The sequence below is a fragment of the Hibiscus syriacus genome, unplaced genomic scaffold, assembly GCF_006381635.1.
Source record: "Hibiscus syriacus cultivar Baekdansim isolate YM2019G1 unplaced genomic scaffold, ASM638163v2 tig00110694_pilon, whole genome shotgun sequence".
In the NCBI taxonomy this organism is placed as follows: domain Eukaryota; kingdom Viridiplantae; phylum Streptophyta; class Magnoliopsida; order Malvales; family Malvaceae; genus Hibiscus; species Hibiscus syriacus.
Window position 1 is genome coordinate 326397 of NW_024062828.1, and position 144179 is coordinate 470575.

The following is a 144179-nucleotide window of genomic DNA, read 5'->3' on the forward strand; positions in this document are numbered from 1 at the left end:
GAATAAAAAATCACGTTTGGACATCTCCACCTGAGTAATCTACGCAAAACAACCCTACCACCATCAAAGTAGATGTTAGTCAAGGTACCTTGCATTACATTTCATCTCTAGTTTAGTCTTCATGCATTGAGGACAATGCATCTCTCAAGTTTGGGGGAGGTGTTGTACTCCATACTTAGTTTTTTTTATAATAATTGGTTGAAATATTTGTTTACATGACATAAGTTTCATTAGGATAGTTGTTGGAAAAGGTTGATGATGCCCAATGATGAAAGCAAATTTTATTACCTAGGCCAGAATTATTTTACATGACCGTTGAAGGCTAGAACCGACCTTATGACTTGATTCTTTGTGACTCTTTGAACACGATTGTATGTTTTCTCTGCTTAAGGTTCTTAGAAATTTTTTAGGAAAAAACTTTTTGTGCGTCGTGGCATTAAATGTTTGAAAGGCTAAATTGAACTCTTTAATGTTTTGAATTGTGTGAATTAAAAATAAATGTCTCGGCATAAATGTAGAGGGACACTCCTCTCTGCAATGGCATGACCTGGAAAAATCCCTTAAATAAATGGTTGCCTCGGCATATGAGAAAATGAAAGCAGTCATGGGATGACTCTACCTGACTAGCTCAGGGGTGGAAGGTATGCTCCCTTTCACTTAGAGTGTGGGATGGTAGATGTGAATGGCTGACTCCCCTCGAAGCACTGTAAAAAAACTCTACTTGACTAGCTCGGGGGTGGAAGGTATGTTCCCTTTCACTTAGAGTGTGGGATGGTAGTGTGATGAGCTGACTGAAGTATGCAAAAAAAAGTTGAAGTTACATGTTGAAAAAAATAGGAGTGAAACTATGCTTGATGAATAATTTGATGCCTTGCCAAAACAGAAGAACTTACTTATGAGTTTTCTAACTACGTTAAAGCATAAACTTCTATACAATCACGCACACACACCGACAAAGAATCCTGACCTAGGAAATGTACTTGACTTCTCGTACAGTCTACCATGTTGCGGCTAAACTTTTTGCTAAGGGCTGATATTTTAAACCACTTGATTGTCTTAATTTTTTTTCTTTGCCATGACAACTTATTTCTCAACTGCTTATTATCCACTGCTTGAGGACAAGCAATAGCTTAAGTTTGGGGGTGTGATAACTCCGTAAAAAGACTATAGTTTAGGTCTTTTTACTTAAGTTATTGATTGTCTAAAAGCCATTGACATAGCATTTTAACTGCATATAGTTGCATTTAGGACATATTTTCATGTGGTGGATAAGTTTTGCCAAGGCAAAGTTTATTTGATTAAATTGATGCTGCTGATGAGAAAGGTTGTTTGTTGATTATGATGTAGAAAATGACTAAGGAAGAATTTATTTGCCGAAACAAATTAATTTGATAGGGCCAATGGAACACAAAAGACGAAGACATTGAAGAACATATGTTCCTTGCCATGGCAAGGAAAATCTTGCAAGTCTAACGCGAATCTGACGAACTGCTGACGTCACCTGCCAGTTGCCTAATTGACCTCACGTGCAAGAAATCCCCCAAAAGTCTGACAACAGCCAGCCGCCTTTCCATTTATAGCTAGATAAGAAAAAACAGTTATTTAGAGGGCATTTAATGATATGAAACCCTAGGAAAATTCCCATTATAAATACCTAGTCACAGGCGCCAAAAAGAGAAGAATGAGATATGGAAGAATCATATAGAGAAAATTCCCCAGGTTTGGAAAAACGCGGTCGCGGCGTCCGTTTTTCCACCTCCCCCACTCGTCCGTCCTTGGTGCCCTCCAGAGCCAGGCTTCGTCAGGGCGACGGCCAGACCCTCGAGATAGGCTGGTGCGCTGGAGCAGTCATGGTGGTGGTTTGATGTCATGACAGAGCTATGTTTTGGGAGTTTTTCTTCCTCTTGTTCTTCATGTTTTATTTTTCTAAGGGCTTGTACTTAATGAATATTTTTGGGATGAGGTTAACCACACCATAAATGTTTTATTTGGTGTTGGGATTGCTTGGATGATATTTTATTTCATCGTTAATGAATGATTAAGTATGTTTTTTGTTAAGTGTTGTTTTGTTCACTGTTTTAACCTTTTTCCTTGACACTGTAAGAGCTTCAAGAGATTGCCTGGTGCCTAGGCAAAATATTTCTAGACCTTGTAAGAGCTTTCAAGAGATTGCCTGGTGCCTAGGCAAAATATTTCTAGACCTTGTAAGAGCTTTCGAGAGATTATCGTTTTTCTAGATATTGATTCTTAGATTCGATGAAATTAAGATAGATCTACGTGAGCAATGAAATGGATCCGAGATGGTGATGTTCTAACTTGTCTACCTTAGAGATAAGAAGAGGGTTTCAATCGACTAAAAGGGATAAACGCTTAAGTAGGATAGACAACGACTATAGTTCACGCTGAGGGGTATTGCTACAACAACAGTCTGACAAACCAAGGGTTGTAGCTCACGTCGAGTAGTATTGCCATAGCAACCATCTAAGAATACTCAGTAATCCTATCGGGCAGCCTAAGCATAGCATACAAAATCATTCTTAGCATGAAATAACTTCTCTCCATGGCAAAACCAACCTAAGTGCCCCGTTAAAAGTCTGATTGTGTGAGGTTTCCAGTTTATTTATAGAGTTTTGATAACTTTAGCCTTGACAACTTTTATTTGTTTACCTTTGCATATTTTTCTTGCCTCGGTCATACTTTTCTCGATCTGTTTATACCATTTGCCATTGTATATATTTCTTGTTTATATCATTAGATTTAGATACTTAGGATTAGTTAGTGACACTTATTCCTAGCTGTAGCAATCTTTTAAAATCCTTCCAATCCCTATGGAGACGATACTCACTCACTACTATATTACTTGCATTGATTGTGTACACTTGCACAGATTTGCTTGTTTTAGCATATACATTCACAAGCGATCAAAAAGCATTCGTACTATTGATATATGAGGATACCTACTTTATTTTCTTTTGATTTTGCCAGTTAAAATTTTTCCATGTATAAACTCTTTACATTTATATAAATAAAAATAGGTATTTTTCTTGTAAAAACCATGTCGCAAGCATCCTAATTTGAAAATAAAAACTTGCAAATTAACTTGGGAAACTTGAGATCATTGTGTATTATTGTACAAAAAGTTTTGGAAAAGTACAAGTGATATGAAGCTGAAAATGGCTTTAGCATGAGGCTTACATGATGATGGGTTACAGAAAGTTAAAACCTTGGGCTACACATAAAATCTCAGCAAACAGGGATAATCCAAGATGTTTTTCACTGATCAAGAAGGTGTTCATGATTAATGCCTAGGTTCAGGAATAAAGAGAATCAAAGTCTTTTTTAACCGAAGAGTGTTTAACCAGAATTTTCAGTCGGGACGAGTTGATGTTGCTTTTTGTGTCCGAGATTTGATTGATTTACAAGGCGGTCAATAAAAAAGAATTCTCATTTGAAAAATAAAATACCCTAAAATTGCATCATTGCACACATTTTAGGCATAAAGAGGATCATGACATTCATAAAATGCATGATTAGGATAAATGGAATTGAGTACTCACAAGTTTTCTAAGAGGATAGGTTGGAGACGTCGAGACCCAATATAAAAGTAATCAATTTAGATTCTCATATTTGGTGGCTGCGAGACAAGCTTCCATAAGAAAAATAAATTTCCAAAAATCATCCTCCTAAAACTTTAAGGTATGATGTTTTCAAATCCTCAAACATATACTAAATGTTTAATTTTTACATTTAATATTCTTGAAGACAAGAGAAGTAAATCAAACTCGATTCAATCTTCCCTGAAGAATAGTGAAATGAATCAATGCTCCATATTTGATTGTCCCTGAAGAAACAGCGAAACATATCCCCTCTTTTTAGACTTGATCTTCCCCGAGTAGTAGTGGAACAAGTCTGCCTCGATTCAATCTTCCCTAAAGAACAGTGAAATGAATCAACATCTCCAGATCTGATTTTCCTTGAGAAAGTAGTGGAACAAATCCCCTCTTTCGAGATTTGATATTCCTTGAGTAGCAGTGGAACAAGTCTGCCTCGATTCAATCTTCCCTGAAGAACAGTGAAATGAGTCAACGTTTCCATATTTGATCTACTCTAAAGAAATAACGGAACATATCTCTTTTTCAGACTCCATCTTCAAAGATCTCATGTAACACCCCAATTTATAACCTAAATTTAAGAAATTATAAAGTGGTTAAATTAATTGGTATTTTTGGAAGAAATTTGGGAGTAAATTATAAAATCGTAAAGTTGGCAGACCATTTTAAGAAGTACAGGAAATTCAGTAGCTAAACTATTAATTTAGCCAATTTTCTATAGGAGAGAATTATAAACTCTTCCCCCCGTCAATTTCCAGACATTTTTCCAGTTTCCCTTCCCCAACAACCCAACTTTCAACTCTGATCTACTTGTCGGCCGACCTCCGATCGACGAGCCAAAACCACCATCGTGTTCGTTGTCGAGCAAGGAACAAAACCCCTCAAACCTTTGTCATGAATCGTCGCCATTCGTCTTTAATTTCAATCGGAATTATCGTTGGTAATAACCCAATTTCAGTTGGTTTTTCATCGATTCACGACGATCCGAGCATCCGTTTACGACACCTCCCGCACCATCGTGTTCCTTGCATCGTTCCGAGTCTGTCAGTGTCATCCTTGGTCTCCGTCGACGGCGGTACGCGAGGAGGTAAAGCGGTCAAAGTTTTCGATTCGTTAAAATCAAGCTCTCTGCCGTTCAAAAATTTGAACCGAGCTTTGTAAGTATCTCGAAATCGCTTAAAATAATTTTTAGGAATTTTTCCGGGAATTTAGCACTGTTCACGCGCCGCCACTGCGCGTGGGGAAGAAAAAATGACCGGTTTGACCGGTTTTGCTCTTGTTTTGACCGGTCATAACCCGACCCGACCCGTTCCCCCGACCCGTTGACCGTTGACCGGCGATGACCACTGTTGACCAAAACTTTGACTGGCTTTGACCGGGCATTAAACGACCTTTGACTTTGACCGAGTATACCTATCCTGACATTTTTCGACGTTCCAAATCTGATTCCACAGTCCGTTTTTCGAAATTCAGACCCGAAGGCCTCGAATTTGGCAGTCAAACCCGTTGACTTTGATTTTTACCGAAAATTCCAAATTTTTGAAAAGTTATATTTTGTGCTTTCGACATCCTGAATCCGAATCCGAAGTCCGTTTCGCCAAATTTGAATCCGGTAAGCTGTTTTTCACTTATTTATCACCCGATTCGATCCGTTTATCGTAATTAAGCTTCGTTTTTTTATATAATTTATGTTGATATGTATCTGAGGAATTATTGGAAGTTGAATTGAAGATCAAATGCGTTCGAATGGAATTTTTATGTTGGATCAGTATTGCATGAAAATCGAGGTAATACTTTACTACCTCTTTGTGCTTTATGGAACATGTTAATATTGGTAAATGCATGAATAAGATAATGTTGGTCACTTTTGTGGAGTTGGTTAATTTATACACTCGATATGAATGTGGTAGAAATTCGGTAACTGAATATGGATCGAATGACCAATATAAGAGATTGAAAGATTGTTAGAATTAAATTACAAGTTTGTGATTAGTGATAAAGAAATCAGACATGGATTTGTAAATTATATTTTATATCATCAAAGGTTAAATGTTAAAAGTACTTGGATGAGAAATTATGAGAATATTCTGGTAGGGTAAAATTATGAAAATACCCTTATGTTGTAGGATGACAAAAATTGTCCCTGGAAGTTGGTTAATAACTCTGAAAAGACATATTGATCCGATATAACTACTGATGTGCATAAGAAATGTTAGTTTTATTTGGAAATTATAGATAACCGGTTTTAATCCTAGGAGAGTTTGTGAAGGATACTAGAAGTCTGTTAAGAGAACCGTTTCAAGATCAGAGAGTGTTCAAGAAAGCAATTAATCATAGGATCTCTAAATTATATTATTTTCGTTAAGAGCTAATATCGAAATTATCTTGTTAAGAAATTACAGAAATGCCCTTAAGATGTAGAATAGTCTGAGTTGACTCTGAATGAGAAAATACTTAGAGGATTCGTACTTAACTCGATTAAGTACGGATTTAATAGTTAAGATCCTGACTTAGTGCAGGAAAATTCCTGATATTCCGTTTGTATAATCTGAGAAGGCACTTGACCCAGAAATATCCAAGTTATGAGTAAATACCTGAAGAATAATTTGTCGGGGTTGTTTTGTTGTCAGAATTATTCGAAATGACTGAAATAAATGATAAGATTGAATTTAATAGTAAGATCAGACGGAAGGAAATGATTGAAATACATTGAATTTGTAAAATGACCAAAATACCCCTATAATAGAAATGACCCAAGAATATCACCAAGCTCAAGAATGATTAGATATCCTCGAACTCTGAAATAAATGGAATAAAACTGAACACCAAAATAGCCTTATGGCCTAAATTAAGTAAATGTCTTGGATTAATTAAGGAATCCAAGGAAGCATAGGTATTGGACTACCTTTAAAGGTAATGGAAAACAATTTAAGTGAGTAGATCAACCCTAAAGCTATGTCAATACCTGAATGGCATAGATATTACTGCAACATGTGTTCGTCTTCTCAAGTTTGGCTTGATGATAAATTTTGGAAGTATTCAGCTCAGCTCAGCTCTAGATCGTATTCAGTACTAAGAATTGGACGTTTGTTCGACAAATCAACCAAGAAGACCAAATTTAATGGAATGGAAGTACAACATGCATCTGAAATTCAGGAACGTTTGAATTACTCTAAAAAATCCTAAAGTAACTAGAATGGACATGACTGCTAAACGAACTAGGTAACCTCAATGACTGAGGATTTAGTAAGTGATTTGGATAAGTCTGGAAATTCTGATGAGTTTACATAGTGTACAATTACGATGGGTTATGATTAAAATAATCAAGTACGTCAGCATTACATGATATTGTGGAAGCGTGAAAATGAAATAAAGACATTGAAAGATCTATTCAACGATGATTCCGAAGATGATCTTTGGACAAGAATTTTTGGTATTAAAGAGTAAATACCCTGGAAGGGTAATGAATTGACCAGTCGATAAGTATCAGTTCTGGGAGTTGTTTGATATTCTGATCGATCGACACAAATCGTAAATGTTTCGAATATTCATTTCTTCATTATTAGCTCAATTCACATTCTGAATAACTGATGATTATGTCAGTTAATGAACTATTCCAATAGTGATTCTAAATTCCAACATTCTATCCACATACTGAAGAACTGTGTTTCTCTGCCTGATACAGTACCTCTAAATAATACCTATAAACTCTGGTATGTTCCCTAATTACTTGAATATTTTATCTGATTTCTTATTTGAATTCTGTTATGATACCTGACTTGGATTCTGATCTGATATTGACATGGATTCTGATCTGATACATGACCTGGATTCTGAAATGATACTTGACTTGAATTATGTTTTGATTTTTGATATATCCGTTTACGGACGGAACATGTTTTATTTGGGGGTATTGTTGGAGGAAGATTACTTGGAAGCTCCTTGGCTTTGTGCTCAGGGCCTTACTTGCAGGCTCCTCTGCTTTGTGCTAAGGGCCTTACTGTTCGTGACGGGGTTGTATGGTTCTGGGGAACCTACACATTTTGTTCGTGACTGATGGGGGTATATATATATATATATATATTAAAAAGATCTGAAAAGTTACATGGTTTCTGGGAACACACTAGATAACCTATTATGATCTCCTAAACTCAGTCATCTGAAATATTTCTTTGAACTGAAAGCTCATTGTCCGTTACCACCTAAAATATCAGTAGGATCTCTGCTCAGCATAAAAATCTGTAAATGTTCAGAACCAATAAGGAAATATATATTTATCTGTATATGTACGTTCATCAGCATCATCTGGTAGTTCTGTATTACTGAGCTTTCCAAAGCTCACTCTATTACTCACCTTTTCAGGTTAAAAGAATTGTACCAGTGCATCTATCGACTTCAGTAAGGGAGTTCTTTCGGCGTTGTTGCAGAGTATGGTACATGTGATTAGGGGGCATGTAATTGTATTTTGATTTATATACGAGTCTGGAAATCTGTTTTTTTTAAATAGTGATAACTTTTATTTAGTACTCATAAATGATTTTATGAGTTTACAAGTTTTAAGAAAAGTTTTAAATTTTTAACTATATTTACAGTGGGTCGCTCCGGTGGCCCAAATGTGACACCCCAGATCGAATATGGTTACCCTTATCGGTCTGTGGGGGTTACATTTAGTGGTATCAGAGCTATGGTTTGTGTCAAAATTTTTCAAGATAGACCGATCGGTCGAATTTCAAAAGATGATTGATCAATACATGCCCCTAGACTACAATTGTACTTCTCTGAGCCAAAACTCTAAGGTTGAGTCTCTATCTGTAACGAGCGAACCGAAATTTCTATCCGTTAAGGCTATACTTGTACAAAATGGAATACCGGTAGCATCAGTCTAAACGCTCTAAATACCTCACGAGCCATGTGAGAGTTATTCATTTGAGAAATTCTGACTCGACTCCGGAAATGAATTTGAGATATGCTACTACTCTATGAGCCTATTCTCATGACAAAGACTGAATTGATTACTCAAGGGAAATTTCGTTCGGATTCTTTTATTGAAATAAGGAAAATTTATGATAAGAATGTATGCTCAGCTGGTTAAGGATTAGTGGAGGATTCGTACTTTTGTAAAAGTTACTTAAAGATATGAGAGAACTGATGGAAGTTTTATTTCTGCAATTATGTGATATGAGTGAATTTCGAGGACGAAATTCTTTTAAGGATGAGAGAATTGTAACACCCCAATTTATGGCCTAAATTTAAGAAACTATAAAGTGGTGAATTTAATTGGTATTTTTGGAAGAAATTGGGGATTAAATTATAAAATCGTAAAGTTGGCAGACCATTTTAAGAAGTGCAAGAAATTCAGTGGCTAAACTATTAATTTAGCCAATTTTCTATAGGAGAGAATTATAAACTCTTCCTCTCGTCAATTTCCAGACATTTTTCCAGTTTCCCTTCCCCAACAACCCAACTTTCAACTCCGATCTACTCGCCGTCCAATCTCCGATCGACGAGCCGAAACCACCAACGTGTTCGTTGTCAAGCGAGGAACAAAACCCCTCAAACCTTTCGTCATGAATTGTCGTCGTTCGTCGTTAATTTCAATCGGAAGTATCATCGGTAATAACCCAATTTCAGTTGGTTTTTCATCGATTCACGATGATCCGAGCATCCGTTTACGACACCTCCCACACCATCGTGTTCCTTGCAACGTTCCGAGTCCGCCGGTGTCATCCTTGGTCTCCGTCGACGGCGGCACGTGAGGAGATGAAGCGGTCAAAGTTTCTGATTCGTTGAAATCGAGCTCTCTGCCGTTCAAAAATTTGAACCGAGTTTTAAGTATCTCGAAATCGCTTAAAATAATTTTTAGGAATTTTTTCGGGAATTTAGCACTATTCACGTACCGCCACGCGCCGCCACTGCGCGTGGGGAAGAAAAAATGACTGGTTTGACCGATTTTGCTCTTGTTTTGACCGGTCATAACCCGACCTGACCCAACCCTTTCCCCGGACCCGTTGACCCTACCTAACCCGTTGACCCGTCCCCTTAACCATTGACCACTGTTGACAAAAACTTTGACCGGCTTTGACCGGGCATTAAACGACCTTTGACTTTGACCGAGTATACCTATCCTAACATTTTTCGACGTTCCAAATCCGATTCCGCAGTCCGTTTTTTGAAATTCAGATCAGAAGGCCTCGAAATTGGTAGTCAAACCCGTTGACTTTGATTTTGACCAAAAATTCCAAATTTTTGAAAAGTCATATTTTGTGCTTTCGACGTCCTGAATTCGAATCCGAAGTCCGTTTCTCCAAATTCGAACCCGGTAAGCTATTTTTAACTTATTTATCACCCGATTCGATCCATTTATCGTAATTAAGCTCCGTTTTTTATATAATTTATGTTGATATGTATCTGAGGAATTATTGGAAGTTGAATTGAAGATCAAATACGTTCGAATGGAATTTTTATGGTCGATCAGTATTGCACAAAAATCGAGGTAATACTTTACTACCTCGTTGTGCTTTATGGAACATGTTAATATTGGTAAATGCATGAATAAGATAATGTTGGTCACTTTTGTGGAGTTGGTTAATTTATACACTCGATATGAATGTGGTAGAAATTCGGTAACTGAATATGGATCGAAAGACCAATATAAGAGATTGAAAATTTGTTAGAATTAAATTACAAGTTTGTGATTAGTGATAAAGAAATCAGACATGGATTTGTAAATTATATTTTATATCATCAAAGGTTAAATGTTAAAAGTACTTGGATGGGAAATTATGAGAATATTCTGGTAGGGTAAAATTACGAAAATACCCTTATGTTGTAGGATAATAAGAATTGTCCATGAAAGTTGGTTAATAACTCTGAAAAGATATATTGATCCGATATAACTACTGATGTGCATAAGAAATGTTAGTTTTATTTGGAAATTATGGATAATCGGTTTTAATCCTAGGAGAGTTTGTGAAGGATACTAGAAGTCTGTTAAGAGAACTGTTTCAAGATCAGAGAGTGTTCAAGAAAGCAATTAATCATAGGATCTCTAAATTATATTATTTTCATTAAGAGCTAATATCGAAATTATCTGGTTAAGAAATTACGAAAATGCCTTTAAGAGGTAGAATAGTATGAGTTGACTCTGAATGAGAAAATACTTAGAGGATTCGTACTTAACTCGATTAAGTACGGATTTAATAGTTAAGATCCTGACTTAGTGCAGGAAAATTCCTGATATTCCGTTTGTAAAATCTGAGAAGGCACTTGACCTAGAAATATCCGAGTTATGAGTAAATACCTGAAGAACAATTTGTCGGGGTTGTTCTGTTGTCAGAATTGTTCGAAATGACTGAAATAAATGATAAGATTGAATTTAATAGTAAGATCAGACGGAAGGAAATGATTGAAATACACTGAATTTGTAAAATGACCAAAATACCCCTATAATGGAAATGACCCAAGAATATCACCAAGCTCAAGAATGATTGGATATCCTCGAACTCTGAAATGAATAGAATAAAACTGAACACCAAAATAACCTTATGGCCTAAATTAAGTAAATATCTTGGATTAATTAAGGAATCTAAAAAAGCATAGGTATTAGACTACCTTTAAAGGTAATGGAAAATAATTTAAGTGAGTAGATCAACCCTAAAGCTATATCAATACCTAAATAGCATAGATATTACTGCAACATGTGTTCGTCTTCTCAAGTTTGGCTCGATGATAAATTTTGGAAGTATTCAGCTCAGCTCTAGATCCTATTCAGTACTAAGAATTGGACGTTTGTTCGACAAATCAACCACGAAGACCAAATTGATTGGAATGGAAGTACAAAATGTATCTGAAATTCAGGAACGCTTGAATTACTCTGAAAAATCCTAAAGTAACTGGAATGGACATGACTGCTAAATGAACTAGGTAACCTCAATGACTGAGGATTTAGTAAGTGATTTGGTTAAGTCTGGAAATTCTGATGAGTTTACATAGTGTACAATTACGATGGGTTATGATTAAAATAATCAAGTACTTCAGCATTACATGATATTGTGGAAGCGTGAAAATGAAATAAAGACATTGAAAGATCTATTCAACGATGATTTCGAAGATGATCTCTGGACAAGAATTTTTGGTATTAAAGAGTAAATACCCTGGAAGGGTAATGAATTGACCAGTCGATAAGTATCAGTTCTGGGAGTTGTTTGATACACAAATCGTAAATGTTTCGAATATTCGTTTCTTCCTTATCAGCTCAATTCACATTCTGAATAACTGATGATTCTGTCAGTTAATGAACTCTTCCAATAGTGATTCTAAATTCCAACATTCTATCGACATACTGAAGAACTGTGTTTCTCTACCTGATACATTACCTCTAAATAATACTTGTAAACTCTGTTGTATTCCCTAATTACATGAATATTTTATCTAATTTCTGATTTGAATTCTGTTATGATACCTGACCTGGATTCTGATTTGATATTGACATGGATTCTAATCTTATACATGACCTGGATTCTGATATGATACTTGACTTGAATTATGTTTTGATTTTTGATATATCCGTTTACGAGCGGAACATGTTTTATTTGGGGGTATTGTTGGAGGAAGATTACTTGGAGGCTCCTTGGCTTTGTGCTCAGGGCCATACTTGCAGGCTCATCGGCTTTGTGCTAAGGGCCTTACTGTTCGTGACGGGGTTGTATGGTTCTGGGGAACCTACACATTTTGTTCGTGACGTATGGGGGCATATATATATATGTTTTAAAAAGATCTGAAAAGTTACATGGTTTTTGGGAACACACTAGATAACCTATTCTGATCTCCTGAACCTAGTCATCTGAAATATTTCTCTGAACTGAAAGCTCATTGTCCGTTACCACCTGAAATATCAGTAGGATCTTTGCTCGGCATAAAAATCTGTAAATGTTCGGAAATAATAAGGAAATATATATTTATTTGTATCTGCACGTTCATCAGCATCATCTGGTAGTTCTGTATTACTGAGCTTTCCAAAGCTCACTCTATTACTCACCTTTTCAAGTTAAAAGAATTGTACCAGTGCATCTATCAACTTCAGTAAGGGAGTTCTTCCGGCGTTGTTGCAGAGTATGTTACATGTGATTAGGGGGCATGTAATTGTATTTTGATTTATATACGAGTCTGGAAATCTGTTTTATTTTTAAATAGTGATAACTTTTATTTAGTACTCATAAATGATTTTATGAGTTTACAAGTTTTATGAAAAGTTTTAAATTTTCCGCTATTTTTACAATGGGTCGCTCCGGTGGCCCAAATGTGACACCCCGGATCGGATCTGGTTACCCTTATCAGTCTGTGGGGGTTACATCTCACTTGAGATGTTTATTTCCAGTCTTATTTGAGAGAATGTTAGACTTCTAAATACAAATTTGACCGGGCGAAAACTCATTGTCTCTTCGTCTTTGCCCTATGCTTGTTAACACAAGAATGGGCAAAGATGGGCAGCTGTTAACACCCATTTTCGGCACCATTATTATTATTATTATTATTATCATTACGGGTCCAAATTATAAATCTAAAAGGCCCCAAATTGGGCTCCGACCCAAACTCAGACTCCAACAGAACCAAGCCCAGACAAAACCTGACTCTCCTCTCTTCCTCTAGCACTGCACGATCACAGCCGTTGGATATGGTAAAGAAATACTGGCCCATATTAATCCCCAGCTAGGGTTTTACCCTTAGTTCCAGACACCACTCATCATGGATCGCCCGATCTGGACCCCATCCAACAGTCTAGATCAAGAAAATCAGATCTTCCGATGTCATGCTACACCAGTCCCCTGCCACCGCCTTTTCCATCAACCATGCGCCAGTAGCTCTGTTGCTCCAACACGCCAGTAGCTCTGCTGCACCAACACGCCACTTTAACCTCTAAAACGAGCAACCCTATACACACAAACAATAATGATTTCATTTTATTGAAAAGAAAGGAAGAGAAATATGTAAAAAATCATCAAAGGTTATAAAACCTGAACACTATTGTAAAGAAAATGGCTTTCTCCCTTTGGGGTCTTAGGGGTCTTTTTAGGTGGTTTTTAGCATTGGATCCAGGCCTAAGAACATATATCAGAGAGTTTAGAGACTTTGAGGTTCGATTTAGGTGTTTCGACAGTCGTGTGTGACGGCTGAAACGACGGTGAGACAACGGTCGGAGTCGTGGTGAGGCAGTCGGAGAGGGACCGACCGAAGTGAAAAAGAGAGAGTGGAGAGGTTTTTTGAGTTTTTTTTGGTTTTTCGATTTGAAATAAAAAAATAGATAAAATGAGTTATATAGGAAGACTTTAGGGGAAAATCACACCTAGGTCCTCCTAGTTTAGCCGTGTTTTTACATGTTAGTCATCTGTAGGGACCAAACTTACTATTTATCTATTTTTGTGCATGCTTTGTATTTTTTGGATTATTTTCTGTTTAGTCCCCTATAGTTTAGCGTGTTTTTTGCATATTGGTCACCTGTAAGGACTGAAATTATTATTTACACATTTCTTATGCATGCTATGTTTTTTGGGTTATTTTATGTTTAGTCCCTATAGTTTAGCGTGTAGTGATGATTTAATTTTTTTTAAATGTCGCTTTATTGATTTAGTAATTTACCCATTTTTCTTTAAAAGATTTTTTAGGCTCATAAAAAAGGAATAATTATGAAATAGTCCCTGTATTTTCAACATGTTTTATATTTCGACCTATGATCTATTTTTTACTTAATTTAATTTAACCATGCAATTTTATTTTATTTTAACCTGGTCCCAATGTTTTATTTATGTGTATCCTTTGTAATTTTAACACTTAATATTAAAATGTTCATTTTAGTCACTTTTTCACTTTATTTTGTTTTAATTTTTTACATGATGATTTCTTGGTTTATATTTTAGTCATATTTGCATGTTGTTTTATTTTAATTTTTGAATGTTACTTTTATGTTATTTTATTTTATTCACTAATTAGTTTTGTTCTATATTAATTTACATGATACCCTCACAAGCATTTCTTGATTCGAATCAAAATAATTTCACTAAGGGTAATATTCGTTCATTTTAATATTGTTGTAAAGTGATTGTCTTAATGTCACACCCCTGACCCGTACCCGACCTGGATACGAATCTGAGGTGTAACATTAACTTTTCAACACTTTGACTCTTTGAAAATCCAACTAAAATTTGATTTTTTACCTTTATTTTAGTGGCGAAGACCTCATTAACACGAGTTAAAATTGAAATTAAAATTAGATAATGAAAACAAATATTTAATATATTTACATAAACCTTAATTAGTATAGTTACAAAACAGATCAGAGCATTTGCAATTTAAACATTTGTAATACATTTATAATACATGCCAACAAAATTTCAAACTAACAAAAATCATCTACTGTTCAAATATGTCTGATCTTCTTCAAATGTAAGATGCCCTGACCTAGCTTTATTTTGCTAACTTATTTGAACCTACGTGTGAAAAAACATACACGCTAAGTCTTTGACTTAGTGAGGCATAAATGAGCAAAATAAAACATTAAAACATTTTCATAAATATTTTAAGAGAAACATTGAATACGAAAAACAATATATATTTCATAAAAATAACATATATTGTTATGCACTGTTCAATTCATATTGATTTGTTTAAATAGTCCAACGCATATCACTGAGAACTCAAGGTATGTGAGTCCTTTGAGGTTGTGCACTGTAATTGTAGTCGAAACTGCCGCGTAGAATTTTTCAACGAAGTACCACGTAGATTATACACTAAAGTGCCACATAGATTTTTCCTGAATAACCGCATAAAATTGTCCCGAATGACCGCATAGGATTGTCCTGAATGACCGCATAGGATTATCCTGAATGACCGCGTAGAGTCCCTCGACTCTTGGCATGCCAAATATACCTCTAATTCTTATAGCACATACTTTGGACTTTAACCATTTAAGTATTTCACATAGCATTATTCAAATCATCATTTATTCACGTAGAACATATACTCATAGTAATGAAATCAAAACAATGCTTTTGAAATACAATTTAAGTAAAACCCTAAAATTAATATAAATAATTATTCAAAATTCTAATCTAGTTAAAATTCATTGGAAGTCGACTCATCACAAGTCTTCCTCCCTCGTCTTAATACATTATGTTGAAAATATTTTGATGTTTCGATATAACAAATTAAGTAAAAATGAATTTTAAGATTTTACAAATGATTATTTGATTTAATTATTCGAATATCAAAAATATTACTCCAAGTCTTTTAAAGATCAATTTCAAATCCTTACTAAAGTGTAAAATTGTGTTTTATACTTAAAATATTTTTGAAACAATTTTCACAAAGTATTTCGAACCAAAATCGAGCCAAAAATCAAATTTACAAAGTGATGCATCGATGCACTACATCGATGCATCGATGCACACCCATTTCGAATGCATTTTGTGTACTGATGCACAAGTCATGCATCGATGCACTCTTGAATATTTTGAACATCGAATGCATTTTGTGTACCGATGCACAAACCATGCATCGATGCAATCCAGGCTCATTTGAAACATCAAATGTAATTAGTGCACCGATGCACCCCTAGTGTACCGATGCACTAAGTCTTCCAACGGTCGAAATATTTGAATTTTACACATATTGTACCGATGCACCTTGGCTATGCATCGATGCACCATACGCTCCCAACTGTTTTATTAATTGTTTTCACACCATAACGGCTCTATTGAATCCACTAATGATCCCCAACATTCAAAAGTGATCCAATGAGTATTTAAACAAGCTTAGGAGCCATTGATCAACAACAATTAAGGAGAGAAGTTGGAGAATCAAAGAGAAAGCCTTGAACTTATCGTTTGAGCATTTTCAAGCCTATTTTCATTCAATATTCATTTTGCTTTCAAGAAAACCATTTGTGCACTATTGTATTTATCTTTGAGTGTTCTTTCTTTGTTTTATAATTGTGCAAACAATCTACCTTGTGAGGTTTTTCTTGTAAGTTTGCGAAATGTATATTCTTCTTTTTGGGAGAGAGTGTTCTCAAGAATTTGGGGTATAATTCTTGAGGGAGTTGTAAGGTTACTCTTTGTCCTCAAAAGAAAGAACAAATGAGTGAATTTGTTGGAAAATCCTTAGTGTGGATAGCTAAGGTAGTGGACGTAGACTTTGGTATCAGAGCCTCGCTCATTTTAAGGTTCAATTGCCTCTTGAGTCGATTCAGTAAGAGTTATATCGATATTCAAGTCATCAATGGCCTTCATTTCAAACTCCGACTTCGGTCTTGATTCTATGACTATCAACAAGCCTCCTTTCTTCAATAGAGCTAATTATGCTTATTGGAAGAATAGAATGAGATATTTGATTCAAGCAAATGACATGGGAGAATGGAATATCATAGAAGATGGATACTTCATTCCTTCAACTCATTCAAGATTGTGGAGTGAAGCAGAGATAAAAATGTTCCAGCTCAACTCAAAGGTTATCCACATTATTTTTTGTGCTCTAGGACCAGATGAATACGGGAGAGTAATACGGGAGAGTTTCATCTTGTACAACCACCAAGGAGATATGAGATAAACTTCAAGTCACTCATGAAGGCACAGATGAGGTAAAAGAATCTAAAATTAGTCTTCTAACTCATACATATGAAAATTTCAGGATGAAACCGGATGAAGACATCAAAGCTATGACGGATATATTTTCCACGATTGTTAATGGCCTCAAATCACATGGAGAGATCATTCCAAACGAAAATCTTGTGAGGAAGTTAGTTTACTCTCTTTCAAAATCTTGGCAATCAAAGAATACGTCAATCATCGAGGCTAAGAACCTAAAGTCTTTAACTCTCAAAAATTTAATTGGTTCACTCCTCACTCATGAAATTATGCTTCAAGATGAGGTAGACCTCGAGAATATTAACGAGCAAAATAAGGAGACATAAAAGAAGAAGAACGTTGGAGTTATTCTCAAATCTACAAGAGATTAGAGTGATTCAGATGAAGATGACGATGACTAAGAAATGGAATTATTTGTCAAACGGTTCAGAAAGTTAATGAGGCCCAACTGAAGAAGAAAATTCAAACGAAACGAAGGCTTCAAAAATGAACCGAAGGAGAAATACCCTATCAATTGCTATGAATGCAAAAAGATGGAGCATGTCAAATATGATTGCCCACAATAGAAGAAAAATGGTCAATCAAAGAATAAGCACAAGGCTCATATGGCTACATGGAGCAATGAAGAAGGTTCTGATGAAGAGGAACAAGAAATTACAAACTTGTGCTTGATGGCCATCGGGGAAAACTCTCAAGCAACCTTTAACTCATTTGATTCAGATGATTTATCTTATGATGAGTTATTAGAGGATTATAATGGGTTGGCTTCAGATTATAAGAATTTATTTTCAAAATACAAAAATGATATTTCAAAATTGAAAAATGAAAATAGCCTTATGTCTAAAACCAAATATGATCTTGAAAGTAAGATCAAAGAATTGCAAATCAAATTAGATAAATTTGAAAAGAAAAATATTGATTTGCATAACTTACTTTCAAGAGTAAATGACGATCATCAAAAGAAAATTGATGATCTTAAAGCTTCTTTTAATAAAGTTGATCTAAAACGTTTTTGAAAAAGGAGAAAGTTCAAAAATTAACTTTGTTAGAAAAAGTTTTAAAAACTACAATCATATAGGTCCCCGAAAAACCTCTAATGGAAAAAAAATTAGAAGTATATGGGTTCCTAAAGAACTCATTACTACTAAAGATAAGGATATCCTACATAAATGGATACCTAAGGGGACTAGAATTTTGTAGACTAATGAATATGGACCCAAAAGAAATTGGGTACCAAAAATCAAAAATTAATCTATGTTTGTAGGGAAATGAGCATTGCTACAAGGCACGAGAAACAAATTCAAACTCATGGTACCTTGATAGTGGATACTCAAGACAAATGACCGAAGACAAAAGTCGGTTTATAGAGCTTAACTCCAAAAATAAAGGAGTGGTGACTTTTGGTGATAATTCAAAAGGTCACATTGAAGGTATATGTACTATAGGTAATACCTCTTCCATACAAATTAAAAATGTTTTATATGTGAATGGATTAAAGCATAATCTATTGAGTATTAGTCAATTATGTGATAAGGAATACAATGTCATGTTTGATACTAATGGTTGTAAATTCATTGACATTGCATCTAATCGGATTATGCTTGTTGGTCATAGAATAGGGAACATATACATGGTGCATTTAGATTCTATAAATATTACTAATTAATGCCTAGTTACTAAGGATGAACATGATAATTGGATATGGCATAGGAGACTAGGACATGCTAGCATGAGTGTTTTACAACGATTAATTCAAGGAGATTTAGTTCGAGGGTTGCCAAAGGTAAAATTTGATAATAATAAAATTTGTGATGGTTGTGCTAAAGGAAAACATACAAAAGCTTCCTTTAAGTCCATTAATGATGTATCAACTAGTATAGTATTACAATTGATCCATATATATATCTTTTTGGGTCATCTAGGACTACTAGCTTGGGTGAAAAACAATACGCATTTGTCTTGGTAGATGACTATTCTAGATATACTTGGGTTCTATTTTTAAGTACTAAAGATGAAGCATTAGAAAAATTCATCACGTTTTCAAACGTAATCCAAAATGAAAAAGGTTACTTCATAACTAGTGTTAGGAGTGATCATGGTACTGAATTTGAAAATCTTGGATTTACTGAGTTTTGTAATTCTAATAGTATTACCATAATTTTTCAGCACCTAGAACCCCTAAACAAAATGGAATTGCTAAGAGAAAAAATTGAACTTTAGAAGAAATGGTTAGAACCATGTTTTATGAAAATAATTTGCCAAAATATTTATGGGCGGAAGCCACAAATACCGCTTGTTATGTTATTAATCGAGTAATGATTAGGCCAATTTTGAAGAAAACTCCATATGAACTTTTCAAAAAATCAAAAACCTAACATTAGCTATTTTCATTCTTTTGGATATAAGTGTTTTTTTAAACAACAGTAAAGAAAATGTTGGCAAATTTGATGCTAAAAGTGATGAAGGAATTTTTCTGGGTTATTCCTTAAATTCTAAAGCATATCGGGTATTTAATAAAAGAACTTTAGTTTTAGAAGAGTCTATACATGTTGTTTTCGATGATAATCCCCTTCCGAGGAAAGATTCTAGTGTGAATGATGATGTAGGTATTATAAACACAAATGACGTTAGACATGATGTTGGATAACCATCATCAAATGAAGAAACAAAAGATGAGGAAACTCATGATGTTCTCTAAAATCCAACCATTGAAGAAAGGGAAGTCTCTTACCCAAGAAAGTACAACTATGTCATGGATGGTGAAATAATAGGTGATCCATCCAAAGGGGTAACAACTCGATCTTCTCTTAGAAATGTTTGTAATTATGTTGCATTTATCTCATGCATAGAACCTAAAAATATTAAAAAGGCATTAAATGATGAACATTGGATTATGGCTATGCAAGAAGAGTTAAATCAATTTGAGAGAAGTAAAGTATGGGCATTAGTTGAAAGGCCTAGTGATAAATCTACTGTAGGTACTAGATGGGTATTTAGGAATAAGCTTGATGAAAGTGGTAATATAATGAGGAACAAGGCTAGACTTTTTGCTCAAGTCTATACTCAAGAAGAGGGCATAGACTATGATGAAACATACGCTCCCGTAGCTAGGAAGGAAGAAATTAGAATGTTATTAGCATTTTCATATTTCAATGAATTTAAATTATATCAAATGGATGTTAAAAGTGCATTTTTAAATGGTTTTATAAAATAAGAAGTGTATGTGGAACAACCTCCTGGTTTTGAAAATTCAAAATTTCCAGATCATGTTTTTAAATTGATAAAAGTGTTTTATGGTTTAAAACAAGCTCCTAGAGTTTGGTATGAAAGATTGTCAAATTTTTTAATTGAAAAAGGTTTTTCAAAAGGGAAGGTTGACACTACACTGTTTTTAAAAGCATAAAGGTAAAGATTTATTAGTAGTTCAAATTTATGTTGATGATATAATATTTGGTTCTACTAATGATGTTCTTTGCCAAGAATTTTCTAAGTTAATGCAGAGTGAATTCGAGATGAGCATAATGGAGGAGCTCTCATTTTTCTTGGGACTCCAAATCAAACAAAGAAAAGATGGCATCTTCATCAATCAAGCTAAGTACGTCAAGGATATGCTCAAGAAGTTTGGACTGGAAAATGGGAAACCTCATGCCACTCCAATGAGCTCTTCTACAAAGATTGACAAAGATAAAAGAGGTAAATGTGTGGATGTTAAATTAAATAGGTCAATGATTGGCTCTTTGCTTTATCTAACCGCAAGTAGACCAGACATTATGTTTAGTGTTTGCTTATGTGCTAGATTTCAATCATGTCTTAAAGAATCCCATTTAATAGTTGTTAAGAGAATATTTAGATACCTTAAGGATGCTCCTAGTTTAGGACTTTGGTATCCTAAAGACTCTAGTTTTAGCTTGCATGCCTTCTCTGATGCGGATTATGGAGGATGCAAAATAAATAGGAAAAGCACCTCCGGTACTTGCCAATTCCTAGGAAATATGATGATTTCATGGTTTTCAAAGAAACAAAATTGTGTTGCATTATCTACCACTGAAGAGGAATATATTTCAGCCGGTAGTTGTTGTGCACAAGTTTTATGGATGAAACAACAACTTTTAGATTATAGAATTGAAGTAGGTATCATACCTATCAAGTGTGACAATACTAGTGCTATTTGTCTCACTAAAAATCCCATCCAACACTCTAGAACTAAGCATATTGAAATTAGGCATCATTTCATTAGAGATCATGTTGTTAAATAAGATATAGTTCTAGAATATGTTGATACTTTGCATCAATTAGCATATATTTTTACAAAACCTTTAGATAAAGAAAGATTTTAGACACTTAGGAGAGAATTAGGTTAAACTGACCTATATTCACTTGGTGTTTAAAACAATTTTAGCATTTTTAATTAGCTTTTGGAAAATTCTTATAAATAACACTTTTGATTGCATTCTTTGTTATTAGTTAGGGGGAGTTTATGATTCTTAGTGAAAATTAATTATATGTTCAAGTTATGTTTAAAGATAGATTTGATTGATTGAACATAGTTAATTTTCAATATATGAGTTGCCAATACCACTAGAGCTAATTAATTTAGCATTTTAAATGTTTAAAACGGATTTTTGACATTTTGTGCTTTGTGCATCGATACACTAGACAGTGTACCGATGCATGCCTTGAATATGCATCGATACATCGTGAAGATGCATCGATGCATTCCTTGAATGTGCATCGATGTACTCTGTTGTACATCGATGTACTCTGTTGTGCATCGATACCCTCGTCGGGTTTTAGGTTTAAATTCTTAAAATTTTATATTTTCTCAAACCTAAAACTTAAAAACCTCTCACGTCGTTTCTCTCACAAAAATGCCTTATTATCTACATTGCTCAAAACCTTCGATCTATAATCGGAATCCTACTGTTCTTCAACTTCTAAACCTATTGGAATCATCAAACAAGTGCAAAAATCATCACATTCTCACAAAATCCGAATTTTCAAGATAATTGTTTTCTTCAAAAACCTCTGTTTTATTGATTTTTGAACTTAGGACTAGTTTTGATTAGTCTAGGATGAAATATATATTGGGTATTGATTATATAATGTTTATAAACTATATTCTACAACTAATTTTATCAAAAACACATAATTTTTCAAAATGATCTTTGAATTTCGAAATAAAAAAAATCAAAAATTTTTGTTTTTGCTTGGATTGAACATTTTGATGTTTTGGATTGTTTGAATTTGTTATGGATGATGGTTGTTTAAACTTTAATGTTTTGGATGATTGAACTTAATATATATATCTATTTGGTTTAGTTTAAATTTTCTTTTTGAGCTTAATATTTATTAGTTTTTGCATCATCTACATATTAGTTGCAATATGACCAATTTACCATTACACATTTAATTATGAATATTGATTTATGAAAGTAATGGCTAACCTTTCTCTTGATTGTGATCTTAGCAGCTTAAAGTTTAAAATCAATTGGCTAAATTTTTAGAGTCTTGTTTTGAACTAAACGTTTCATAGAGTCTTCTTGATTTAACAAAAAGAGAGAGAAAGATGTGTTATAGTAAGGGGAAGTAATTTTCAAAATTATTTTCAAAGAAAATCTTAAAATTACTCAAGTGATTTGTTATATCAAAAAGGGGGAGATTTTTTAAAACATTTTGATGTTTCGATATAACAAATTAAGTACAAATGAATTTTAAGATTTTACAAATGATTATTCAATTTAATTAATCGAATATCAAAAATATTACTCCAAGTCTTTTAAAGATCAATTTCAAATCCTTACTAAAGTGTAAAATTGTGTTTTATACTTAAAATATTTTTGAAACAATTTTCACAAAGTATTTCGAACCAAAATCAAGCCAAAAATCAAATTTACAAAGTGATGTACCAATGCACTACATCGATGCATCGATGCACACCCATTTTGAATGCATTTTGTGTACTGATGCACAAGCCAAGCATCGATGTACTCTTGAATATTTTGAACATTGAATGCATTTTGTGTACCGATGCATAAACCATGCATCGATGCACTCCAGGCTCATTTGAAACATCAAAAGTAATTAGTGCACCGATGCACCCCTAGTGTACCGATGCACTAAGTCTTCCAACGGTCGAAATATTTGAATTTTACACATAGTGTACCGATGCACCTTGGCTATGCATCGATGCACCATACGCTCCCAACTGTTTTATTAATTGTTTTAACACCATAACGGCTCTATTGACTCCACTAATGATCTACAACGTTCAGAAGTGATCCAATGAGTATTTAAACAAGCTTAGAAGCCATTGATCAACAAAAATTAAGGAGAGAAGCTAGAGAATCAAAGAGAAAGCCTTGAACTTATCGTTTGAGCATTTTCAAGCATATTTTCATTCAATATTCATTTTTCTTTCAATAACACCATTTTTGCTCTATTGTATTTATCTTTGAGTGTTCTTTATTTGTTTTAGAATTGTACAAACAATCTACCTTGTGAGGTTTTTCTTGTAAGTTTGCGAAATTTGTATTCTTCTCTTTGGGTGAGAGTGTTCTCAAGAATTTGGGGTATAATTCTTGAGGGAGTTGTAAGGTTAATCTTTATCCTCAAAAGAAAGAACAAATTAGTGAATTTGTTGGAAAATCCTTAGTGTGGATAGCTAAGGTAGTGGACGTAGACTTTGGTTGAGAAAGTCAAACCAGCCTAAATCGCTATGCAATTATTTTCTATTTTCTGCGAAAGCTTCCACCAAAATTTTTATTGACAATTCACCTCCCTCCTTGGCTATTTCTTCGATCGATTAACTCAACACATTAAAGTAGTAAGCACTCACATTTGCCTCATATAATCCCTAAGAAAAATCTTTATCACTTTTCCCTCACTTAAGCCCTAAGAAAAATCTTTTTCACTTTCGCCCAATCTCTTTATTATGTCGATTCGTTCGGTACTTTCTTTCAATCGAAATCTACACGTTAACATGACCAAGATGAATATCGGAACTCAATTAATTGTTAACCAATCAGTATTTACATAAACTAAATAAAAAACCTAATTCAAAATTTCAAGCTGAACAATATCAGTACTATACACCTAGTATTGATACTTCTCTTCTCTACCTCAGTATCGATACCCAAATTGTATTCTAGAATTTCCTCTTCAATTATAGTATTGGTACCTTACTATTGGTATCGATACCCCCAGTATCGATTATGTTCATCCGATTCTTAAAATATCAGTATTGTTCTTCCAGTATCAATACACTTGCCCATAATTCAATTATTTCATTTCGAAATTGACCCAAAACTCACCTAAATCTCATACTTCTAACTCCATTCATACCCTTAAAATTAATAACACTTATCACAACCAACTTACATCAATTAAATTCTCTTTAACATCCAAAATTTTCACTAGAACACTTAAAACTAAAACTCAGACCCATTCTTCAAACATGTTCTCAATTCTTTCTAATACCTCAAACACTTTATTCAAACCTTTTACAAGTCAAATATATCTTTAAAATCCAAATACAAACCAATTTTCATCAACTCCCTTAAAAACCCATTTAACCAAATCACCATTAACTCACCAATCCCATAGCTTTTAATCATCTTTAAGCTTTCTTAAGCTTCTATACCACCCAAAAACTCAAAACCAATTCAAAAATACAAGAAACAACCAACTTTAAGATTACTCACCTTAGTAATGGAGTTCATTTTGGAAATGAAGAAGAGAAGATGAAGAAAGCTTCTAGGCTTTTCTTTTCATTTTCTTTGTTTTCCTCACATGTTATAATAACCTTTAAATGAATTTTAAATTCATTTCATGCCAAAAGATCATTTTTTTCCTTCCATCTTTCAATCTTTGATAATATATCCTAAACAAAAATTCCAAATTAATCCTTGAACATTTCAATTTATCAAAATCAAACCGCTAAATTTTGAATTCTTACACTTTAGACATTGGCTTAATGTTTGGGGCAGTACAATTCTCCCCTTAGGAACATTCATCCTCAAATTTTCACTGCACAAAGAGATGAGGAAATTATCTTCCCATGTCCTCTTCACACTCCCATGTCGCATCTTCCACTTTATGATTTATCCAAAGAACTTTAACTAACGAAATCGTCTTGTTCCTAAGATGTTTGACTTCATGTGCTAAAATCTGCACTGGTTCTTCATCATATGTCAGGTTAGATTGGACTTCTATCTCTTCCGGTGTTATGATGTGAGAAAGATCTAATCAATATCTTCTTAGCATCGAAACATCAAAAATATTGTGGATCTTCTCCATTGGTTGCAATGTTAATTGATATGCCACAGGTCCCACTCTCTTTATAATCTCATACGTGCCAATGAATCTAGGACTGAGCTTTCTCTTTCGACCAAAAAAAATCACTTTCTTCCAATGAGAGACTTTCAAAAACACTTTATCTCCTACTTGATACTCAATCTCCTTTGTTTTCAAATCCGCGTAGGATTTTTGTCTGTCTGCTGCCACTTTAAGATTATATTGGATCACTTGGACCTTTTCTTCTACTTCTTTAATCAAATCAGGACCAAGAATTTCCACCGATCTTTTAATTCATACCAATTAAGCGATGTTCTGTATTTTCTTCCATACAACGCCTCATGCGGTTCTATTTTGATGCTCGATTGATAACTGTTATTGTACGCAAACTCTGTGAGCGGCAGATACTTCTCCCAAAATCCATGGAAATCAATCACACACACCCTTAGCATATCTTCCAAAACCTGGATAGTCCACTCAGATTGACCATTTATCTGTGGGTGAAAAGATGTACAAAAGTTAAATCGAGTACCCAACGCTTCATGTAAAAACTTCCAAAACCTTGACCTGAACCTTGGATCTCTATCAGATACTATTGAACTCAATACTCTATTAAGTCTAACAATCTCCTTGATATATAATTCAACATATTTATTCATCGAATAACTAGTTCGAACAAGAATAAAATACAATGTCTTTGTCAATCTATCAACTATCACCCAAATATAATCCTTTTTATTTGGTGTTAATGGTAACCCGTTACAAAATCCATTGTAACTTTCTCCCATTTCCATTGAGGAATGGAAATTGGTTTAAAAGACCTGAAGGTGCCTGATGCTCAATTTTTACTTGTTGACAGGTTAAGCACTTTGTAACAAACTCTGTGATAGCTCTTTTCATACCTGGCCACCAGTATCAGCCTTTTAAATCTTGATATATCTTGTTTCCTCCTGGATACATAGCCAACGGACTACAATGCGCTTCAAAAAAGTATATTTTTCTTCAACTCTTCATCACTTGGAACACAAACTTGGTCTTTACAGTATAAACATCCGTCAGAGTTTACTTCAAAATATTTGATTTCACCTTTTTCCACTTGTTCCATTCTTGCTAAACATTTTTCATCTCTCCTTTGCAACTCCTTTATTTGCTCCAACAATAAAGGTTTTAACTTTAATTCAACTACCATAGCACCGCTATCCTTTAAAAATAATCGGGCGTCTAACATTGTATAGTCCTTGCCCAATTTTTGTTGCACTACCACTAGAGCCTCTGTTAGAACCTCCTTTAAGGATTCAAAACTCTCTTGGCATTTATCCGTCCAAATGAATGACACATCTTTCCTCAACAGCTTTGTCAATGGGAGACAATCATAGAAAAGTCCCTTACAAACCTTTGATAATATCCAGCTAATCCCAAGAAACTTTATAATTCATAAACATTTCTTGGAACTTCCCAATCTATAATGGCTTTAATATTATGAGGATCCAATATAATCCCCTCTGCAGATATTGCATGTCCAAGAAATGTAACTTCAAGTAACCAAAACTCACACTTAGAAAACTTAGCATAAAACTTCTTATCTCGAAGTGTCTGAAGAATCACTCGAAGATGGGCGTCATGTTCTTCATTCGTCTTTGAATAAACCAAGATATTATCAATAAAGACGAAAATAAACTAACTGAGGTACGGTTGAAATACCCTATTTATAAGATCCATAAACGTTGTCGGTGCATTAGTTAATCCAAACGACATTACCACAAACTCATAATGGCATATCAGTTCCTAAAAGCCATTTTTTGGAATATCCTCTTCTTATATCTTCAGCTGGTCATAGCCAAAGCCCAAATCCATTTTTGGAGAACACCGAAGCTCCCTTGAGTTGATCAAATAAATTGTCGATTCTTGGGAGATGATATTTATTCTTTATTTTCACTTTGTTAAGCTGTCGATAATCAATATATAGACGCATCGAACCATCTTTCTTCTTTACAAATAGCACTGCACACCCCAAAATGATACACTGGGTCTGATAAATCCTTTATCCAATAACTCTTGCAACTGAGCCTCTAACTCCCTCAGTTCCTTTGGGACAAATCTATAAGGAGCCATCGAAATTGGTGTCATTCCATGCATTACCTCAATTTGAAATTCAATCTCTCTATATGGAGGTAATCCCGGTAATTCATCTGGAAACATATCTGAAAATTCTCTAACCGTCAAAATGTCCTCTAATCTCCTCTCCGAGACTCAAGTATCAATCACACTGGCGATAAAAAGCTTGAAATCCTTCCAACATTAGCTTCTTAACTGACATTATTGATATCACATTAGATAATGGATTAATTCTCTCGCTGGACAAAATTATCTATGATCCATCACAACTTCTCAAAATTACCCGCTTCAATCGACAATCAACATTAGCATGGTAACGATACAACCAATCTATTCCCAATATAACCTCGAACTATTCAAAGAGTAATTCCATCATATTAACAGGAAATTTAGTCCATGAATCCTTATAGGACACCCTCGACAAATCTGGTTCACCCGAGCATTATGACATAACGGGTTAGTTACAATAACATCACTACTTATAGCTTCTAACTGGATTCCCAAATCTCTCACTAGTTTACTATTGATATAAGAATAAGTTGATCTCGGGTCAATTAATACCAAGAAAGGATTATCAATTAATTGGAAAATACCTGTGATGATCTATGGATCATCACGATCTACATTAGTCTTAAGGTTGTATACCCAAGTAGACGCACGCACTTCAGGTTGAGTTACCGATTCAAATTCATTCATTCCCTTGCCTTGTCCTCTACCTCTCAGAGATATTGTATCGGATCTTTTTGATTGTATAGGCTCTCCGGTCATTAATGGATAATCCCGGATAAAATTTCCAGTGTCTCTACATCTAAAACATGCTCCGGAGACTACTCGACATACACTGCTATGATTTTTGCCACAATGCTGACATTGACTCGGCCTTCCAGCTCCTAATTTTGTTGATTGAGTTTTCCTAGCTCTCACAGGATTTGATCCTCTTCCTGAGGATGTAGCTAACTCATATCTAGTTTGAGGCAAAAACCCAAACCTCGACTTCTCTTCGATTATGTTGCACTCGATGAGGCACCCGCTCTCTTGGTCAACTAGGTCTTTTGGTCCCCAAATCTTTCATTTTGCACTCATTCCAAGGATTTAGCTAGATTCACTACCTCTTGAAACAAAGAAAGACTCAACGCTATTAGCAGCTCCTTCAATCTAGGGCTCAAAACCTCCACGAACCAATCACATGAATCTTTCTCAGTCGGGACCAATTCAACTGCAAATTTAATCAATTATTAAACTCGCACTCATACTCATACACAGTGAGATTCCCTTGCTTCAAATTCATGAACTCCTGCTTCATTTGTCTAATGAACTGATCATCGATATATTTGTTCTTAAACTCTTCTAGAAAGAATGGCCACGCTACTTGATCAATAGGCACTCTCATCGTCACATTAGTCCACCATGCACATGCTTGACCTCGTAGCAGTGAGACTACTCCATCCAACTTCTTCATTTCAGAACAATAGAGACCATCAAGCATACTTTTCACGTCATTTAGCCAAAGATCCGTAGAAACGGGACCTTCCTCAGCTTCTCCTTTAAACTCGGGTGATCCTAAACTTTTTAGCTCTTTAGCAACATTCATCCTAGGAGCCAGGGGAGTAGACGGTTGGAAACGCGTCAGAATCACGTCCAATGTCCAGAAAAATACTCTCTGGTCTTACACAAGCACTCCCTGAGGCGCTTGTTCTTCACCTTGCCTAGCTCGGGCAAGTGAATTGCCACTACCCTCATTAACTCCATCTCCCGTTTCACTTTGGGAGCCCTCGTAGTCTAACATCTATTAAAATATAATCACTTAACTATATTAGCAAAGATAACATACTCATTACACTATCAGATCAAAAAAAAATTATATTTCGTTGGCATGTACACCTTTTAAAACACAATTTACTTAGTTTTGAGCCTAAAATTGGTTAAATCATAGCTCTGATACCAAAAAATGTCACACCCTTGACCTGTACCCGATCTGGATATGACACTCTAGTTTAATTAGGGAGCAATTCGAGTCGAGTTTTTGCATAAGATGCCCGATTACTCGAATCGATTTCTCGACTTTCTAAAATTTATCAATAATTAATATTTTCTAAAAATACTTTAGGTTTAATAATTTAGATAATAATTAGTTTTTTGGGTTATTATTTAGTCCTCAACTTTAAAAAATTTCAATATAGGTCCTTAAACTTTTAGTCTTTTAGGACTCGGTGTTTTAGCCCTTTGACCTTTAGTCCCCAAACTTAAATTGGACCTTTAAGATTGACATAATTAAATAGGTTAAATAAAGACTCCATTTTAGGTTAGATTTCAAATTAGTCTTTAAATTTAGGGAATAATACGAGCTGGCCCTCGCCTAAATGCTCAGTGGACCATATCAGTTATTCGATTCAATAATTGGTTTATAATCAAATAGGGTTAATATTAGAACCTACACTTCTAGGTTTGTGCCTTTAGGTTCTTTAACTTTCATAATTCGACACTTTAGGATGGAGAAAGCCTTTAATTTACCTTAGCTTAATTAGGATTGATAAAAAATTTGTTTGATTACATTTTATTTTTAAACCTAAGGCAATATTCACCTATTAGGGAATTAATGGTACATCTCCCGCAAGTATGCTCAAGGGTGACTACTGGTGATTCATGAAATAGGTTGACATCTTTTTCAAAGACTGCATCATGATTTTTAAAATTGAGGCAATATTCAGTTATCGTGTACAATAGTTTATCTCCCGTGTTTATGCTAGGGGCGAATGTTATCGGCTTTAATAGACGAATACCCTTTTTAACTTTGCATTCGTAATGATTTTCAAATTAAATAAAGATCAAACTAAAAAAATTATTTTAAATATAAGGTAATCAACTATATACCAATTTTTGGGCGCTTATGGGAGTGCTAATCCTTCCCCGCGCTTAACTGACTCTCGAACCTAATTTATGGATTTTCGCAGACCTTAAAACTCAATATTTTGATAAAAATAAAATGTTTTACTAAAATCACCCGATTTTCATGGTGTCCCAATCGCACCTTAAATGATTGGTGGCGACTCCTCACATTTCAAGAAAATAAATTCAAAAGAGAAACCCCCAAGTCGGCATCGGTCTTTCCCCGCCTGGGAGAAAAATGGTGTTGACAGTTTTCTATCGAAATCTACACATTAACATGACCAAGATGAATATCAGAGCTCAATTAATTGTTAACCAATAAACATTTACATAAACTAAATAAAACACCTAATTCAAAATTTCATGTTGAACATTATCGGTACTCTACACCTAGTACCAATACTTCCCTTCTATGGTACCGATATCTACCTCAATATCGATACCCAAATTGCATTATGGAATTTCCTCTTTAATTACAGTATCGATATTGTTCTTCCAATACCGATACCCTTGTCCAAAATTCACTTATTTCATTTCAAATTTGACCTAAAATTCACCTAAATCTCATACTTCTAACTCTATTCATACCCTTAAACTCAATAACACTTATCACAACCAACTTACATCAATTAAATTATCTTTAACATCCTAAATTTTCACTATAACACTTAAAACTAAAAATCACACTCATTCTTCAAACATGTTCCCAATCCTTTATATAACCTCAAACACCTTATTCAAACCTTTGACAATTCAAATATATCTTTAAAATCCAAATACTAATCAATTTTCATCAACTCCCTTAAAAACCCATTTTACCAAATCACTATTAACTCATCAATCTCATAGCTTCTAATTATCTTTAAGCTTTCTTAAGCTTCTATACCACCCAAAAACTCAAAATGAATTCAGAAATGCAAGAAACAACCAACTTCAAGAATACTCGCCTTAGTAATGGAGTTCAAGGTGGAAATGAAGAAGAGAAGATGAAGAAAGCTTCTAGGCTTTTCTTTTCTTTTTCTTTCTTTTACCTCACATGTTATAATAACCTTAAAATGAATTTTAAATTCATTTTATGCAAAAAGACCATTTTGCCCTTCCATCCTTCAAACTTTGATAATAGATCCTAAATAAAAATTCCAAATCAATCCTTGAACATTTCAATTTATCAAAATCAAACTACTAAATTTTGAATTCTTACACTTTAGTCACTGCCCCGATGATTGGGGTATTACGCTTAACGTGTAAGAAAGTTACTTTCGATAGTTTTAAAATTAAAGTCGATCCCATTAAGTAACATGAATTAAATTGAACCATTTTAAAATTTGGGGATTGAGAAAAAGGTCATGTTCTTTTAATTAAGTTCACCGAGAAAGATTGTTATATCGAATCTACGGTATCGTCTCAATGTATTTAAATAATTGAACATACTTATTCTCAGTAAATGTTGGTAAAATAAATAATTAATTGTACTTGCTTGATGTATGCTTTTAATTTGTTCTATTTTTACATGTATTTTTCAATGGGATTTCAAAATAAATAACACTCAAATTAATATTGAAAACCTTTTCATTTCGGTTGGAGTAATAAATGACTGCTTAAAGGCATGAGAGGTCATTTATTCTCGATTGGAAATAGTTAGATATTATGGTTTTCTCTCGAATTAATATTGAATTTTAAGATGAAATAGTGATATCTCTTCATTTCGATTGGAGTAATAAATGACTTCTTTTAAGGCATGAGAGGTCATTTATTCTCGATTGGAAATAATTAGATATTACTGTTTTCTCTCGAATCAATATTGAATTTTAAGACGAAATAGTGATTTCTCTTCATTTCGATCGAAGTAATAAATGAATGCTTTAAAGCATGAGAGTTCATTCATTCTCGATTGGAAATAATTAGATATTATCGATTTCTTTCTTAAAATTATTTTGTGTTGTTATTTTAAATTAATAATGAACTTTAGGATGTAATTATAATATTTTCTTATTTCGATTGGAGTAAGAATCGACTGCTTTAAGGCATGAGATGTCGATTCTTCTCGATTGGAAATAACTAAATATTATTGTGTTTCATCCTAAAATTCACATAATATTATGATTATGGGATCTTAAATTAAATTAGACTCGAATTCTTAAGTTTCATTGCAAAGACAACTAATTAATCGACTAGTTACTGATTTAGGGCTCTATGGGGGTGCTAATCATTCCCCACACGTAACCGACTCTCGAACTCAACTTTTTGGCAATGCAGACCGTACATTTGTTTTTTTAATTAAAATTAATATTTTTTATTAAAATGAAAAAATACTTTTTGAGTGTCCAATCACACCCTAATCAAAAGTTAGTGACGACTCCTCGAATCATGTTTTTTTGTTAACCGATCATTAAATTATTCGAAACAATACTTTTAAAAATCGTTTCGACAGGGTGGATGATCTTGCTTCTTCAACTATACTTGATGTTATGCTTATGTTATGAAATGCATTTATTATAGTAGAGTTATTATTGTGCGGCACTGAGCGCGTTAGCTTTGCATTATGTTTTTGTTTACAAATTCTTACGTGTGAATTTGAGGAGCACTGTCACCGAGTGAGAGTCCCAGTTGCTTATCTTTTAGAGTACATTATTGACCTTACATTGTATTTTAATCTATAACTCTATTTTTGTCATACTATTTATTATTATTTGGTTTGTAATATTGGAGCTTCGTATTTTGTATAACCTAAATTATATTTATCTATTTTTGATACGATGATTTTAAGGAAATTATCACCGATAATCAATTATTTTAGATTAAATTGCCAGAAAAATAAATATTAGAGTTAAAATAGAATTAAAGGAAGCATGTAGGGATGAAAATGAATAGAATAAAAATATGCCATGTAAGACTTTATCAAAATAATGCGCGCATGAATTGTAATACTCAAAACTTAATATTTAGATGAATCAATTTTTCTTTTAGTATTAACCGATGGTCAAATATTTGGATTAATGGTTTTATTTCCATTAATTATTCTATTAAATAAATGGTATTTTAATTTTTTATTTCTTGAATCATAAAATTAAATTTTGATTTTCAAATAATATTATATATTTAATACTATTAAAATTTGCTAATTTGTAATTTATGTTTATTTAATAAATAAAAAATTTGGTAGAAGTTAAAACAAAATTTTCTGTTGCGGTTACTATTTTGTATATAGGAGTTGCAAGTAGTTTTCGTGTCCCAGGCAGTGGCGGTGGCTTTACCCGGTCACTTGTCATTTATGTTTTTTAGTAGGTTGCTTGATTTACTTATTTTACAATTGTATTTTAACATATTTATAACAATATTTGTCTTGGTCTTTTCCTTAACATATTTACAAGTTAGCTACTTTGGACCGCCCACCACCATCCACGTGAATCACAATTGAAATTTTTATTTTCAGTTCAAGATCTCTTTAATGAAAGATAATGTTTTAAGAAATGAACGTGCTACAGGCGGAAGGCTAATTTGGATAATTTAGTGGAGATGGACTCTTGTGCCGTATATCATTACAATTAGCTACTTTAATATAATTAATTAATAATAATAACATATCAAAGAACCATTCGATAACGAATGGTAATCAAACGAATGAGAGGCTTGTGGATATCCATATGGACACGGAAGTGCAAGAAACGACCCCCACCAATCTCCATCAATGAAGAGCCAACTTGGACAAAAAATCCAAAATTAGCTATATTAAATTTTGAAGGAGTCAATTATATTTTATACAAATATAAATATATATATGGTGTATTTACAATTATTAGAATAAAATCAAGGATTAATATAAAAATAGGTGTTCAGACTATATCAAAGTTAACTTCAAGTATCTAAAGAACTTTTCGTTAAAAATAGATGTCCAAAGTTTCAAACGTTACACTTTTAGGTCTCTAACGTTAAATTCTACTATTAAGTGATGTGTGTTAGGCTTATAAAACTTTATTTAAAAGCACTTAAAATTATTATTTTAAGAAACCCAATATTTTCTTAAATTATAAAAAAAATCCCAGAAACCTTAATTTCAACCCCTTATCATCATTGGTCACCATCAATGTCGTCAATCGATCGAAACCCTAATGGTGTGCAACTACTTGAATCCCCACCGGCCAAACCCCAAACTTTACACGATGATTGCAGTGGAAAATTGACGATTGTAACCATTAAATAATTTCGATGACATGTGACAATTCCATTGATTCAAGTGACGATTCCTCCCTTCGTGCATTGAACTCCGGTTAAATGAAGTGTCCAATGGAAAAGAGCGACGACTAGGGCAACATCATCGATGGTCGACGTGGGTAAAGGGGTTTGGATTTGGAGTTTTGGGGTTATTTTGAAATTTAATAAAAAAAATTGGGTTTTTACTTTAACTTTAATTTTTTATTTAAAAATAAAAAAATTAAAATTAAATTTATAAGCCTGACACGTGTTACTTAACGGTCGAATTTAACGGTCGTTACAATCTAATATATGGTGTTTATTACGGGAAGAATTAAACTGAATGAATGTGAGCCTTTCATCAATAATCTTTATAACCTAATATTAATACAATCAAATTTTAAGAAACGATGAAATATAGCCAATGTTTAGTAGAACAAATAAACTTCATCAATACGTACGTAAGAAAAGCATACAATTATTCATGACTGTAAAACAACAGTCGGGTTGCGATTTTTAATTAAATTTATGTGTTGTTGACAAGTTAATTTGAGGACGGAAGGCGAAGATATAGAGGGATATGATTGGGAGCATTTGGAGGAGAGTCCCAAACAGAGAAAGCACTGGTTGAATTGATCCATTTCTTTGGAATTTCTGGGTAATGACGATTCAACACATCTTTCAAGCTTTCAGTTGTATTCACCCATTCAAATCCCTTCTTTGTGTATGTTTTCTCATTGAAATCGCTTGTGAAGAACCTATCTGCTTCCAGCCTCCTGCAATATTTATATCATCCTATTCATCATATTCAACTTTTCCCAGAAAATATTGGGATATAAGTACAATTTACATACCTAGATGCCATCAGTAGGAAGATGATGAAAGCTGTCTCACTTATGGAAAAACCTTTGATCTTCTTCTCTGCCATGAGACCCACCATTAAGTCCAGTTGTTCAACATCATCACCATAAACTTCCTTGAGAACTTCAATGACTTCCTTGTCTTCAGTCAAATCTTCCCATTTAGAGATTGGTATCAATAGCAAAGCCCTACGGAATTGATTGTACCTTGCAACTTTCCTCTCCCTGTCCCTGTAAACTACATCATTGATATCAAATTTGGAATAAATATTCGCGTACTTGTTACTTTGTTTAATTAATTCATGGATCAGAGATTGCAGTTCAAGACAGGTTTTTTACTTTCAAGAGCTGCCAAATCCACATGGTCATGCCTCTCTTTGCCATCAACGTCGTGTGGTATGAGGCCTCGAAGCCATGCAGGATAGTTCCAAAGCTCCAATCCACCACAAGCTTGGTGGCCCATTGAAACAAATTGTCTGGTGAATCCAATTTGTGATAAAGTTTTTTCTCCTTTTTGACCAATTAGATCAGGCATAGTAACACTGCATTTGTAGCCAATGTTAAAGAAGAAATATTTAGTATGGAGCCATTGTTTTCTCGAAGACAACAATGTCTTGTAAAGCTTACTCCTTGAGCAATGGTGGAGATTTGTTTGGTCCTGGAGCGACATCGGTGTTCCTTAGGTGAAGGGAGTCTGGTAAAAGCTGGTGCATCCGATAGACGCTGGTAAATTCCTCAGTCAAAGAGTAAGGAACACCATGATTAACAGGCTTTCTTAGACCAACTAAGCCTCCCAATAAGGCATGCCCGACATGCCCAAATGTGTTCTTGAATTTCTTTCCCAATAACCCATACCTGTGACAAATTTAGCAGTGTTAAAGTTATATACAGAGGTCAAATCCCAACAATAGAGGTCGCAAAAATGAAAAGAGGATTTACCAGTTAGCTCGCATTCCAGCAAGCAACATATCAGTTTTGAGAAGCTCCACTGTCCAATCAATGGTATGAATCTTTGCAATCACAGCAGAAGTTACAAGCCTCGCATGTCTGTACAACTCTTCATCATTCAAATCTGGCAGTTCCTTCTAAATTTATATTTCAAAGAACAATGTTTAGTAAAATGATCAATACGTAAAGATGGAACATTTAAAAAGAATACCTTAATAGCATCACAAACAGCATTGTGTTCTTTAATGAATAGAGCCTGCAATACAGAGACGCCATCCCAGCTATTTCGAATATCTCCGGATATGGGGATCCTATCTTCATCGTGTTGGAGTAAGCCATCTTCTGAAATCTTTAACTTCCCATCTGTGAATGTTCTCACCTTTTGTAATCTTTCCTTGTTGCTTCCATATATTGCACTTCCATCCCTACAAAAATCACCCTTTCATTATGAAAATCATGCATGCATAATAATTATTACCGCCAAGGATATCGAAAATTGTCTTACCACCAAGGATATCGAAAATTGTCTTACCACCAAGGTGTACGGATGTTCTTGGTGCCGGTTTGGATATCGTAGAAACCAGTCGGAAACTCCTTTGTCGGATAAAACTTAAAGGAACTGAGAGGACATTTGTTTGCTACTTCTTTAGGTGCAATCAACTCAACCTGCAACTTTGTCCAAAAAACAATGTTAATTAATTATATATATATTCACGTTCAAATCCAATTAGCAGTATATATAATTATGGTTGAACCTGCTGGTTGGTGTTCTCCATGTGATCGATCCAATCGTGGATCATAAACTGGATCCAAGAAGCTGCAATCATGTTGAATTGCTTGTCCGTATCTTTGTATTGTGTTCGTGCCAATAGTTTTGTAGCCACAACCATTGGATCTGGCTTCATCAACTATAACATAATATTGTTTTAATTTTCACACCGTGTAATTCACGTACCAAGTCATTGATAGTTAATTTTAACGAAATTACTCACACGATAGTTAAATGAATTTGTATAAATAACATATTTAGTCTTTATTACTATTTTAATTAAATGAGTTGAAATAGTTCCATTTTTATCAGTTGTGAGCCTAAAGTTGATGTGTATACCTTATCTGTTTGATCCACAGGCATAATGTTCCTGCCAAAGAAACTTCCTTGGCTGCCAGCTCCCTCATTGAAGGGATCATGGTAACTTCCATCACTTGTTCTGTAGGGATAATCCTCTGGATTAAATCGAACTCCGCACGGTGATTTTCCGACATTGATCAGATTGTACTGCTGGTGAAGATGTCGACGAACAGACAAATATAATAACCCTAAGAAAACTGGTAACTTTGGCCATATTCTCAGTTTATCCACTGAATGCACAATCTGATTAACAAAAAATGTATAAAAACTAAATATGTGTAGATCATAATTTAAACAAAGTATATCAGAGAAATAACAAGGGATGAATTATAATATATTTACGAGAAAGAGAAAAGCATCAATTATCGTCATGGAGGAAACAACTTCGTGAAAATCTTTACAGATGAAACGATGTAATATGTTATTGAAAAGTATTTTTGTAAATGCCATTGTTTTTTTGGAGAGAACCTAGGTTGCTTTTTGTTTGTGTGTGGGAAAGATATTTGTTGTAAGAACTATAGTAATGCATAATGTCTATATTTATAGATGAATTTGAGCACCTCCACGTGATAAGCATTGAATAATTATAGAGTAAACTACACATTAGTACTTAAACTATTACTATTGTTCCGTTTTGGTAACTAAACTTTATTTTCTTTAACTAAATTTAATGTTTAGTTTAAGTTTCATTTTGGTATCATGTCGCTAAAAACTTAAAAGAACTATTAAGTGTGGCTTTTTAATGGGTAAATTATATCATTCATCACTTAACTATCTTCTCAATCCTCTTTTGGTCACAAATGTTTAAAATTTTATTACTCAACTTTCTAATATTTTCTGTGACGTGAAATTTTTATTATTTTATTAATTTATAATTAAAATAAAAAATAAATTAACAATTATACCCAAACCCAAAAATCATACCACAAACCCTAAATCATAAATCCTTCATATATAAATAAAATCCGTTAGAATGATTAAAATAAGAGTAACCTGAAAGTTCAATGATTAAATTAAAAAAAATAAACTTTAATGACCAAAATAAAAGGGAGAAGATAATTGGGTGATGAATGGTGTAATTTACCCGTAAAAATGCTATGTACAACATTGCTGTTAGATTTTTAACGGTGGGGTACCAAAATGAAACTTAAACTAAACGTTATGCATAATTTTGAAAAAATATAAAGTTTAAGTACTAAAATGGAATAAAAGTAATAATTTAATACTAAACATGTAGTTTACCCATAATTATGTGAAGACGAGTTTTCTTGTCAAGTCAGTGCAAAAAATTATATGGAAATGAAACTTATTAATTTAGCAAATTGTAAAAAGAAACAATTCAAAAATAAAATTCAAAATAGTACATTTGTTTGTAACTATCATATTTTGGTTTATATTGAAATCACACGTTTCCTTTGTTACCTTTCCTCTGGAAAAATGAAAAATAATTAACGCATGAGCCATTCATTGTCGAGTCGCAGTCATAGTTACGATTAGGATTGTCATAGGAACCGAACTCGACGGATTTTGATTCGAGTTTTTTATAATAAAAAGTTTCGGTTAGATTGAGTTTTTTTAAAGATGATGTTTGGATAGTATTAGATTCGGGTTTAGAGTAAAAAATATCTCTTAATATAAAATTTTGTGCCAATATTTACATATAAGTATGAATTTGTACAAATATATATATATATATATATTCTCAATAACGTATACTCTAGAACTGTTTAAGACTTCGATTAGAAAATCAGAAAATATTAATAAAGTAGGCCTATGAACATTTCTATATTAAGTATTTTTATTTTTTTTAAATTATTTTTAATTCGATTTTTATATACTTCTAGGAGTATTTTCTTTTCAATTTTGAACTTCAAATGTATTGTTAAAATGATTTTTTTATTTTTAATAGATATATGTGTATGTTAAAAGTTACAATTTAGTATTTTTATTTTTTTAAATTATTTTTAATTCGATTTTTATATACTTCTAGGAGTATTTTCTTTTCAATTTTGAACTTCAAATGTATTGTTAAAATGATTATTTTATTTTTAATAGATATATGTGTGTGTTAAAAGTTACAATTTAATAAATATAATATTATACTTGTAAGAAAATATATAAAATTCAACTTATTGCTATGATAAGCATATTATTGCGCCTAAAATTGGATTAAAATATTTATTTTTTGATATAAATAAATTATATATTATTTTTAGTGGCATATTATAACTATTGAATCTGTACCATATAAATTATTTTATACATATTAAAAATTAAATATTGTAGAACACATTAAGTGATCTCAGAATATTGTTTTCTATTGATGTCTCCAGTTTAAACAGTTGTATGAACAATTACGTCTGCAAGTGTGTTTCCATTCATTGTCAAATTAACTAAGAAAACTATGTAGATATATTACATTGTAATCACCCAACCTTGTAAAAAAAATTAAGTATTGTCCCGAAAATTATAAAATTTTAATTTTAAAAATATAGTTACAATTAACTAAAAATTAATTATAAAATAATTTCATAAATTAAAAAATCAAAAAATATAATTTCAAAATATATTTTTATAAGTATAAAAATAAATTGTGACTTTCCATATAGTTTTTATAAAATGATTTTTTTTTTTTGAAATTATTGCTTAAAATATTAAAACAAATATTAAAATGAGATGTTTTTCGTTAATTTAATATTTCAGGTCACCCCTCTTAATGATGGGTAGTGCCGTGCCGTCTTTTCCAGCTTAACAATTAGGCGAAGGTGCATTAAATTGATTGCTTTTGTCACCTAAATATGCATTCATTGCTAAACCTTGAAAAATTTTAGAAACATTTAAGTAAGCGAAGTCTCATCTAATTAGGTCCGAGCTGTTCATTGGTTATGTTTAATCGTATACGTTATCCACAACATGATTTTCAGAACTGGACCGGTTAACGAATCGATCATGTTATCGGTTCACTGGTTAAATCGAACAACGTCATAATTATTTAAAAAATTAAATAAAAATACCAAAAATATTTAATAAAAAATAATTTTGTATATCACAAGTCATATTCAAAGCAAGTCATAACATATATAAGTTAAAAACCATAAAATCAAGTGAAACAAAATGATTCAAATTAACTACAACATAATATTTAAGGTAAAACATATTAAATAAGAAATATAATTATATAACTATAATTAAAAAATAAATTTGGGGCTAAAAAATCATAACAAAATGATATTATTTGGTTTAATTTTTAAAAAAAAACAATCTCACATAGCTAAGAAACATAGAAGAACATCCAAAAGTCTAAAGAGTAAAAATATGAAAACAAAACAATCCCACATTGCTAAGAAACATAGAAGAGCATCCCAACTAACTTCTATAAATAATAGAGGTAATTTGGCATTCAAAATCATGGAGTCTTTTGGTGAGCATAGAGTGAACTATTCTTTCACTTCAATCAAGCTTGAATTTTAGGCTTTAATCGAGTTTCTAAATTTTTTTTAGTTCAAGCCTTTTCGAGTTCAAGTTTCAATATTATATTTCGAGTTCGAGTTGAACTTGATAATTTTTAGTTTGTGAGTTTGAGTCGAGTTGAGCTCAGCAATACTCGAGTTCGACTTGGCTCGTTTAACAAACGACGTTGTTTGGTTTATTTTTTTTAAAAAAAAAAACAAAATTTCTGGTTTTCCCCCTTTTTTTCGATTTTCATCCGGTCCGGTTTGAATGGTTCAGCGATTCCGATCGGTTCACTAGTAACAGTTCAACCGGTGTAGTTTAAACTGGACTAGACAACGGTTTATGGTTGAACAAGTTAAACCGATCGATCCGATCTAGTTTTCAAAACACTGATCCACAAAATGACACCACCATAATTAACAATTTTGTTTTTCCAAACCTTTCGCCGTGGCTACAATTTTTCTTTGGTCCTCAACTTTATCAACTTAATTATTTTAACCTTTAAAATTTTGGGTAAAGTACACAAATGGTCCCCTGGCTATAGGTCACTACTTTTTAGTCTCTCAACTTTTAAAAATTACAAAATGGTTCCTAAACTAAATGATGTTACTTTATTGAGTCCCTCGACTATTAAAAGTTACAAAATAGTCAACTGACTATTCATATGTTCCAAACTCGTCCTTTTATGTTAAAAATTGATAGATGTCTGAGTTTGACGTTAATATACTGACTGTGATATGATAAAATCATATTTTAATGATGTCAACTAGAACCGTTGTTGCTTTCAAACATTGACTCAATGACATAATGTTTCAAGCACTCACTCGACGACATAATATAAACAAAGACTTTATCCACAAAATACAACACAAACAACTATGATATCATATTTTTATCATACCCTAGTGAGCATGTAAACGTCTAGCTCAAACGACTACTATTTTTTAACAGAAAACGATGAGTTTGGAACATATGAATAATCGAGTAACTATTTTGTAATTTTTAATATTCGGAGGACTATACAAAACAACACCTCAAATGAGTTTATTTATTAAGTGAACATACTTCTGTTCGTGTGCGTTCGGTTCGTTTACAGGCCTAGTTCCTTTAAACTATGTTAGCTATTTTGTCATTTTTACATTGTCATAAAAAATTTAAAACAAAAAAAAAAGAAGCAATTTTGTCGTTATTAAAATATTAACATCGATTATCTTTTTACAGTTATATATATATTTTTTCATGATGGTATTATTGTTTCTTCACGTTTGGATCAATTTGATAAAAACAAAAGCTCAAAAGTCAAAAGAGATATAATAAAAGTATAAGGGTTAAAATGATTATATTAGTATAGTTGGAAGGCCAAAAAAGTTATTCTACCTTTTTCTTTTGAATTATTATATTTTTCTACATATTTTAGTATATTAATAATATTTATTAATTTTTATGCAAATATGTATTATTTAAATTTAAACAATGTTATATGAGCCACCAAATCTCAGTGGTAAAAAATTTGTTGTTATTCCTTGAAGTTTCAGGTTCGATAACCATAAATGTCATGCGAGCATTTAATGTCAAATGGTTAACAATATTCTTAGAACAAATATTATATTGTACTTATCCCAAATTAATCACAAAAATTAAAAAAAAAAACACACAGACACACACATATATATATATTTGTATTATTATTTTTTAATTAATCTAGGATGATTACAAGTAGGGGTGTAAACGAGCCGAGTCGAACTCGAGTATTGCTGAGCTCGACTCGACTCAAAAACTTGCGAGTTTAAAATTTTTAAGCTCGACTCGATCTCGAAATCATGAACTGAAGCTCGTGAGTAGCTCTAAAAGGCTCGAAATGAAAAAAAAATCTTAAACTTAACTAGATTAAATCCTCAAACTCAAACTCGAACATGAAATACATAAAAGTCTTATTGTATTTTTAAAAAAAACAACACATGAATGTTAATATTATTAATAATTTATTTTAAAAAAATAATATCTTAATATATTATATTTTCGAGCTGCTCACGAGCTTTTCGAGTCGAGTATCAAGTAGCTTGTTTTGGCTCGATAAGAATTTGAGTCGAGCTCGAGTCGAGTCCATTTGATCTGAGTATTTATCGAGCCTTGACCGAGTCGATCTCTAGTAGCTCACGATCTGTCTCGTCTCATTTACAACCCTAATTACAAGGTAATATTTATTTTAAAGATTATCAACCATTTCACAATAAAAACACAAACACCTTTGCAAATACAGTCTTTGGTACTGAAACTTAAGATCTCCAAAAATAACAACCATCTCTTTAACCACATAGATAATTTATTCATGCACACACGCATTATTTTTAGGTAAACTATACAAATGGTCACTACTGCTTGAGTAAGTATTTGTTTTCCTCACCGAAGTTTCAAAAGTAAAAAATTGGTCACTAACATTATCAATTTATTACAAAATAGTCACTCCACTATTATTTCCGTTAACGTTTTGGCGTGACAATATTAATAAAAAGATTAATATATAATTTTACCCCAAAACTACTACTAAAACATAAAATATGTCCTTACATAATGATTTTATATTTAATTTACCCTAAAATTTTTCTAATTTCCAAATTTTTTTTTCAAACAACCACCATCTTTCTCGTGCTTCTTTTTCTGAGCATGTCATTTCTAATCATGTTTCAGATTCTGATTTGCCTTATATTAGTCAATATCTTCTCTCTTCCTCTCCTCATTTAGTTGAACCTACTACTTTTTAAGATGCCATTAAACACCCTAAATGGATACAAGTCGTGCATAAAGAAATCAAGCTCTTGAGTCAAATCAAACATGGTATGTGTTTTCTCTACCCCCTTGAAAAGTCCCTATTGGCTACAAATGGCTATATAGGATTAAGTACAAGGCTTTTGGTGAGGTGGAACGGCACAAGGCCAGATTGGTAAAAAATGGATATAGCTAAAAAGAATGTGTGGATTATGTGGAGACCTTCATACCTGTGGCTAAAATGGTCACTGTCAAATTTTTACTTGCCTTGGCTTCCATTTTTAATTGGCCTCTTCTGCAATTAGATGTCTTTACAAGGGGACTTATCTAAATAAGTTTACATGGGATTATCGACTGTTTTTACAGCCAGAGAAGCATAAAGTCTACATATTACAAATGGATTGAAACATGCATCAAGGCAGTGGATTTTGAAACTCACTGAAGCATTGATTTCTTCTTGTTACAAGCAAAGTTAATTTTATTACTTAATGTTTACTTAAAGGCAAGGTACTGAGATTGTAGTTTTGCTCATTTATGTGGATGATCTACTGATTACTGGAAGCAACAAAGGCATGATAGAAGATTTGAAGTTAATCTTGCATCAGAATTTTATAATGAAAGACTTGGGAGAGTTGATATTTTTCCTTGGTTAGGGATAATGAGATAAAAGGAATGGATACTAATTAATTAGCGTTAGTATGCATTGAATTTCATTGAGAAAGTTGCCATGGAATGTGCAAAACCAGTGACAACATCACTGGAACATAACATTAAGCTGACCTTAGTACAATATGATGAGAGTGTGCAGCAAGGGGAATTGCATGAGTTGCTTGAATATAAAAGTGTTTTATTATAAGACTCATTGCCCATTTGATTTATTTGACACATATTAGACCAGACATAACTTTTGTTGTCCATCGTTTGAGTCAGTTTATGTAAAACCCTAAGAAATCACATATAGCAGCATCCTTGGGGGGTGGTTAAGTACATTAAGAAATATCTTGGTCAAGGGATATTGATGGATGCTTCAAACAAGTGCCAGCTTGTTGCATACTGTGACGAAGATTGAGCATCATACCCTATGACAATGAGATCAATATCGAATTTTTGCATCAAGCTTGAAAATTCTTTAATTTCCTGAAAGTCAAAGAAGCAAGCTACAGTTGCATGATCCTCAACAGAAGCTGAGTTTAGAAGCATGGTTGTGGTAGTAACTGAGGTTGTATGGCTGAATGGATTAATGAATGAATTTGGGGTCTCACATCAGCAACTGATGTACCTCTATTGTGACAACAAAGCTTCACTTCATATTACAACAAACAATGTTTATCATGAGTGTACCAAACACATAGAAATTGACTACCGCATTAGAGAAAAAATCTAGAAAGGCTTGATCAAAACTGAACATATCGTCTTTGAAGAACAGTTAGCAGATGTGCTAACCAAAGTACTTGGCTCACAGCATCACAAGCAACTAGTTTCTAAGTTGGGGGTTAAAGATATCTTTCACCCTCCAACTTGAGGGGGAGCGTTGTAACTAATTTTATTTATAGGCTAACTAATTAGTTGGTTAGTTAGTCAGATGGAGTTTTTGTTAGTGTACATAAAAGACTTTTGTAATATTATTGAGATAAATAACAGAGAATTAGTTTTCAATATTGTGAGTTCCTTTGCGATAGCTAGGTCTTTATTTCATCTGTTTGATTGGAACTGTCATGTGAACTACAAACACATTTCAAGAAAAAACTGATGTAATTGTTGATCAATTATGAAGGGAGATCAAATAAACACTGAAAAAAAAGAGTCGATTGTTGGAAAAATAATGGATTAATTGAATTATATTGATGATAATTAAAAAAAATCATGTCATTTGATGAACAAATTTATTAATATTAAGCCATGCGACTTGCTGAATAGAATTATTAATAATAAGTCATGTTATTTAAGGATTATATTGTTTGGAACTTATAATAATAGTAGTTGGGCATTCTTTTCCCCCCTTCCATTTTTTCGTTAAAACATGATTTAATGTCAATTATGAAAGGGATTTTTAATGAGACTCCATTTTTTTCAAAAAAAAGTCTAAACATTGATGGATTACTGAAAAAATCCATGATGATGATGATCCTTCTTTCAATTATTTTTCTAAAGTATCCTTTTGACCTTGATTTAAGGCTGTTTCATCTCCAGGAACATTATATTCACCATAAACAATCTTTTAAGCAACTTGTGATTTAAGAATTGCTTTTACATGAACAAATCAACTATCATAATTGTATTTCGCAAGAAGATGATAATGAAATAGAAGCAAACGTTTTTCTATAATCTAACTTTAATATTACGTTGTTGAAAAATAAAAATATATTAATTCACATAAAATAAGAAAAGAGAGAAAACATAATTAGAGAACCTTTATTAAAGATTCTCTTTTATTTTTCACACTTTTAATGTGTAATACAATTGAGAGAAAACATAATTAGATAACCTTTCTAAAATATCTTCTCTTTTATTTTTTACGCTTTTAATGTGTAGTACAATAGGAATTAAAAGGACTTGCATAGATACTAACTTAAAGTCAACAAGTAATATCGATAAATTTTTTAATTAATAAAGTGAGTTTATGAACTTAATTAAATTCATATTTCGATTAATTAAACTGACATATATTTAACTTATTATTAAAAAAATAAATTTATTTTCTAACAATTGATTCGTGGTGCATATTAATCCGGCACATTATGTGACATGAAGATCGTATTTTTTATTTCTTTTTCAACAGACTGCTTATTATATAATATTAACAAAAACAAAAAGTATTTTGAGGGGTATACGTAGGTATGACAAACGGGTAGGGTCCCATCCTCAAATCTATTTAATAATTTCGTATTCACCACTTACTCACCACCCACGACAAGTAAAATTTTTAAATTCACACACGTCTACGTAGGTACATTCTCAAATTCACCCTCACATCCACTATCCAACTGAATACCCACCACCATCTCGTACTCACATGTACCCACTCATACCCGGGTGGGAAAGCTACCTCATAGATTACATAAACTAGTTCTAAATATTAGAATTTGATATATAAAATATATAGAAAAAACAACGGTCTTTAATTCTAAAAATGTATATACCATAACATTTTGTTAAATTACAAGACATGTCCTATAAAATCTTAAGATTTATATAATAATATCTGAAATTATACCTAAATTCATAATGATCCAAATAATTAGAAGGGTGGATGCGACGAGGGTAAAATCTTGAACCCATCACCTACCTACTACTCACGATAGATATAACATTTTACATTCATACCACCCACTATCTACTAAACTTATACACATTCCCATCCCAATTGGAACGGTGCGTACAAAATCTACAAAATTATATTCATTTGTCATCCCTGGGTATATGCCTTACTTTTCTGGATTCAGGTTCTTTTTATTTTACGTGAGCGATGATATTGATGCAACATTCACCCTTGTTTGATTGTTTGCTTTGTTTTTTTCTATTAGGAAGTGTGAATGACAGAGAATATACACAGTAAAGAATTGCATTGCCTTCATATTAGTTGGTACACTGCTTTTATAACAATGGTTTAGCTAACCACTAACCACCTAACAAACTGACTTAGCTAACCACCTTTACATGCACATGTTGTATTAACAACAGTCTAACAAATAGCCATCTAACATTCCCCCTACTCTTCCTTTTCTCCTCTTTGACAACAATCTAACATTCCCTCTACTTTTCTTTCTTGATGAAAAGATGAACACTTGAATCGGAAGTGTCGATGCTTCCTCCCGTTCGACTTGAATCGGAAGTGCCGATGCTTCCTCCCGTTCGACTTGAATCGGAAGTGTCGATGCTTACTTCCGTTCGATTTGAATCGGAAGTGCCGATGCTTCCTTCCGTTCGATTTGAATCGGAAGTGCCGATGCTTCCCTCCGTTCGACTTGAATCGGAAGTGTCGATGCTTCCCTCTGTTCGACTTGAATCGATGTAAACTTTTGATGTGAATCAATATTCAAAAAAAATCTATAAAAAAAAACCTATTCTATAACAAGAATGTGAAACAAACCAAACACCAGAAACATCATTGAAACATTTGGTCCGCATCACCGCTTAGTAAGTTGAACACAACTTCAACAATTCTCCTTTCTGCATATGTTGTAAATCCCTCATTCAACCAGAAGTGTTCGTTGTTCCGATTAGTGATCAAGCTCCAGGTCCAAGTATGAGCGAGCTCATGAGCCACCACCTGCGCGCCACTAGCATCTCCTTTAATCACAGTTGGGGTTAAAAACATCATCATCGGATTCTCTATTCCGCCATAAGGGAAACTCGGTGGCAGAACAAGCAAATCGAATCTCTCCCAAGGATATTTTCCAAACAACTTCTCCCCTTGCATGATCATCTCCTCCGTCCCGGCAAACTCCTTCACTGCAGCATCCAAAAGGCTATCCACCGCTCAGCATAAATCGTAGTCCTCGGCCCAACTTCTCTTGAACCTAGCTCCCAACCACAAAAGCGAACAAATAAGGCGGGATCGGATGGTTCATGTGAAACTGCTCGACTACCCTCGTTTCGGAACTCCATAACGAATTAAATCCATACGGAAAAATATGTGAATGTCCTTCGTCAGAAAACGGTGGTCGCCTTTCCACATGGCTGGCGGACATAACGGCGGATAACTCCTGAGGAATGTTGAGCAGAGCGGTCAAACGGATTTGGGCGGCGGGGGTGTGTTGGTATGGGAAAATGGAGCGGGCGTGGATGGACTGGCATTGAGTGTAAACGAAAGGGTGTTTCTTGTTAAAAGTCTGGGGCGGAGAGAGCCATTGGAGGGCGGTAGATGAAGGGGAAGTTGTAGTATCCATGGCAACTGAGTCACCTGTTTGCTGACTAGACCCATTGTGCACCGTGAGTGAAGAACTAGAGAGAAAGAAAGTTTAGAAGCATGAAACCAAAAATTCTCAGGACTTTGGCGAATGATACCATGTTAGGAAGTGTGAATGACAGAGAATATACACAGTAAAGAATTGCATTGCCTTCATATTAGTCGGTACACTGCTTTTATAACAATGGTTTAGCTAATCACTAACCACCTAACAAACTGACTTAGCTAACCAACCTAACAGACTAACCACCTTTACATGCACGTGCTGTATTAACAGCAGTCTAACAAATAGCCATCTAACATTTTCCATTCGTTTTTTTTTTCGTTACCAAACATGTCGGAATTACACCCAATATTATTTTGTTTAAAATGATGATGATCGTTCATCAGCTTAGCAGCTATAAATTTCAATCCAAAAACAAAAACAAATACAGATGATCCATTGATAATTTCATAAACCATTAATGAATCACTGCAACTGTTCTTCTCTGTCTTCCTCTTCCAACAGAGGAACCTTACCACGAGATGAACAAGTACTTCCCTGTTCTTTTGCCTTTCCCCATATTACAGCATAAAATCCGATTGATATGACAGTTGCTCCGATAATACTACAATATGAAGAGTCAATAGTCCTATATATATATTGCTTCTCAACTAATTCTGCTCAAAATTGAGAAGAAAATAAACAGTTTAGGGTACCTTCCAAGATGCAGAGAATCACCAAGGAAAATAGCACTCATAAAAGCAGCAATGGCTATAGACAGTGGACTGAAAATTGCAACGTAGACTGGCCCTTTCAAATGAAGTCCCCATGTGACCGCAAGTGAACTATAAGATTGAAAGACACCCTGCACAATATACAAAACCATAACATCATATACCAGTAAATCACATTAGTCGGATTTGGTGTAAGTAGTCGATACAAATATGTTTCGAATACAAGTTTGTTCGCGATTTTGAAAGTTTATCGTATATTTATCGGGTTTTTCGGTATGTCGGTGCCTAAATATGCATCATGCATAGGTTACAAATTGTAGTTAGTAAAGTAAATTCTTACCGAGTACAGGACTGCAATAACCGCAACACTAGGCCTTAGCCTCCAAGAACTCAACTCAGATTCAGCCATTAAGGAAACTGGTACAGCTACAATCGTCCCACATAAGTTGTAAAAGAAAGCAACAACCAACTCAGCTGGATAAATCTCCATAACTTGGGTCTGGGAAGTTTCCGAAAACCCTAGGTTCAGTTCGGTTAATTTGAAGGTTTTTAACATTGTTGAAGATCCAGGGGTGTCCCTGGATAAGTATGATTTACCTGAACAATGTACCAGATTGAAAACAACATATAGGCAACAAGAAGTAAGATCCCACCAGTGACCCAATTTGGATCTGAGGATTCCAGGGGCCATTGAAGTAAACCGGGAGATGATGATGGAGAGGAAAACACTGTGGGGCCTTTGTAAAGAACAACTAGTAATGCACCCGAAATTGATGCTATGGTCCCCATGATTTTAGCTTGACTGCTGGAGCTTCTCAAGGCTACTGTTTCCAATCTTATTGATTATGGTATCAAATTCAAGGCAGAAACAATCTTGTTAAATATGATGCCCAGTAAACTCAAACTTAAGAACCAAAAACAAAACCAAAATGCATTTGACTATTACCCAAATCGAAGTCAAGCTGAATTCAATAGTATTGATTTTGGTTTTATCGATTTAAGGATTAGAAGAAGGAAGAAACCTGAAAATAACAGCAAGTATGAAAGTAAACGCTGGTGAGAGATTTTGGATTGCAGAAGCAAGAGTTGGGGAGCTATGATTTATACCCTTATAAGCACAAACTTGAGCCGAAAACCTGCCCCCAGAGGGGAATCACAATCTTAGATCTTCAAATATTTCTGGGAAATAATATGTATATATATGAGCACATAAGAAGAGAAAATTGACAGTAAACCAATACCCAATAAGCCCAAGAAGGAAAATTCTAGCGCCGAGGTGGAATTTCAAAGGCGGAAGAACAGCTCTACTGCATTAGAAACAAACAAAATTTCGTTAGTATGGGGTAGATTATATGTGAAAACTGGATGAAAATAAGAAATAAAGATGACCTGGGAAAGAAGAAGAAGGACAAAGGGAGGAGGAGAAGGGCTCCAAGAGCATAAGAGTAAGTGATGAAGATGTAGTGGCTCATCCCCTTTGAAGTTGCTTCTTTGAATAGAATGTTTAACCCTACATTTGCGCATTCTACTCCAGCCATTGCTGTTAATGGCAGAACTTCGTTGTAACAGTACCTTCTGGCCATCCCTGAATCTCCTGTTTTTCACTGTTTTTTGAGAAGAAAAATGGGAAAGATATTTTCTAACTACAATATGCAAAAGGAATCCAGAAGAGAAATTTGTGGCACTGAATTATTGCAGGACCTGAACTCCAACGTCAACTGTTATCTTTTCCCTTTTAATTTTTTTTTTTTTCTTTTGGTCCAATGAAATTGTATTTTTCTGATGATTTTTTTTGGGGTTGAATGTCATTTTTCTCGGCGATGTCAAACTGATGGAGATGGAATAACTTTAGGTTCCTTGTAGTGATTATGGTGCCAATGATTTCCATCCATTTTTTAAAGTTTATATATATATATTTTGTTATAATCTAATTTTGATTTTAATATCTTTTTTTATTTTAAAATTTAATGTAATTAATATTATTAACTGATTATATTATCGTAATTCATAAAGTGATTACAAGATAGTACATGTTTTAAAGGTTTACAAGCATTTACAATGAAAGTTCAAACAATCTTGTAATCTCAGGTACCCGAACCTGAAACCTTTTTATATAGTCTAAGGTGACTACAAAGTATTATTTGTTCAAAATCTTTTTTTAATCATTAACAACGCAAACGTAGTTTTTTGAACCCGAGACTTCTAAAAGAAATAACACTCTTTTTAACTATTGATATCATTTGATGGGTTCAAAATAGTTTTATAATTAAAAATAACTAAAAAGTAAAATTTAAATCCGGAATAAGGTGTTAATAACATTTAATCATCAAAGTAATAAAATTATCAACAAAAATACTTATTTTATATAAGGTAAAGTATGCAAATGGTCCCTCGATTATAGGATGTTCCTTTGTTGACTCCTTTAACTACTAAAAGTTACAAAATTGTCCATTGACTAAAGATACTACTTTGTTGAGTCCGTCCACTATTAAAAGTTATAACGGAGTCACTTGATTATTCATATGTTTTAGTCTCATCCTTTTTATTAAAAAAAATATTGGTCGTCTAAGTAATACGTTAACCTACTGACTGTAATATGATAAAATTTGATCTCAGAATCTCAAACAATTATACAAGTCAAACAATTATGGTACCAGATTTTATTATATCCTACTCATCATGTTAACGTCCAGCTCAAACAACGGTTAATTTTTTTAATGTAAAAGGAAAAGTTTAAAATATATAAATAGTCAGGTGATCATTTTATAACTTTTAATAGTCGATGGACCAAACAAAGTAGCACTCTATAATTGGGTGACCATTTTATAACTTTCAATAGTATGACTCAACAAAGTAGCACTTTATAGTCGGAAAACCATTTGTATACCTTACCTTTTATATATTAATGTAATATATAATTTTTAATTAATTAATACAATTAATTAAATATTCTACATAAAAAATTATTTCAAAATTCAAATATTATGATGTGAATGAGCCAAAAGTTACCAATAAAAATAAGGGTAAATTAAATGCTCAGTACTTCAATTTTTTTTCATTTTTGCACTGAAACTTTATTTTTTCAAAATCGTACATAATGTTTAGTTTAAGTTTCAATTTGGTACCACACTATTAAAAAATTAACAAAATTACTGATGTGATATTTTTAAATTTTTTTAATGATGATGTGACATTACCTTATGGTGACACGTCAACATCACCGTTAAGTTTTTAATGGCGTGATACCAAATAAAACATAAACTAAACGTTAAATATAGTTTTAGAAAAAGATAAAGTTTAGGTATCAAAATAGAACAAAATTAATAGTTTAAATACTAAACATGTAGTTTACCCTAAAAACAATAATATAATTGGTGCATATGTCAGCGACGTGAATGAATTTGACTTGATCATATGCTATCTCCACTATATGCTCATCCATTCATCTTCAACTTGCATAAATTATTGGTACTTAAATGTTATTTTCATGAGATTGCTATATTAAATGATTTACATCCTAAAGATTCTTCTAATAAAGATCAGCATATATTAAGTATATAAATAGAGTTGTAAATTGGTTCAAGATCTATGAGAGATTATATTTTCATAAAACTTCGTTGAAGTTGAGTTAATTATTTATACTTTGAACGTGGTTAAAGATAAAAATGATAATCAAAAGCCATCTATATATTTAGAGACAAACAATTATGATAATGCAGACAATGGATGATGGGTATATATATATATATATATATATATATATATATATATTTTGATTTCGCAATCCTTCTATATTCTATTTTTATGTAATGGATTTTCTCTTATTTGTTCGTTATTTTTTCACGAAATATTTTGTGTGTTTGTTTTTTTATTTCTTCTGATTTAATTTATGTTATTTTTTATTATCTTTCAAAATTAGTAAAATTTTGGCCAAACTTTACTCTCCTTTTCCTATATAAACCACTGTCATGCAATATCCATATACAAACCTAAATTATATACTTTGCACCCTTTGAAAACATATATTCTTCCTTCATGGCCATGAAACTCAAATCAACCCTCCCTTTCGTCCTCATTGTCTTCTTGACCTTCTGGTTACTGGTTTTCACCCTTGAAGCTCGTACTTTACCTCCAAATCATCCACGCCATGTTGTGAAGTCCGGTCGAGGAGGGCAGGGGCATTGGTATATAGTCATCTATGGTGCGCTGAATGTTTAAAGGCAAAGACCTTGAATTTGGAGGCCATTTTTAGTTTTTACTAGGGCCGTATATGTTCATAGAGGAATATATCAAACACATGTGATACACGTGTCGAAATTGAATTCGAAAACCATTATTTTTCATGTTGAAATCAATGCAATGCTGTCTGAATTATGAACTATGATCTCTTGTAATCTGCAATCAAATTACCATCTCTAGAAAGCTATGTTCTATCATATACAACGAGAGCAGAAGAAAGAAAATGATGGAATACAAAGACTGAAGTGTAAATATCAGCACCTGATCTGCAAGGTATCCTCCGTTTTTCCACACGCGTGGCATCAACCATGACGCTTTTGGGCGAAAACGAACAATACCTTGCAAGTCGAGTGCCGATCTCGATAGTACGTAATAAAATTATCTTATACCAGGTAGACCATCCCAACCTCTAGTGTCGATGCATGAGGAATGCTCAAGGCATAAGTTGGTCCTCTAGAGTTTCTTCTTAAGAAATCATATCCCAAATTTATCACAATTTTCTTCATCAAACTTGATCCTTTCTTTGCTCTTACATATGAATGGCCCAGAATGAATGCCATTCCAGCCTCTCTTGCTTCCATCAGTTCCCGCAATTCCTCTTTCGCGTCAATGTCAATCTGCGGACTTTCTGGGACAACGAACCTCACTCTCTTCTTCAACCTTGAAGGGGACTTTGTCATCTTTATCTCTGAAGTGCATACAATTTCAGATGAATCTTCTTCACCATCTTCATGCATTCTTACACCTAAATTCGATGATGATGTCCCGATGACTGTCATTTTTTCGTCATTTTCTGAGTCCATTGTCTGAATACTACATTCTGGTCTCTCTGATCTGATAAATTCAGCAATGCTACAAATAAGATCTTTCTCAAACTCAAGATCATCTTTGTGAATGTCTCGATATCCGTAACGTGTTATACATCGATAGAGCCGGTATTCCTTCGGACCAACTCTTCCTACTAGGAACCTTTCCTCAGGACTCACATGTGGCACTGGAACCGATTTAATGCAAAGAAACACAACAACTTGGTGGAACGCAGGGAGGTTGGTGACAAAGTGAGAAAAAATAGCAGGAATTCCGGAAACAAGCTCGGTGTGTATAAGCCCGATCCCTCGGACCCGAACAATACCAAGAGTCGGACCTAGAGCAAGGAGCCAATTGATAGAGACCTTATTCTGAACATCAAACTCGTATTTCTTGAGTGTGCCATAGTGCCAAACATACATTATGGCTGAAAATATTAATGCAAGTGCAATGGGAACCCGTGCCCCTTCAAGGAACTTGATAAGAGATGCTGAGAAATACAATGCTTCGAAGGAGCCAAAGAAGAATATAAACAATATCGCTAAGAAAACACTTTTATGCCAGCACAAGACAATAACCAGAGACATTAAACATGTTGTAACCAGCATAACCGTAATAACGGCCAAACCTGTTGAATGCAATAAGAAAATGCTGTGAGAACTGATGATAATAATGAGAATGAACTCTCAATAGAAAACAAAATCCATGGAAGATGATACCTGATGCGTTTCCCATCCGTTTTGTGTCTCGAAAACCGACAGTCACTGCCAAGTATAACAGCATTAAAGTCCAGTTGATCTCTGGGATGTAAATCTGGCCATGGATTTTGGATGAAGTGTGAATGATTTTGACCCTTGGGAAACAACCCAAAGCAGAGCATTGTTTGATGATTGAGAATGTTCCAGTAATAATGGCTTGACTTCCCACAACTGCTGCAAATATAGCTATAACCAGAACAGGCCATCTTATTTTCTCTGGTACAGAAACATAGAATCCGATGCGATAGTCAGTTTCGAGAATATGATGCCTCGAAAGATAAGCAGCTTGTCCCATATATGCAAGGATTAGAGATGGATAAACAACGAAGGTGAAAGCAATATGCAGGTAAGTTGCACTAAGTTAGGGAAACAACAACCAAAATCAGCATTTATGAGAGAAAACATGGAAATGTCATATAAGTTACCTTGATAGACAACTGTGAAAAGTGTCCAAGATCAACAAACATAGCTTCAGAGCCTGAAACAATAAGATCAACATTAGAATGTTAGGAAATAAACGAGTAACAAGTAATTTTCCTATAGCCAGATTTGTGAGAATACGAAATAAAAGCGGAAAAATAATACCCGAAAAATTGATAACGGAGTTCAGCCAATTGTGCTTACGTCTCCGGACTGCTGCAGATCTTTTACTAAAGAGAAAAATTACAGGTGTTTACAAAACACACTTGATAGAGAACTGGAAGATTTTGGGATGATTTTGAAGCTAAATGAGCTAGGGTATTTATAGTTGAAACTTAGAGACTAATCTTTGTAAATAGCCTAAAGTTTAATGATTCAATTTTGTAATTAACCCTATTACAAAATAATAATAAAATAAGCAACCCCCCCCAATTCAAGCAGCCGGCTGCTGCTTTGAATTTCAATAATCTCCCAATTGAAGACTGATTTTAATCTGTCTTCACACCTCGATCAATGCAGCAGCTTTTCTAGTCTTGTTACTTTAGCATGCCAACTGAAGTTGAACACAACTTCAGTTTGTCTGTGGTCACCATCTTTGTCAACATGTCTGCCGGATTTTGAGCTCCACTAATCTTTTCAAGTTTCAAAATCCCATCTTCCAGAAGAGACCGGATAAAATGATATCGCAATTGTATGTGCTTCGTCCTGGAATGAAAAGACGGATTCTTCGCTAGATGAATAACACTTTGACTCTCCCAATACAAGACATTGTTTTCTTGTTTCTTGCCTAACTCTTCCAAGAAACTTTGGAGCCAAACCATCTCCTTGCTGGCTTCCGTAACAGCGACATATTCTGCTTCCGTTGTGGAGAGAGCAACTATCTTCTGTAGTTGAGAAACCCAACTCACTGCGGTTCCTCCTAGAGTATAGACATACCCTGTATTGCTCCTTCTGATGTCAACATTTCCGGCTAAGTCAGCATCTACATAGCCTGTCAGTATCGTATCTCCACCTTTGAAACAAAGTGTTTTGTTTGTGGTACCCCGCAGATATCTGAGGATCCATTTGACTGCTTCCCAATGTACCTTGCCCGGATTATTCATGTGCTTGCTAACAGCTCCCACTTCTTGAGCAATATCTGGTCTGGTACAAACCATGACATACATCAGACTTCCAATTGCTGAGGCATACGGCACCTTCACCATGTGTGCACGTTCTTCCTCCGTCTTTGGTGACTGTTCTTTGGAGAGTCTGAAATGAACACCTAAAGGTGTACTTACTGGTTTAGCATCTTGCATTTTGAATCTGGAGAGTACTTTGTTGATGTACTCAGCATGTGATAATATCAAAGTCCCCGACTTTGTGTCTCTCTTGATCCTCATCCCAAGAATCTGCTTTACAGCGCCCAAATCCTTCATAGCAAATTGCTTTGACAATTTTTGCTTCAAGTTTATAATCTCTTGCATGTGTGAGCCTGCAACGAGCATGTCATCAACGTATAACAATAAAATAATGAAGCTATTGTCGAACCTCTTGATGTAGCAACAATGATCTTCTTGGTATCTGGTAAAACCACTGCTACTCATGAAACTATCGAACTTCTTGTACCACTGTCTAGGAGCTTGTTTTAAACCATATAAGCTCTTCTTCAACCTGCATACCAGGTTTTTCTTGCCTACCTCTATGAAGCATTCTAGCTGCCTCATATAGATTTCTTCCTCCAAATCACCATGAAGGAAAGTTGTCTTTACATCTAACTGCTCAAGATGTAAATTCTCTGCAGCTACAATTTTCAATACCAGTCTGATTGTAGATAGCTTCACGACTGGAGAGAAAATTTCATTATAATCAATACATTCTTTTTGTTGAAAACCTTTTACAACCAATCTAGCTTTATAGCGTTTGCTCCCATCGTGCTCTTCTTTGATCCTGTAAATCCACTTGTTATGAAGCGCTTTCTTGCCTGGTGGTAATTCAGCTAATTCCCACGTTTGATTTGACATAAGCAAGTCCATCTCATCTTTCATGGAAGACTCCCACTTGACTGAATCCTCCACTTGCATTGCTTCATCATAGCACTCTGGTTCACCATTGTCAGTCAGCAACAAGTAGTGCAAAGAAGGCGAATAACGCCGGGTTGGTTTAAGGAATATGGAGGAGCGTCTTAGTTCTGGTGTGTCAGGTTCTTCCTCTTGAACTGCTTCAGGACTGATCTGAACATCATTTCCAGAAATCTCCTCGAACTCAGCAAATTCTTTTGTTTCAGCTTCGGTATTACTTGATTCTACGGTTGGCCTGTCTTTGTACATCACATTTTCATTGAAAATGACGTCTCTGCTTCTGATGATCTTTCGATTTTCATAGTCCCAAAACCGGTAACCGAACTCATCACCGCCGTAACCAACAAAGGCACATTTGTTGGACTTAGCATCAAGTTTACTTCTTTCAGCAGAGTCTATGTGTACATAAGAATTACAACCAACACTCTTAAGTGTGAAATGTTTATTTCTTTCTTGCTTCAAACTTCCTCTGGTATTCTGCCATCCAATGGAACTGAGGGCCCACGGTTGATCAGGTAAGCTGCAGTGTTGATAGCTTCAGCCCATAGAAATTTGGGCAATCCGACATGTATCCTCATGCTTCTGGCACGTTCATTCAGAGTTCTGTTCATGCGCTCTGCTACGCCATTCTGCTGCGGTGTCATGGGAACTGTTGTCTCCATCTTGATCCCATTGTTTGCGCAAAAATCTCTGAATCTCCTATTTCTGTACTCTCCTCCATTGTCAGACCTCAACCGCTTGACTTTCATACCAGTCTCATTTTTCACCATGGCCTTCCATTTTCTGAAGGTATCAAAGACTTCTGATTTTTTCTTCAGAAAATAAACCCACACCTTCTTTGTAGAATCATCGATGAATGTGACATAATATAATGAGCCTGCAAGAGATGGAACTGGAGATGGTCCCCATACATCAGTATGAACTAACTCTAACTTTTTAGCCTTGGGTGTCTTACCAATCTTTGCAAAGCTGACTTTCTTTTGTTTGCCAAAGATGTAATCCTCGCATAGTCCGACATCTACATTCTTTAGATCCGGCAGCTTCCCCTTTGACAAAAGTGTCTTCATCCCTTTCTCGCTCATATGGCCAAGCCTTTGGTGCCATAGGTTTGATTTTCCATCAGCATCTGCTACTACAATGATATTCTCTAAATTTGATGTTATATAGAGAGTACCAGTTTTCTTACCACGAGCAATGACGAGTGCTCCTTTGGTAATCTTCCATTCACAGCCTGAAAAGGTTGTGCTAAATCCTTCACCATCAAGCTGTCCTACAGAAATCAAATTTCTTTTGAGGCCAGGAATATGTCTCACTCCTTTCAGCGTCCAGGTGGTTTGGTTTGGCAACTTTAGTCGGATGTCTCCTTTTCCGACGATCTTTAAGGTTTCATCATCAGCTAGATGAACCTTCCCAAAATCACCACTAACATAATTTTTCATGATTTCTCGGCATGGGGTGGAGTGGAAAGATGCCCCTGAAACCAAGATCTATGATTCAATCGGACTGTTGACGCTTAGAATCATGGCATCACCTGTCTCCTCTGTCATGTTTGCAGATTCTTGTGCGCCGGTATTTTTCTTTAGTGCTCGACAGTCTCTTTTAAAGTGACCCTTCTTGCCACAATTATAACAGGTAAAATCTTTATCTCCCGTTCTTGATTTTCCCCTTCTGGATTTCGATCTGCTACGATTTGAATTCTTTTCTGAAGTTCTCCCTCTGGACTCTGTGTGCAAAGCTGAGGAGGTTGATGCTTCACCCGATTCTCTCCGCCGAATTTCTTCGCTTAGTTCCAGATCCCGAACATCGTCGAATTTTAATTTGCTATTTCCCGACGAACTGCTGACTGCTGTAACAGTAGCATTCCAACTATCTGGTAAAGATGATAAGAGAATTAAAGCTCGAACTTCATCATCGAATTCAATTTCCACTGAACTCAACTGGGTTGTGATTGTGTTGAGTTCATTTAGGTGTTGTGCTACCGATGCCCTTTCCGTCATCCGCAAATTGAATAATTGCCTCATCAAATGAACTTTGTTTGAGGTCGATGGCTTCTCATACATACTGGAGAGAGCTGCCATAAGACCCGCCGTGGTCTTTTTCCTTTGCTATGTTGAAAGCAACATTTCGGGACAACGTCAGTCGGATAACTCCGAGGGCTTGTCGGTCGAGAAGAGCTCAGTCTTCATTCTTCATGCCCTCTGGTTGTTTTCCTGAGAGGGGTTGATATAGATTTTTCTGGTACAGAAAATCTTCGATCTGCATCTTCCAGAAGCCAAAGTCCGCACCACCGAACTTTTCAATTTTTACCTTCCCTTCGTCTGCAACCATCGCTCCCACTCGAATCTGACTACTTCGGATCGTTTCTGACAATTTGTGCGAACCACCGTGTCTTATAACACCTTCGTCGACAAATTCGTATCGCCGACAAAATTTTACTATTCACGAAATTCACTATTCACGTGAATAGTAACCTCGCAGAAAAAATTGGCAAAATTCACAACCAAAAGCTCATGATACCAGTTGTTAGGAAATAAACGAGTAACAAGTAATTTCTCTATAGCCAGATTTGTGAGAATACGAAATAAAAGCGGAAAAATAATACCCGAAAAATTGATAACGGAGTTCAGCCAATTGTGCTTATGTCTCCGGACTGCTGCAGATCTTTTACTAAAGAGAAAAATTACAGGTGTTTACAAAACACACTTGATAGAGAACTGGAAGATTTTGGGATGATTTTGAAGCTAAATGAGCTAGGGTATTTATAGTTGAAACAATAAGATCAACATTAGAACCCATGTACGACAACCATGCTCGAAACACATTTGGATATGGGTGTATACTCGTACAATTTTCATACAATTTTGTACCTGTTATACAAAGGAGGATCCCACCAAGCGACATCCAACTACCCTTTCGGGTCTTCTTCAAGAACTTGTACATGTAATAAGGGGAGAGAGCTTTGTAAACATGGGGATTCCAACGGAAAATATTGTAAACCCCAATGGCACTGATGCATAAAAGCCATGTTACCACCACTGGCGCAAATAAGAACCCTACTCGATTCGTCCCATAATGTTGGAGGGCAAATAAAAATATCAGAATGGCACAAGCTGCTGGGACTTCAACATCTGCAGAATCATATAAACTCTGAGGTAACAGAATATTAAAGCACATAAGCAATATTTTGAGTTTGAGCTTTTGAAATTAATTACATTAAACCTGGCATCAACTTGTTAGGTTTTTTTATTAAAATTATGATTCCATGAGAGGAAGCTCAAACAAGTGCATGTCAGCCGTAAAAGAAAATGCTAGCAAACAAAGGATGTAAAGGAGACAGAAGAAAGCCCACTTGTAAAAAAGAATAAGCCAACTTCAAAAAGGAATTAAACATGATAAAGAGGAATAATAATAAGAACAATATGATCCAATCAGAGTAAAAATTTTGGGAAATCAAAGTGTTCATATATCATTCAAAAGTAAGATGATTTGATCACATTTTAAGTGGTGGCAGTCAATCAGAAAATGGTTCTGTCTATCTCAACCGAGTCACTCTTTTGAGGGTCATATTTCATATTCATGACGAGATCTGTACGAGATGAATGTTAAGCATAAATACTTTTTAAAATACTCGGAGCAAATACCGAAATATATTAGAAAGTGCTTCATGCATGATGAATAATCTCTTATGGGGAAATTTCAGTCATGTTTTCAGGTTGACTATTCCTAAAAAGGAAGTCCTGCGTGATAGGGTGATGAATGAAATACATACATACATACATATATATATATTCTAATATGGATATAAAATACGAGTTAGGATTCGAATCGAATTAACTAACCTATGTAGTTTTGTTTACCCCGACTCTTTTTCTTTACCAAACATACCTTTTTCTGGCCTTATAACGACAAATTAACATATGAAAATTGACACTTTTCCATAGTCATTTTTCTGATTTATAAATTTAAAACTTCTTTTCTTAACCACATGTTTCACCTTTACTTCTATTTACAAACAAAAAAGTTAATCAACTTGGCTTTCCACATAATGTATTTAAGCATAATTTAATCAAGTTTGATGGTGAATGGAGTTTTGTTAAGGCAAGGAAGCTTATGAGGGACCCCACTTTAATGCAAGACACTTATCACAATTTTAATAACCCACTTAATCATTCTTGTGTGTGCACATCAAACAAAATATGGATTTGGATGAGCTGCTGGTACGAAATATCGATGTTTCACCGATGCTGCAATCGAAACATGAGAATTAGGCTTCTAATTTAAGGACTTACATCGATGTTGTTCCTTGGACATGGAAAGCTCCAGACCTGAAATTGCTGAAAAAACTGCAGAAACCCAGAAAATTCCCAGTTACTCAAGTATAAACCCAAGGAAAAATGAATGAAAACTCAGATTTTATGTTTGAAAACATACCAGAAATTGCAGGTGTGAGAACCCCATCTCCAATGACCATGCAAGTTCCAATCAAAGCCAATACAAGCAATAGCCTCTGCAATATTTTGTGTTTCTCTAAAGTTGATTTCAAACTTGAACCCAAAAGACTCCTATTATTTGATGCCATCCCATCTTTTTTGTACTCTGATAATTCCTCATCTGCAAGCTGACAATTGGGCAAAGAACTGACCCTTGCATGCCTGCAGAGCAATGAATATAAAGCAAAGGTTCCACCTTCACCATTATCATCTGCTCTAAGCACAATAAATACATATTTCAGTAATGGCATCAATGTCAATGTCCAGAACACAAATGATAAAACCCCAAAAATCTCTTCATTTGTATCAGAGTGATGAATATCCTCAGCGAAAGCACTTTTGTATACATATAAAGGGGAAGTACTCAAATCTCCATAAACAACACCTAAACTCTGATAAGCTAAACTCAACACTGTCTTCCATGATTCCTTCTTCTGCATCAACAACAAAAAATAATCAATTAAGAAAAAGCTGAGATTTTGAAGAGAGTAACAATTCAAAAGAACTAATCATTACCACTTGTCTTACCTTGATTGGACCCTTGGGGGTAACACCTTCACCTTCAAGATCCATCATAAACTGCTATAGAAACAATCAAAACCCATATTTTTCTGAACAAGTAAAGCAAAATTAGAGACTACCGAGTTCTTACAAGTTTAACAAAAACACCTTGATTGGTGTATATAGATCATAAGCAGGTGAAGAAGCAGGCAATGTAGATGAGTCGAGAAATAACATGAAACACCAAAATTATGGAGAGAGATAGGTATTGAAAACAAGGAAACGTGATTGGATTTACAGCTACAAGAATAAAGGAATATGACGGGCTCTAGTTTTATAGACAGAAAACAAAATAAGATGGATAGGGGAAGACAAAGAAATTGTGATTTTTGAAGATTACAAAATTGGGTTGCCTTTTGAAGCTTCCTTGTAGCTGTATTTGAGATTCTAGATTGCCTAGAGTTTGTTAATGCTATAATTTTTTCATCCCCACTTATTTATTTTGGCGAAAAACAAAAGGAAAAGCATCTCAAAGTTTTTTGTTTACTGGGAAAATGAAGTGCCCTCATAACTGGGCAGTGGGCATGCACTAACTGAAATTTGACATCTTTTTGCCCTTTATGAAACCCAACACTGTACACGCACTGAAATATGCTTCGTGAAGATTTTAATATTTTTTATCTGATATATTTGAGTTACTGCTGATTTACACCAAGAAATGGGAACATCAGGTATCTGGGTAGCAGAAAACTATGCAGCATATATTTATCTTTACAATAATAAGATATTTAAAAAGTTTTAAAGTTCTGATTAATTTAACTCAATCCAATCATATAACGTAAGAAATTACATCAATTAGTTCAAAGATTTACACGTTAATGTTTTCCAACTACAAGTCTACAACTTCAATCGTAAAATTTATAAAGTGGAATTATATTCGAAGTTCCATAATAATCTAATGAAAGAAGAAAAAAAAGGAAATATTCCATTAATCAATTTGGTTCAACTCTGGATAACATTGAAGAAATTTGCTTTCACCAACAGAGAACAAAGTTTATGAGCAAAAACAGAACAGAAAAGAAAGTTCATAAATAGTTTGAGATTCAACAGTCCTGACATATAATATATAATTAATTAGTTCCGTCCATTTCGCTTTCTTGCATGAAACATTTTTGATTAGTTTGACAATCATTTTCTTTATGACTTGCGAGGTAAACTTGCTATGCACATTGTAGTAATTGTTCAAGTTTCAGGGATCATGTTTGGTTGAATGAAATCAAATACGAACTATGTCATGTCAATTTAATGGTTCGAATCAGATTAAGTTGGGTCTGGATCGATTAGAGTTCGAGTCATTTTCAAGTTGATTTTAAATCAAATTCAGTTGAGATTTCGAGTCGGGTTAATTTCAAGTCAGATCACTATCAGTTCATGTCAAAATGGTTTGGGTCCAAATTAGGTTAATTCAGGTTAGAATGGACTTCGGGTTGTTCTCATTCAGACAGGGTCACATCATTAACAATTGAAATTCGGGTAGAGTAATATTGATTTTGGGTGAACTTCAAGTCAAATCATTTTCGGGTGAATTATTTTGGGCCTTTCACGAACGTTCAATGGAAATTTGTAATTGTATATGGTTTGAATTAAATTACAAAAAATAGAAATAATTATGAGTCAATTTTGAATAAAAATAAAATTTTAGGGACTAAATTGAACAAACTAAAATTTAAATAAATTAAACAACACACATGGGTCAAATTGAAACAATTGTAAAATGCAAAGTTGAAATTTATATAAAATGGACTAAATTGTATTCATTTACAAAGTTGGTGAACAAAAGTTTATAGAGTTTGGAGATTATGATATAATTTATAAGGCTTAGAATGAAGTTTATGATGTGATTTATAGGGTTGAGTAAATTACAAAAAATAGAAATAATTATGTGTCATTTTTGGATAAAAATATAATTTTAAAAATTGAATTGAACAAACATGAAATTATAAATTAAAATTTAAATAAATTAAACAACACACAAATATCAAATTATAAAATGTAAAGATTAAATTAATATCAAAATGGACTAAATTGCATTCATTTAAAAAGTTGGTGAACAAAAGTTTATGTAGTTCGGAGATTATGATGTAATTTATATGGTTCGAAATAAAGTTTACGATGTGATTTATAGGGTTTAGAGTAAATTACAAAAAATAAAAATAATTACAGGCCAATTTTGAATAAAAATATAGTTTTAAAGACTGAAATTTAACAAACATGAAATTACAAAGTGAAATTAAAATAAAATAAACAACACACATGGATCAAATTGAAATAATTGTAAAATATACGTTGAAATTAATATCAAAATGGACTAAATTGCATTTATTTGAAAATTTGGTAAACAAAAATTTATAGATTATGAATTTATGATATAATTCCTAGGGTTTGAAGTTTATGACGTAATTTATATTGTTTGGAGTAAATTTCAAAAAATATAAATAATTATGAATCAATTTTGAAAAAAAATTTCTTTTTAAGGACTAATAAATACATAATACATGCATTAATAAATAATAAATTATACATAATACATACATGATATATACATATATATACATATATATCATAAATTAATGCATAATATATACATATCATACATAATGATACATACATTAATAAATTATACATACGTACATAGTGCATATCCTACATACATATCATAATTAAATTTATTAATCTAGTGATCATAATTAATAATTTATTTTAAATTATGAATAATTATCTTTTATTAACTTTATCAATCACAAGTTAATAATTTAATACAATTTTTAAATATATTTTTAAATTATTATTTATAGGTATAAAAAGTAAACATATTAATTTAATGATTATAATTAATTATGCACCTTAAATAGTGAAAAATTATATTTATCACACTATAATATAATAAATTCATAATCTCACAACTTCATCAATTGCAACTTACAAGTAAATACCAAGTTGAGTTAATATCATATTAGTTCAATAACAAGCTAGATCATAGGTTGAGTCAATTAAAGGTCATGTTGATAACAAGTTAGGCAATTTCAGTTATTTACTAGGTTAATATCAGATTCGAGTTCATATCATATCAAATGCAGGTCAGGTTCGGTTATCACATTATCAGGTTCAATTCGGATTCAAGTCGTTCTCAGGTTGGCCTCAAATCCAAAATTACCATGTCAAACTCGGGTTCAAGTCAACACCAGTTTTTTACACCCCTAACTCTACAACACTAATAAATACTATTATAAGTCATATAAGTGTTACATCTTGAGAAAATAGTTTGAAATATCCATTCAATATTAATTTTGAAAATTATTTTTATAACCAAAAGTATTCGTTAGAGCCCTAAAAAAATATTAAATAGATAGTTATTAGAAAAAATATATAGTTGAAAAAAAATCAGAAATATTCGGATATATCCAAACCAATGCTAAGGCACTTAAATTCTAGTTAGGTGTTACTCTGATGTTGTGTGACCCGGAGGCGTCCTGAATACTCATGAGAAGTAAACTAACAGGTGTATGTTATTGATATTGTGTGACCCAGATCTCACCTTAAGTACTTGACAACGAGAGCCTTTCTAGATAAAGATTTGATGTTGTATGACCCATGTCTCATCTAGAGTACCTTCAGTAGGCTAGAGGGTGCTAGTCACAAATGTTGTGTGATCTTGCACTACACCATGATGCCTATCTGTGTTTATGTGTGTACCTAAGTGTGACTAAGGAGTATGCCTGTTATTGATTTTGATGCTTGATATCCTTGTTGATTATAATACTTGAGGCTAGGTGAAATTTTGTACTGTAGATGACTATTTTGTTACACTAAGTGCCATGAAATAGCTTACAATTAGTAAAGAAATTACGAGTATAAGACACAAAGTCATTGAATCAGTAGATGATTGATAACACACTTGATTAGGTTATAAATGAATGTTAATAATCACGATATTCATAAAATGAGAATAATATGACTTATGATGCTCTCTAGGCTAGAGGAAATACTTGAGCATTGACGACTAGTGAGGGAAGACTTATATTATGTTCGATGCCTTTATGCTTATATTTGATTTGCATGCTTATGAATCCTTAAATATAGCAGAGTAGATGTATACTCACTAAGCTTGTTAGCTCAACCTTTCAAATGTTTACATCTACATATTACATGTCTCGTGGATTGTGATGAGACAATGGTATCCTCGGATGAGTCTCAACAGAGTACCAGAGTACAGTGATGTCGACTCGACACACATATAGAGGTTTTGGTTGAAATTTGGGTCAAGTTGTGATATTTTAATTATGTAAATATTTATTGAATTTTTAAATAAGGAGCTCCTCTTTACTAAAACACATGATTTTGATATTTGATTTACTATTTTAAAAGGTTTGAGTAAATTGTTTCAAAGGGAAAAAAACGATCAATTACTTCGGTGATTCCGTGTGACACTCGAATCTTTGGGATTAGGGTGTTACATATATAATTATGTCAATTTTGTTAACTATCACATCAACATTTCAGTAAAATGTTAACGACAACTAGCTTGATTGAATATAAATAAATAGTTAGATGGTATGACTGAAAAAATTAAAATATTGATGGTTAAAGTGAATGGAGACAATAATTAAGTGATCATTAATATAATTTACCCAATTTTCTATTTATTGTAATTTAACCCTCAAATGTCGATTTGAGCATATCTGTAAATTGAATACATGCTTAGTTTTATTAAGTTTTAGCTTTTTTGATGTGACAGTTTTAACTTAAATTATGAGTGAGTTGAATTAGGAGTGTTACATTTGATCTTCCGCTTGAACACCTCTAAAGTTTTGAACCTTTATAGTTGAATTAGGAGTTATTAGGAAACCCAAAATAAGCTGATCAAGAAATAATACTTTTATATACGAGCAACGTACAATACATGAGAAGATGACCTCATTATATGTAAGTGTAAGTAGACTGCTTAGAAATGACCATCCAGCTCAGTTGGTAGAGCACAAGGTTCTAAACCTTGAGGTCGTGGGATCAAGTCCCACGGAGGGCATTTCATAATTTGGAGGTCTCCTACAGAAGCTGCTCTCAACCTGGTGTTGGGGGCAGCCTACTATCTTACCTCCCCCTTACCCCATACATATGGGAAAAAGGGACAGCCATTTTGTAAGTAGACTGCTCAGCTAACCACTATACAACAGACTACCCTAACAACCTAACAACCTAACTGCAAGTCTCCAGCTAAGCTCCAACTATCACGTATCTAATATTCCCCCTGTTTCTTCCGTTTTTCGCTTCCTTTATCGACAACAACACTGTCAGCTTTTGGTGAAACATCTGAAAATATGATTTTTTCAAGGGCTTAGTTAGTCCGTCTGCTGTTTGATGCTCAGCAGGTACGTAGTTCACATGCAAACTATTAGCATATACTCGTTCCCTAACAAAGTGGACATTGAGATACACGTGTTCCGTCTTTGCATAATACATCGGATTCGAGCTCATTGCTATTGTACCACTCATAGCCCGTAAATATCTAAAAATACGACTCATAGATGTCACATCAAATGGACCGATGTTTACTATTCACAATTGATTAAAAAATTTGTTTCTTTTAAAACATTCATGTTTTCAACTTTTAAAACTATTTATATCTACTTGAACTTCCGTACCATTTATATATATATATATATATATATAATATATAACGAGTCAAATTAAACAGTTCTAATTTTACTATTACAAATCATTTAGTCATATATGATAAAGAAGACTGATAACATAATTATACATGCCACTACTAGTCAAAAGAAACATCAATGATGTCTTACTGATATTGATATTATGAATGATCTTCACAAAACACTTGAGAGGCTCCTCACAAAACATTATATCTCAATCAGACCTTATGCATGAAAATCATCACACGCTAAGTACAACTTCGTGAGACAATAATACTAAAGGTGAGAATAAATAAAGTATCAAAATATTTAAAATTATTTAAAATAAAACAGACAAAACGTTCAAATCGGATATCTCATGTTGTTTCTTTATCATAAACCTGAAAAGAATCATCTTATGATTTTTACAAAATCATAATAAGTCATATCAGACAGAATAATCTGTCAACATTCCTTTATAGTCAGACACTTTTCAGAATTTTCATATTTCATTTTTATAGCCCAAAGTATATTTAAGAGAATATAAGGTACATGAGTCAGATAAGGGTGTGCAATACATATCTCAGGGCTATCATCAGAATCAGAACAAATAAGCACAAATAGTGCTATCACATCGGAAATCACAATATGCACACAAAGTGCAATCACATCGGAATATATATACTAGTGTACACTCTGGTACACCACAGTATTACGGAATCAGAATATAATCATTCCAGCTCATGGCATACCAATTGTACCTTTGACTCTCAATATAACATACAGTGAGCTTTAGTTCAATTCGTAATCATTTGATAAAAATAATATCATAATCAGAATTATATTTAAATCACATTTGTAAAACATGACATGGGAGTTCATACCCAAAATCATTCATAAAACTTATTAAAATATTACGGATATAATTCCAAAATCAAACATAATTCATAACTTTGAAATAAATAATGTGAGGTTGACTTATCGCAAGTCGTCCTCAATTGAAATAATTAAATAAATAAACTGCACTCATTATTTGCCTCACTACAGAACTGATATACAATAATCCTAGTCACGAGTTTTGCCATTTTCTTTCGGATCATTCGGATCGCTAGGTTTATCGTAGTCTGACAATATCAAATAATAACATAAAATGTTCAAACTACGTATTAGTATCGTACTAACATAATATGATTTTAACATTCAATTCTATAAAATAAAAATCAAGATTAAATCGATATAACACTAAATCACATTTCCATTATAATTTCCAACTTCTCAAAATACTCTTCCAAATCTATGAATATTTATTTTCATCCTTAACCCTTTATCTTTTGCTAATTTACACAAATAAGCCACAAATTGTGAATTCTTTTTTTTTAGAATTCACCTCAGCCTTTCCATTTAATTCATAATGGTCCTTTACCATTATGATCATTGCAAATTAATTAATAAAATTCAAGCACTTTAATAAAATACCCAAATCAATGCTTCAACATTCAAAACATTATAATTTCAACCCAAACTTTCCTAAACTTTCGATTTTCAAATACCTAACTTTATAACTTTGTAATTCAACCCAACTCAATATTTAATTCAAAATTCAGCATACTAATAAATTTTCCAGCATTCAATAATTTACCCCCAAACAACACCTCTACATTTAATAACTTGCAAACAAGTCCCCAAGGTTGAGACATTTCGAATTCCACTTATAATTTTTACCAAATTTGCAATTTGGTTCCAAACAACTTTCAAACTTAATTTCCAGCATTACAAATATCAAAAATCAACATTGAACCCTTCAAATATTACATTCTTACAATAATATCCCACAATTCCAAGAACTTATAAACTAGCTGTTGAAAACATTTTGTGTTTCGATATAACAAATTAAATTTAAATGAATTTTAAGATTTTACAAATGATTTTCTAAGTATATTCGATTTAATTAATTGAATATCAAATTATTACTCCAAGTCTTTTAAGATTAATTTCAAACCTTACTAATTGTGTAAAATTGTGTTTTATACTTGATATATTTTTGAAACAAATTTCCAAAGTATTTTGAACCAAAATCAAGCCTAAAATCAATTTTTCAGAGTGATTCACCGATGCACCAATCCATGCATCGATGCACTATGAATTAAATTGAACATTGAATGCATTTCATGCATCGATGCACATACCATGCACCGATGCACTGAGGATTTTATGAAAACATCGAATGCATTTGATGCATCGATGCACCAACCATGCATCGATGCACTCTGGCTATTTTGAAACATCGAATGCACTTGATGCATCGATGCACTCTTAGTGCACCGATGCACTAAGGGTCCAACGGTCAAAATATTTGAATTTTACACTGATGCACCGATGCACCATGGGTATGCATCGATGCACTGACGCTCCCAACTGTTTTAATTAATTGTTTTCACACTAAAACGACTATATTATCTTCATTAATGATCCCCAATGTTCAGAAGTGATTCAAGGTGTATTTAAGCAAGCATAGAAGCCATTGATCAACAACAAGAAACATCAAGCAACTAGAATCAAGAGAGAATCAAAGAGAAAGCATCAAACCTCAAGTTTGAGCATTTCAAGCCTATTTTTTTCATTCAATATTCATCTTGCTTTCAAGAACACTTATTGTGCTCAATTGTATTCATTTTTTAGTGTTCTTTTCTTTGTTCTAGAATTGTTCAAACAATCTACCTTGTGAGGATTTCCTTGTAAGTTTGCAAATTTGTATTGTTCTCTTTGGGAGAGAGTGTTCTCAAGAATTTAGGGTATAATTCTTGAGGTTTTGTAAGGTTACTCTTTTTCCTCAAAAGAAAGACAAATTAGTGAATTTGTGGAAAATCCTTAGTGTGGATAGCTAAGGTAGTGGACGTAGAATTTGGTTGAGAAAGTCGAACCACTCTAAATCGCTGTGCAATTATTTTCAATTTTCTACAAAAGCTTCCACCAAAATTTTTATTGTCAATTCACCCCCCTCTTGGTTGATTCCATCAATCGATTAACTCAACAATTGGTATCAGAGCCTAACTCATTCATTTGAAGGTTTAATCACCTCTTGAGTCGATTCGGGAAGAGTTATATCGATAATCAAAGTCATCAATGGCCTCCGCTTCAAACTTCGACTCCGATCTCGATTCGATGCCCGTCAACAAGCATCATTTCTTCAATGGGGCTAACTATGCCTATTGGAAGAATAGAATGATGTACTTCATTAAAGCAAGTGACATGGGAGCATGGAATGTCGTAGAAGAAGGATACTTCAAGCCTCTCACTCATCCAAGATTATAGAGTGAAGGAGAGACAAAAATGTTCCAGCTCAACTCCAAAGCCATCCATATCATATTTTGTGCTCTTGGACCAGATGAATACGGAAGAGTTTCATCTTGTACAACCGCCAAAGAAATATGAGATAAACTTCAAGTCACTCATGAAGGTACCGATGAGGTAAAGAAATCTAAAATTAATATTCTAACGCATAGCTATAAAAATTTCAGGATGAAACCAAATGAAGATATCAAAGCTATGACGGATAGATTTTCAACGATTGTCAATGGTCTCAAATCATATGGAGAGATCATTTCAAATGAAAAGCTTGTGAGGAAGTTAGTTTACTCCCTCCTAAAATTGTGGCAATCAAAGAAGACGACAATCATCGAGTCTAAGGATCTAACATCCTTAACTCTTGAAGAGCTAATCGGTTCACTCCTCACTCATGAAATGATGCTTGAAGATGAGGTGGACCTTGATAAGATTGAAGAGACACCAAAGGAGAAGGAGAAGAAGAAAAACATTGGAGTTGCTCTCAAATCCACCAAAAATGAGAGTGCTTTGGATGAAGATGACGATGACGAGGAAATGGAATTGTTTTCCAAACGGTTCAGAAAAATGATGAGACCTTACTGAGGAAGAAAATTCAAACGAAATGAAGGCCTCAAAAATGAACCAAAAGAAAAGGACCCGATCATTTGCTATGAATGCAAAAAGCCAAGGCATGTCAAATATGATTGCCCACAATTAAAGAGGAAGGTTCAATCAAAGAATAAGCACAAGGCTCATGTGGCTACATGGAGCGATGAAGAAGGTTCCGATGAAGAGGAACAAGAAGTAGCAAACTTGTGCTTGATGGCATTCGGGGAAGATTCTAAGGTCAATGAGCCTCATCAATGAGTTAGAGGTTACCTTAGAATCTTCCCCGAATGCCATCAAGCACAAGTTTGCTACTTCTTGTTCTTCTTCATCGGAACCTTCTTCAGAAATATGATGGCATTTGGGAAAAAATTTAGATTTGCAAAATTTACTTTCAAAGGTCAATGATGATCATCAAAAGAAAATTGATGATCTTAAAGCTTCTTTTGATAAAGTTGGAACAAAACGTTTTGAAAGTGGAGAAAATTAAAAATCCAACTTTGTTAGAAAAAGTTTTAAAAACTACAATTATAGAGGTCCCCAAAGAACCTCTAATGAAAAAATCGTTAGAAGTATATGGGTTCCTAAGGAGCTCATTACTACTAAAGATAAGGATATCCTACACAAATGGATACCTAAGGGGACTAGGATTTTGGAAACTAATGAATATGGACCCAAAAGAATTTGGGTACCAAAAATTAGAAATTAATCTATGTTTGTAGGAAAAGGAGCATTACTACAAGGCACGGGAAATAAATTCAAACTCATGATCCTCTTGAGAATCCAACCATTGAAGAAAGGGAAGTATCTTATCCAAGAGAGTACAACTATATCAAGGATGGTGAAATTATAGGTGATCCATCAAAAGGGGTAACAACTCAATCTTCTCTTAGAAATATTTGTAATTATGTTGCATTTATCTCATGCATAGAGCCTAAGAATATTAAAGAGCATTAAATGATGAACATTGGATTATGGCTATGCAAGAAGAGTTAAATCAATTTGAGAGAAGTAAAGTATGGACATTAGTTGAAAGACCTAGTAATAAATCTACTGTAGGTACTAGATGGGTATTTAGAAATAAGCTTGATGAGAGTGGTAATATAGTGAGAAACAAGGCTAGACTTGTTGCTCAAGGGTATACTCAAGAAGAGGGCATAGACTATGATGAAACATACGCTCCTGTAGCTAGAATGGAAGCAATTAGAATGTTATTAGCATTTGCATGTTTTCATGAATTTAAATTATATCAAATGGATGTTAAAAGTGCATTTTTACATGGTTTTTATAAAGGAAGAAGTGTATGTGGAACAACCTCCAGGTTTTGAAGATTCAAAATTTCCGAATCATGTTCTTAAATTGACAAAAGCTCTTTATGGTTTAAAACAAGCTCCTAGAGCTTGGTATGAAAGATTGTCAAATTTTTTAATTGAAAAAGGTTTTTCAAAAGGGAAGGTTGACACTACATTGTTTTAAAAACATAAAGGTAAAGATTTATTAGTAGTTCAAATCTATGTTGATGATATAATATTTGGTTCTACTAATGATGTTCTTTGCCAAGAATTTTCTAAGCTAATGCAAAGTGAGTTTGAGATGAGCATGATGGGGGAGCTCTCATTTTTCTTGGGACTCCAAATCAAGCAAAGAAAAGATGGCATCTTCATCAATCAAGCTAAGTACATCAAAGATATGCTCAAGAAGTTTGGACTGGAAAATGCTAAACCTCGTGACACTCCAATGAGCTCTTCAACAAAGCTTGACTTAGATGAATGAGGTAAATGTGTAGATGTTAAATTATATAGGTCAATGATTGGATCTCTACTTTATCTAACTGCAAGTGTAACACCCCAACCTGTATCCGACCCGGATACGAGTCCGAAGTGTCACATTGACTTTTCAAACCTTGACTCTTAAGAAAAATCCAGGGAAATTTAAAACTTTATTTAAATCAAAATAAAGACTTTATCAGAGTGCTCGTACTTAATGACTTATTACATGCCAACACTTTATACATAACCAAATACATACTTTGTCAATATTTCTGATCTGATTTTTGGTAAGGAAACTGACCTGTCTTACTCCGCATCCCTCTCTTCTCGAAACCTACGTGTGAAACAATCACACGCTAAGTCGAAGACTTAGTGAGGCATAACAACTTAATGCACTTTAAAACATATATTGATACATGCATGTTCTGTTCTATCATGTTATAGCAATTCCATGCATTTTTCATATCGTATAAAAATCATTAATTGCAGTAAATACATACATACACATAATTCATCATTTACAGTTTATCATATAATCACATACTTTTTCAATCAAACACTATACACACAAACATCATATCATTTCTATAGCATTTCATACTAACTTATATTTGTTCATATCTCTGGATTAGCCCATGTACATATGTGAGAACTATCGATATGTGAGTCTATAGAGGTTGTGCACTATGCTGTCACCACAGCTCGTATAAACGCACCGAAGTGCCCCGTAGAATTGCACCGTAGTGCCATAATGATGTCCATAAGGACCACATAGAATTCTTTAAGAATCATATACATATGCTAGGGATCAAGTATGTGTCTTTCCAGACTTCACATGTTCCAAAGAATATACATATGTCCCGAAGAACCGCGTAGAATTGCACCGTAGTGCCATAATAATGTCCATAAGGACCACATAGAATTCTTTAAGAATCATATACATATGCTAGGGATCAAGTATGTGTCTTTCCAGACTTCACACATGTTCCAAAGAATATACATATGTCCCGAAGAACCGCGTAGAATTGCACGTAATGCCATATAATAATGTCCATAAGGACCACATAGAATTCTTTAAGAATCATATACATATGCTAGGGATCAAGTATGTGTCTTTCCAGACTTCACACATGTTCCAAAGAATACATATGTCCCGAAGAACCTCGTAGACCCGACTCTTGGCATGCCAACTATACCCCTAGCTCTCATGACACATAACATGGGCGTTATCATTTATTTCATTTCAAATATTCACATAAACTTGTAATTCACTTTCACATATCACGTATCACATAGCTTTTTCATATGATCACATAGTCACGTAGTTCACTTACACGTAGATCATTCCATATAATTCACATGTCACATATGTCATGTTTTCATATTTCTATCATTCTCACCCAATCACCTTATTCATGTACACATACTCATCATATATGTTCACATATGATATACTTCATATAACAGATAGGAACACTTTCACGTAGCTTATAATCATAGGTTTTGTCTCATAACATTACTTGTTTTCACATATATATTTCATATCAATTCTTATACCATCACATAATTCCTTTAACATACATAACATATCATGTAACATTATAATAGAAATACTTATAAGTCATATCACTGAGAGCACATATTATAGTCACATTGCTTATATCTTAATCTTATGCCTTCTCTTAGACATTATATATATATATTCACATGTTCAGGTAATCCACCATTTCATCACATAATTGTGTATTCATATAACTCATTTCATTTCAGTTCATATCTATATATATATATCCTCAAGATTATCCTAATATAAATCATATAGCACTCTTATATTTCGTATCATATTCATCTAGGGCAGACTTATAACATATCTCACTTCTATTATTTCTCTATATAATAATGTTTACTTAATTCAATTTCATAACTCCTATAATCTTCTCATATAACTTCATAATTTCTATCATACAACCCATGTGTTATAGTTTTATTTAAACATATGAATCTTTCCCATCTAGCTTATCTTATATGTTCATCTTATCATTTATGTTCAAATCTCCTAGTTAGTGTACTATTCTCACTTCATCCTATAGATCAATATCCAGCTTATTTCACTTATCATATAATAATAATTATATTTTACTATGATCACATAGTTTATATCTCATATAATGCATAACCTTTCTTATGGAATTACTTATACTTTATCATCCAACACATAAAAGAACAGATCAATCCATATAATCAAGCATACATACATGCATATTCCACTCATGCCTTTAATCATGAATTCATGTGTAACACTTTAGGAAATAGACTCATCGCAAGTCTTATTCCCATCGCACATCGTATACTATTGAATATGCACTCACCTGGCCTCACTAGTCAATTTTAATCTCTTATCTTTCCCTTGATCGATCTTACTTGCCAAACGTTCCGGAATTTCTTTATGCGTAGAATCTACATAAATGTACATTTCGAGGTAATCATTAGATACCTACACCTTTTAATTAGATACTAGCAACTTAAACGAACTTATTAAACCAATATTCCCATTTTTTTCTTTAGGGGAAATCGGTTCCCTACTGAGGGGGTATCGATTCCCTCATGACATTCTGGAAATTTTGTCGTTTGAAGGGGTATCGGTTCCCCTTGAATGGGTACCGATTCCCCTTGCCAGAAATCATATTTTCAACCCGAAAATTACTTCATTTCCTCTCAAACATTCATATCATCCCCTTTCATTCTTAACTCTAGTACACATACTTAAACCAATCTATATTCATTTATTCATCTTAAACCTCAAAATCCTATATTCCATACGAGATTCAAAAAATCATACCAAATTTTCAATGTGTTCTAATTCCAATTCTAACACTTTATACTTCTTAATTAGATTGATGACAAGTCAAATTCATCCTTAGAATTTCAAAAACCTTTCTATATCAAAACTTCATTTCTAATCTTTTAATAGAAATTCCTTTCTAATTCTCCCTTCTTGATGTTTAAGTTATACAAGCTTTCCTTAAGCTTATAACCCCCAAAGATTCAAAACCAACTTATAAATTCCAGAAATTAACAGTTAAAAATCAAACTTACCTTTAAGCTGGAGCTACGAGAAGAAGAAGAAGAAGCAAGAAGAAGGCTTCCAGAACTCTCCCAAAACCCACGTATATCACCTGTATTTAAAGGAAATACAAAATATCCTTTAATCTGAAAAGACTAAATTACCCCTTTAATTATCCATCTATGCTATTCAATCCATCATCAACATTCTTTACTTAAATCCCAACACTTTTAACTTATTTCAAAATTGAGCACACAGTTTCCAAAATTTACATTTTAGTCACTGATCCGGCTTTTGGGGATGTTACAGCAAGTAGACTGGACATTATGTTTAGTGTTTGCTTATGTGCTAGATTTCAATCATGTCCTAAGGAATCACATTTACTAGCTGTTAAGAGAATCTTTAGATACCTTAAGGACACTCCTAGTTTAGGACTTTGGTATCCAAGAGACTCTAACTTTAGCTTGCATGCTTTTTCTGATGCGGATTATGGAGGATGCAAATTAGATAGGAAAAGCACCTCCGGTACTTGCCAATTCCTTGGAAATATGCTGATTTCTTGGTTTTCAAAGAAACAAAATTGTGTTGCATTATCTACCACTGAAGCGGAATACATTTCAGCCGGTAGTTGTTGTGCACAAGTTTTATGGATGAAACAACAACTTTTTGATTATGGAATTGAAGTAGGAACTATTCCTATCAAGTGTGACAATACTAGTGCTATTTGTCTCACTAAAAATCCCATCCAACACTCTAGAACTAAGCACATTGAAATAAGACATCACTTCATTAGAGACCATGTCTCTAAGGAAGATGTAGTTCTAGAATTTGTTGATACTTTGCACCAATTAGCGGATATCTTTACAAAACCTTTAGACAAAGAAAGATTTTGGACATTTAGGAGAGAATTAGGTTTAACTGACCTAGCTTCACTTAGTGTTTAAAATAGTTTTTAGCATTTTAAGAATAAATGAAAAATGCTTATAATGATAATTTTTTATTGCATTCTTGCTATTAGTTAGGGGAGTTTATGTTATTTGGTGAAAATTAATTTTATGTTCAAATTGTTGTTTAAAGATTAATTTTATTGATTGAACATGATTAATTTTCAATATTTGAGTTGCCAATACCACTAAAGCTAATTAATTTAGCATTCTGAGTGTTTTAAAATGGATTTTTGACATTTCTATGCCTAGTGCATCGATACATCCCTTTGAATGTGCACCGATGCACACCTTGAATGTGCATCGATGCACCTGGTCATGCATCGATGCATCCGTCGGGTTTTGGGATAAAATGCCTTATTTTCTTCATTTTCTCAAAACCTAAAAACCCTCTCTCCAAACCGTTCGTCCCTCTCTCTCTAAAATCTCCATTCTTGCTCAAAATCAACAATTTTTTGTCGGAATCTTCAAGATTTTCAACTTGCAAATCTGCTTCAATCATTAAATCGTGCAAAACAACTCTTCATCCCTCTCAATCCGAATTTTCAAGGTATTTTTCTAAAAACCTCTATTTTACAAACTTTTGATTTTAGAACTAGTTTTGATTAGTTCTACAATGCACATTATATCGGACATTGATTGTTTGTTGGTTCTAAACTAGATTTTACTACCAATTTCGTCAAAAACAAACAATTTTTCAAAAAAAAAAATTTAATTTCGAATTTTTAAAAAAAAAAAGTTTAAGATTTTTTTATTTAATTGTTTTGTTTTCATGAAAACTATATTATGATTATCACATACTAATCTTAAATAGTTTTTCAAAACATGCCCATTAGGATATGGTTTAGAGAACCTTGAATTATTGAGGACTCATTTGAGTTTTGGGATTGATTATGCATACATGTGTTTCAAATTGTAGGTGACATTCCTTATTCCAATTTCCTTTAATCATGTCAAATCCTAAACGACCTAGGTCATCTTCGAGTCAATCAAACCAAAACGTCCTCCCATTCCTCAACCTCTTAATCCCGTTCCTCCTCCACTTTCATCTTTATTAGGATCTTGTTTTAACATGCCTGAGCGTCGTAGAGATGAATTGTACTCTAGGTACAGAAACTCTTTCCAAACTTATAGAATTCATGAAGAGCATATTCCTTCGCTTCAAGCTATGGTTGACATCGATTTCGAATACCTTCCAATTCTTAAAGCTTGGAAGTTTGATAAATTGTTTAAACTTAAACTCATTGTCTATCAACAATTGGTCCGCATTTTCTATTCCAATGTGGTATGTATTCAAAATGAAACTCAATGTGGAACTATAGCCATTAGATCCTATCTTTTAGGCCAATATATTAATATTGACCCCGAGACTATAGCTTTTCGTTTTGGGTTAGATGATAATGGTGTATATAATGAAAGTGAAAATGTGGAATATCCCTATATTTCAAACTCAAGTGTTAGTACTCTACGATCTCATCACGATCGTTTTCTCCATTTGATGATATCTTGGTAGTTTAGACCATCCGGAGGTAGGTACTCCACACTTCGTGCTAGGGATTTATGGTGGATGTATTGTCTTAAAAATAAAATCAAAATCAATCTACCCCACATTATCTTCAGTCAACTAGTTGATGTTATAAACATTGCTCCTTCAAAACATGTCGAAACATTTAGTTTATTGATGTCTTATTAGTAACCTCTTTATCAAACTTGGTCTAGACGTTTCTCTTGACAATCCTATCCCTCTTCAAAATCAAATCAATCTCACATCCTTGAAGAAAGCGGATTGGAAGCAAGACGAGGTTACCGGTCAATGGGTTTTTAGACCCAGAAAGCAAACTCTGGGAGCTAGTTCCTCATGAGCTGCTCCTAGCTCCTCTCGTGCTCCTCCTCCTCCAGCTCTGGCTGATGAAGATGATCCTGAATTTCAACAACTTATGCAAGACATCGATGATCACGTACCTGATGACGAGCCTGCACCGGAACCTGCTCCACAAGAAGAACAAATGCCTCCGTATTTTCGTTCGTTCTTGGAGACATTTGATTTACGGTATGCGTCCATGGATTCGTGCTTCACATTCATTGAGTCCCAGCTCTCTACCTTGGGAGCTCAACAACAAGATATGAATGATCGTTTGGATGCACTCTCACTTGAGATGAGAGCACGTTACCCTCCTCCTCCTCCCGATCCTTCAATGGATGAATAGACTTATTTTTTTTTGGGATGAACTTGAATTGTTAAAACATCTTGGGTTATCTTTCTTTGATTGTTGGACGACTATTAGATATTATATATATTTTGCTTTGTTACAATATATGCATTAGTTATTTTTTAGTTGCAATATGACCAATTTACCATTTCACATTTTTATGAATATTGATCATGAAACTAATGGCTAACTCTCTTTTGATTGTGATCTTAGCAGCTTAAGCTATATATATATATATATATAGATAGATATTTAATCAATTGGCTATATTTTTCAAAACCTTGTTCAAATCAATTTTTACTTTTTGATTTAACAAAAAGGGGGAGAAAATGTTAAGTGTTAAAATGTTTTAAGGGAGAAGTGTTATAGTAAGGGGGAATAATTTTTCTAAATTGAAATTAATTTTTAGAAAATCTTAAAATAACACAAATGTTTTGTTATATCAAAAAGGGGGAGATTGTTGAAAATATTTTGTGTTTCGTTAACAAATTAAATTTAAATGAATTTTAAGATTTTACAAATGATTTTCTAAGTATATTCGATTTAATTAATTGAATATCAAATTATTACTCCAAGTCTTTTAAGATCAATTTCAAACCTTACTAATTGTGTAAAATTGTGTTTTATACTTAATATATTTTTGAAACAAATTTCACAAAGTATTTTGAACCCAAGCCTAAAATCAATTTTCAGATTGATGCACCGATGCACCAATCCATGCATCGATGCACCATGAATTAAATTGAACATCGAATGCATTTCATGCATCGATGCACATACCATGCACTGATGCACTGAAGATTTTATGAAAACATCGAATGCATTTGATGCATCGATGCACCAGCCATGCATCGATGCACTATGGCTATTTTTAAACATCGAATGCACTTGATGCATCGATGCACTCTTAGTGCACCGATGCACTAAGGGTCCAACAGTCAAAATATATGAATTTTACACTGATGCACCGATGTACCATGGGTATGCATCGATGCACTGACGCTCCCAACTGTTTTAATTAATTGTTTTCACACTAAAACGACTATATTATATTCATTAATGATCCCCATCATTCAAAAGTGATTCAAGGTGTATTTAAGTAAGCTTAGAAGCCATTGATCAACAACAAGAAACATCAAGTAACTAGAATCAAGAGAGAATCAAAGAGAAAGCATCAAACCTCAAGTTTGAGCATTTCAAGCCTATTTGTTTTCATTCAATATTCATCTTGCTTTCAAGAACACTTATTGTGCTCAATTGTATTCATTTTTTAGAGTTCTTTTCTTTGTTCTAGAATTGTGCAAACAATCTACCTTGTGAGGATTTCCTTGTAAGTTTGCAAATTTGTATTGTTCTATTTGGGAGAGAGTGTTCTCAAGAATTTGGGGTATAATTCTTGAGGGTTTGTAAGGTTACTTTTTGTCCTCAAAAGAAAGACAAATGAGTGAATTTGTGGAAATCCTTAGTGTGGATAGCTAAGGTAATGGACGTAGACTTTGGTTGAGAAAGTCGAACCACTCTAAATCGCTGTGCAATTATTTTCAATTTTCTGCAAAAGCTTCCACCAAAATTTTTATTGCCAATTCACCCCCCTCTTGGCCGATTCCATCAATAGATTAACTCAACACTAGCCCTTTTTCACTTTCAATGTTCCAAATTGATCCAAATCACATATAATACTTCTAATATCATTTCTAAGCCATAGGAAAATTTTCAACATTTTCCCACAATTTCTTCCCTGTCATAGCCCAATTTATAGAAAATTAGAAATAAAATAGAAGGTTAAAATTTAGAATTTATTTGGTTGAAATTTAGGGACTAGATTGTAAAATATTTAAAGCTGATAGACCATTTAAAGAAGTTACAGAAAATTCAAGGACTTGAACTCGAATTTATCATTTTTATTACTTTAGTGAAAAATAAACTTACCCCGATAAATTTAACTCTAAATTTCCCCCAAATCAAACATAATCTTTAACCCTAAATATTCATCTTCCTTGTCGATCCTCGTTATTGGCTCAATCCGCCACTGTCTAGCCACCATTTGTCACTCTGACACCACCAATAGACTCAATGTCGGTTGGCGACCAAAACCCAACCCCTATTCCGTCGTGAATCACCGTCATTCGCCATGGAGGAGCCAAGAAAATCCCATCACCGAGTGAATGTTCGACGATTCCAACCACCTCCAACGTTGTTTTGCCTCACCGCTGCATTCACCGGTGTCGTGCGAGAAAAACCTGACCGATTGCGTTCCTCGTTGACATCGTCTTAGACCACTATTAGGTAAGTTACCGATTGGTTGTTGTTGATAGTTTGGCCTGGTTTATTGGTGATATTGGATTAGGTTTTGATGTAATTGAGGCCATAGTTGAATTTGGAGTAATCGGTTGGTGAAAATGGTCCCTATCATTGCCGCACGTGCCGCCACACGCTGGCAGTATGTGTGGTGGTCTCTTGTCGGTTCAAGAAATTTCTGGAACCGGTCCAGGCAGAATTGAACCAGGTTGACCTGACCCAAACCATTGACCGATCTGACCATTAACCTTAACCATTCAAACCGTTAACTTTATCCGGTCAGACCTTTGACCGGTATGACCATTGACTTTGCCCAAAAAAGTCAATTTTTGAAAAGTCTTATTTTATATTTTTCGACGTCCTAAGTCCGATTTTGAAATACGTTTCGCCAAATTCAAACTCGAAAGCCTCCAAATTGACTGTCAAACCCAAATATGTTTATGTAATTAAGTGTTTTAATTTTAGAATAATTAAAGTAAGACTTGAGATTGATTAATTATTTTTATTTGAAGGTAATCGAGACTTATTTGATCGCTCGCCAGCTCGACCCAACTCTTTTTGATCTGCTAGACCACATGAGCCAATAGTCACTCGTAGGAACCTTGAACTTTAAGAATACCTCGATTGGAATATTACTTTGATATTAACTCAGTTTGCTATGAATTAGGATCGAGCACTGTAGCAGAGCGTGGCAAGGCCGGTGCTCAGTAGTTTTGCCATGTGTCCCTATTTTACGAGGTATGTTCCCTATGTGCTACCCGATTATTTTATCTGATTTGAAATATGTTTCACTGAAAATTTTGATTTACTGGTTGATGATTTATGGATTATGATTGAATAATGCATGATATTTTAATAATTGTTTTCACTAGAAAAATATGATTTTTCCGAATATGGATCATGGAAATTTCTGCTCATTATGTGAATTGTTTTATTGAAATGTTTTATTAGGTAGGCTGGAGAATATATTCCCCTCTTTGATGGTGCAAAACTCAATGAAGCACCTGCTTTCTTGGAACGAGGACAAATTCAAAACAATCAACATTTCTTTCAATCTCGGACGTAAGCCTTCAACAAACCATTCACTTGCATCATTCTCAGTCGAAATAAGTTCAGCAGCAAAACGACTTAATTTATTAAACTCACACTCGTACTAATACACAGTGATATTCAACTGCTTCAGACTCATAAAATCTTGCTTCATTTGCCTTATAAATTGATCCCCTATATACTTGTGCTTGAATTCTTATAAAAACAAGGACCATATCACTTGGCCACTTTTCATTTGCATGGTTACATTCGTCCACCATATTCTCGCTTGCCCACAAAGCAATGAAACCACTCTATCTACCTTCTCCACCTCAGAACAGTGGAGCCCATCTAGCATTATCTTTACATCATTAAGCCAAAGGTCCGCAGTAACAGGACCTTCTTTGGATTCACCCTTGAATTCTGGAGCTCCTAATCCTTTCAACTCCTTCGCAATATTCATTCTTTGAGTTGAGGGAGAAGGAGGTTGGAAATACGTCAGAATAACGTCCAACGTCCTGCAGAGCATATCTTGATCTTATACAAGCACTCCTGAAGATGTTTGTTCTTTACATTGCCTAGCCAGGGCAGGTGAATTACTACTCCCTTCTGGTCTATCATCTTCCGCTTCATTTCCGGAGCTCTCGTGTTTTGACATCTAATAAGACATAACCATATAATTTTATTACCAAGACATCATACTCATCACTCTATCAAATCAGAAGTTCTCACTATTTTGTTGGCATATATATTTTTAAAGACACTCTTAACTTCGATTTATGCCTAGAATCGGCTAAATATTAGCTCTGATACCATTAAATATAACACCTCCAACCTGTACCTGACCCGTATACGATTCTGATGTGTCACATTGACTTTTCAAATACATTTTCTCTTACAAAATCATGGAAAAATTAAACTTTTCATTAAAATTAAAGTAAAATAATTTACATAAGTATAATCAAAATATTACAAAATCGATCAGAGCATGTGTGATTTAAACTTGATTACATGCCAACATAAATAATACAACAAAATGATATACTGTTTGAATTATTTTTGATATGATATTCTGTAAAATGTATGCTGCCTTGATGGATCCTAACTCTGATCTTCCTGCTTCTTGGTACCTACTTGTGAAACACTCACACGCTAAGTCACAGACTTAGTGAGGCATATAGTATACTAATGAAATACTTAAGTCATGAACATGCAATCCAATCATTTCAGTATGTAATCACAATCACCATATAACTACTCAATAATAATATATATAATAATGCATTTAACGAATAACAAAATGTCATCTTATCATAAAGGTAATTATTTTTATAACTTTTATGTGTCCATGTACATTATTGAGAACTTAAGGTTTGTGAGTACATTGAGGTTATGCACATATACTGTCACCACAGCTCATATAAATTTGCACTGAGTGCCATATAAAATTGTCCCGAATGACCTTATATATGTCCTGAAGGACCTCCTAGAACTCTTGACTCTTGGCATGTCAATTATACCCATAGCTCTCATATCACATAACATTGGCTTAAACATTTATATGTTCATATAGTCAACTAATTCATCACATATACATATACTCATATAACTTATATCACTTCTCATGTAATCACATATGTTCTATCTCATAACATATATCATATGTGCATATAATCACTTATCTCATATCATATAGCTTATTTTTTGTTATCTTATGTTCACATGGATCACATAACATATATCATAACATAGAAACATATTTCACTTATGCATATACTCATAATGATCATAACATATACATGTTCATAACTATTTAACCATGAAATCAGACATAGGAAATAGACTGATCACAAGTCTTGTTTACATAAAACAATATTTATACTATAGTATGCACTCACCTTAGCCTCGCTGAGTCCGATCAACTCCTATAACTTTTATTCATCTCTTGATCATTTCTAACTCTTCAATCGTTCCAGAACTTGCTTATGCTCGATATCTACACAATTATACATTTGATATGAATATCAGAATTCTAAGCATTATAATTCGTTCATAGTAACCTCAGCTAAAAGAAGTACTTAATTTAAATTTCCAATTTGAGTAATATTGGTACCCAAGGTATGGTACAGATACTTCCTTTATTGTGGCATAGATATTGTTCCTTAGTATCGATACCCTTTCCTGGTTCTGGAATTCTTTTTCAAAAATGGTATCGATACTCGCCTAATGGTATCGGTACCCTTGGTATCGATACTACCCTTTAGGTATCGATGCTCCTTGAATAACTTATCCAATTTTGGCTTATGGTATCGATATTGTTCAATCGGTATCGATACCCATACCCAAAATATCACTCGTTTCTCTTTGAAGTATCGATACTAGATGAATCAATACTGATACACCTAACACATAATTCACTCATTTAACCCAAAAATTTACCAGTACCAACCTAAACCTTTCATTTTTAACTCCTTTCATGCCATTAAACTTAACTACACTTACTCAAACCATCTTATATCCATATAACACATCATTATCTTCAAAATATCATCCTAATTCGTGAAACCAAGAATTTTACTAAATTTCCAACATGTTCTAATTTCATTTCTAACACTTTATACTTCTTATTCTAACTGATGACAAGTCAAATTTAATCTCGAAACTCACTTACTAACTCTTTTCCATAATTTCACTTAACCACCTATTATATTAAATCTTTTCTAACTCTTTCATCTTTTGGTTTTAAGACAACTTAAGCTTTCCTTAAGATTAAGTATTATCTAAAGAACATAAACCAAGCTTAAATTTAATAAATGATCAACAATCATGACACTCACCTTTTCTAAATGGGGTTCACAGCTGAAGGAGGAAGAAAGCTCTGGAAATCTTGATTTTTCCTTCCATAATCTCCATGTGGTTATAATATAACCATAACCAATTTTTTTAAAATTATTTTCCTTGTCAAATGACCATTTTTACCTTCCATTCCTCCTTTGCTATTCAATCCTACTTAAAAATATTCCACTTAAGTCTCTAAACTTTTAAATTTATATAATTTTAGTCACTACATTCTAAAATTTTACAATTCGAACACTAACCCTGTGTATGGGATGTTACAGGTTAAGTACATTAAGAAATATATATTGGTCAATGGATATTGATGGATGCATCATACCCTATGACAAGGAGATCAATATCGAATTTTTGCATCAAGCTTGAAAATTCTTTAATTTCCTGAAAATCAAAGAAGCAAGCTACAATTGCATGATCCTCAACAGAAGCTGAGTTTAGAAGCATGGTTGTGGTAGTAACTGAGGTTTATGGCTGAATGGATTAATGAATGAATTTGGGGTCTCAAATTAACAATTGATGTACCTCTATTGTGACAACAAAGCTTCACTTCATATTAGAACAAACAATGTTTATCATTAGTGTACCAAACACATAGAAATTAACTACCGCATTAGAGAAAAAATCTAGAAAGGCTTGATCAAAACTGAACATATTATCTTTGAAGAACAGTTAGCAGATGTGCTAACCAAAGCACTTGGCTCACAACATCACAAGCAACTAGTTTCTAAGTTAGGGGTTAAAGATATCTTTCACCCTCCAACTTGAGGGGGAGTGTTGTAACTAATTTTTTTTAGATAGTTAGGCTAACGAATTAGTTGGTTTGTTAGTCAGATGGAGTTTTTGTTATTGTGCATAAAAGACATTTGAAATATTATTCACATGAATAATAGAGAAATATTTTTCAATATTGTGAGTCCCTTTGAGATAGCTAAGTCTGTATTTCATCTGTTTGATTGGAATTGTCTTGTGAACTACAAACATGTTTCAAGAAAAAACTGATGTAGTTGCTGATCAATTATGAAGGGAGTCCAGATAAACACTGAAAAAGAAAAAAGAGGCGATTGTTGGAAAAGTAATGGATTAATTTAATTATATTGATGATAATTAAAAACAATCATATCATATGATGAACAAATTTATTAATATTAAGCCATATGACTTGCTGAATAGACTTATTAATAATAAGTCATGTTATTTAAGGACTATATTGTTTGGAACTTATAATAATAGTATTTGGGCATTCTTTTCCCCTTCCATTTTTTTCGTTAAAACATGATTTAATGTCGATTATGAAGAGGGATTTTTAATGAGTATCCATTTTCTTTCAAAAAAAATCTAAACATTAATGGATTAATGGAAAAACATGATGATCCTTCTTTCGATTATTTTTCTAAAGTATCCTTTTGACCTTGATTTAAGGTTGTTTCATCTCCAGGAACATTATATTCACTATAAACAATCTTCTAAGCAATTTGTGATTCAAGAATTGCTTTTACATGAACAAATCAACTATCATAATTGTATTTCGCAAGAAGATGATAATGAAATAGAAGCAAACATTTTTCCATAATCTAACTTTAATACTACGTTGTTGAAAAATAAAAATATATTAATTCACATAAAATAAGAAAAGAGAGAAAACATAATTAGATAACCTTTATAAAAGATTTTCTCTTTTATTTTTCGCACTTTGAATGTGTAGTACAATAGAGATAAAACATAATTAGATAACCTTTATCAAAGATTTTATCTTTTATTTTTCACGCTTTTAATGTGTAGTACAATAGGAACTAAAAGGACTTGCATAGATAATAACTTAAAGTCAACAAGTAATATTGATAAATTTTTTAATTAATAAAGTAAGTTTATGAACTCAATTAAATTCATTTTTGACCGAATTAAATTCATATTTCGATTAATTAAACTGACATATATTTAACTTATTATTAAAAAGTTAAATTAATTTTCTAACAATTGATTCGTGGTGCATATTAATCCGGCACATCATGTGACATGAAGATCGTATTTTTTCTTTCTTTTTCAACAGACTGCTCATTATATAATATTAACAATAAAAAAAAGTATTCTGAGGGGTATACATAGGTATTACAAACGGGTAGGACGGGTGCGGATACCCATTCTCTCATCCTCATACCACTTAATATTTTCGTATTCATCACTTACTTACCACTCACGACAAGTAAAATTTTTAAATTCACACCCTTCTATGCATGTAAAATCTCAAATTCACCCCACATCCACTATCTAATTGAATACCCACCACCCATCTCGTACTCACATGTACCCAATCATACCCGAGCGAGAAAACTACCTCATAGATTACATAAGCTAGTTCTAAAGATTAGAATTTGATATATAAAATATATAAAAAAAACACCGGTTTTTAATTCTAAAAAAATATATACCATAACATTTTGTTAAATTACAAGACATGTCCTATAAAATCTTAAGATTTATAGAATAATCTTCGAAATTATACCTAAATTCATAATTAATGATCCAAATCAGTGGACAGGTGGATGCGACGAGGGTAAAATCTTGAACCCATCACCTATATACTACTCACGATATATATGACTTTTTACATTCATACCCACCCAGTATCTACTAAACTTATATACATTCCCATTTCAAGGTGCGTGCAAAATCTACAAAATTATATTCATTTGTCATCCCTAGGTATATGTCTTACTTTTCTGGATTCAGGTTCTTTTTCTTCTACGTGAGCGATGATATCGATGCAACATTCACCCTTGTTTGATTGTTTGCTTTGTTTTTTTCCATCCGTTTTTTTTGGTTACCAAACATGTCGGAATTAGACCCAATATTATTTTGTTTAAAATGATGGTGATCGTTCATCAGCTTAGCATCTATAAATTTCAATCCAAAACAAAAACAGATACAGATGATCCATTGATAATTTCATAAACCATTAATGAATCACTGCAACTGTTCTTCTCTGTCTTCCTCTTCCAACAGAGGAACCTTACCACTAGATGAACAAGTCCTCTGTTCTTTTGCCTTTCCCCATATTACAGCATAAAATCCCATTGATATGACGGTTGCTCCCATAATACTGCAATATGAAGAGTCAGTAGTCCTATATATATTGCTTCTCAACTAATTCTGCTCAACATTGGTAACATGAAAAGTATGAAAATAAAGAGTTTAGAGTACCTTCCAAGATGCAGAGAATCACCAAGGATAGCACTCAAAAAAGCAGCAATGGCTATAGACAGTGGACTGAAAATTGCAATGTAGACAGGCCCTTTCAAATGAAGTCCCCATGTGAGCGCAAGTGAACTACATGATTGAAAGACACCCTGCACAATATACAAAACCATAACATCATATACCAGTAAATCACATTAGTCGGATTTGGTGTAAGTAGTCGATACAAATATGTTTCGAATACAAGTTTGTTCGCACTTTTGAAAGTTTATCGTATATTTATTGGGGTTTATCGGTATGCCTGTGCCTAAATATACATCATGCATAGGTTACAAATTGTAGTTAGTAAGTAAATTCTTACAGAGTACAGGACTGCAATAACTGCAACACTAGGCCTTAGCCTCCAAGAACTCAACTCAGATTCTGCCATTAAGGAAACTGGTACAGCTACAATCGTCCCACATAAGTTGAAAAAGAAAGCAACAACCAACTCAGCTGAATCAATCTCCATAACTTGGGTCTGGGAAGTTTCCGAAAACCCTAGGTTCAGTTCGGTTAATTTGAAGGTTTTTAACATTGTTGAAGATCCAGGGGTGTCCCGGGATAAGTATGATTTACCTGAACAATGTGCAAGATTGAAAACAATATATAGGCAACAAGAAGTAAGATCCCACCAATGACCCAATTTGGATCTGAGGATTCCAGGGGCCATTTAAGTAAACCGGGAGATGATGATGGAGAGGAAAACACTGTGGGGCCTTTGTAAAGAACAACTAGTAATGCACCCGAAATTGATGCTATGATCCCCATGATTTGAGCTTGACTGCTGGAGCTTCTCAAGGCTACTGTTTCCAATCTTGTTGATTATGGTATCAAATTCAAGGCAGAAACAATATTGTTAAATATGAAGCACAGTAAACTCAAACTTATGAACCAAAAACAAAACCAAAAATGCATTTGACTATTACCCAAATAGAAGTCAAGCTGAATTCAATAGAAATGATTTTGGTTTTATCGATTTAAGGATTAGAAGAAGGAAGAAACCTGAAAATAACAGCAAGTATGAAAGTAAAAGCTGGTGAGAGATTTTGGATTGCAGAAGCAAGAGTCGGGGAGCTATGATTTATACCCTTATAAGCGCAAACTTGAGCCGAAAACCTGCCCCCAGAGGGAAATCACAATCTTAGATCTTCAAATCTTTCTGGGAAATAATATATATATATATATATATATATCAAATCTTTTTGGGAAATAATATATTATATATATATATATATACAAGGTCACTTCTGACTTTTTCTTGGCCAAGGATAAAATTAAAAGTTGGGCCCTAATTTAAAAGAATATTAAAAAATATGCATTATAAAATTTTAATTAATTTTTATTAAAGTAAATAAATATTAATTCATTACAATATAAAAAAATATCAAAAACATATTTAAGTATATAAATACTTATAAAAAACATTGCATTCGAGCATTTCTTGATGCAAAATCATTGATGATAGTGTCAGCATCAATGTTTTCCAACATATTTTTCTCAATATATAATATAGCTAGCCCATTCAATCTTTATTGTGACATTGTTGACCTCAAGTAATTCTTCAATAATTTCAGCTTTGAAAAACTTCTTTCTGCGGATGCTACCGTTACCGGCAGTGTTAATAAGATTCGATAAGCAATTGAAACATTATGATAACAATCTCTAGCTTTAACAAACTCAAGAACTTCAAGCGCTGACATGAATACATTTGGCAAAGCCAATTGCAACACTTTCATTTCAGAAAAAAAAAATCATCTGCATCAACATCCGACAAATTATTATGAGAAAAAATAATCTTAAAATATCTATATTAGCTTCGAACCCCTTATTTCTATAGTTTTCAAAATATGACATTACACCTTCCAACTCCTTTATTGTAGTATCAATGCACATTGATTTAGATTGTAATTTCTTACTTACCGTGTTGATAGTAAATAAAATATCATACCAAATAACCATCCAAGTAAGAATTCAAAACTTTTAAAGGCACTAGCTAAACTTTCTGTTTCACTTTTTGCTTTTGCATCATTACCACAATATTCATATAATTGTAACAAAGCTAACCTTATTTTAGGAGCATGACATTTAATAGCTTTGACACTTTTAATTCGAGTTTCCCATTGAGTATCAGATAAAGATTTCACAGTTTCCGGAACATTATCACATAAAATTTTCCACCTTTTGGTAGAACTTGCAAACAATGAATATATACGTTGCACAATCCCAAAAAAAGAAATAGCTTTAACACAAGAATGTGCCATACCAGAAAGAGAAAGATTAAAATTATGACAAGCGCATGACATATATAAAGCTCTAGGATTTATTTCAAGTAATCTCTTTTGAACACCTTGGTGTTTTCCTTTCATAATAGAAACATTGTCATATCCTTGGCCCCTCACATCATCAATGTTCAACTCTAGAGATTGCAATGTATTTACTAATTCATTGAAAAGCCCCAATCTAGATGTATCATCCACTTTCAAGAACTCTAAAAAGTACTCTTCTATTTTTATTTTGTTGTTTGACATATTTACGCATCGCACTATTAGAGTCATTTGTTCTTGATGACTTACATCAGGGGTACAATCAAGAATAACAAATAAATACTTTGCCTTAAGGATGATCTTTAGAATAGAAGTTTTAATACTATGGGCCAAGAGAGAGATTAGTTCATTTTGAATGGTATGACCAAGATAATGATAATGAATATTTTCATTTTGAATACGTCTAATATGGTCTTGCATAGGTAAATCAAATTCAACAATCATTTCAATTAATCCTAAAAAGTTTCCATTATTCTCATCGTAAATTTTCTCACTAGATCCTCGAAAAGCTAAATTATTTTTAGCAATACATTTTACAACACAAACTATTCTTATTAAAACTTACCTCCAACGTTCTTTCTCTTTTGAAATTCCTTGTTGTAAATCTTTATCAAGTGTTTGATTAGTTTTTAATCTCACTCTTAATTTACTCCAAATATTCATGTTAGTCATATGCTCAATACTATTTTCATGTTGTTCGAGTCTCTCACTAAGATGCTTCCAATCATTTAATCCATCATTTGCTAAATAACTCTTATTGTTTTGCTTTGTAAACAATTTACAACAAAAACAATAAACTTTGTCCACATGTTTAGAATAGACCAACCATTTTCTATCGCTAATCTCTCCATTACTCAACTTTTTAGAAAAATAAGCATATGAAAAATGCCTAGAATTATTGGCTAAGGGAAATTTCAAATTCAATTCTCTTATAGGCCCCTTTTCAACTAAAATATCTTTAGATTTATTATCAAGATTACCCCAATTTCTAGGATCATAAATGTCCACATCAGGGACTAAGTGTTGATCAATCCCAACATCTTCAACATTAGACTCATTTTGTGCATGATTATGGACATTTAAATTAGAAATGTCACCATCTATATGATTTAGGATATCATGGTAATTTGCATCAATAACATCTAGATTGGTACAATTTGAAGAACTATCAAGATTATTTAAATTCCCAGCAATATCATTTAAATTTTCATTAGAAGACTCTCCTACTCCACTTTTAAAGAATTTATCAAGAGCTCCCTTTTGTGATTCTATTAAATCATCTATTTGTTTTCTTTTTTTCCTTTTTTCACTACCAGACAAATGCTTTTTAGGAAACATTATATAACAATGCAACTAATGTAGAAAAAAACAATTACACCTGTAAATGGCAAGATCCTTGATCGAAGTATTTATACGCCAAATTCGCAACACTGTAATGATTGAACTTAGAAGGAAGATGAAGTATCTGCATATCCACGTTTGACATTTCATATCCAAAATTTATGAAACAAAAAAGAAAATAAGTTTATCTATAATTTAGAATTATATAAAAATAAAAAGAAAAATAATTTGGAAACACGAACTTACATAGGATTTTAAAAATATCTTCAATGACTACAATTGATGATAAGTAATTGTGTTTGTGAATTGTGAGAAATATGAGAAATTGAAAATTGAGAACAATAAGAAATAAATTAATTTTACTTCAATGTTCTCCTATCATTTATAGGAAATAAAAAAAGTAACCGTTATAGGCCCTCTTGGCTCTCGCATTAACGTTATTATGATGAGAACATCCAAAAAATTTTAAACTCAACTTGCATTAATTTACACTAATATTTATGAGTCATCTTGTATTAATGTAGAAATAATATATTAATATTTATAGTAACCGTTATGGTCCTCTTGCATTATAATGAGAAAACGTTTAAAAATTTTAAACTGAACACTAATATTTATGGGGCATTTGCATTAATATAAAAAATAATATATTATAATATATGAGCCCTACTTTTAATTTAATTTATTAATATATAATAAATTAATATAAATTAAAATTATGGGCCATATATATATATATATATATGATCACATAAGAAGAGAAAATTGACAGTAAACCAATACCCAATAAGCCCAAGAAGGAAAATTCTAGCGCCGAGGTGGAATTTCAAAGGCGGAAGAACAGCTCTACTGCATTAGAAACAAACAAAATTTCGTTAGTATGGGGTAGATTATATGTGAAAACTGGATGAAAATAAGAAATAAAGATGACCTGGGAAAGAAGAAGAAGGACAAAGGGAGGAGGAGAAGGGCTCCAAGAGCATAAGAGTAAGTGATGAAGATGTAGTGGCTCATCCCCTTTGAAGTTGCTTCTTTGAATAGAATGTTTAACCCTACATTTGCGCATTCTACTCCAGCCATTGCTGTTAATGGCAGAACTTCGTTGTAACAGTACCTTCTGGCCATCCCTGAATCTCCTGCTTTTCACTGTTTTTTGAGAAGAAAAATGGGAAAGATATTTTCTAACTACAATATGCAAAAGGAATCCAGAAGAGAAATTTGTGGCACTGAATTATTGCAGGACCTGAACTCCAACGTCAACTGTTATCTTTTCCCTTTTAATTTTTTTTTTCTTTTGGTCCAATGAAATTGTATTTTTCTGATGATTTTTTTTGGGGTTGAATGTCATTTTTCTCGGCGATGTCAAACTGATGGAGATGGAATAACTTTAGGTTCCTTGTAGTGATTATGGTGCCAATGATTTCCATCCATTTTTTAAAGTTTATATATATATTTTTTTGTTATAATCTAATTTTGATTTTAATATCTTTTTTTATTTTAAAATTTAATGTAATTAATATTATTAACTGATTATATTACCGTAATTCATAAAGTGATTACAAGATAGTACATGTTTTAAAGGTTTACAAGCATTTACAATGAAAGTTCAAACAATCTTGTAATCTCAGGTACCCGAACCTGAAACCTTTTTATATAGTCTAAGGTGACTACAAAGTATTATTTGTTCAAAATCCTTTTTAATCATTAACAACGCAAACGTAGTTTTTTGAACCCGAGACTTCTAAAAGAAATAACACTCTTTTTTAACTATTGATATCATTTGATGGGTTCAAAATAGTTTTATAATTAAAAATAACTAAAAAGTAAAATTTAAATCCGGAATAAGGTGTTAATAACATTTAATCATCAAAGTAATAAAATTATCAACAAAAATACTTATTTTATATAAGGTAAAGTATGCAAATGGTCCCTCGATTATAGGATGTTCCTTTGTTGACTCCTTTAACTACTAAAAGTTACAAAATTGTCCATTGACTAAAGATACTACTTTGTTGAGTCCGTCGACTATTAAAAGTTATAACGGAGTCACTTGATTATTCATATGTTTTAGTCTCATCCTTTTTATTAAAAAAATTGTTGGTCGTCTAAGTAATACGTTAACCTACTGACTGTAATATGATAAAATTTGATCTCAGAATCTCAAACAATTATACAAGTCAAACAATTATGGTACCAGATTTTATTATATCCTACTCATCATGTTAACGTCCAGCTCAAACAACGGTTAATTTTTTTAATGTAAAAGGAAAAGTTTAAAATATATAAATAGTCAGGTGATCATTTTATAACTTTTAATAGTCGATGGACCAAACAAAGTAGCACTCTATAATTGGGTGACCATTTTATAACTTTCAATAGTATGACTCAACAAAGTAGCACTTTATAGTCGGAAAACCATTTGTATACCTTACCTTTTATATATTAATGTAATATAATTTTTAATTAATTAATACAATTAATTAAATATTCTACATAAAAAATTATTTCAAAATTCAAATATATGATGTGAATGAGCCAAAAGTTACCAATAAAAATAAGGGTAAATTAAATGCTCAGTACTTCAATTTTTTTTTTTTTGCACTGAAACTTTATTTTTTCAAAATCGTACATAATGTTTAGTTTAAGTTTCAATTTGGTACCACACTATTAAAAAATTAACAAAATTACTGATGTGATATTTTTAAATTTTTTTAATGATGATGTGACATTACCTTATGGTGACACGTCAACATCACCGTTAAGTTTTTAATGGCGTGATACCAAATAAAACATAAACTAAACGTTAGATATAGTTTTAGAAAAAGATAAAGTTTAGGTATCAAAAGAACAAAATTAATAGTTTAAATACTAAACATGTAGTTTACCCTAAAAACAATAATATAATTGGTGCATATGTCAGCGACGTGAATGAATTTGACTTGATCATATGCTATCTCCACTATATGCTCATCCATTCATCTTCAACTTGCATAAATTATTGGTACTTAAATGTTATTTTCATGAGATTGCTATATTAAATGATTTACATCCTAAAGATTCTTCTAATAAAGATCAGCATATATTAAGTATATAAATAGAGTTGTAAATTGGTTCAAGATCTATGAGAGATTATATTTTCATAAAACTTCGTTGAAGTTGAGTTAATTATTTATACTTTGAACGTGGTTAAAGATAAAAATGATAATCAAAAGCCATCTATATATTTAGAGACAAACAATTATGATAATGCAGACAATGGATGATGGGTATATATATATATATATATATATATATATATATATATATATTTGATTTCGCAATCCTTCTATATTCTATTTTTATGTAATGGATTTTCTCTTATTTGTTCGTTATTTTTTCACGAAATATTTTGTGTGTTTGTTTTTTTATTTCTTCTGATTTAATTTATGTTATTTTTTATTATCTTTCAAAATTAGTAAAATTTTGGCCAAACTTTACTCTCCTTTTCCTATATAAACCACTGTCATGCAATATCCATATACAAACCTAAATTATATACTTTGCACCCTTTGAAAACATATATTCTTCCTTCATGGCCATGAAACTCAAATCAACCCTCCCTTTCGTCCTCATTGTCTTCTTGACCTTCTGGTTACTGGTTTTCACCCTTGAAGCTCGTACTTTACCTCCAAATCATCCACGCCATGTTGTGAAGTCCGGTCGAGGAGGGCAGGGGCATTGGTATATAGTCATCTATGGTGCGCTGAATGTTTAAAGGCAAAGACCTTGAATTTGGAGGCCATTTTTAGTTTTTACTAGGGCCGTATATGTTCATAGAGGAATATCAAACACATGTGATACACGTGTCGAAATTGAATTCGAAAACCATTATTTTTCATGTTGAAATCAATGCAATGCTGTCTGAATTATGAACTATGATCTCTTGTAATCTGCAATCAAATTACCATCTCTAGAAAGCTATGTTCTATCATATACAACGAGAGCAGAAGAAAGAAAATGATGGAATACAAAGACTGAAGTGTAAATATCAGCACCTGATCTGCAAGGTATCCTCCGTTTTTCCACACGCGTGGCATCAACCATGACGCTTTTGGGCGAAAACGAACAATACCTTGCAAGTCGAGTGCCGATCTCGATAGTACGTAATAAAATTATCTTATACCAGGTAGACCATCCCAACCTCTAGTGTCGATGCATGAGGAATGCTCAAGGCATAAGTTGGTCCTCTAGAGTTTCTTCTTAAGAAATCATATCCCAAATTTATCACAATTTTCTTCATCAAACTTGATCCTTTCTTTGCTCTTACATATGAATGGCCCAGAATGAATGCCATTCCAGCCTCTCTTGCTTCCATCAGTTCCCGCAATTCCTCTTTCGCGTCAATGTCAATCTGCGGACTTTCCGGGACAACGAACCTCACTCTCTTCCTCAACCTTGAAGGGGACTTTGTCATCTTTACCTCTGAAGTGCATACAATTTCAGATGAATCTTCTTCACCATCTTCATGCATTCTTACACCTAAATTCGATGATGATGTCCCGATGACTGTCATTTTTTCGTCATTTTCTGAGTCCATTGTCTGAATACTACATTCTGGTCTCTCTGATCTGATAAATTCAGCAATGCTACAAATAAGATCTTTCTCAAACTCAAGATCATCTTTGTGAATGTCTCGATATCCGTAACGTGTTATACATCGATAGAGCCGGTATTCCTTCGGACCAACTCTTCCTACTAGGAACCTTTCCTCAGGACTCACATGTGGCACTGGAACCGATTTAATGCAAAGAAACACAACAACTTGGTGGAACGCAGGGAGGTTGGTGACAAAGTGAGAAAAAATAGCAGGAATTCCGGAAACAAGCTCGGTGTGTATAAGCCCGATCCCTCGGACCCGAACAATACCAAGAGTCGGACCTAGAGCAAGGAGCCAATTGATAGAGACCTTATTCTGAACATCAAACTCGTATTTCTTGAGTGTTCCATAGTGCCAAACATACATTATGGCTGAAAATATTAATGCAAGTGCAATGGGAACCCATGCCCCTTCAAGGAACTTGATAAGAGATGCTGAGAAATACAGTGCTTCGATGGAGCCAAAGAAGAATATAAACAATATCGCTAAGAAAACACTTTTATGCCAGCACAAGACAATAACCAGAGACATTAAACATGTTGTAACCAGCATAACCGTAATAACGGCCAAACCTGTTGAATGCAATAAGAAAATGCTGTGAGAACTGATGATAATAATGAGTATGAACTCTCAATAGCAAACAAAATCCATGGAAGATGATACCTGATGCGTTTCCCATCCGTTTTGTGTCTCGAAAACCAACAGTCACTGCCAAGCATAACAGCATTAAAGTCCAGTTGATCTCTGGGATGTAAATCTGGCCATGGATTTTGGATGAAGTGTGAATGATTTTGACCCTTGGGAAACAACCCAAAGCAGAGCATTGTTTGATGATTGAGAATGTTCCAGTAATAATGGCTTGACTTCCCACAACTGCTGCAAATATAGCTATAACCAGAACAGGCCATCTTATTTTCTCTGGTACAGAAACATAGAATCCGATGCGATAGTCAGTTTCGAGAATATGATGCCTCGAAAGATAAGCAGCTTGTCCCATATATGCAAGGATTAGAGATGGATAAACAACGAAGGTGAAAGCAATCTGCAGGTAAGTTGCACTAAGTTAGGGAAACAACAACCAAAATCAGCATTTATGAGACAAAACATGGAAATGTCATATAAGTTACCTTGATAGACAACTGTGAAAAGTGTCCAAGATCAGCAAACATAGCTTCAGAGCCTGAAAAAATAAGATCAACATTAGAACCCATGTACGACAACCATGCTCGAGACATGTTTGGATATGGGTGTATACTCGTACAATTTTCATACAATTTTGTACCTGTTATACAAAGGAGGATCCCTCCAAGCGACATCCAACCACCCTTTCGGGTCTTCTTCAAGAACTTGTACATGTAATAAGGGGAGAGAGCTTTGTAAACATGGGGATTCCAACGGAAAATATTGTAAACCCCAATGGCACTGATGCATAAAAGCCATGTTACCACCACTGGCGCAAATAAGAACCCTACTCGATTCGTCCCATAATGTTGGAGGGCAAATAATAATATCAGAATGGCACAAGCTGCTGGGACTTCAACATCTGCAGAATCATATAAACTCTGAGGTAACAGAATATTAAAGCACATAAGCAATATTTTGAGTTTGAGCTTTTGAAATTAATTGCATTAAACCTGACATCAACTTGTTAGGTTTTTTTATTAAAATTATGATTCCATGAGAGGAAGCTCAAACAAGTGCATGTCAGCCGTAAAAGAAAATGCTAGCAAACAAAGGATGTAAAGGAGACAGAAGAAAGCCCACTTGTAAAAAAGAATAAGCCAACTTCAAAAAGGAATTAAACATGATAAAGAGGAATAATAATAAGAACAATATGATCCAATCAGAGTAAAAATTTTGGGAAATCAAAGTGTTCATATATCATTCAAAAGTAAGATGATTTGATCACATTTTAAGTGGTGGCAGTCAATCAGAAAATGGTTCTGTCTATCTCAACCGAGTCACTCTTTTGAGGGTCATATTTCATATTCATGACGAGATCTGTACGAGATGAATGTTAAGCATAAATACTTTTTAAAATACTCGGAGCAAATACCGAAATATATTAGAAAGTGCTTCATGCATGATGAATAATCTCTTATGGGGAAATTTCAGTCATGTTTTCAGGTTGACTATTCCTAAAAAGGAAGTCCTGCGTGATAGGGTGATGAATGAAATACATACATATATATATATATATATATATATTCTAATATGGATAATAAATACGAGTTAGGATTCGAATCGAATTAACTAACCTATGTAGTTTTGTTTATCCCGACTCTTTTTCTTTACCAAACATACCTTTTTCTGGCCTTATAACGACAAATTAACATATGAAAATTGACACTTTTCCATAGTCATTTTTCTGATTTATAAATTTAAAACTTCTTTTCTTAACCACATGTTTCACCTTTACTTCTATTTACAAACAAAAAAGTTAATCAACTTGGCTTTCCACATAATGTATTTAAGCATAATTTAATCAAGTTTGATGGTGAATGGAGTTTTGTTAAGGCAAGGAAGCTTATGAGGGACCCCACTTTAATGCAAGACACATATCACAATTTTGATAACCCACTTAATCATTCTTGTGCGTGCACATCAAACAAAATATGGATTTGGATGAGCGGCGGGTACGAAATATCGATGTTTCACCGATGCTGCAATCAAAACATGAGAATTAGGCTTCTAATTTAAGGACTTACATCGATGTTGTTCCTTGGACATGGAAAGCTCCAGACCTGAAATTGCTGAAAAAACTGCAGAAACCCAGAAAATTCCCAGTTACTCAAGTATAAATCCAAGGAAAAATGAATGAAAACTCAGATTTTATGTTTGAAAACATACCAGAAATTGCAGGTGTGAGAACCCCATCTCCAATGACCATGCAAGTTCCAATCAAAGCCAATACAAGCAATAGCCTCTGCAATATTTTGTGTTTCTCTAAAGTTGATTTCAAACTTGAACCCAAAAGACTCCTATTATTTGATGCCATCCCATCTTTTTTGTACTCTGATAATTCCTCATCTGCAAGCTGACAATTGGGCAAAGAACTGACCCTTGCATGCCTGCAGAGCAATGAATATAAAGCAAAGGTTCCACCTTCACCATTATCATCTGCTCTAAGCACAATAAATACATATTTCAGTAATGGCATCAATGTCAATGTCCAGAACACAAATGATAAAACCCCAAAAATCTCTTCATTTGTATCAGAGTGATGAATATCCTCAGCGAAAGCACTTTTGTATACATATAAAGGGGAAGTACTCAAATCTCCATAAACAACACCTAAACTCTGATAAGCTAAACTCAACACTGTATTCCATGATTCCTTCTTCTGCAACAACAACAAAAAATAATCAATTAAGAAAAAGCTGAGATTTTGACGAGAGTAACAATTCAAAAGAACTAATCATTACCACTTGTCTTACCTTGATTGGACTCTTGGGGGTAACACCTTCACCTTCAAGATCCATCATAAACTGCTATAGAAACAATCAAAACCCATATTTTTCTAAACAAGTAAAGCAAAATTAGAGACTACCGAGTTCTTACAAGTTTAACAAAAACACCTTGATTGGTGTATATAGATCATAAGCAGGTGAAGAAGCAGGCAATGTAGATGAGTCGAGAAATAACATGAAACACCAAAATTATGGAGAGAGATAGGTATTGAAAACAAGGAAACGTGATTGGATTTACAGCTACAAGAATAAAGGAATATGACGGGCTCTAGTTTTATAGACAGAAAACAAAATAAGATGGATAGGGGAAGACAAAGAAATGGTGATTTTTGAAGATTACAAAATTGGGTTGCCTTTTGAAGCTTCCTTGTAGCTGTATTTGATATTCTAGATTGCCTAGAGTTTGTTAATGCTATAATTTTTTCATCCCCACTTATTTATTTTGGCGAAAAACAAAAGGAAAAGCATCTCAAAGTTTTTTGTTTGTTTACTGGGAAAATGAAGTGCCCACATAAACTGGGCAGTGGGCATGCACTAACTGAAATTTGACATCTTTTTTGCCCTTTTTATGAAACCCAACACTGTACACGCACTGAAATATCTGCTTCTTGAAGTTTTTAATATTTTTTATCTGATATATTTGAGTTACTGCTGATTTACACCAAGAAATGGGAACATCAGGTATCTGGGTAGCAGAAAACTATGCAGCATATATTTATCTTTACAATAATAAGATATTTAAAAAGTTTTAAAGTTCTGATTAATTTAACTCAATCCAATCATATAACGTAAGAAATTACATCAATTAGTTCAAAGATTTACACGTTAATGTTTTCCAACCACAAGTCTACAACTTCCATCGTAAAATTTATAAAGTGGAATTATATTCGAAGTTCCATAATAATCTAATGAAAGAAGAAAAAAAAGGAAATATTCCATTAATCAGTTTGATTCAACTCTGGATAACATTGAAGAAATTTGCTTTCACCAACAGAGAACAAAGTTAATGAGCAAAAACAGAACAGAAAAGAAAGTTCATAAATAGTTTGAGATTCATCAGTCCTGACATATAATATATAATTAATTAGTTCCGTCCATTTCGCTTTCTTGCATGAAACATTTTGATTAGTTTGACAATCATTTTAATTAGAAGGCACATGATAAACCACTTTAATTATTTTGATAATCATTTTCTTTATGACTTGCGAGATAAACTTTGCTCTGCACATTGTAGTAATTGTTCAGGTTTAAGGGATCATGTTTGGTTGGGTCAAATTAAATACGAGTTATGTCATGTCAATTTAATGGTTCGACTCATATTAAGTTGGGTCGTGATCGATTAAGGTTCAAATCATTTTCAGGTTGATTTTAATCAAATTCAGTTCAGATTTCAGGTCATGTTAATTTCAAGTCAAATCACTATCAGTTCACGTCAAAATAGTTTGGGTCCAAATCAGGTTAATTCAGGTTAGAATGAACTTCAAGTTGTTCCCATTCAGGCCGAGTCACATCATTGGCAAATGAAATTCAGGTCGAGTAATATCGATTTTGGGTGAACTTCAAGTCAAATCATTTTCGGGTGAATTATTTGTTGCCTTTCACGAATGTCCAATTGTAATTTGTAATTGTATACGGTTTGAAGTAAATTACAAAAAATAGAAATAATTATGAGCCAATTTTGAATAAAAAATAATTTTAGGAACTAAATTGAACAAACTAAAATTTAAATAAATTAAACAACACACATGTGTCAAATTGAAATAATTGTAAAATGCAAAGTTGAAATTTATATAAAATGGACTAAATTGCATTCATTTACAAAGTTGGTGAACAAAAGTATATAGAATTTGGAGATTATGATATAATTTATAGGGTTTAGAATGGAGTTTATGATGTGATTTATAGGGTTTGGAGTAAATTACAAAAAAATAGAAATAATTATGTCTCATTTTTGGATAAAAATATAATTATAAATTTAAATTTAAATAAATTAAACAACGCACAAAGATCAAATTGAAACGATTGTAAAATGTAAAGTTGAAATTAATATCAAAATGGACTAAATCACATTCATTTGAAAAGTTGGTGAATAAAAGTTTATGGAGTTTGGATATTATGATGTAATTTATATGGTTCGAAATAAAGTTTACGATGTGATTTATAGGGTATGGAGTAAATTACAAAAACAATTATAAGCCAATTTTGAATAAAAATATAATTTTAAGGATAAAATTGAATAAATATGAAATTACAAACTAAAATTTAAATAAATTAAACAACACACAAGGATCAAATTGAAATAATTGTAAAATATAAAGCTAAAGATTAATATAAAAATGGACTAAATTGCATTCGTTTACAAAGTTGGTGAACAAAAGTTTATGGAGTTTGGAGATTATGATAAAATTTATATGGTTTGAAATGAAGTTTACGATGTGATTTATAGTGTTTGGAGTAAATTACAAAAAAATAATTATAAGCCAATTTTGAATAAAAATATAATTTTAAGGATTAAATTGAACAAACATGAAATTACAAACAAAAATTTAAATAAATTAAACAACACACAAGGATCAAATTGAAATAATTGTAAAATGTAAAACTGAAAATTAATATCAAAATAGACTAATTGCATTCATTTACAAAGTTGGTGAATAAAAGTTTATGAGATTTGGAGATTATGATCCAATTTATAGGGTTTAAAATAGGGTTTAAAAATGAAGTTTACAATGTGATTTATAGGGTTTGAAGTAAATTACAAAAGTATAAAAATAATTATAGACCAATTTTGAATAAAAATATAATTTTAAAGACTAAATTTAACAAACATGAAATTATAAAGTGAAATTAAAATAAATTAAACAGTACACATGAATCAAATTGAAATAATTGTAAAATATACGCTGAAATTAATATCAAAATGGTCTAAATTGCATTTATTTGAAAATTGGTAAATAAAAGTTTATAGGGTTTATAGATTATGAATTTATGATATAATTCATAGGGTTTGAAGTTTATGACGTAATTTATATTGTTTGGAGAAATTACAAAAAATAGAAATAGTTATGAGTCAATTTTGAATGAAATTATACTTTTTAAGGACTAATAAATACATAATACATGTATTAATAAATAATAAATTATACATACATACATGATATATATATATATATATATCATACATATATATCATACATTAATACATACATAGATATACATATCATACATATATATGATACACACATATCATATATATCATTCATACATACATGCATGCATTAATAATATATACATACATATCATACATAATGATACATACATTAATAAATTATACATACATACATAGTACATATCATAACATATCATAACATATCATAATTAAATTTATTAATCTAGTGATCATAATTAATAATTTATTTTATATTATGAATAATTATCTTTTATTAACTTTATCAATCACAAGTTATTAATTTAATACAATTTTTGAATATATTTATAAATTATTATTTATAGATATAAAAAGTAAATATATTAATTTAATGATTATAGTTAATCATGTACCTTAAATAGTGAAGAATTATTTTTATCACATTATAATATAATAAATTCATAATCTCACAACTTCATCAATTGCAACTTACAAGTAAATACCAAGTTGAGTTAATATCAGATTAGTTCATTAACAAGCTATATCATAGGTTGAGTCAATTAAAGGTCAGGTTGATAAAATGTTATGTAATATCAGTTATTTATTAGGTTAATATCGTGTTCGAGTTCATATCATATCAAATACAGGTCGGGTTCGGTTATCACATTATCAGGTTTAATTCGAGTTCAAGTCGTTCTCAGGTTGGGCTCAAATCCAAAATTACCATGTCAAACTTGGGTTCAAGTCAACATCAGTTTGAACTCGAATAGATTTCGGATCATCACCACCTCCAGTCACAAATAGTTCTAACTCAAATCGATTTCAATCAACTTTACATGTAAGGTCAATTGTTTACACCCCTAACTCTACAACCCTAATATATGCTATTATAAGTCATATAAATTCTACATCTTGAGAAAACAATTTGAAATATCCATTCAGTAGTAATTTTGAAAATTATTTTTACAACCAAAAGTATTCATTAGAGCCCTAAAAATATTAAATAGATAGTTATTAGAGAAAATAGATAGTTGAAAAAAATCAACTCAACTGAGAAATATTCATATGAGAAATATTTGGATATATCCAAACCAATTCTAAGGCACTTAAATGCTAGTCAGGTGTTACTCTGATGTTGTGTGACCCGGTGGCGTCCTGAATACTCATGAGAAGTAAAGTGTATGTTATTGATGTTGTGTGACCCATATCTCACCTTAAGTACTTGACAACGAGGGCCTTTCTGGATAAAGATTTTGATGTTGTATAACCCATGTCTTATCTAGAGTACCTTCAGTAGGCTAGAGGGTGTGAGTCACAAATGTTGTGTGATATTGCACTACACCATGATGCTTATCTATGCTTATGTGTGTACCTAAGTTGTATGCTACAGAGGTGTGACTTCTGTGATACTGTGTGACCCCGAACTACATCATGATGCCTTTATTATTATTGATTGTGATGTTTGATATCCTTGTTGATTATAATACTTGAGGCTAGGTGAATTTTTTTTATTATAGATGATTATTATCTTACACTAAGTGACATCAAATAGCTTAAAATTAGTAAAGTGATTACGAGTATAAGACATAAAGTTATTGAATCAGTAGATGACTGATAACACACTTGATTAGGTTATAAATGAATGTTAATAATCATAATATTCATAAAATGAGAATGATATGACTTATGATGCTCTCTAGGCTAGAGGAAATACTTGTGCCTTGACGACTAGTTAGGGAAGACTTTATTATGTTTGATGCCTTTATGCTTTTATTTGATTTGTATGCTTATGTTTATGAACCCCTTAAATATAGCAGAGTAGATGTGTACTCACTAAGCTTGTTAGCTAAACTTTTCAAATGTTTACATCTACATATGACATGTCTCATGGATTGTGATGAGACAATGGTATCCTCGGATGAGTCTCAACAAAGTACTAGAGTACAGTGATGTTGACTCAATGAACATGTAGTGGTTTTGGTTGGAATTTGGGTTAAGTTGTGATATTTTAATTATGTAATTATTTATTGAATTTTTAAATAAGTAGCTCCCGTTTTCTAAAACACATGATTTTCATATTTGATTTACTATTTTAAAAGGTTTGAGTAAATGGTTTCAAAGGGGAAAAAATGATCAATCACCTCGGTGATTCCGTGTGACACTAGAATATTTGGGATTAGGGTATTACTTGTATAATTATGTCAATTTTGTTAACTATCACATCAATATTCCATTAAATGTTAACGATAACTAGGTTGATTGAATATAAACAAACAGTTAGATGGTCTAATTGACAAAATTAAAAAATTGATGGTTAAAGTGAACGGAGACAATAATTAAGTGATCATTAATATAATTTACCTGATTTTCTATTTATTGTAATTTGATGCAGGGGGTCCGAGACAGATGATGTTGAACTTTCAGATTGCACCTTGATGGCGCTGAGATACCATGAGTTGACAGATCAGCGCAAAGGCGGGAGTTGATTGTGATATGTTCCTCATTAGGGCCGTTTTGAGTGTATTTCAGTCTTTTGGCCATAACTTTGGCTACGAGTGTCAGAATCGCGCATAAGACCCCAATTCGGAAAGCTCCTTTCGACGTGCACGCTGTCCACATAGAGCATGGCTCCATGTGCCTTTTGCGACATCAAATTCTGCTATTTTCCCTCTGAATCACTAGTTTTATTTATTTTTTACTATTTATGATAATATTTCGCTTGTCAGTTAGGAAGTCATTTTAAATCCGATTTGGGCCTAATTTTTTGCAGATTGCTTATTTTATTTCGAATTTCAATTTAGAGTGATTTCCGAGATTTTTCTATTTTTGGAAAAATTCGGATAAACATGATTTTTGGCTATAACAGTCCGGCTTGTGTACTGATTTTGCATGGTTGGATTTTATAATATTTCGTTAAACCCTAGAGACTTTCTTTTTCTCTGGTTTTGAGCGAATTTTCTACTGTGAATCATCTGTTGGAACTAGCCTATAGGATAATCGATATCCTGTCCGGCGCCAGTTGGCATCAGAGCTTTAACATCTTCCTAGCAAATTTGGCCAGTTTCAATGGCTGGAGGTCGTGGTAGTGGTCGTGGTCGTCATGGACAGATTCTGGATGAGGAAGCCCAACATCGTGATCACATCGTTCAGGATGCGATGATTGAGGATTTGCAGAGGCAAGTCACAGAATTAACCCAGTGCTTGGCGGTGCACGATTTCGAGGATCATGAGGCCTCTGATCATGATTCTGATTCCACTTTTGAAAACCCATATCACAATCGTGCTATATTCCGGGAGCATCGTGGTCGGGAGGAGCATCATAGAGACCTCGATTTTTGGGTCGATCTCCCTAAGTTTTTTGGTACGTTATAGGTCGAGGGATTCGTGGATTAGATTAATGAAGTGGAGCGTATTTTTGATTATACGAAAGTCCCCGATCGTGTGAAAGTGAAAATGATCGCCATCAAACTCAAGGGTAGAGCATCTACGTGGTATGATCAGTTGCGACGTTCACGAGACAGACATTGCAAGTTCAATATAACTGATTAGGAGAAGATGAAGAAGAAGATGAATGGACACTTCCTTCTCTTCGGCTACATATAAACCTTATTTCAACGACTTCATGCATTGAGACAGGGCACGCGATCAGTCGATGATTACACGGAGGAGTTTTTCCAATTGGTTGCTCGGAACAATTTATCTGAGACGGAAGAGTAGATGGTGGCGAGGTATTTGGGGGTTTTACGCCAGCCCTTGCAAGATGTCCTCAGCCTTCATTCACTGTGGAATGTTTTGGAAGCCTATCAGCGTGCACTTGCTGTTGAAAAACAACAAAATAGGAGACCAGTGATCAGGAACAGTCACAACAGTCAGCCAGTTCACCCTCAGGATTTTCATCCTGCCCATCAACCACCGCAGGGTAACTCTAACCCTACTATTAGATGTTTTCATTATGGTTAACAAGGGCATAGGGCGACTGATTGTAAGAAGCCTGCTAATCAAAAGGGTAAAAATTTATTGATTGAGAAAAACGTGGTAGAAAAGACAAAGAAGATTGTCGAGCCCGTGTATGACGATGATGAGACTGATGATGTATTGTATGGAGATGGTGATGAGACTCTGGTCGTTCGCAAGAGTCTACTGACTCCCAAGGGTGATTCAGGGAACGATTGGTTGAGAACTAATATTTTTCACACGACCTGCACAGTTGTAGATAAAGTCTGTAAAATGATCTTTGACATCGGCAGTTGTGAGAATATAGTGTCCAAGGAGGTTGTCCAGAAATTACAGTTGAAGGCGGACCGTTATCCTAAGCCATACAAGTTTTCATGGTTAAATAAAGGCAGTGTGGTAATAGTTGATAGGTGATGCCTCGTGTCTTTTTCAATTGGTAGAAAATATTTTGATAATGTCTGGTGTGATGTTGTGTCTATGGATGCGTGTCATGTATTGTTGGGTCGACCTTGGCAGTATGATCGCACTATCATTCATGATGGACGGAAGAATACATATTCCCTTAGCATCAAGGGAAAAAAGATTGTGTTGGCGCCCCGGCGGGAATGACTCACTCCTACCCCATTAACTAATAATACTAACCTGCTTTCTATGTCCAGTTTTTTAGATGAGATTGAGCATGGAGGCGTGTTCTATGCCGTACTACCTTACGAGAATATAGCAGTAGACGTGGATACATATTTACCAGTAGAGGTACAGCGGCTGCTAGCAGAATTCTCTAACTTGATGCTAGAGGATCTTTCTCCTAGGCTACCGCCTATGAGGGATATTCAGCATCAAATTGACCTTGTTCCCGGGTCAAGTTTGCCAAATCGACCAGTATATTGCCTCAGTCTCAAGGAGGCTGAAGAGTTGCAGCGAAGGTGGAAGAGTTGTTGGAGAGAGGCTATATCCAAGAGAGTATAAGCCCATGTGCAGTCCCTGCCCTGCTAGTGCCAAAGAAAGATGGTTCTTGGCGTATGTGTGTTGACAGCCGAGCGATCAACAGAATTACTGTGAAGTACTTATTTCCAATTCCTCATCTAGATGATATGTTGGATCATCTATCGGTTCTAAGGTCTTCTCAAAAATTGACCTTAAAAGCGTATACCACCAAATCAAAATAAGGCCTGGAAATGAGTGGAAGACGGCGTTTAAAACACCACAAGGGTTGTATGAGTGGATGGTCATGTCTTTTGGGCTATCCAATGCACCCAGTACGTTCATGAGATTTATGCATCAGGTCTTGCGGCCTTTTATGGGGAAATTCATTATAGTTTACTTCGATGATATCCTCATTTATAGTCCGATGGGCTTCACACTTCGATCACCTCCGTGCTGTTTTTGAGATTCTGAAAACGGAGTGCTTGTTTGTCAATAAGAAGAAGTGTTCTTTCTTCACTACTTCTGTGACTTTTCTTGGTTTTGTTGTGTCTACTGATGGTGTTTATGCAGATCAATCAAAGATAGATGCAGTCTTGGAGTGGCCCATACCAAGGACCTTACATGACATCCGAAGTATCCATGGATTGGTATCTTTCTATCACCGGTTCATTAGAAATTTTAGTACTCTGATTGCCCCTATCACAGAGTACCTCAAGGGGTGCGATTTCCAGTGGTCTGAGGAGGCAGAGGCCAGTTTTCAACTGGTCAAGCAGAAGATGACCTAGGCACCATTTTTGGCACTTCATGATTTTGACAAAGTGTTCGAGGTAAATTGTGATGCATCTGGCATTAGCATTGGTGGTGTTCTGAATCAGGCAGGTCGTCCGATTTCTTTTTTCAGTGAGAAGCTATCAGGATCAAAGAAAAATTATTCCACTTATGATCTGGAGTTCTATGCCATAGTTCAGTCCCTGAAGCATTGGCGTCACTACCTAATACAAAAGGAGTTTATTCTGTTTACCAATCATGAGGCCTTGAAGTACATCAATGGCCAACATAAGATGAGTAGACGTCATGCCAAGTGGGTAGCATACTTGTAAGAATTCAATTTTACGCTAAGGCACCAAGCAGGGAGTTTGAACCGCGTTGCAGATTCCCTAACCCATCGTACCTTACTCCTCACCACCATGAGTACCAAAGTTGCAGGCTTTGAGACATTCACAGATATGTATGCAGCTGATCCTTCCTTTGGAAGGATATTTTAGGAGGTAACTGAGGATCCCCATCATGATTTTGTTTTGCATAATGGGTATCTATTTCGTGGATTATAGTTGTGCATTCTAGATTGTTCATTGAGGCAGCAAATTATAATTCAACTTCATAATGAGGGACACTTTGGCCGAGATAAGACCTTGGCCCTTATCTTTTCTGACTTTTATTGGTTCAAGTTGACTAGTGATGTGGCCTATTATGTGGACAGTTGTTATGTGTGCCAGAAGTCTAAGGGAGTTCTCACCAATGTGGGCTTGTACACTCCCTTACCTGTTCCTGAAGCTCCTTGGGTCGATGTCAGTATGGATTTTGTATTAGGCTTACCCCGCACCCAAAGGGCCTCGGATTTTATCTTTGTTGTGGTTGACAGGTTTTCCAAGATGGCCCATTTTGTAGCTTGCAGAAAGACTATGGATGCTGTCTAGATTGCCCATCTTTATTTCAGGGAGATTGTGAGTTTACATGGTGTTCCTCGATCCATCACTTCAGATCGTGATACTAAGTTTATCAGTCATTTCTAGAAGAGCCTGTGGGGGAAACTGGGAACGCAGTTGAATTTTAGTAATTCCTACCACCCCCAGACGGATGGCCAGACTGAGGTGGTGAACCAGAGTTTGGGCAACCTTTTGAAGTGTTTCGTAGGAACGAAACCGAAGCAGTGGGATTTGGCATTTCCTCAAGCATAATTTGCCTACAATAAATCAAAAAATAGAACCCCGATTCCACGTATAGGACATTTAAGTCCTAAAGCAGACGAGTTGGCAAAGTATCTTCGGGGTATCCATGAGCAGGTGAAACAGACCATTCATGATAGCAATACCAAGTACAAGACTCGGGTTGACAGTCATCGTCGTCAGGTACTTTTTTATGTTGGTGATTTTGTTTGGGCTGTATTAACTCGTGATCGCTTTCCTGTTGATGAGTTTAATAAGCTTAAGGATTGGAAGATTGAAACTTGTGAGGTCATGCAGAAGATCAATAATAATGCTTACAGGTTGCACCTTCCCAGACACTTGAAGACTTCTGATGTCTTTAATATGAAGCACCTAAGTCATTGTTTTGTGGATTCTGATAACACTACTCTGAACTCGAGGATGAGTTCTTTCCAACCGGGGTGACTGATGGAGGGGTATCCGAGACAGATGATGTTGAGCTGTCAGATTGTACCTTGATGGTGCTGAGATACCATGAGTTGGCATATCAACACAAAGGAGGGAGTTGATTGTGATATGTTCCTCATTGGTGTCGTTTTGAGTGCGTTTCAGTCTTTTGGTCATAACTTTGGCTACGTGTGCATTTTTTCAACCTCAAATTTTTCTATTTTCCCCTCCGAATCACTAGTTTTGTTTATTTTTTTACTATTTATGGTAATATTTCGCTTGTCTGTTAGGAAGTCATTCTAAATCCGATTTGGGCTGGATTTTTTGCAAATTGTTTATTTTATTTCAAATTTCAATTTAGAGTGATTTTCGAGATTTTGCATGGTTGGATTTTGTAATATTCCGTTAAACCCTAGAGACTTTCTTTTTCTCTGGTTTTGGGCGAATTTTCTACTGTAAATCATCTGTTGGAACTAACCTGCAAGATAATCGCTATCCTGTCCGGCGTCATAATTTAACCCTCAAATATCGATTTGAGCATATCTGAAAATTAAATGCATGCTTAGTTTTATTAAGTTTTAGCTTTTTTGATATGACACTTTTAACTTAAATTATGAGTGAGTTGAATTAGGATTGTTACATTTGATCTTCCGCTTGAACATCTCTAAAGTTGTGAACCTTTATAGTTGAATTAGGAGTTATTAGGAAACCCAAAATAAGCTGATCAAGAAATAATACTTTTATATATGATCAACGTACAATACATGAGAAGAATACCTCATTATATATAAGTGTAAGTAGACTGCTCAGCAAACCACTTTACAACAGACTACCCTAACAACTTAACAACCAAACTGCAAGTCTCCAGCTAAGTTCCAACTATCACATATCTAATATTCCCCATGTTTCTTCCATTTTTTGCTTCCTTTATCGACAACAACACTGTAAGCTTTTGGTGAAACATCTGAAAAATATGATTTTGACAAGGGCTTAGTTAGTCCGTCTGCTGTTTGATGCTCAGCAGGTACGTAGTTCACATGCAACCTATTAGCAAAAATTCGTTCCCTAACAAAGTGGACATCGAGATCCACGTGTTTCGTCTTTGCATGATACATCGGATTCGAGTTCATTGCTATTGTAACACCCATAACATGTAAATATCTAAAAATACGAGTCATAGATGTCACATCAAACTGACCAATATTCACTCTTTACAAAAATTTTGTTTATTTTAAAACATTCATGTTTTCAACTTTTAAAACTATTTATATCTACTTAAACTTCCGTACCATTTAAAAACATAATATATATATATATATATATATATATATATATATATATATATATATATGTATGTATTATGCATATAAAATACTAATAAACTAAACTAGTCAAATTAAACAATCCTAATTTTACTATTACAAATCATTTAGTCATATCTAATAAAGAAGACTGATAACATAATTATACATACCACTACTAGTCAAAATAAACATCAATGATGTCTTACTGATACTGATATTATGGATGATCTTCACAAAATGCTTGACAGGCTCCTCACAAAACGTTCGTATCTCAATCAGACCCTACGCATGAAAATCATCGCGCGCTAAGTACAACTTAGTGAGGCAGTAATACTATAGGCGAGACTAAATAAATAAAGTATCAAAATATATAAAATTACTTAAAATAAAATAGACAGAACGTTCAGAACGTTCAAACCAGATATCACATGTTGTTTCTTTATTTGAAACCTGAAAAGAAGCTTCTTATGATTTTTATAAAATCATAATTGTAATAGGTTCCTATGAGCTTACAAGTTGTTATTAGTTAGTTACTGTTAGGCAGTTGAGCTTTCTGTTACAAGCTGTTATGCTTCTGTTTAAGCTGTTATGATTCTATTTCAGTTCAGTTGAGTAAGCTCATAAAGCTATAAATAAGTTGTGTTGTAACGTGAGATATATCTTTTTGATTTTCCTTCTTTAACAAGGTTTTGAGAGCCTCTTCTCTCTTTTCTCATTTTTTGTTCATTAAGATATGTTAATGAACCTTGACAAGGTATTAATCGGCAATCCTGGTTGTTTCTTCCGCTGTTAGCTCGTTTCTTGCTCATTATGGTTGATCTGACTTCGGACTCAATTCGAGGTTCCAAAACTGTATCTCCGAATACTTCTCCTGTAAGTTCGATGATAGCTCCGTTGGGGATCAATGGGATTCAGCATATCTCTAAGCATGATACTGTCAAGCTTACCGAGAGCACCTACCTGCTTTGGAAACATCAAGTGGCGTTAATAGTTGATGGCTATGGATTGACAAGCTTTCTTTCCAATGATGCAATTTTACCGGATGAGTATATTGCAAATGTGTTTGGCCAGACTGAGGTTAATCCAGTGTTCTTGGTCCATAGGCAGCAAGATAAATTGCTAGCTTCTTGGCAGCTCACCACGATTGGGACTGAGGTTCTTCCTCATCTTACTGGCCTTACAACAAGCTCTTCCATATGGTCTGCTATTTCTCGATTATTTGGTGCTCGATCTGCTGCCAAGATCTCATCTCTTAGACATAGCTTACATACTCAAAGGAAGTCTGGACTAACTATTAGTGAGTATCTTGCAAATATTAAGTTAATATGTGATTTACTTAATGCTTCTGGCAGTATTGTTACTGAGCAAGAACATGTGAGTATTGTTCTTACTGGTCTCTCAATGGAGTTCGAGTCGATCATCGCTATTGCGTCTCGTGATACTCTGTCTTTAGAAACTTTGACTGATATGTTAATAGATTGTGAGGCCCGACAGAAAGTATTTCTACATGAAGATGCTAGGACTAACATGACCGTTTTACCTAAGGAGGTAAATAATGTTGAAGTAGAAGTTAAAGAGAGTGATGCTTCACAATTATGTTCAGGTCAAAATCGAGACTACCAAGGTGGCGGTTATCGAGGTCACGGTCGATGACGGAGTTCTAATAGACCCCAATGCCAATTATGTGGTAAGTTTGGCCATGTGGTGTAAAAATGTTATCATTGCTTTGATTGTGACTTTACTGGTGTAACTGGAGGAGAGGAGCAGTCCAGTAATGGCCAGAAATAGTTTGCTCGAATGAATTCAGTCAAGCATCAATCTGGACGGCAAGTGTTTTCTTATACGTTTTAGCCATTCTCGCCCTTCTCTCACCCTTTTGTTCCTTATTCTCATCCACCAGTGTATTATTCGGCTGGACCTAGTTTATCAGGGATGACTGGTGTCCCTCATATCTCAGGGTACTATCAATATCCCATATCTTCTGGACAGTCAGTTTTCGCTCTCGTGGCTCATACAGCGTTCAACTCTTCTATTTCTGCTAATTCAATTCGTTCATCAGTACCTTCTGAGACTGCCTGGTATCCTGATACAGGTGCTACGCATCACGTCTCGAATGATCTACAAATTTTTGACTCAGGTATAGTTTACACTGGTGTAAATACCTTACTCATGGGCAACGGTGAGGGGGTCAAAATTGATCATATTGGTGGAGGGTTTTTGCCTACGAAATAGAAGTCTTTAATTTTAAGAAACATGTTGCATGTTCCTAATATTAAGAAAAAGCTATTATCTATCTCACAATTTACACGTGATAATAACGTTTTCCTTGAGTTTCATGCTTCTGAGTGCTTTGTGAAGGATGCTCAAACCAGAATGCTTCTTCTTCAAGGGAAGCTCACGGATGAGGGACTATATCAGTTGTTTCCATGTGATGATCAGCAGTCATATGATAAGCAGAAGGCAAGTTTTCAAGCTCACAATGTTTATGGTTCACAAGATGTTTTGGACCTGTGGCATAGGAGGCTAGGTCACCCCTCTATGGATGTGAACTTGTCAGTTATGAAAACTTGTAATATCTCTTCAAATAAATCTAAAGTCAATCATGTTTGCACTGCGTGCATGCAAGGCAAAGCACACAAATTGCCTTTTTATAAGTTTGACTGAATACAATGAGCCTTTTAAATTGATTGTGTCTGATGTTTGGGGACCTTCACCAGTTGTTTCTGCAGATGGTTTTGCTTATTATGTCTCGTTCATTGATGTTTTTAGTCGACAGACGTGGGTTTATTTGCTCAAACGTAAATCTGAAGTCATGCAGTATTTTCTTGACTTTGTTAAAATGGTTGAAGTTCAATTTGGTCATAAAATCAAGATGTTGCAATCTGATGGAGGTGGAGAGTATCAGGCTTTGCGGTCTTGGTTTAGAACGAATGGGGTGCTACACCGCATATCTTATCCTGGAACTTCTGAACAAAATGGTAAGGCTGAGAGGAAGCATAGACATATTGTTGAGATGGGTCTTGTCATGTTGTCTCAAGCCTCGCTGCCACTTAAATTCTAGAGCTATGCATTCATGTCAGCAGTATACCTGATAAACCGACTTCCTACCAGTGTTCTAAATTATCGATCTCCATTTGAAGTCCTTTATGGACAATCTCCAGATTATTCTTCTGTTCGTGTGTTTGGCAGTGCGTGCTTTCCTTGTTTACGCGTCTTTAATAAGCACAAAGTACAAGCATGCTCTAAAAAATGTGTGTTTCTTGGTTACAATCCTTCTTATAAAGGTTACAGATGATTGAATGAGTCGGGCAAGGTCATACTCTCTCGCCATGTTGTTTTTGACGAGGAGAAGTTCCCTTATAAGAAAATAAGTTGTGTGGATTGTTCATGTAGTCAAGATAAGACTATTGTAACTGCTGGTGTGCTGCCAATTATTGTTCTCAGTATTACTAATAACTCTGCCCCCGATACTGGTCACAGTCAGCAAGCAGTTGCTCCATCAAATAATAACTCTGCCCCCGATACTGGTCACAGTCAGCAAGATGTTACTCCATCAAATAATACAAGAGTACTACCTTATAATGGTGATAGTTCACCTACTACAAGGTCTCCGACACTCTCTGTGATTCCAGAATGTGTGGAACCTGCTACTGAAATTCCTCTTGCAGGTACTATAGTTTCTGATCATGTTGAACATTCTTCTGTTGTGCAGGAGCCTATTCCTTCAACTGCTCATCCAGCCATTGAGTCGACTCATCCAACTGTGGAGCCTGTTTCAAGATCAGTACCTGCTTCAGAGGATAACTTATCTGCCTTAGGTAATTCTCATAGCATGCTTACAAGAGGAAAAAATGGCATTCAAAAACCAAAGGCACTCCAAGTCGCCTGCCTAGAGAAGGAACCTTACTCCATCAAGGAAGCCATGTGTAGTCCTCACTGGGCTAAAGCCGTGCAAGAGGAATATGAGGATTTAATGAAGAATGGGACTTGGTCGTTAGTTCCTCTTCCCAAGGGTCGACAGGGTGTTCACTGCAAATGGATCTTTAAGGTAAAAAGAAATCCCGATGGGACTGTGTCTCGCTACAAGGCTCGTCTCGTAGCCAAAGGGTTTCTTCAGCAGGCTGGAGTTGATTTCCATGAGGTATTCAGCTCAGTGGTTAAGCCAACCATTGTTCGTGTTATTATCTCACTTGCCTTGTCCAAAGGATGACAGCTCCGTCAAGTTGACATCAATAATGCTTTTCTGAATGGTGTATTGATTGAGGAAGTTTACATGAAGAAGTCATCTGGATACGAACAAGGAAATGAAGGGTTGGTGTGCAAAATCAACAAAACTATCTATGGCCTGAAACAAGCTCCTTGCGCCTGGTTTGATAGTCTTCAAATGTACTTGAGTTCGGTGGGATTTGTTTTGGCACGATCGGACAACTCACTGTTTGTTCAAAAAGCAGTTGTTAGCATAGTGTATGTGTTAGTTTATGTCGATGACATAATTCTAACAAGAAGTAGTGCATATAAAGTTCAAGAGGTGATTAATGACTTGAACAAGCAGTTTTCCTTGAAAGACCTTGGCTCTCTTAATTATTTTTTGGGGATTGAAGTATGTTATGATGTTGATGGGTTAGTTTTAAGTTAGAAGAAATACATCTGTGAGTTATTAGAATGGTATGGCTTCAGTGATGCTAAGGAACTTCCTACTCCTATGGTTTTTACAAAACAAGCTTTCTGCAAATTGTGATGAGCTCATTACGAATGGCGCTGATTACCGAAGCATAGTAGGTGCCCTTCAATATGTCGCAGTAACTCGTCCTGATATCGCTTACTCAGTAAACTGGGTATGTCAATTTATGCAGGCGCCATGTAATATACACTTTCAAGCAGTCAAGAGGATCCTGCGGTATCTTCGAGGTACTGCTGACTATGGGCTATGGTTCACTTTATCACCACGATTATCTTTAACTGGGTTTGCTTATGCTACGTGGGCCTCTGATGTTGATGATAGGAGGTCCACCTCGGGGTTTTGTATCTATTTTAGAGGGAATCTCGTTGCATGGAGCTCTCGTAAGCAGCAAGTCATTGCACGATCTACTGCTGAGGCTGAATATAGGAGCGTTGCCTCTCCTGCTGCAGATCTAGTGTGGATTAGGGCTTTGCTCGAGGAACTTCACGTTGATGTGCATGGTTGAGCAACCTTGTGGTGTAATAATAGGAGTGTCGTGGCTGTTTGTGCTAATCCTGTTCTTCATTTAAAATTCAAGCATATTGAGCTTGATTTGTTTTTTGTGCGTGAAATGGTAGCCACTGGAAAATTGCAGGTGCATGAGGTTCTGGCTTATGAACAGGTTACTGATGTACTGACAAAGGCCCACTCAACACCTATGTTTGTAAAGCATCGACAAAAACTCTTGGTCACTCGATTGTTTAGAAGATTGGAAGAGCATGGGAAATGTTAAATCGCATATTGTTGTCTCGAATGTTGGCAAGCATGAGGAATATTGATCATTGATCCTCACTCTGTTGTTTAGGAGGTTAGAGAGCATTGGGAATGATTGGCGTTATAGAAGTGCAGAAGATGGGTGAATGTAATAGGTTCCTATGAGCTTACAAGTTGTTATTAGTTAGTTAGTGTTAGGCAGTTGAGCTTTCTGTTACAAGCTGTTATGCTTCTGTTTAAGCTGTTATGCTTCTATTTTAGTTCAGTTAAGTAAGCTCATAAAGCTATAAATAAGCTGTGTTGTAACGTGAGATGTATCTTCTTTATTTTCTTTCTTTAACAAGGTTTTGAGAGCCTCTTCTCTCTTTTCGCATTTTCTGTTCATTAAGTTGTGTTAATGAACCTTGACAATAATAAGTCATATCAGACAAAATAATCAATCAACATTCATTTATAGTCAGACACTTTTTAGAATTTTCATATTTCATTTTTATAACCCAAAGTATATTTAAAAGAATATAAGGTATGTGAGTTAAACGAGTGTGCGCAATACATATCTCAGTGCTATCATCAGAATCGGAACAAATAAGCACATACAGTGCTATCACATCAGAAATCACAATATGCACACAAAGTGTAATAACATCGGAATATATATATATATATATATATATATATATATATATATACACTAGTGTACACTCTGGTACACCATAATATATCGAAATCATAATATAATCACTCCAGCTCATTGCATGCCAATTGTACCTTTGACTCTTAATATAACATACAATGAGCTTTCAGTTCAATTCATAATCATTTGATAAAAATCGTATCAGAATCAAAATTATATTTAAATAACATTTGTAAAACATGACTTGGGCAGTTCATACCCAAAATCATTCATAAAACTTATCAAAATATTACAAATATAATTCAAAAATCAAACATAATTCATAACTTTGAAATAAACAAGATGAGGTTGACTTATCGCAAGTTGTCCTCAATCAAAATAATTAAAGAAATAAATTGCACTCGCCTTTACCTCATTTACATAACTGGTATACAATAATCATAGTCATGAGCTTTGCCCTTTTCTTTCGAATCGTTCGGATCGCTAGGTTTATCATAGTCTGAGAATACCAAATAATAACACAAAATGTTCGAACTACGTATTAGTATCGTACTAACATAAGTTGATTTTAACATTCGAAAATCTATAAAATAAAAATCGAGATTAAATCGATATCAAACTAAATCATATTTCCATTATAATTTCCAACTTCTCAAAATACTCTTCCAAATCCATGAATATTTATTTTCATCATTAGCCCTTCATCTTTTTGCTAATTTACACAAATAATCCACAAATTATGAATTCTTTTTTTAGAATTCACCTCAACCATTCCATTTAATTCATAATGGTCCTTCACCATTATGATCCCTTCACCATTATGATCATTGCACATTAATTACTAAAATTCCACTACTTTAATAAAATACCCAAATAAATACTTCAACATTCAAAACATTATAATTTCAACCCAAACTTTCCTAAACTTTTGATTTTCAACCACCCAACTTTATAATGTTGTAATTCAACCCAACTTTATATTTAATTCAAAATTCAGCATACTAATAAATTTTCCAGTATTCAATAATTTACCCCAAACAATACCTCTACATTTAATAACTTGCAAACAAGTCCCCAAGGTTTTGGGACCTTTCGAATTCCACTTCTAATTTTTACCAAATTTGCAATTTGGTTCCAAACAACTTTCAAACTTAATTTCCAGCATTACAAATATCAAAAATCAAAATTGAACCCTTCAAATATTACATTCTTACAGTAATATCCCACAATTCCAAGAACTTGTAAACTAGCCCTTTTTCACTTTCAAGGTTCCAAATTGATCCAAATCAATCTCAAAATCACATATAATACTTCTAATATCATTTCTAATCCATAGGAAAATTTTCAACATTTTCCCCCAATTTCTTCCCTATAATTGAATGCTTCTTGTCACCTAGGGGGATTTATTATTCAATTTCAAACATGAATTCAACCTCCTATGATTAAATTCATGTATTTCCAATCATCACAACATCAAATTAAATAAAAGTTATAACACTTCCACAAACCCTAATTAAGCCAGACCTTACATATGCATGTACAATTAATTTTAATCATCATACAAGCTTTAAAAATAATCACTATAAAAATCCTTCATCAATTCTTCAAGATCACTAAACCCTCCTTAAACCCTAATCATCAAATCTCATCACACAATCATCTTCACCATGAAATATTTATATCAATTGATCGAGAATTTCATGTAGATTAATTCTCTATCTAATAGCTAAATTCAAAATCAAGTATATAGCTTCAAAAATCAAAATAAAAATCTTACCTTGCGAGAACTTGTAGTTTCGGCCAAATGAAGAAGAATAGTTTAAAATGTGTTGATTTTCTTGATTATTCTAGTATTTAAAAGATAAAACACATGGTGTTTATCTAATTAATTGAATTTAAAATTTAATTAATGAGAAATTACAAAAACACCATTAATGAATCTTGAAAATTACCAAATGTCATTGTATTATCTTCCATCCTTGGTAAAAGATGAATCAACTTGGCTTCGACCTTTTAATTTGGCCATGTAATTTTCAAAAATTGCATTTTAGTCACTAAAATTCCACTGTTCAGTTAAATCTAAAAAATTGCACTGTTCTGAGCCAAATTTCTTCGATTTAAAATATAAAAATAACATTTCTAACCATTTTCTAACATCCTTCAAATTTTTGTAAATTTATGGTTTGATCCGATTATCCGATTTTAATACCTAACTTTATGTTTTATAGTTTTTAACACAAATCCCGTATCGAAAATCTAATTCCCACAAAAATCCTTGTTTTAAGCCAAACTGTTCATTTACGGGCTTAAATATATAACTTTTAAAAATTACAATATCTATATTTAATCAAAGTTTATACTTTAGCTACTAAACTTTCAAAACTTACATTTTAGTCACTAGACAAAATTTAGGGTCTTACAATTCCTCCTCCTTAAAGAAAATTCATCCTCGAATTTTCCATACGTTTTTATATACCTAAAATAAATAAATGAGGAAACTCTTTTTTCATATATTCTTCTCATTCCCAAGTTGCTTCCTCAACTTTATGATTCAGCCAAAGAAGTTTACCAGTGGAATCGTCTTATTTCTCAGTTCTTTGACTCCATGTACTAGAATATTTATTGTATCCTCTTTGTATGATAAATCCGGTTGAATCTCAATTTTCTTCGGTGTAATCACATGTGAAGGATCTGATCGATACTTTCAAAGCATCGATACATGAAATACATTATGAATCTTGTCCATCTCTGGAGGTAACACCAACTGATAAGCTAATGGTCCAACTCTCTTTATAATCTTGTATGGCTCGATAAATCTTGGACTCAATTTCCCTTTATTCCTGAATCTCAAAATCTTTTTCCAGGGTGACACTTTAAGAAATACTTTATCACTCTCTTGATATTCAATATATTTTCTCTTCAAATCAGCATAAAATTTTAATCTATCAGCGGCTATCTTGAGATTATCTTGAATTACTTTCAATTTTTCTTCTACCTCCTTAATCAGATCTGGACCAATTATATCTCTATCTTTTAGTTCATACAGATTCAGTGGCGTTCGACATTTTTCCATACAATGCTTCAAAAGGAGCCAATTTGATACTTGATTAATAACTGTTGTTATAAGCAAACTCTGCTAAAGGCATATACTTTTCCCATGATCCTTTCAAATCACTAACACACGCCCTTAGCATGTCTTCAAGTATTTGAATAGTTCGCTCAGATTGATCATCTATCTGAGCATGATAAGTTGTGCTGAAATTCAGTCGAGTTCATAATGCTTCATGCAAAGACTTCCAAATTCTCGAAGTAAATCTCTGGTCTCTGTCTAAAATTATCGAAATAGGTACTCCATGAAGTCATACTATTTCTCTGATATATAATTAAACATACTTGTCCCTAGAGTAATCCTCTTGAAATGGGATAAAGTGTGTTGTCTTTTACAATCTATCCACGATCACCTAAATCGAATCTTTCTTTATGGGTGTCAAAGGTAAACTTGTTACGAAATCCATGGTAACTCGTTCCCATTTCCACTAAAGAATGAAAATAGGTTGCAGTAACCCCGAAGGTACTTGTTTTTCTTCTTTTACCTGCTGAGATGTTAGACATTTAGAAACAAACTTAGTGATAGCTCTTTTCATACCTATCCACCAATACATCTCTTTAAATCTCGATACATTTTATTTCCTCCTAGATGCATAGTTAAAGAAATATAATGAGCTTCGGAAAGAAGATCTTTCTTTAATTCTTCGTCATCTGGTACGTAAATCTAATTCCAATAATACAAACATACATCATACTTAATTTCAAAATCTTTCATTTCTCCTTTCTTCTCTTACTCGATTCAAACACTTTTTATCTTTATTTTGTAGATCTTTGATTTGATCCAATAGTGCAGGTCTCAATCTCAATTATGCAATCAATACACCATATTTTTCATTGATAATTGTGTATCTAACAATCTCATAGCAGCTAAGTGCATCAGCTACCACATTAGTCTTTCCATGATGGTAATTAATTATTAAATCAAAGTCTTTTAGAAGTTCAATCCATCTTCTTTGTCTTAGATTTAATTCCTTTTATGTGAGTAAATATTTTAAACTCTTATGATTTGTATAAATGTAGCATCACTCACCATATAAGTAGTGGCGCCATATCTTCAAAGCGAACACTACCGCAACCAGCTCTAAATCATGCGTTGGATAATTCCGTTCGTGTGCCTTTAACTGCCTTGAAGTATAGGATACCACTTTACCTTCTTGCATTAAACACATCCTAAACCATTAATGAACGCACCACTGTAGATTACATAATCTTTTCTTGACTCTGGCTGCACTAATACTGGTGCTTCTGTCATAATATTTTTAAGCATGTCAAAGCTTTCATGATACTTTTTAGTCCAAACGAATGGTAATCCTTTCGAAGTAGCTTGGGAAGTGGAGATGCAATTATTGAAAAATTATTCACAAATCTTCGATAATATCTAGCTAATCCCGAGAAACATCAAACTTTGAAGATATGTTTTAGGGTTTTCACTCCACTATCACTTTCACTTTCTTTGGATCTACTCTAATTCCTTTTACTGAAATCACATAGCCCAGAAAGGAGACCTCTGACATCCAAAATTCATATTTTGATAATTTAACATATAACTTTTTATCTCACAATGTCTGAAGTACGATACAGAGATGTGCATCATGCTCTTCCTTAGTCTTAGAATACACCAAAATATCCTCAATGAACATGACCACAAATTAATCCAAATACACTCGAAACACCCTATTCATCAAGTTCATAAATGATGTTGGAGCATTGGTCAATCTAAAAGGCATCACAACAAACTCATAGTGACCATATCGGGTTTTGAAAGTCATCTTTGCAATATCTTCCTCTTTTATCTTTAGATAATGATACCCTAATCGAAGATCGATCTTCCAAAATACTGAAACTCCCTTGAGCTGATCAAACAAATCATCGATCCTCGGAAGAGGGTATTTATTCTTCACCGTTACTTTACTTAGTTTACGATAATTTATATATAATCGCATTGATCCATCTTTCTTTTTAACAAAAAAATACTGGTGCACCACACGGAGATACACTCGGTCTAGTAAAATCTCGATCAAGTAGCTCCTGTAATTGCACCTTTAATTTTCTAAGTTCCATTGGAGCCATCCTGTACGGAGCCATTGAAATTGGTGCAGTACCCGGGAAAATATCAATTTTAAACTCCATTTCTCAATCAGGAGGTAATCCAGGTAAATCATCAGGAAATACATCTGGAAATTCTCAAATTTTCGAAATATCCTCCAATCGAATTTTAGATGTCCGGGTATCAATCATATTTGCTAAGAAAGTTGTACAACATTTTCCCATCATTTTCGTTGTCGTCATTGCCAAAATCACATTGGGTAAAAATCTCATTTTTTTCTCCAATTACTATTATCTCGGTTCCTTCTACATCCTTTATTATTAATAGCTTCATGAGATAATCTACCCAACCATAATGTCAAGCTAACCAATCCATGGCCAATATAATTTGAAACTCATCAAACGGTAACTCCAAAAAGATTCTTTGTGAATACAAATCTTTATCAGAAAACTCCTACTGGTCCGTATAACTCTAGCACTATGACTTAATGGATTTACAACTAACATATCACTATTGATGGGTTCTAGTGGAATATTTTTATTTTTAACTAATTCCAAACTAACATAGGAATGGGAAGAACCCGGATCAATAAAAACAAATACAAGATCATCATAAAGATAGAAAGTACCTGTTATGATCTCTGGGTGGTCACGATCCTCACTAGTCTTGGTATTATAGATTCTAGCTGGAGTACGAACATCGAACTGAGAGGCTGTCTCTGAATATCCTTTCCCTCTACCTCTGCCTCTACCACCTCTCTAGATACTACTACAGACCTCTCAGTCTGCACTGATCTCTCTCCAGCTAATGGGAAATCTCTGATAAAATGATCAGTTTCTCCGCAATAAAAACATGCTCCAGTATTCATTATACAAACTCCATGGTGATTTTTACCACAATACTGGCATGGTAACATCTAATCCTATGATTGAGCTGATCTGCTGGCTCTTGAGGTTGTTATATGAGTCGGTCGGCCTTTTTCTTTTGTTTTAGATCCTTTACGAACAAAAACACCACTTCTAGATTTATTTTGGTACTAATAACAGAGCCTAGACATCTTTTAAACTGAAATGAGGATGATACTCCCGATCTTTTAGACTATCATCTCCACTCTATCATAAAATTCTAATTTTGCGTCATTTTAAAATCTTTTGCTTTATTCACCACTTCCTGAAAAGTGGTCAAATTTGCAGTTAACAAAAGTTCCCTGAGTCTAAGGTAGAAGCCTTGAATATATTTATGACATATGTCTCTTTCAGTGGGAATCATCTCCGAGGCATATCGAGCAAGTTTATTAAACTCATGCTCATAATCGTACACAGATTTACCACCCTAAATCAGATTAAAGAAATTTTGCTTTATCTAGGGAATAAACTGCTCACCGATATATTTCTTCTGAAATGCCTCTAAGAAACACTGCCAGGTGATCTGATCTGAAGGAACATGTGTCGTGACATTTGTCCACCATATACGAGTCTGGCCTCGTAACAGTGAAACTACTCCCTCTAATCTTTCATAATCAGAACAATGAAGACTATCGAACATAATTTTCATGTCATCCAACCACATCTTCCACAACTGGACCTTTATTTGCTTTGCCTTTAAATTCTACAGCTCATAAACTTTTTAATTCTTTTGTAATTGATATTCTCGAAGCTTGAGGAGGAGGTGGAGGTAGAGGAAGGGGATGTGCTTCTTGCAGTTGATATCGAGCCAAAATAGCCTCCAGAGCTTGTAAAAACGTTCCTTGATCTAGAGTTGACGATACCTGATATGCCTACTCTCCCTGACTTTGACGTACGTTCTCTGCCTCATTACTACTCCCACTACCAGTTCCCTAAGGAACCTCTTATTTGATGGCCCTTCTTATTCCTTCTGAACCCGACATCTAAACAAAATCACAAACATTACTTTAGTAAGGAGCAACATCATAAATAAAATCATCAAACTATACCAGATCGTTAATTTTGACATCCTAGTGGCATGTACATATTTCTGATATATCATAGGCTCAGTTTAGGTCGAGAATCGGATAAACTTCTAGCTATGATATCAATAAATATAATACCCATAGCCTGTAAAAATATAAAAATATGAGCCATAGATGTCACATCAAACTGACCAATATTCACTATTCACAATTGCTTAAAAATTTTGTTTATTTTAAAGCATTCATATTTTCAACTTTTAAAACTATTTATATCTACTTGTACTTTCATACCATTTAAAAAATATTATATATATATATATATATATATATATATTATGCATATCAAATACTAATAAACTAAACTACTCAAATTAAATTGTCATAATTTTACTATTACAAATGATTTAGTCATAACTGATAAAACAGACTGCTAATATAATTATACATGCCACTATTAGTCAAAAGAAACATCAATGATGTCTTACTGATACTGATATTATGGATGATCTTCACAAAATGCTTGAGAGGCTTCTCACAAAATGTCTGTATCTCAATCAGACTCTAGGCATGAAAATCATCATACGCTAAGTACAACTTAGTGAGGCAGTAAAACTAAAGGTGAGAATAAATAAATAAAGTATCGAAATATATAAAATTATTTAAAATAAAACAGACAGAACTTTAAGAACGTTCAAACTGGATATCTCATGTTGTTTCTTTATCAGAAACTTGAAAAGAATCATCTTATGATTTTTACAAAATCATAATGAGTCATATCAGACAAAATAATCAGTCAACATTCCTTTATAGTCAAACACTTTTTAGAATTTTCATATTTCATTTTTATAGCCCAAAGTATATTTAAGAGAATATAAGGTATGTGAGCCAGAAGAGTGTGCGCAACACATATCTCAGTGCTATCGCCAGAATTAGAACAGATAAGAACACACAGTGCTATCACATCGGAAATCACAATATGCACACAAAGTGCAATCACATCGGAATATATATATACTAGTGTACACTCTGGTACACCACAATATATCAGAATCAGAATATAATCACTCCACCTCATGGCATGTCAATTGTACCTTTGACTCTCAATATAACATACAGTGAGCTTTCAGTTCAATTTGTAATCATTTGATAAAAATCATATCAATATCAAAATTATATTTAAATCACATTCGTAAAACATGACCTGGGCATATCATACCCAAAATCATTCATAAAACTTATTAAAATATTATGTATATAATTCCAAAATCAAACATAATTCATAACTTTGAAATAAACAATGTGATGATAACTTATTGCAAGTCGTGTTCAATCAAAATAATTAAATAAATAAACTGCACTCACCTTTGCCTCATTACATAACTGATATACAATAATCCTAGTCACGAGCCTTGCCCTTTTCTTTCGAATCATTCGGATCGCTAGGTTTATCATAGTCTAACAATACCAAATAATAACACAAAATGTTCGAACTACGTATTAGTGTCGTACTAACATAAGGTGATTTTAACATTCGAAAATCTATAAAATTAAAATCGAGATTAAATCGATATCAAACTAAATCATATTTCCATTATAATTTCCAACTTCTCAAAATACTCTTCCAAATCCATGAATATTTATTTTCATCCTTAACCCTTCATCTTTTGCTAATTTACACAAATAAGCCACAACTTGTGAATTCTTTTTCTTAGAATTCACCTCAAACTTTCCATTTAATTCATAATTGTCCTTCGACAATATTATCATTGCACATTAATACTAAAATTCCAGAACTTTAATAAAATACTCAAATCAATACTTCAATATTCAAAACATTATAATTTCAACCCACTTTCCTAAACTTTCGATTTTCAACCACCTAAATTTTATAACTTTGTAATTCAACCCCAACTCGATATTTAATTCAAAATTCAGCATACTAATAATTTTTCCAGCATTCAATAATTTACCCCACACAATACCTCTACATTTAATAACTTGCAAACAAGTCCCCAAGGTTTTGGGACATTTCGAATTTCATTTCTAATTTTACCAAATTTGCAATTTGGTTCCAAACAACTTTCCAACTTAATTTCCAGCATTACAAATATCAAAAATCAACGTTGAACCCTACATATATTCCATTTTTATAGTAATATCCCACAATTCTAAGAACTTGTAAACTAGTCCTTTTTCACTTTCAAGGTTCCAAATTGATCCAAATCAATCTCGAAATCACATATAATACTTCTAATATCATTTCTAATCTATAGGAAATTTTTCAACATTCCCCCCCCAATTTCTTTCCTATGGTCGAATGCTTCATGTCACCTAGGGGGACTTTTTGTTCAATTTTAAGCATGAATTCAACCTCTTATGATTAAATTCATGCATTTTCCAATCATCACTACATCAAATTAAATCAAAATCCTAACAATTCCACAAACCCTAATTTAGCCAAACCTTATATATGCATGTACAATTAGTTTTAATCACCATACATGCTTTAAAAATAATCACTAACATCAAAAAAAATAAAAAATCCTTAATCAATTCATCAAGATCACTAAACCCTCCTTAAACCCTAATCATCAAATCTCATCACACAATCATCTTCACCATGAAATGTTTATATAAATGGATAGAGAATTTCATGTAGATTAATTATCTATCTAATATCTAAATTCAAAAATCAAGTATATAGCTTCAAAAATCAAAATAAAAATCTTACCTTGGGAGAACTGGTAGTTTCGGCTAAATTAAGAAGAATAGTTGAAAATGTGTTGATTTTCTTGATTATTCTAGTATTTAAAAGTTAAAACACATGGCATTTATCTAATTAATTAGAAATTACAAAAATACCATTAATGAATCTTGAAAATTACCAAATGTTATTGTATTATCTTCCATTCAAATATTCCTGGGTCAAAGATGAATCAACTTGACTTTAACTTTCTAATTTGGCCATGCAATTTTCAAAAATTACATTTTAGTCACTAAAATTTTACTGTTCGGTCAAATCTAAAAATTTACACTGATCTGAGCCAAATTTCTCTGATCTAAAATATGAAAATAATATATCTAACCATTTTATAACATCCTTCAAATTTTCGTAAAATTCTGGTTCAATCCAATTATTCGATTTCATTACCGAACTTTATTGCTATATAACTTTTAACACAAATCTCGTACCAAAAATCTGATTCCCATAAAAAGCCTTGTTTTAAGAAAAATTGTTCATTTACGGGCTAAAATATATAACTTTTAAAAATTATAATTTTAGTCCATTAACTCTTTAAAGTTTATACTTTAGGTACTAAAATTTCAAAACTTATATTTTAGTCACTAGACCAAATTTGGGGTATAACAACAATGACACCAGAATTATCGCTCTAAATGACTGGTATATTATAATGCTAAAGCCTCATTTTACCAAATAAAGCTTCGACCCAAACGACTTCTGAAGCTACGTCTGCTAAGCTCTGATATTCAGCTTCAGTCGTGGATCAGAAAATCGTCTTTTGTTTCCTAGAGTTCCAAACTATCAAATTAGCACCTAAAAACAAGTAGGTGTTAGAAATCGACATTCTATCATCAACGTTGCCTCCCCAATCAGAATCTGTAAAGGTAGTTAACTTGCCTGATGCATCAGCCGGAGTGAACACTAACCCATAATTGAAAGTACAACTCAAATACTTCAAAAATCTCATGGTTGTTGTCATATGTTGCTCAAATGGAGTATGCATGAATTTAGCAAGTTTGTTTACACTAAACGTTACATTTGGCCTTGTATGACAAACATAAAGTAACTCCCCATTCAAACTATGATACTCACTGGAGTTTAACAAAGGACTACAAGTATTTTCTTATAACTTGAGAGATGATATCATCGGTGTAGGTACTGGATTTGCATTAGTCATCTGAGCTTTGACCATCAGTTCACGTATAAACTTCTCTGGCTCAATAACATTGAATCACCAACACGCTTAACCTCGATACCAAGAAAATAACTAAGGTAACCTAGATCTTTCAACGAAAACTGCTCTCCAAGTTGTTTCACCACCTTCTCAATCTCTTTAGTCAACCCACAGGTGACGATGATATCATCGACATAGACTAAAGCATATGTAAAAACTCTATGATTATTCTTAATGAATAACAAACAATTTGCATGTGACCTTGTAAATCCTACATCCACCAGTGATCTTTAAGCTTAGCATACCAATTTCTTGGAGCTTGTCTTAGACCATATAAGTCCTTTTGTAGTTTGCAAAAAAGAATCGATCCATCACTGGTTGTTTGCTCAAATCCCGGAGGCTGCTTCATGGAGATCACCATTGAGGAAGGCATTATTGATATCAACCTGTCTTAGACTCCACTTTTTGTTCATTGCAATAGCAAGAATAATATTAATGGTAGAAGCCTTGACCACATGACTAAAAATATCCTAAAGGTCTTGTCATGGGACTTGGGAAAACCCTTTGATCACCAACTGTGCCTTATATCATTGCACAAAAACATCAACGTTCATCGTTACTAGAAAAAGCCACTTGCAAGCCACCGTTGAGCACCCTTCTGGTAAGAAAGCAAGAACCCAAGTACATTTCCTTTTCAATGCTTCAAACTCATCAAGCACAACAACTCGCCATTTCTCATATTGGATTACCTCGTGAATAGAACCATGTTCAATATCATCACCATCTCACCTTGTAACAGATAATATTTTGGCTTAAAAATACCATGTTTACTTCTGGTTACCATGTGATGGACCTTACTAGCATGAAAAGATGATGAAGGCATATGTACCTTCCTAATATTGACATTATCTTCATTCCATGAGCTGCCTATAATAGGAGATTGAGAGAAGGGCTCATTATATTGAGTTGAGAGACTCACCGAATCACTTTGTGGCTGTAAAGGAGACACACAATGTTGCTCATTTAAAGAATCAACATTGTTAGCTACATAAGTAGCGTTGGGACCAGGTTCAGCTACCCCCTTGATTACCAATAGCCAAGCCACGTTTAGTGCAAAGAATATCCTGATGTGCATTGCTTCTACATACACGAGTAGCTCCATCAACCACCTCAAAAGCCCTATGTTCAACAGATGCGGTCAAATCTCCATTATTAGAACAATCACATACATGTTTATCTGCAAAAGGAAAATAATTCTCATCAAAAAATAAATGTCGAGAAATATACACTAGACCATCTGAAGCCATGTATTGGTATCCCTTGTATTGCGAGATGTAAGCAATAAACACACAAGGAAAAAAAATGAAAACTGAGCTTATGTTGTTAATACGGCCTGAGATATGAATAACATCTGCATCCAAATACTTTCATAAACTGATAATCTGGCAACTTGTTATATAATTTTTCATAGGGTGACTTTCCATGCAAAACACGTGTAGGAAATCTGTATATCAAGTAAACTGCATAAGCAACGTGGTATAAACAAATTAAGACGGGATGAAAGTTTAAGACATAAGCATTAAAGCAAGTTCAATGATATGACGATGACACCTTCCAACCACTCCATTTTTCTCCGAGACATTTGGACATGAAAGACGATGCTCAATACCCGCTTCAGCCAGTATGGGTGTTAACTCTCTATACTCACTACCCCAATCATTCTGCACTTGTTTGAGCACACCATTAAACTGCATTTTTATCAATTCATGAAATAATTTAAACGCTTAAAGAGCATCACTATTATTTTTCAACAAATAGAGCAAACAATGTCGAGTTGCAGCATCTACAAATGAAACAATAATAAATGCCATTAGACTCTATATGAGATGGTCCCCATAAATCAGTGAAGATAATCTCAACGGTTCAGTATAAACAGTTGAAGAATCAACAAATAGAAGCTTACACTTTTTCCCAAACGACATGCCATGCAAACATCTTTTACAATTTCATTTTTTAAAGGAAATACAATATTTTCATTTTTTCACACATGCAACAAGGAAGCATGAGCAGGATGCCCAAGTCTTTGGTTCCATAAATCATACAATACATTATTAGTACTAGTAGCGACATTTATCTATACATTAACAACATCCTTATTTATCGTAGATGACTCTGCAGAAAATTGATGCAAGCCTTGACGTTCCATCCCTTGTAAAAACACCTCACCCATATCTTCATCAAGAACACTACACGACTTTGTATGGAAATCGAGGAAAACCCTGTTGTCACTAGCAAACATAGAAACAGAGAGCAAGTTTTTAGTGACTGAGGAGCATGCAACAAATTCTTAATAACAAGAGCACGAAAACTTGAAAGAAAAACTGACTGCCCAACCTTACCAATGGGTAATAAGTTATCATTGCCTACCATAAGCTTCTTTGGTCCCGAAAAATCTAATCCACGTGTTACTTACTAAGCATATGGTGTCACGTGGTGAGTGGCACTCGAGTCCACCACCCAGTTGACCGAACCACTAGACTGAGACACATACTGAGTATTTGAGTTTGTATGACCACAACACACAAAACAAGAATAAGGGTTATCAAGTTGAACCACACACACACGAGCAATATCCTTCTTTGCATCATTGGTCTTTACCAAAACACCCAAAAAAGACTGATTAAATCGATGCCAACACCTGTCAACTGAGTAGCCATTTTTTCCATAAATTTGATATTGAATACGAACACGTCCACAACCAAGACCCCCAGATCGGCCACCACTGAACTATTGTTGGTAAGTAATCCTTTCTTGACTGGTCTCAAACCCCGTCATTTGATCTATATTGGCACTCATTAGAAGGTAAGCTTGATTTGCAAACCCTTTTTGTTGAACTTTAACATCTATTAAAACTAACAGAACACCATCCAAATAGAATATATCTTTATTGACCATGATAAACGCCATAAACGATTGGTATTCAATAGGTAAACCATTGAGCAAGGCGGCAATCTATTCTACATCATACATGACACTTCCACAAGCTTCAAGAGCATTACAAATATCCTTGACTTGTTTTATATACGATCGCATACTCTCCTTTTATTTGCGATCACCCTGAGCTTATAATGAAGACCCATCACAGTAGTAGTGGACCGATTATCAAAGAATTTCAGAGCAGTGTTCCACACTAATGCAGCCGTCTCAGCACCTGCAAACTGAGGAAGAATATGAGAGCTAATCGTGGAAAGAAGCCATGATGTGAGAGCACTATCTTGTGCTACAAAGATTTCATAATCTTCATTCAAGATATGGTTCCCTTGTTCATCAAAAACTGTCAATAGTACTTGTTGCTTCTGTAGATGCTTAATTTGTCAGGGAAGTTAAGAAACCAGAAAAAACTAGAGGGAACGGTTTGTAGAGAGTGGGGGGGTATTGTGAGTTATCAAAAAAACTGTAAATGGAGGAAATGGTCAGTTTTGAGGGGGGTTTTTAACCACTAAAAACTATCAATCGAGGGAGGGATAGAAAAAAGGGACAGAAACGAAAAAGAAAGGGGAGGATTTAGAACGAGAGAAAACAGAGACCATTGTAACAGAGAAAAGAGAATAAATCAAAAAAATTTCTTTTGTAAAGGTCTCTCGACCACCATTTTGGAAGGAATAAAGGAAAGCATTCTTTTATTCACTCTGTCAGTAGAAGTAAATATCACTCATCACAAAGGCAATAGCAGTCTCTCGAGGTATATTCATTCTAAGTTCATTTTTTATTTACAGTGTAGTGTGTGTGCTATTTTGATATAAGCATGATGAAAGAAGAAAGTTTTGAAGTAAAGAGCAGAGTTTTCTGTGCGTGTGTGGTTATTGTTTTATAGCGAGACAGGAGAGGTTTAGTTGTGCTTTACCAAGTTCTGTTACGGGTCTTCACGAGTGTAAGGAAGCCAAGAGTGGTTAGCATTGCCTGAGCTTTAGAGTTATTAGGTTAGCAGTGTCGGTTTTCAAAGGTTGACATAGAAGCAATATTGGAAAGCCCCGTATTACCATTGTTCTTTAGAAGCAATGTAACAGGCTTCTCGGATTTTAAAATAAAGGAAAGCATTGTAATTTCTTCCCCTTCGTTTTTCAGAGAAAACAAAACGCACAATCATTCCTATTTTTCATTTCTTTTCTCCCATACGAAAATAGTGTACAAAGAATAGTAAAGAGATTTATCAACCATTTTTCTTTGCATTTCCAGTAAGTTTTCTTCCCCATATTTGAACCAAAATAATAAGAAATGAAAGAGCATAGATGAGATGAAAGAGAGTTACCTTGCTTTGATTGAATCTTCGTCGGAATAGAGAGACTGTTCTCGTCTAGTCGTTGGGCTTAAGAGCATGAACTATTGCGGTTAGCTTTGGGAGGTTTTCTTTGTAGATTCATTTTAGTGTCCTAGGTTTTGAGGTAGGAAAGAATGAAGTCTGGGTTATTTGTGAGTTTTCATCTAGGCTACGACTGTCACGGATGATAGCTAGAGTCGATTTCATCACCAATGAATGGTGGAGTTCACGGTACTCATGGAGATTGAGGGAACTGATTCTCATCTTGGTTGTAGGGGTTAAACGAAGAAGTGAAATAGAGAGTTAGGGGAGAAGGGAGGTGCTGTCGTGGAGAAGATGAGTGGAGAGCAAAGTGAGAGAGCGGCTAAGGTAGTGTGAAGTTAGGATTAGGTTTAGTTTATAATTAGAATTTATATTAGAAATGTTAGGGTTAATTATTCGTAAGTCATCGTCTTTTAGAAGTTATTAGCGTGAAGTCTAGTACATTTAGCTTAGTATATTTTAGTCCTCGATTAGAATCTTTTATTTTTCATTTTAGTTCTCATATGTTTTTGCGTATTTGATTTCATCCTTAATTAGTAATATACTTAAAATCTGTTTTTTAGACATTTCATTCTTAATTTTTGCATGTTTCGTTTTAGTCCATGTTTAAGTTTCTTATGTGTATGCATGTATGGTTAGTTAGGGTTCGTTTCGTGTGTATGTTTATCCTAGGTTTGAATGATGGCGATATGTGTGCATATGTTATTATACGGTTCATAAGCATAGATTTAGATATAATATATCCTTTTATTTAATCGATCTTTACATGACATCATTTTGGTATAATTTGCATGATAGCCTCATTTGCATAACTTGACCTATTACATAATCGAACTAAGGGTAATACACTTTTAATTTAAAATTGTATTAAGTGGGCAGTCATAACTGATTTGAGGTCCACTTTTAATGATTTTAAAATAAAAGTGTATCCCGAAAGTGAAACCTAAAAATTGATCCATCACACTAAAATTTGGGAACGAGAGTAAAAGAAATGTTCGTTTATTTAAATATATCGAGAAAAGGTTGTTATATCTTTAAGATCTGGTCTCGATATTTGTAAATAATCGAACATTCTTTATCTTTCTAAAATGACTTGGTAATTTTAATTTAATTTGTTTAAGTGTTTTTGAATGTTTTAAATTTACATTTTTTATTTCATGGGATCAAAAATCAGAATAAATTCGAATTTGTAAAGTTCATTGCAAAAACGTTAATTGATCGATTAAGTACCAATTTAGGGCGTTGTGGGGGTGCTAATCCTTCCCCACACGTAACCGACTCCCGAACTCGGATTTTTGTGACGCAGACCTCAATTTGTTGTTTTAATTAAAATTAATTTTTATTTAAAATGACAAAGCATTTTTGGGTGTCCAATCACACCCTAATCAAAGATTGGTGGCGACTCTTCGAACCTTATTTGTCGATCGTAAAGGAAATTCAAATTTTTCGAAACGAGAGGTCTTTTAAATCACATATGTTTTTAAAATGAAAAGAGACAAATAAGAATTAATGTGGTTTTCAAAATCTTACCGTTTTTTACCTTTTAAGAAAAAAATCGTTTCGACAGCTTGGCGACTCCACTGGGGACATTTTTTTAGAGAGTCAAGCCGATAGTCGAGTAATTAATTGTCTTTGCAATTGAAAATTACAAATTCGTTTTAATTTGATTTTTGATCCCTTGTTTGGTTTTTAATTAGTTTTGTTTATGTTTTGATTTTTTTTAATTTAATTCGATTAACAATTAAATAGTTGTACTAATCTGTTTGCTAATGGTTTCAGAATAATTGTTTGTTTTAGGAATTGATTTTGAGTGTTTTTTGATTGTTTTTTTGCTTTTCCTCACACACTGCACAACTGCATTATCATAACATGAGCTAAAACCCCGCTCCGTCCTATTTAAGTAGGAGTGAGAGACTATGCCCTCGTGTGGTTTTCACCTCCGCATGGGATAGTGGATCGCTCCTGGAGCTCACGCCTTATGGTCCTCGTGATGGTAATCACCTCCGCATGGACATAAGGAGGTGTGTTCCCTCGAAATTGAACTCGATCCCCTAAAGCCTGTGATGGGCCAGGATTGAGGGTTCGGCAGCCCAATGGGGCACCGGCAAGGACAATTCGAGAACCTATTACTTTAGAACCTAACCCAACATATAGTGAACGTAGAGCCCGAAATTAGGTTGAGATAAACCCGAACCTTAAGAATCCCGTGAGGAGGGTACACAAGGAAAAGTTTTTTTTTGAGTCATTTATTTTCATTTTTTCGAATAAATGCATGCGAACTAGATATCATGCGGTTAGGTTTATTTTTTGAACAAGCATGCGAATTAGATATCATGCGATTAGGATTTATTTTTGTGAATAACAAAGCATGGGGGTAGATATCATGTTGGGTACGATCTGATAAAGCATGATTGGGTAGCCAGCATGTGTGGGTAGGATTCTTGAACAAATTATTATCCTGAATTAATTGCTTCATATTTACTAACCGATCTTTTGTTGTTTTTGCCTTGTTTCTTTTCTGTTTTGCATTGCATTGTCCATTACATGGTGTTGATTTGGGGTCGATGTCCATATAGAAGGCCAGTAATATGGAACGAACGGTTCAGAAAGAGGTTGAGGACAATGCAGATGTTCTGAGGTGGTCGGAACAGTCCCAATTGACCAATGGAGACAGCGTAATGCCTGGATATGTGTCGGAGTTATTTGGTTACACTCACATCAACGTACGTCAGAATGATCTGAGTGAGCTAAGAGAGATATGGGGAAGATGGGAAGCAGTCGATAAAGAGATGTTTTATCAGTTGTACGGTGATATTCCCTATCTTCTGGATGTTCCTATTGACCGAAATCTGTTTAGAGTATTGGCGCAGTTCTGGAATCCAGCTTATAGTTGTTTCACATTTGGTAGAGTAGACTTGACACCAACAATAGAGGAGTATCAAGCTTTGGTCCGTTGTCCGAGGTCCCAAATGGATAGAATATATACCAAGCTGCCAGTCACTCCTTCATTTAAGAAGAAATTGCTATTGATGACCGGAATGAGTGAAGATTGGGTAGTCAGAAACATTAAGAAGAAAGGAGACAGCGAGTGCATTTCTTGGGCTGCTCTGAAAGAAGTAATTGCTCATCATCCTGATAAGAGAAAAAAGCTGGACTTGTTTGCTTTAGGGATTTATGGGCTCGTTATTTTTCCAAAAGTGTTAGGATATGTAGACGTATCAGTCGTTGACTTGTTTGAAAGATTAGACAAGCGTGTGGATCCAATTTCAGCTATTCTAGCTGAGACGTTCCGGTCTTTGAGTTCTTGTAGGCGCGAGGGAGAAGGACGATTTATAGGATGTGCGCCTTTGCTGCTAGTGTGGATTCTGAGTCATTTCAAACATGTTGAAAGAGCACCAGGACGAGTGTTTCTAGAGGGGTTCTCGCCTTTGAAAGATTTTCTTTCTAAAGAATGGCCTGGGGGCTTCACTGAAGAAAAATGGATGGTCATATTCAAGGATATCAGAGATGGAGATATTTTGTGGCGAGCTTCGTGGAATACCTCTTCGGATATACTTTACCGATGTGGAGAGCGAGATTGGGTTCCTTTGTCAGGTATATGGGGTTCTGTTGGGTATGCACCGCTACTAGTTTCCAGACAGTATGGATCGAGGCAGTTCATTCCAGCCACATGGGACTTGTTAGGATCGAATTTTGCATTCAAAGGAGATCAGTATAAGGGTAAAGTTAAAGGGGTTGCTGAGGCCTGGAAGCAAACTCGTCGTGTGAATCTATTCACTTATGATCTCGAGTTATCTCAAGAGTACGAGCAGTGGAGAAGCGGTCGAGTAAATGACAATATCCCGATGGTGAATCCTGAAAATATTCAGCCGGTGGAGGAACAGTTGAGAGTGGTGCCATCTCTATTAGAGTTAGCCAAGCGCGATTTCGAAGCAGAACGGAGACAATGGAGAATGACTTTGCAGAAGCTAGAAGATGAAGTGTATCAAAAAGGATTGGAGATTGACATTCAGAAGAGTAGAGCAGATCGAATTGAAAAAGTAGAAAAGCAACTTCGGCTAGACTTTGATGATCTTCGATCAACTTATCAGCGAATGGTAAAAGCTCAAGTAGGTTCTAGCTCGAGTAAGTGTGTCGAATTGAGGCGAGAGGTGGCGAGCCTCAAAAGAGTAGCCGGAGAGAGTCAAGAAGAGCTCAAGCAAAGCAGGCACCAAGTTAAGATTTTATCGAAGGAAAATGATTCTTTAGAGTAGCGGTTACAAGAGAGTCAAGCCCAGAATGAGAAGTTGAAGGGGAAAATTTCAAGTTTAGAGACTGCATTACGACGATACCGAAACAAAGAAGGTAGCTCGAGCCAGGGAGAGGTTGAAAGTCTGAAAAAACAAGTGAGTGAGCTTGAAGCCATGGTTCAAGATTTTCAGAGGCAAGCAAGTGAGTTATCGATAGTTCCTTATGAGGGGGATATACAGTGGCGTTTTCGGTGGGAGCGAGCTCAGGCGAGAGTTAAACAAATAGAGGACTTTATTGCTTGTTACCTAGACCACGCGCGGGGGATAGCTCAATATTTGGTCATTCTATCTGAGGAAGCTGCTGATGTAAATGAAGAACTGGATCCAGAGGCTGAAGAAAATCATAAGATTGTAGAGTTACTAGCACACGTACAAGAAATAGGAGAGATGGTGCAAATTTATTTGTGATATGTTTCAACTTTGTAATTGAACGTCGTTCTAATATAAAGAGTTGTTCTAAGGAGTCGTTCCAGGATCAACACCCTGCATTTTGCATATGCATTTTTAATGCATTTAGTTTTTGCATCGCATTTTATTCATTCATAATCATATATTTCATATTCATTAATAAATATCAGCGATAACAAAATGACTCTGTGACAGAGTAATACTGGAAAATCCCAAGCATATCTACAGAACCAGGAAGAAAGTTATGGAAGACAAACTTGCCCAAATTGAGAAAGCTCAGTCGGAGTTACAAGATAATATCAAGAAAATGCAAGAAGATATGATGAATGCCCAAAAGGAGATGTTTGCCAAGTTTGCGAGTATGTTGGAAGGAAGAAATCCAGAACATGGGAAAAGCCCTATGTCAGAAGGTGTAACTGAAGACCCACTTCATCATCCAGGGTTAACCCCATAACAATCTCAGAATGTTCAAGTGACCCCTGTTCATGTCGGGAAGGTGCACATTAATCCAGTCGGTGCTTCTGTTAACGTACATCCTGGATCTAGTTCATATCAGGAAGAACATCAATATCATCAAGTTCCAGACCTTGATGAAGAAGCCAAGAAGGATCAAAACAATCTGTTGGAAGAGAAATGGAGGCAGTTAGAAAGAGAGGTCAGAGCCATGAAGGAAGATACCAGTGTCTATGGATTTGACGCAAAGGAGTTAAGTCTAGTTCCTGATCTGGTCTTGCCTCCAAAGTTTAAAGTTCCTGACTTTGAGAAGTTTGATGGTACTAGGTGTCCCTCTGCGCATATCACGATGTTTTGTAGGAAGATGACCGGATACATAGGGGACGATCAATTGTTGATACACTGCTTTCAGGAAAGCTTAACTGGCTCGGCAATCCGGTGGTATAACTAGCTGAGTAAAGCTAATATTAAATCGTGGAAAGACTTGGCTAAGTCCTTTCTTGAGCAATACAAACATGTGAAGGATGTTAGACCCAACAGAATGATGTTGCAAGGAATGGAAAAGAAGTTTAACGAGAGTTTTAGACAATATGCTCAAAGATGGAGAGATGTAGCGGTGCAAGTCCACCCTCCATTGGAAGAGGAGGAAACAAATATGCTTTTTGTCAACACCTTAAAGGCTCCTTTTTTCTCGCATCTTATCGGTAATCCTTATCGAAGTTTTGCTGATGTGGTTACAGTAGGGGAAATGATTGAAATGGCGATTAAGAGTGGAAAGCTCGAAGAAGGAGAGTCTAGTAAGAGGCCACCAACGAGGAAAAAGGAAAGCGAAGTCAGTAATGTGAGGCAGTACGATTCTAATAACATCACTGTTTCCCGTCCTCAAGGAGCAGGGTCATCAACACAAAATGACAATAGACAAGGGGCAAGGGACCAGAGGAGAGAGAGGCCTCAATTTGATCTAATTCCGATGACTTATAAGGAATTGTTTCAGATTTTGTATGATCGGCATGTGGTTTCACCATATCACGTGACACCAATGCAACCTCCTTTTCCCAAATGGTATGATGCTAGTGCTCAGTGTGAGTACCATGCAGGGAACCCTGGGCATTCCATTGAGAATTGTACTGCTTTTAAGAAGGTTGTCCAAGCTTTGAGAACGAGGAATGTCATCAACTTTGGTGACAGTGAGCATCCAAATATAGCTCAGAATCCGTTGCCAAACCATGCAGGGGCAGGAGTTAACACGATTACTGAAGAGAAAGGAAAGAGAATTGTAAAGAATGTTAGTGAGGTGGTATCACCCATGAGTTGGGTGTGGTGCCAGATGGTCAAGGTAGGATTGTTGAAACCCAGTTTGATGGGTGAACAGTTTAACAGTGGAGAGGTGTGTCAGTATCATAACAGTGAAGGACACAGTATTCAGCAATGTCCTGATTTCCTATCTTTGGTACAAGACATGATGGACAATAAAGAAATTGAGTTCTTTAGAGAGATTGCTGAAGAAGAGGAAGCGGAAGTTTGCGCTTCAGAAGGATCGTCTAAAGGGGTATACAATGCTAGTTGTCCTCTAATTATTACTCCCAAAAATCGAGTTGCTGAGAAGGTAGCCCCGAAAGTGGTTATTACACCTCCATCTTCATTCCCATATCGGGATAATAAACAAGTGCCTTGGAGATATGATTGCCAGATGGGAGATGTAACAAAAGAGAATGAGGAAGTAGATGAGGTGGGACGCTTTACTAGAAGCGGTAGGTGTTATTCTCTTAATCCACCTAAAGAGTCTGAGAAGAAGGTTTCAGTTGATAAAGGGAAAAAAGTGGATGTGCAGATAGAAGAGGATAAGCCTGTTATTAATGAACCAGTAACCGAGAGTGAAGCGGTAGAATTTTTGAAGTTTCTGAAACACAGTGAATACAGTGTTGTGGAACAGTTACACAAGTTGCCTGCCCGTATTTCTGTTTTATCATTACTTTTGAGTTCAGAGGCCCATAGGAATGCTCTGTTAAAGGTTTTGAACCAGACTTTTGTTCCGAAAGAGTTTCCCATTGAAAAGTTGGATCGTTTGGTTTCCAATATACAAGCTGATAATTTTTTATCTTTTTCTGAGGATGAAATCCCTTCTGGGATGATGGGTAGTCAGAAGGCTTTGCACATTACAGTTAAATGTAAAGGGCATGTGTTGTCCCAGGTCTTGGTTGATAATGGTTCAGCTTTGAATGTGATGCCTTTAGTGACTCTAAAGAAGCTTCCATTAGATAGTACACTTATGAGAACCTGTCAAAGTGTGGTTCGAGCTTTCGATGGGACTAAAAGAGAAGTGTTGGGCAAGATTGATGTTCCTCTGAATATTGGTCCAGCAACTTATGAAGTGGAATTTCTTGTAATGGACATTATGCCTACGTACAATTGTTTGTTGGGAAGGCCTTGGATTCATCAGGCCGGTGCAGTTCCGTCCACATTACACCAGAGACTGAAATTTGTGATTGATGGAAGGTTGGTATGTATTCATGCTGAAGAGGACATTATTGCTTCTGTTTCTACAACTGCTCCGTATATTGAAGTTGATGAGCAAGCCGTCGAGTGTTCTTTCAGATCGTTGGAATTTGTCAATGCTACGTTTGTGGCCGAAGGCAAGAAGATACCAAAGCCTCGATTGTCAAACTGTACCAAGATGGGGCTTAAATTGACTCTTGGAAGAGGAGCAAAAGTTGGAAAGGGTTTAGGCCGACAGTTGCAAGGACCGGTGAATCCCATATGCCCTATTACTAAAAAAGATCGATTTGGTTTGGGATATCAGCCAACTTCGAGGGATAAGATGAGGGGAATTAAGAAGGGCCAAGAAATCAGAAAGGCCAGATTGGCTGGTGAAGACCTTAGCTGGGAACCCATGACTTTCCCGCCGTTGAGTAGCATTTTCATGTCTGGGGGGCATATGTTTCAAGGGAATTCAAGGAATACTGAGACGATGGTTGAGAATGCCTTGGGAGATTTAGGCATTAATGTTATAACTGATGATGAATCCGAGGAAATGAGAGTTATGGGCATTTATCCTGCACCGTCGGGCTTTGTGTTGAACAAAGTTTACAAATCTATTACAGAGTAATGCACTGGAACTTTCTCCCTGTTGTTCATACCCTGGGGCAATAGGTGATTTTATGTAAAGGGTTAAGCTGTTTGTTTTTTCTTGCTTTCAATAAAAGATGCATTCCGTTAGTTCCAAATGGCAAACATTTTCCCATTCATTTCATTCATTCATTCTTTGTTGATATATGTATATTTATTTCTTTCTATTTATTTATATGGGAAATATCATCCCATATGTATATGGTATATATATCTTTTCTTTCATTATTTTTTCAGGAGCTCAGATATCAATAATATGAATGCAAATGACTCTGACCCGGAGATTGATTTCGAAAAGCCTATATGTCAAGGGGAGATCGAGGATTATGATGATGATGAAGGATGTGAACTACCTTCTGAATTGCTGAAAATGGTGGAGAATGAAGATAAGCAGATTCTACCTCATAAAGAGCCTACTGAGATTTTGAATTTGGGGACAGATGAGGATAAGAGAGAAATAAAGATTGGTACCACTCTGTCAGTTGGAGGTCGATATGATTTGATAGAATTGCTTCAAGAATACAAAGATGTGTTTGCTTGGTCATACGAAGATATGTCGGGTTTAGATACAGAACTGGTTGTTCACAAACTACCAATAAAGCCTGAATGTAAACCGGTACAACAAAAACTGAGAAGAATGAGACCCGAGATGCTGCTCAAGATTAAAGAGGAAGTGAAGAAACAATTTGATGCCGGGTTTCTTAAAGTGGCCAAATATCCTGAATGGGTGGCTAATATTGTCCCAGTACCGAAGAAGGATGGGAAAGTTCGAATGTGTGTTGACTACAGGGATCTCAACCGAGCTAGTCCAAAGGATAATTTTCCTTTGCCACATATAGACACTCTAGTGGATAATACTGCTAGAAATTCTTTGTTCTCTTTTATGGATGGTTTCTCTGGCTACAATCAAATTAAGATGAACCCTGAGGATATGGAAAAAACGACATTCGTTACCATGTGGGGAACGTTTTGTTATAAAGTAATGCCGTTTGGACTGAAGAATGCAGGGGCAACATATCAAAGGGCCATGGTGACATTATTTCACGACATGATGCATAAAGAGATAGAAGTTTATGTCGATGATATGATTGTCAAAGCTAAGACAGAGGAAGAACATATTGGGAATTTGAGAAAGCTTTTTAAAAGACTAAGAAGATGCCAGTTAAAACTCAATCCAAATAAATGTACTTTTG

General features: G+C 34.1%; 4 protein-coding genes, 1 long non-coding RNA gene and 1 pseudogene across 10 annotated transcripts; 1 reads left to right on the top strand and 5 right to left on the bottom strand.

Moving 5' to 3' along the window:
• Nucleotides 1–29321: 29321 nt before the first annotated feature.
• LOC120138562 lies at nucleotides 29322–48847 on the bottom strand (annotated as a pseudogene).
• Nucleotides 35138–38162, bottom strand: LOC120138537 (alpha-dioxygenase 1-like). Its single transcript, XM_039153999.1, has 10 exons — nucleotides 38012–38162; nucleotides 37649–37912; nucleotides 37296–37448; nucleotides 37073–37206; nucleotides 36752–36965; nucleotides 36532–36677; nucleotides 36220–36447; nucleotides 35932–36134; nucleotides 35587–35830; nucleotides 35138–35508 (listed from the first exon to the last, which is right to left on the bottom strand). Exons 1-10 carry the CDS (start codon nucleotides 38117–38119, stop codon nucleotides 35277–35279), a joined length of 1926 nt encoding a protein of 641 aa, XP_039009930.1. The 5' UTR covers nucleotides 38120–38162; the 3' UTR covers nucleotides 35138–35276.
• An 80-nt stretch (nucleotides 48848–48927) lies between the features above and the next one.
• LOC120138540 (WAT1-related protein At5g40240-like) lies at nucleotides 48928–51245 on the bottom strand. The gene is made up of 7 exons (XM_039154003.1): nucleotides 50904–51245; nucleotides 50756–50821; nucleotides 50537–50650; nucleotides 50112–50349; nucleotides 49855–50013; nucleotides 49497–49645; nucleotides 48928–49405 (listed from the first exon to the last, which is right to left on the bottom strand). The coding sequence occupies exons 1-7, from the start codon at nucleotides 51095–51097 to the stop codon at nucleotides 49267–49269; spliced, it is 1059 nt and encodes a 352-aa protein (XP_039009934.1). The 5' UTR covers nucleotides 51098–51245; the 3' UTR covers nucleotides 48928–49266.
• A 2644-nt stretch (nucleotides 51246–53889) lies between these two features.
• Nucleotides 53890–109235, bottom strand: LOC120138536 (potassium transporter 8-like). 5 transcript variants are annotated; one of them, XM_039153998.1, is made up of 8 exons: nucleotides 109225–109235; nucleotides 101546–101628; nucleotides 62230–62722; nucleotides 62088–62141; nucleotides 60666–60926; nucleotides 55744–55796; nucleotides 55280–55658; nucleotides 53890–55188 (listed from the first exon to the last, which is right to left on the bottom strand). In XM_039153998.1, the coding sequence occupies exons 2-8, from the start codon at nucleotides 101591–101593 to the stop codon at nucleotides 54137–54139; spliced, it is 2340 nt and encodes a 779-aa protein (XP_039009929.1). In that variant the 5' UTR covers nucleotides 101594–101628; nucleotides 109225–109235; the 3' UTR covers nucleotides 53890–54136. The 5 variants fall into 5 exon arrangements, with proteins under 5 accessions (XP_039009929.1, XP_039009928.1, XP_039009927.1 ...); XM_039153997.1 differs by lacking the exons at nucleotides 101546–101628; nucleotides 109225–109235 and adding exons at nucleotides 62817–62870; nucleotides 62941–63213; XM_039153994.1 differs by lacking the exons at nucleotides 53890–55188; nucleotides 55280–55658; nucleotides 55744–55796; ... (1 more) ...; nucleotides 62088–62141; nucleotides 62230–62722 and adding exons at nucleotides 97382–98680; nucleotides 98772–99150; nucleotides 99236–99288; ... (1 more) ...; nucleotides 100817–100870; nucleotides 100959–101451.
• On the top strand, nucleotides 62919–72766 carry LOC120138541. Its single transcript, XR_005517549.1, has 3 exons — nucleotides 62919–63003; nucleotides 68216–68219; nucleotides 72754–72766. It is a non-coding gene; the product is annotated as an uncharacterized LOC120138541 (long non-coding RNA).
• Nucleotides 89404–94755, bottom strand: LOC120138539 (WAT1-related protein At5g40240-like). Of its 2 annotated transcripts, XM_039154001.1 has the most exons (8): nucleotides 94404–94755; nucleotides 94256–94321; nucleotides 93510–93596; nucleotides 90810–90923; nucleotides 90384–90621; nucleotides 90127–90285; nucleotides 89772–89917; nucleotides 89404–89670 (listed from the first exon to the last, which is right to left on the bottom strand). In XM_039154001.1, exons 1-8 carry the CDS (start codon nucleotides 94595–94597, stop codon nucleotides 89535–89537), a joined length of 1140 nt encoding a protein of 379 aa, XP_039009932.1. In that variant the 5' UTR covers nucleotides 94598–94755; the 3' UTR covers nucleotides 89404–89534. The 2 variants fall into 2 exon arrangements, with proteins under 2 accessions (XP_039009932.1, XP_039009933.1); XM_039154002.1 differs by lacking the exon at nucleotides 93510–93596 and having other exon boundaries at nucleotides 94404–94753.
• Nucleotides 109236–144179: the final 34944 nt, after the last annotated feature.

What these genes read in the sequence shown, in the direction of transcription:
- LOC120138536 (XM_039153998.1), bottom strand. Translation starts at nt 101,593, where the DNA reads ATGATGGATCTTGAAGGTGAAGGTGTTACCCCCAAGAGTCCAATCAAG. An exon ending in CCCCCAAGAGTCCAATCAAG is followed by an intron (nt 62,723 to 101,545) that starts GTAAGACAAGTG and finishes TTGTTGATGCAG; the next exon opens with AAGAAGGAATCATGGAAGAC. An exon ending in GATCCTCCTTTGTATAACAG is followed by an intron (nt 55,797 to 60,665) that starts GTACAAAATTGT and finishes TTATTGTTTCAG; the next exon opens with GCTCTGAAGCTATGTTTGTT.
- LOC120138537 (XM_039153999.1), bottom strand. Translation starts at nt 38,119, where the DNA reads ATGGCATTTACAAAAATACTTTTCAATAACATATTACATCGTTTCATC. An exon ending in TGGAGAACACCAACCAGCAG is followed by an intron (nt 37,207 to 37,295) that starts GTTCAACCATAA and finishes ACAAAGTTGCAG; the next exon opens with GTTGAGTTGATTGCACCTAA. An exon ending in TCTCCACCATTGCTCAAGGA is followed by an intron (nt 36,135 to 36,219) that starts GTAAGCTTTACA and finishes CTACAAATGCAG; the next exon opens with TGTTACTATGCCTGATCTAA.
- LOC120138540 (XM_039154003.1), bottom strand. Translation starts at nt 51,097, where the DNA reads ATGGCCAGAAGGTACTGTTACAACGAAGTTCTGCCATTAACAGCAATG. An exon ending in TTCCTTCTTGGGCTTATTGG is followed by an intron (nt 50,651 to 50,755) that starts GTATTGGTTTAC and finishes CTCTGGGGGCAG; the next exon opens with GTTTTCGGCTCAAGTTTGTG. An exon ending in GATTCTCTGCATCTTGGAAG is followed by an intron (nt 49,406 to 49,496) that starts GTACCCTAAACT and finishes TTCATATTGTAG; the next exon opens with TATTATCGGAGCAACTGTCA.
- LOC120138539 (XM_039154001.1), bottom strand. Translation starts at nt 94,597, where the DNA reads ATGGCCAGAAGGTACTGTTACAACGAAGTTCTGCCATTAACAGCAATG. An exon ending in TCCTTCTTCTTCTTTCCCAG is followed by an intron (nt 94,322 to 94,403) that starts GTCATCTTTATT and finishes TTTCTAATGCAG; the next exon opens with TAGAGCTGTTCTTCCGCCTT. An exon ending in AAGGATCTTGCCATTTACAG is followed by an intron (nt 90,924 to 93,509) that starts GTGTAATTGTTT and finishes CTCTGGGGGCAG; the next exon opens with GTTTTCGGCTCAAGTTTGCG.